This window comes from Hakea prostrata, chromosome 5, assembly GCF_041222555.1.
Source record: "Hakea prostrata isolate BN-2017 chromosome 5, UWA_Hpros_2, whole genome shotgun sequence".
NCBI lineage: Eukaryota > Viridiplantae > Streptophyta > Magnoliopsida > Proteales > Proteaceae > Hakea > Hakea prostrata.
The window spans coordinates 11,680,694-11,823,648 of record NC_142604.1 but is presented as its reverse complement, the minus strand read 5'-3'; the positions used below and the strand labels follow the sequence as shown (position 1 = coordinate 11,823,648).

General features: G+C 38.4%; 7 protein-coding genes, 1 long non-coding RNA gene and 9 other non-coding genes across 23 annotated transcripts; 12 read left to right on the top strand and 5 right to left on the bottom strand.

The window, feature by feature from the left end:
- Window positions 1-16,040: 16,040 nt before the first annotated feature.
- LOC149015149 (protein DETOXIFICATION 48-like) lies at window positions 16,041-18,113 on the top strand. The gene is made up of 2 exons (XM_089156035.1): window positions 16,041-16,303; window positions 16,409-18,113. Exons 1-2 carry the CDS (start codon window positions 16,163-16,165, stop codon window positions 17,975-17,977), a joined length of 1,710 nt encoding a protein of 569 aa, XP_089012161.1. The 5' UTR covers window positions 16,041-16,162; the 3' UTR covers window positions 17,978-18,113.
- Window positions 18,114-23,862: 5,749 nt separating this feature from the next.
- On the bottom strand, window positions 23,863-35,838 carry LOC149015148 (uncharacterized). 6 transcript variants are annotated; one of them, XR_016173677.1, is made up of 4 exons: window positions 35,567-35,838; window positions 33,752-33,859; window positions 26,370-26,431; window positions 23,863-25,400 (listed from the first exon to the last, which is right to left on the bottom strand). XR_016173677.1 is itself a non-coding variant. In XM_089157319.1 (4 exons), the coding sequence occupies exons 1-4, from the start codon at window positions 35,684-35,686 to the stop codon at window positions 24,641-24,643; spliced, it is 384 nt and encodes a 127-aa protein (XP_089013445.1). In that variant the 5' UTR covers window positions 35,687-35,838; the 3' UTR covers window positions 23,863-24,640. The 6 variants fall into 6 exon arrangements, 1 of the variants encoding a protein (XP_089013445.1); XM_089157319.1 differs by lacking the exon at window positions 33,752-33,859 and having other exon boundaries at window positions 23,863-24,717; window positions 25,276-25,400; XR_016173676.1 differs by having other exon boundaries at window positions 33,752-35,838.
- Window positions 35,839-38,113: 2,275 nt separating this feature from the next.
- LOC149015147 (soluble inorganic pyrophosphatase 6, chloroplastic-like) lies at window positions 38,114-46,464 on the top strand. The gene is made up of 6 exons (XM_089154917.1): window positions 38,114-38,568; window positions 39,031-39,191; window positions 40,985-41,085; window positions 43,202-43,383; window positions 44,547-44,645; window positions 45,648-46,464. The coding sequence occupies exons 1-6, from the start codon at window positions 38,329-38,331 to the stop codon at window positions 45,738-45,740; spliced, it is 876 nt and encodes a 291-aa protein (XP_089011043.1). The 5' UTR covers window positions 38,114-38,328; the 3' UTR covers window positions 45,741-46,464.
- Window positions 46,465-47,613: 1,149 nt separating this feature from the next.
- On the bottom strand, window positions 47,614-92,622 carry LOC149015146 (putative sphingolipid transporter spinster homolog 2). Its single transcript, XM_089154915.1, has 16 exons — window positions 92,402-92,622; window positions 86,587-86,679; window positions 85,784-85,885; window positions 85,316-85,420; window positions 85,108-85,183; window positions 81,322-81,396; window positions 76,920-77,022; window positions 76,761-76,820; window positions 74,375-74,456; window positions 73,994-74,091; window positions 62,986-63,062; window positions 61,689-61,802; window positions 54,876-54,995; window positions 51,884-52,012; window positions 50,138-50,216; window positions 47,614-48,270 (listed from the first exon to the last, which is right to left on the bottom strand). The coding sequence occupies exons 1-16, from the start codon at window positions 92,536-92,538 to the stop codon at window positions 48,143-48,145; spliced, it is 1,578 nt and encodes a 525-aa protein (XP_089011041.1). The 5' UTR covers window positions 92,539-92,622; the 3' UTR covers window positions 47,614-48,142.
- Window positions 92,623-96,043: 3,421 nt separating this feature from the next.
- On the top strand, window positions 96,044-98,680 carry LOC149015137 (uncharacterized). The gene is made up of 2 exons (XR_016173538.1): window positions 96,044-96,251; window positions 96,437-98,680. It is a non-coding gene; the product is annotated as an uncharacterized LOC149015137 (long non-coding RNA).
- On the top strand, window positions 96,391-96,513 carry LOC149015145 (small nucleolar RNA SNORD14). Its single transcript, XR_016173851.1, has one exon. It is a non-coding gene; the product is annotated as a small nucleolar RNA SNORD14 (small nucleolar RNA).
- Window positions 96,722-96,845, top strand: LOC149015144 (small nucleolar RNA SNORD14). The gene has a single exon (XR_016173841.1). It is a non-coding gene; the product is annotated as a small nucleolar RNA SNORD14 (small nucleolar RNA).
- On the top strand, window positions 97,055-97,177 carry LOC149015143 (small nucleolar RNA SNORD14). Its single transcript, XR_016173752.1, has one exon. It is a non-coding gene; the product is annotated as a small nucleolar RNA SNORD14 (small nucleolar RNA).
- LOC149015142 (small nucleolar RNA SNORD14) lies at window positions 97,449-97,571 on the top strand. The gene has a single exon (XR_016173741.1). It is a non-coding gene; the product is annotated as a small nucleolar RNA SNORD14 (small nucleolar RNA).
- LOC149015141 (small nucleolar RNA SNORD14) lies at window positions 97,823-97,945 on the top strand. The gene has a single exon (XR_016173830.1). It is a non-coding gene; the product is annotated as a small nucleolar RNA SNORD14 (small nucleolar RNA).
- LOC149015140 (small nucleolar RNA U31b) lies at window positions 98,089-98,174 on the top strand. The gene has a single exon (XR_016173826.1). It is a non-coding gene; the product is annotated as a small nucleolar RNA U31b (small nucleolar RNA).
- LOC149015139 (small nucleolar RNA Z195/SNORD33/SNORD32 family) lies at window positions 98,296-98,371 on the top strand. Its single transcript, XR_016173822.1, has one exon. It is a non-coding gene; the product is annotated as a small nucleolar RNA Z195/SNORD33/SNORD32 family (small nucleolar RNA).
- Window positions 98,440-98,526, top strand: LOC149015138 (small nucleolar RNA Z196/R39/R59 family). The gene has a single exon (XR_016173823.1). It is a non-coding gene; the product is annotated as a small nucleolar RNA Z196/R39/R59 family (small nucleolar RNA).
- LOC149015136 (small nucleolar RNA F1/F2/snoR5a) lies at window positions 98,556-98,700 on the top strand. The gene has a single exon (XR_016173821.1). It is a non-coding gene; the product is annotated as a small nucleolar RNA F1/F2/snoR5a (small nucleolar RNA).
- A 1,523-nt stretch (window positions 98,701-100,223) lies between these two features.
- On the bottom strand, window positions 100,224-108,294 carry LOC149015135 (uncharacterized). 2 transcript variants are annotated; one of them, XM_089156123.1, is made up of 3 exons: window positions 108,109-108,292; window positions 105,251-106,151; window positions 100,224-100,713 (listed from the first exon to the last, which is right to left on the bottom strand). In XM_089156123.1, exons 2-3 carry the CDS (start codon window positions 106,117-106,119, stop codon window positions 100,536-100,538), a joined length of 1,047 nt encoding a protein of 348 aa, XP_089012249.1. In that variant the 5' UTR covers window positions 106,120-106,151; window positions 108,109-108,292; the 3' UTR covers window positions 100,224-100,535. The 2 variants fall into 2 exon arrangements, with proteins under 2 accessions (XP_089012249.1, XP_089012248.1); XM_089156122.1 differs by having other exon boundaries at window positions 100,225-100,713; window positions 108,193-108,294.
- A 1,991-nt stretch (window positions 108,295-110,285) lies between these two features.
- LOC149015134 (endoglucanase 24-like) lies at window positions 110,286-116,231 on the bottom strand. The gene is made up of 6 exons (XM_089155858.1): window positions 115,779-116,231; window positions 115,077-115,360; window positions 114,220-114,657; window positions 113,591-113,738; window positions 111,573-111,739; window positions 110,286-111,143 (listed from the first exon to the last, which is right to left on the bottom strand). Exons 1-6 carry the CDS (start codon window positions 116,134-116,136, stop codon window positions 110,811-110,813), a joined length of 1,728 nt encoding a protein of 575 aa, XP_089011984.1. The 5' UTR covers window positions 116,137-116,231; the 3' UTR covers window positions 110,286-110,810.
- A 7,347-nt stretch (window positions 116,232-123,578) lies between these two features.
- Window positions 123,579-137,269, bottom strand: LOC149015133 (endoglucanase 24-like). Its single transcript, XM_089154778.1, has 7 exons — window positions 137,049-137,269; window positions 136,698-136,920; window positions 135,932-136,215; window positions 135,200-135,637; window positions 127,679-127,826; window positions 124,676-124,842; window positions 123,579-124,311 (listed from the first exon to the last, which is right to left on the bottom strand). Exons 2-7 carry the CDS (start codon window positions 136,912-136,914, stop codon window positions 123,979-123,981), a joined length of 1,587 nt encoding a protein of 528 aa, XP_089010904.1. The 5' UTR covers window positions 136,915-136,920; window positions 137,049-137,269; the 3' UTR covers window positions 123,579-123,978.
- Between the last annotated feature and the right edge of the window lie 5,686 nt (window positions 137,270-142,955).

Below are 142,955 nucleotides of genomic sequence, written 5' to 3'. Positions count from 1 at the left end.
ACATAATTAATAGAAAAAAATTGATTCAACACCATCACAGCAATATGGTGTCTCAACTCTCACATACATTAATTTGAGGCTCATACATTCATGGTAGAAGATCTCGCTCTCGAGCGAAATCTTGCCTCCTTGAAAAACTGAGATCTCGACCATCTTGGCGAGATCTCGGTTGAGATATACAATTTTTTGGCGTCAATTTGGTGGCCCATCTTGGTGGATTTGAGGGTTAATTGGGTTGAAACTTGGTATTTAGCCTACTGAAGGCCTTTTGAACACATTGGTGCCTTGGATTTGCCATAAAACAACCCTATGTATGATTTCTAAGTCTATCCATAGTGTGAAACCAAAATGTTGTAGGATTAGGGAATGCAACGTTATACAACATGTAATATAGAACCTTTAAGGGATACAAATGAAAAGCAAGTGTATCAAATGCATCAAACAACCTTAATGTTATCAAAATTCCTTCCATATGAATATCACAATCTCAATTTTCAAAAATAGAATAATAAAATTATACAACAATTAGAAGTTCTATATAAGTCAATAAATCATAAGTTTATAATACAAGTAGAGAATAATTGATTTTCCTTCGATGTTGTAAATGTGCTAAGAGTAGTTGCAAGTGAAAATTCAGCCAAAATCCACAAAAAAAAGTAAAAAATTGAGAGTTCTAGCGAGATATGGCGAGATCTCGAGCGAGATATACCAACTCTCTGCTTTCGACCTCCATTTTGTCTCACCTACGTGAAAAAACGAGATATCTTGCGAGATCTCCCACCATGCTTGCATCTACTATACATAGACATTTTTAGCAATATACATAATTTACTAATAATTTTTAATAACAGAAAAAAAAAAGTAGGAATAATCAAAAATTAATTTTGACATTACAAATTCATAGATCAACACTCTAAAGTAAAAATACTTAAATTTGGAAGCAATCTAAGAAAATTTAAGGCACAAACAAAACAAAAATAAAAAAATGAGGAAGTTGGTTACTCACCTTGCAAGATTTGAGAAAATGCACAAGTGGAGGAGCAAATCTAGTGTTTGAATGAAATGGAGTTGTAGAAATTAGGTGAAAAGAGGGATGAAATCAAGAGAAATAAAAAAAAAAAAATTGAAAAGAGGGTTGAAATCACCCTGGCGATATTGCTCGAAACAGGCAAAAACAGCGATAGGTTGAAAAAATGGTCGAAAGTGGATATTTTATAGCCTACCAATGTATCGTTTCGGCTCGATACAGTATCGGGCTGAAATATCGTATCGTCAGAAAATTTCAGCCGATACGATACGATACAGGACATTTTTCATGCCTATCATTGTATTTTGTTTCAAATTTATTCCATGTTTTTGAATGGGCCTAAGTTGCGCGATCATCGCATTTCTTATATTCACTCTGATTCACTCTAACAATGCATATCTGACGGAGGCTATTTCATTGTCGCCTTGTTTAAATCTCTGCCACGGTTTTCTACATTTCACAATTCTCATAGCTTTATCAATTCAGCTTTGTTTGAAAAAATTCTACTCTAGATCCCGTTTATTGTCTCTCCCCCACTGGTCCCTACTCTTCGCAATCCTTATCTCTGCAATCTGCAATTACTCTAATGGTCCTCCAACTTTTGCATTCTACAATTACTCTACTGCGGCTGAGAGAGTACCGGGAAAGCCCCCGTTGATGCTCAGGTTGTGGTTGGTGGAATGCAGCCACGATGAATAATGGTTTTAGAAAACACGTTACTTGAAACCTGAAGAGGCTTCTCCTTTTCGTCCCAGCTTATGGGTGAAAACCCTACAAGTTAAAACCTCTCTTTTTCCCTTTAGAACTATGATATGTTCTTCCTGAACTACTCGAAATCAAAACCAAGGTATTAGATTTCTCATATTATTTAAAAAATCACTCAATGATTCAGAGGGAATGGGAATCACAAGGATTTGATTGGGGAAACACCCCCCACCCCCCAAAAAAACTAGTTTGTGCTGCACATCTTCACATTCCTGACTCCATTATAATTGTCATTTTCCCTTTTTAAGAAAACAAACAATTCATATTTGGAGGGCCTGAATTGAATCAGGAGTAGGAGAATTTCTAGCTGATGGGTCAGTCCCATTGTGTTGGGTTTGGGTTGTTAGCCCAAGCCCAAACCCATCACTGATCTCATCATTTAAGTCACTACCAACATATTTACGAGCTGGACAATCATAAAGATGGGTACAAGAATTCAACACCCGAGAGACAACATTATTTATGTTCAAAAATTCGTTGAGTGAATTTTCTTTATAAAACCATGAGTTATCTTGTAAGTTAAATCGAAGAAAGCTTCTCCTCTCCAAGAAGTAAACATTTCTATTTGTACAATATAGCTTTCTTATGGGTCATGAACTTCAACTGTTCAACATAGCTGCAGGATTGCCACAACTTGTGTGTTATCTATTGCAGAGTCTTCTTTAACCTCTGATTGGAAGTTTTATTATACAAAATAGTTCTTTGTCTAATTTATGGAAATTTTAAACATAACGACATTAGTTTTTTATTGGTAGATGCAAATAATTGGTTGAGAATTTTTACCTGTCAATCTTAACTCTTTAAGTATATTTGGCAATTCTTAAGTTTGTTTTGTTGTTGCTTCTAATTCCTAATAAGAGGTAAAAGATTTTATGCACGGCCATTTAACTGCATGCTCATGACTCCCTAAATACTTTGTGATGTTCTCGATTGATTTGAGTATGTTAAATTGTTGCCAATTTTTTTTTTCTGGGGGGATTCTGTATCTTTGGTTATTCTGAAACTGAAAATAAGAAATAAACGATGAAAACATGTTTCATCATTTATGTGCTTTTTGTAAGCTTGTGTTGCCATGCTGAGAAATGATTTGAATCTTCTCGACTGGTAAAACTTGTTTGGCGATTATATTTCAGAAGTTCTTTCTTGTATTATACTGTATTATATTCTCATGCTTAGAAACACTGGCTTTGCATGTACGCTTGTGTATGTTAAGCATATCAAATGCCTTTTGATGTCTCTACATCGTTGAAGACCCCTTTTAAAATAATAATTTCCTGCCAAATGATTGGATCTGACTTTTTCAAGATGGATCAGGTGGATATTGGATATGCAGATGTATTTCTTTTCGCTTATGTTGTTTTATATCTTTGTTTGATTGGTTTTTTTTTTGGTATTCTGAGTGTACCATTGCAGATTACTTAAAGTGATCCATGTGCCATTACTGCCACATGCCTACATGTATACTGTCTTTGGGAATTGGCCAAGGTCTTTATATTTTGCACTCATCTAATTTTAGTTTCTTTGTGAGATTAATTGCAAGACTGATCATACCATAATTGGTAGGTTATATTGCAGGCTTGTCAACTTATTTTCATACACTGAATAATATGGTGTCTTCATGTGGTTCTAGGCATTGTAGTCAGGATTTTTTTAATGGAGAACTCATTGATGCTTCTCTATGTAGTAGCATTGACTAGCAACATGAGACGAACTTATTTTCCTACTTAAAATGATTTTTTTTCTCATATGGTTCCAACTATTCTAGTAGTTTTGCTTTCTCTCTCTCTCTCTCTCTCTTTTCTTTTCTTTTTTTGGGGGGGGGGGGGGTTGAACACATCAATACACAACAACTAGCTGTTACTGAAAGAAAATAAAAGAACACAGCACACAGGCAGGGCAAAAGTTTTAGTTTCAGCAATGATTTGGAATTTTGATTCTCTCTGTAGGAAGCCTTCTGTGACTGGGGGCCTACGATTATGGTCATCTAGTGTTGGGAGATGCATACAGTTTATTAAGGAAAAGATGATGGAGATGAAATTTGAAAAGAGGAGACAGTTGTGTCATCCAGAACAGAGCAGAGCCTCCTAGTTTTCAAACCTGCGCCTGCTACTGTGCAAGTGATAAAAAATGTTTTTAAAGGACGGATGAACATAGATGATGAGTTGGGTTTCAGGCTAAATGAAGCAGAATTGAGAGATAGAGGAGTTGCAGGCTACAGGAAACTAACTCAAAAGCATAGAATTCATGAGTGATACATCCTGTTCTAGACTTCAGCATTCTTTCTTTATATCCTTTATGTAGTTAAAAAACAATCATTTATTTCCTATATGAGTTTTATTTTTAATTTTATTGGGGTATGCCATGAATTATGTTCTGCCTGCTGTATGACACACTTTAGAAAGATGTCCCTGCCATCCAAAGGTGTGTAACTGCAGCAGTTCACTCAAATTACTACTATAAAAAAATAAATCTTACTTACCTCAAGGAAAAAATAAGAATAATAACATTCAACTTATAATATTGCAGATAAGGTTATCATCATCAACCTAGAGAAATGGGTTTAGTTATTAGAAGGTTAATCAAGAGTTCTGAACTAGATGTCTCCTGAGTAGTTGCTACTGGCTACATAGTTCAGGTTGACTAAGATTATGTAACTTGGTTGAGCTCAACCCGAACCTACCTTAGATATTCAGTCATGGCCTTGGGCAACTGACTTCTCCTAGTCCAAACTCCAAAGATGGTATGCTAAAATTATGTAATCTATGGACTACTTGGTTGAGCTCAACCAAACCTTCATTGGATTTTCAGTCCTGGCCTTGGGCAACTGACCTCCCTATCTAAACTCCAAGGATGCATGTATGCCAATTTTTATTTAATCCAAGTGTGCTTAACAGCATGATGACAACAACATAGCCTTGTGCGTGGATTGAGCACATAGATCCTAGCTTTCCTATCAGCTCCATTCTAAATCATAATTGATAAGAAACTTAAGCTAATTATGTCTTCCCTCACTAATTCCTGTTGGTTGTTTACTTAATCCAAGTGTGCTTAACACTTTCCACCAAAATAAGAAGTGTTGAAGATTTACAGAAATGAAGTGTGTGGCCTAACGGATGTAGTTCTGCTTGCAATGCAAAATGACTCTTTTAGATTGACTTTGTATGTGCCATTTTTCATGACATTAACATACATGTACAGCGTGCATCAACCCTAAATGAATATAATTTGTAGTGCATAAAGAACGCAAGGTGAGGTTTCAGAGCCAACAAACCCAAACTCCACTTGACTTGTACTGCTATGTTTGGCTTTTGACTGTGAATATGTTGGACCTCATGTTTCTCCATAAAGAAATGGGGAGGAAAATCTGTTCATTTGTAGCATGCAGCTGTGTAACCATATATTGCTTAATGTCTTAATTTTTTTAAATGACAAGTTCATGTGTCTATGTTGCATATTCTTTTCATACTTCACTATAAGAGTGCAGAGAGCATTCTATCGTAACAAATAAGAATGACCTAAAAGCTACACTCATTATTTTGAGCACATCATATACAATCACAAAGCTGTGGTTTTGGTGATACACTGCGAACTTGTCAAACAAAATAGTTCCAGTGACAAACTCAGGAACGTCATCCGGTTAAAGACAAAATTCCCCAAATTAGTCACATTAAATGATTGTGGGTAGAAGGCTTGGGGTGGTTTGTTCTTGGGAGCATACCCGAAATGTTCCATATGGAGCAACATCTAGTGCATGAGAGCCCATTCTGCTGGTGCTTGGTTTTCTTTATTTTCATTATAGATAAACACCTAAATGTGAATTATGATTAATATCCACCCTTGGGTGATGGGAAGGATGTCTCCTGAATGGTTCTTTGCTCAAACCCATTAGGGAAGTGATCTTGTTGTCAAAAGTATCATATTGCAAATTTATTGCTTCCTCTAAATGGTTGCCTCAATTATTGTATAATTTGCTGGTTCTTTTGGTCCCCCTACAACCTTGCAAGTGCTGCAACCAACATTTCCACCCACCAGTGGTCGACCTTGAGGCCTGTATCCCTGCAAACCTCTGCGTGAACCCCCTCTCTTCCAAGCTGGGCTCCTAGCCCGACACCCCTGCTTCTCCTGTGGTCAATAACCTGCAAATTCCGCCTCCTGCTCCCTCTTCTTTGCCCCTCTGCCTATCTGTGACCCTTCTGTCGAATCTCCCCTGTTTCCCGTACTCGAACAATGACCTCCCATCTCCCTTCCCCGTCTTTCCTCCTTTCAGATCTGCCCTAACTGCTTTGATTCCCTCTCTTGCCCACAACTCTTCTCTACCTCCTTCGATCGTCACCATTCAAACTTGCCTCCACTCATCATCTTTTCTCCCAAACTCTCCCTTTGCCCCTTTCTCCCCTCTGTCTGTGGGCCCAGCTTTGGATCTGGGCCTTCCCTCCCCTTCTTCTTGGATTGGCCCAACCCCCCCCCCCCTTTTTTTTTTCCCTCCTCCTGAGTTTGGGTTAGCTTTCTAGGAGCTGCTTTAATTAAAACTAGCAAATATACAGACTTTTAATGTGCTAAGGTTTCAAGTTTGGGTTGGTTTGGGTATGTTTTTAGAGGATAGGAAGCCTATGGATAACCTATGCGAGGGTTTGGGTATACTATGGGATGACTAAAATTTAGGGGATACCCTTTGTGTTGGCTTGAGTAGAGTGAAAAGGGTATTAGGTTATGTATTTTTGGTTGTGGGAATATCCCCAGGCCTCATGGGATGACCTAGGGTTGATAGGAAAGGGGAGGAAGTATCCTAGGGTTAACAAAATTGGTATGGGTAGGGATTTGAGATGTTAAGAAAATCTAGGAAGGAAAAGTAAAAGGACTTAAGTATTCAAATGGAACCGGAAGTAGCTTGGAAAAGGGACGGAGGGATAAGGAATCTTGCGGCAAAGGGAGGGAAGGGGTAGTGGAAGCTTGTGGCAAAGCGGAGGGGTGTCCTTGTTGGATTCTTGAAAGAATCCCAAGATCCTTTCAAGAATCTTGATTTCCTTCTGTTCTTCTTCTCTTTTCTTCCTCTCCTGTTTCAGTTCTGCCGCAAGTTTCAGAAAATGAAAGAAAACAGAAAAATTAAATGAAAGGGATTCTTTCAAGAATCTTGATTTCCTTCTGTTCTTCTTCTCTTTTCTTCCTCTCCTGTTTCAGTTCTGCCGCAAGTTTCAGAAAATGAAAGAAAACAGAAAAATTAAATGAAAACAAATAAGGGGAGGGCAGGGGGGAAGAGAGGGGCTGCCACAAGAAAGAGAAGAAGTGGGAGGGCTTTCTTGCTGCTGGAAGAGGGAAGGGGCTGTGATGGTAAGGGGAAGGGTTGGGGTTGTGCTGCGATGGAAAGGGGGGGGGGACTGGGGAGGCACTCTTGGCTGCTGTATATTTTAGATGGAACGAAGATGCTGTGATTGCTAGGATGCTGCTGGACTTCAAGAACTCTTTCTGAATTGACAAAGAAAATCTTCCTAAACCCTCCGTGGCCCTCCCAAGAAGACCACAACCTTGTTTGCCTCCAAGCAGAAAATTTTATTCTTCAATTCAACCTATCCAATAGTGGGGGAGGGTTGGGCTTTTATAGCCTTACAACTGAAGCAATTTTACTAAGACTCAACTAGGACTTAGAAACTAACTCTACTAGGGTTTCCTTTGTAAGTTAGGATACCTCTTACAATTAAATAACAGCCACATAAATAAAAGAACAGAACTTAAAATAAAAGACTAATTATCCATAAAGAGTCGTACTTAAAAGAAAGATTCCTTATGACCCTAGAACTCAACAACTAACTCAAACTAAAACTGTAAGATAGAATTGGACTTAGAAAAATAAAACAAAACTTCTGAAGATAAAATAAGCAATTAATGAGGGCTGTAAAATGACCAAATTGCCCCTACAGTGGTTTGGCCAGCCCTAGGTGTGCCATCTTGGTTGGGCCTTGGGGCCCAAACCAGGGTTTTGGCCAGGGGGAGGGCCCTTGTTCACATCACCAACCCACTAACCCTCCTATCTCTTAGGCCCCATTAACTATATATTACTTAATGTTTTCGTTCTTTACATAACAAGTTGTATGTGTCTATGCTGCGTATTCCTGTCATACTTCACTATAAGAGTGCTGAGAACATTCTACCGTAACAAATAAGAATTGCCTAAAAGCTGCACTTATTATTCTGAGTAAATCATATAATTCCTGGACCTCTGGTTTTGGTGACCATGGTTGTCAAAGCATCCGCCTAGGCACCTAGGCCCATTTTTGGATCAAGGCAACCTAGTGTCGCCTTGTCACCTTGTCACCTAGACGATGCCTTATTGCTGTCCTTGGTGTTGCCTTGGTTTTCGTTGCCCTCTATCACCTAGCCTCACCTTGTCACCTTGACAACCATGTTGGTGACACTGTGAACTTGTCAAGAAAGAATAATTTCAGTGACAAACAGAACAATCATCCACTTTAACACAAAACCCCCAAATTAGTCACATTACGTGATTGTGGGTAGAAATCTTGGGGTGTTTTGGGAGCACACCCCGAAATGTTCCATATGGAGCAACATCCAGTGCATGAAAGCCCATTCTGTTTGTGCATGGTTTTCTTTATTTTCATTATAGAACAAAACCTTAATGTGATTATGGTTAATATCCACCCTTGGGTGATGGGAAGGTTGTCTCTTGAATGGTTCTTTGCTCAAACCCATTAGGGAAGTGATCTTGTTGACAGAAGTATCATATTTCAAAATTTATTGCTTCCTCTAAATGGTTGCCTCTATATTTGTGTATAATTTGCTGGTTCGTCTAGTTGCCTGCATCCTTGCAAGTGCTGCAACCGATGCCTGCACCCACTACTGGTCCACCTCGAGACCTGTATCCTGCAAAGCTCCACCTGCAACCCCCGCCCCCCAGTCTTCCATTCTGGGCCTACTCCTTGCTTGGGCGCCGCTGCTTCTCCTGTGGTCAACAACCTGCAAATTCCGCTGCCTGCTCCCTCTTCTTTGCCTTCTGCCTATCTGCAACCCTTCCCTTGAAGCTCCCCTTTGTTTCCCTGACCTCATACGGTGACCCTGTATCTCCCTTCCCCTTCGTTCCTCATTTCAGATCTGCCCTAACCGCTCTGATTCCCTCTCTTGCCCTGACTCTTCTCTACTGCCTCCAGTCATCACTCCAGGGCCCACCAGTGTGGAGCTCACTACTTAGCGTAACCTTCACCCGTCTTATCTCCTGAACTCTCCATTTGCCCCTTTCTCCCCTTTGGCTGCAGGCCCAACTTTGGATCTGGGCTGGCCTTCCTCTTTTTCCTGGCCTGGCCCAACCCTTTTCTTCACCCCCCCTCTTCTGGCCTGGTATCTCCTTAGTCCATCTCCTTCCGGTCCAAGTCCCTCCTTGTTCTTTAATTCCCTCTCTCCTCTAGCCCAACCCACTTACTCTCCTATCTCTAGGCCCCATTCCTCCTCTCCCTCGGCCCACCTCCTTCACTTTGCCCATCTGCCCTTCCCTCCCCTCCCCTCGCTTCTGAGGCCGAAACTTCTTCTCCCCCACCCTTTTGCTTGTGTCTCCGAGACCAAATCTTGAGCCTTTTCTAGTGGTTATACATGGCTTTGGGGACTCTTCTGACACCATTACCCCCTCTCCTCTTTGGGATAACAGGAGAAAGCAATCATTCCACAAAAGGGTCCCACCATCTTGACAAAAACTTCATAGTGGAGCTCAAGTCCTCCAAGAATATGAAGAAGAAAAATAGGAAAAATTATTTGTCTCTTGTGTTTGCCTTGGCTATTTGGTCTTTGCGTTAGTTCATTGTTTTTTGCTTCGTTTTAAGTCTTTGGTAGGGCTCTACCCATGCTTCTTGTTGTTCTCTTCCCCCTCCCTCCCCTCACTTTTAAGGCTGAAACTTCTTCCCCCCCAACCCTTTGCTTGCATCTTCGAGACCAATCCTTTTGTAGTGGTTACACATGGCTGTGGGGACTCTTTTGACACCATTAACCCCCCTCCTCTTTGGGATAACAGGAGAAAGCAATCATTCTACGAAAGGGTCCCACCATCTTGAAAAAAACTTAATAGTGGAGCTCAAGTCCTCTAAGAAGATGAAGAAGAAGAAAAATATGAAAAATTAGTTGTCTCTTGCGTTTGCGTTGGCTATTTGGTCTCGGCGTTAGTTCTTTGTTTTTTGCTTTGGTTTTAAGTCTTTGGTAGGGCTTTACCCTTGCTTGTTCTCTTCCCCCCCCCCCCCCCCCTCTTTCTTTTTCCTATTCTTTTGGTTAATGAATTATTTATTCATTGTGGCTTATGGATGCTTTTCTCACATTCTGGTCATAATGACTTCGTAGAATGTGAGGGAGAAAACTTGTAAAGGACTATCTGCTGGCTTTCTTTTTTGAAATTATGTTGAAAATTTCTTTTTCTGTTATTGTATTGCAAAATATGTTACTTTACATTTTATGTATTGAAGTGGTTTGAATCTGTTGTTGGAAACTTGGAATCAGTTAGTACCCTGTGAAGTGAACCGTGGGATCAGCTATTTGGTAGTGGGAACTCACTATCCTTTTGCTGTGGCAGCTTTGCTCAATCCTAGGCTAATTCATTATCAGGATCAAACCCCCCCCCCCCCCCCCCCCCCCCCCAACAAAAAAAAAGAAGTAACAATAATAATAAATAATTACAAAAATATGGAAAAAAAACACACACACACTTGTCATTCTAACCCAAGGGAAGGAACAAGGAAATTTTGCAATTTTGATGCAGCTAAAATATGAAGAGATCCTGCATAGTTTTTTGTGCTTTTATTTAGTAGTTAAGTGATTAATCATTTAATTGGAAGGTGCTCTATTGCAACTTGAAGTGTCAGGTTGCATCAACATACCCATCCCATAAGAAAAGTGGGTGGTGAGCTTGGGATTCTAGATGCCCACTGTCATTACTTTTTGAAAATGCTTACAGTTAATGGACAGAGGGAGAACAATTGGATTGGTTGAGTGTTATGGTCTGCACTTTACATTAGCAAATGACAATGTTACACCCTTCTTATGAGAATAGAAGACAGGACCTCGAAGCTCCCAGTTATAATAGCGGCACATTCACAGACAGACATTCATGCTGGCAAAATTTCATTGTCACCATCCACTATTCTTCCTGCAGCACCACAAGCCTTCAGCTTTGTATGGTCTCCATGAGCAACAGGCAAGCAGAAGTTGTGATTGATATATGTTCTCACCAATTCCTTACTGTTTGGTTGGCAATCAGTGGTTTCATTGTTTTGATAATAATGTGTGTAATCTTACAAGCAACAAAATGGTTGTATAAACGTGGTGGATGGCTTGGTGGAGAACAGATGGTAACTAAATAATGCTGATTGAAACCCTTTGATATAGACTGGTCTTGGGTTTTAACCAAGCGCATTGATTGGTATGTATGTTGTGCTCATTGAAAACGTGGTAGGGACTTGTCTTCATGCCTGGGTTATCTAAAAGGTTCATTGACTTTATTTTCCTTTAAAGAAAGATTGGTTTTTTTTTTTGAGGGGGGGGGGGTCTCCCTCCCTTTTCTGTTTGTCTTGTATTAGGTCATTGGAATAAATTCTCATGCTTATTATACTAAGATCTTTTTAAAATATCTGATGTGCCTTCAATGCTGCTCATGGAATGGATACTACTAGAGCATGCTGAAGAAATAAATGGTTCTTGTTGGTTGCATTTTCAGTTAGTGTTTCTTTCCCATCACTAAGCCTAGTGAAGTATTTCACTGTTCACCTCATGGATTAGCCCATGTGATATAAAGCTAATCAAGCATCTCATTGGTCTAACCTCAGCTTAACATGAGTCATTTTTGTATTTTATTTGTATTTATCTTCGTGTGATAGAACTCGATTATTTAGTAAACTTTTTTATCAGTTTGAACAGCTTTCCTTGCTTACAGGAAAATTTTCTTTTCATGGTGTATGTGGGGTATTTACTAGTTACTAGGCTTTGAGCTGTCTGGAACGTCTTCATCGTAATTGAATTTGATATGCAGTGATGTGCATCACCCAAGCCAAGGCTTTTCTGATGTTCACCTCCTTTGTGTGGACTATAATGGTTGCAGTATTCTGCATCAGTGAATTATAAAGTCCACATCTCATCCCTGCAAATCCCCCAACTGTGAGACCCCATTCAGATCTCGGAATGGAAGAACGATTAGTCAGACGGCTAAGAGGGGAATGGGTGTGTGGGTTGTTAATCCAATCCATGATTGAAATTGGATGAACAACTAATTCTTGATCATTCTTAATATTAGTATATTTAGGATGCAATAGAAGGGTGGCAGCAGCCTATACAGAAGCGGTAAAATCAATGAGGTTTTGAGTTTGAATCTTCATCCTTCGATTCCTTCTCCCTCTTCCCTTTCCCATCACCTGGGCTTATGGGCCCCCAGTAGATGTAACTGGTTTGATGATGATTACCACACAAAAAAAAAAAAAAAAAAAAAAAAAAAACTGGTTTGATAATGATCCTAGAATCATCATTTATCATGAAGTCCTTAAAGATCAGTACAGTAGTGGTATATCAAAAGGAGATTTCTTCTATATCCTTTTGAATCTTTGCTAATATTCATCTTAGTGACTAGACTAGATTAATGAGCAAACAAGAATGATTAGTTTTCATTTGCATTGTAATTAATGGTCAAACCACTACTAAGATATGCTCATCTGATATCATAAAATGGAAGTAGATGTCATCACCTGTATTTCCTACAAATCTTTTGTTTTAGTTAAAATTACTGCTTAGATCAACCCCTGGTTCAGAGAGAACACAAGGAGGATTATTCTTTAAATTATGTTGTTGCATACAAGTATAGAGCAAGTATAGAACAAGTATCAGTCCTATCAGCCCATTAGCTGGAGGCACATGGAGTCTGACCCTGAAATGGTTTTATGGCTTTCAGGATTTCAGAGTAATAATTTCTGATGCAAGGAAACAAAGAGCAACCGATTCTTACCTTGTTTGAGTTGATCAGACTGAGAAGTGGAAGAGAAGCCAGACAAGGGAAGAAAAGAATCTCTTCTTGACAAGGGATGGTGGGGTTTCTGTTATCTGCTGCTCCACTGTCAGAGCCAAAATCCTAATGTAGTGAGGAAATATATAAAGGTTAAATGGTTACAATTGGAGCACGTAGTTGTTGTATTTGCAGTGTCTCCTATCTTCCATCTGCCGGTTCTTCACATAACTCCATTCAATTCAATATAATCGTCATGGTCCCCACGGATATGATGTAAAGTGACCAACCAGAACCACCGACCTCACTAGTACCCCCACAAAGGTAAAATTTAAGCATGACGAAGGCAACAACAAATAATTCACAGATAGCCCATCAAACAAATGTTGGATTTGACACATCACTACTCCCTAATTTCTTAAGAAAAAATCACTAAAATAACTCTTTTGGTTCTCATCATTTCTAAGCACAGACCCACCAGAAGAAGATGGAGGAGGAGAACTTGACAAGGAGACAAGGTTTTCTAGGTCCAAATCATATATGGTTTTGATGGTTTACTTATGTCAAAGCCAAATCTCCATGAAATATTGTGTTGATTCCAAGAACCCAGCATGATACCATAAGAGGGAACCATGAGAAATTGAAGGGAAAACAATCTATAAATATCCAAAAGGATTTCAATGTTATGATGGATTTGTAGGGCTGATATGACATTATAAAGAAAACCCAGTTGGAAATGAGAGGCTCTTCCCCACCTCCTTTGAAGAACCCACTAATGAAGAAGTGACTGGATTGATTGGGATTATTTTACTGAAATTTAGAATCCTAGCATATCTCTTAATGGAGCACCAAAACTATTTTCACTGGTTTTAAAACAAAATGGAATCCATTGGATTGACTCAATAAGAGATTAATCAAATAGTACTCACTAGCAAGTTGCAGTTAAAAGAATGGAGTAAGAAGAGGAAGCAAACAACAGCACGAGGGAGAGAATAGATGAGGGTTGAAAAAATGGGATTATGTGATCTCATCTCTATTGGATTGGACTGGTCAGGGAGTCAGTGTATGGGGCCACTCACATCACCAGACAATTTAATCCACAAAGAGATTTTCTTGGGGGATGGGTTTTAGTTGGTTACATGACAAAAATCCGAATTGGATGCTGATGGTCATGAGGGATATGCATGGTTGCACCAGCATTTTTATGCAAACCTGTTGTTGCTGCCTCAACTGTCAAGGAAAGGTTAAGGGTTTATTCACAGCATAATGATATTGAACTGGCTCCCTCAAGATTCAAGTGAAAGGAATGGGAAGTGAAGTGAAATCAGTTGTCAAAGAAAGAGAAAGGGCTAGCTGACAGTGTGAAGGTAAGAGTGGGAGAGGATTCTCTATTTGACTAAAGCAAACACAACCAATAGCACACTCCCATGTCAAAGCATATGATTCCCTACAACCCAGGTTATCCACCAAGAAGGCCTGGCTTCAAAAACTGTATATGGAGCTTTGTTAAAACGAACAACTAAGGAGTCACAAATAGAAACAGAAACAAAACAAAAAAAAAATACACAGATTTAATTGGTTCACATACTAATGTGGTGTACTACGTTTACAATCGAATGGTAAGAACTTTCAACATGTAAAAGAAGAAAATAGTGGAAATCTCTTAACCAATCGCTAGAATAGCATTACAAAAACCTCTCATCCAAATCCTTGAGGCAAAAATCCTATTAATAATAAAATATAGGATACATATTTATATATTTTGATTGATGGGATAAATGGGTCGATCCATCAGATTGTATTGTACCTTGTACCGCTAGCTTATAGGTTTCTCATCTATTTTATATCATAACAGTCTAATTACTTTGTCGACAACAATATTATGTCTTCTCTTAACTAAATGAAGTCAACTACATAGATACTTTCAAAACATAGAGAAAACATTAAGATCCATAAGGAATGACGAATCCATAATATCTTTACTAAGAAGCGTGGTCATTACCAACTAATAACCCTTTGATGGTAAAACTAGTTTAACCTCTTACATACCTAACATATCTTGCAATAAAATTTTATAAAATGTGGCCATTTACATGGCTTGTAATGATTACAAAATTTTCATACCTTTTCGGCCTTTGGCTAAGACTGCAAAACTTTCACATTAGTTCTGTTTTTGTTTCACATTCCTTGCTAAAGATATCGATGTATTTAGATTAAAACTGATATAAAGAGTGAAACTACATCACATAATTACAGAGCCAAAGATGGAAAAAAGAATAATATCCTCAATGAGTTTAAAATTAATACCAAACTTGTTAGGAGTTAGGACAAAAAGGTGAAGACAGAATTATCATTCATTCGTTCAAGAAATGCTATTATTTTACGTACTCTGAGAATCCCCAACAGATCTCTCAATGGAGAACAGAACTAGGTCTACCCCAGTTAAAAAAATGGAATCCAAAGGAATGAGTCAATATTATGAATTTCACCCTACCCACTTGCAACTAAAGAATTGATGAACTATGATGAAGCAAACAACACCAAAAGAGAGATGAGGGCATGAAAAGGGTTTATATATATATTTATTGGATTTATCTCATCTCGTGAATTGGACAGACCTGCAAAGAGCCAGTCATCAGTGTATGGGCAGCTTCACTTTTCATAGATGATCCAATCCGTAGTTCGACATATGCATGGTTGCAAATTAACCAACATTCTCTTGCACATGTGTTGGGAGACCAAGTGATGGAGCAGAATAGATATAATTTTTGTAGAACTCTACAGCAAAAAAGTGAGGGTTAAAAGGTTTTTAGATTAAAACCGATGACATTGTCATAAATAGTGAACTTACAGTACAAACAAAGCCCAACAAGGAAAAAGAATAATATCCTTTGAAAGGGAGTTGCTGCTAGTTCTATCAAATACCAAACTTGTTAATTTCAGTGTTGATCGATACGGGTTCCAGTTTTATGCACTAAACCATGATGGGACTATGGGAGAGGATTGAAAGTTACTTCCCACTCTTTTCTAGAACCTCACACGTTTAGAGACTCTAAAACTCTTTAAGAAGAGCTTCCAAGTTCCAACTCCATCACTTGTAATCCTTTTTAATCAACCAACCTCAAAGCACCTCCCTCAGCACAGGAGCTTTCACTTGAAATGAAAAAGGAATTTACCATTTTCTCTTTGGAATACAGGATCTTTCTCAATATAGCAACACCTGGCCCCCCTTCAAAGCTCCAGTGGCTGGACCTCTCATGTATATATACCCCCCTGTCTATGAGAGATGAAAACAAGAATACTGGAACATAAGCTGGAGTTGAATTTTTTTTTGTTTGACAAGTCTTCATTCTCCTCTCAGCAAGAGAATTTAAGAAGATAGATACTGTAGAAAAGCTATGTGTAATCAGAAGCCACAATCACCCCCCTCTTCCGTTGTCTCTCCTCAGAAAACCCATTTCTTAGTTCCCATAAAAACCAGTGATCCCATTACGGAAGAAGAAGAAGATGATCTCCATAGATGGCCAACTGCTTCTGAGGTGATATACCAAACCCATTTTGAACAAGCTAGAACCCTCTTAGATAAAGAATTTCATTCTTAAACAAGCATTGCTATCTTTCTTACTCTGTTGTGTATATTACAGGCAATGGAAGAAATCAAGGCCATAGGGAAGATATCAGGGCCAACTGTTCTCACAGGTTTGGTTTTATACTCCAGGGCTATGATCTCCATGCTCTTCTTGGGTTACCTTGGAGAGCTGGAACTAGCAGGTGGGTCACTCTCCATCGGCTTTGCAAACATCACAGGATACTCTGTCATCTCTGGTCTTGCCATGGGTATGGAACCCATTTGTGGTCAAGCATATGGAGCCAAGCAATGGAAAATCCTTGGTTTAACACTTCAGAGAACAGTGCTTCTTCTCTTGACTACCTCAGTTCCCATATCCTTCATGTGGCTAAACATGAAACGCATCCTCCTATGGTGCGGCCAAGATGAAGCTATCTCATCAATGGCCCACCTGTTCATCATCTTCTCCATACCTGACCTCTTCTTCCTCTCTCTCCTCCACCCTCTTCGAATCTATCTAAGAACACAGAACATTACTCTGCCTATCACTTACTGCTCTGCCATCTCTGTTCTTCTTCACGTCCCCTTAAATTTCTTACTTGTGGTTCATCTCAAGATGGGTGTAGCAGGTGTAGCCATAGCCATGGTTTGGACCAATTTAAACCTTTTCCTCCTCTTATCTGCCTTCGTCTTCTTCTCCGGCGTGCACAGAGACTCATGGGTTGTGCCCAGCATGGACTGTCTACGAGGTTGGTCGACGTTGCTCAGCCTGGCCGTGCCCACATGTGTCTCTGTGTGTTTGGAGTGGTGGTGGTACGAGCTGATGATAATGCTATGTGGGTTGCTCGTAAATCCTAAAGCCACCATTGCTTCAATGGGAATTCTCATCCAGACAACCTCATTGGTGTACGTCTTCCCTTCTGCTCTCAGCTTAGGAGTGTCAACAAGGGTAGGTAACGAGCTGGGCGCGAACCGGCCGGGGAAGGCCCGCATCGCCATGATCGTGTCGCTCGTGTGCGCAGTGGTGGTAGGCCTTGCAGCTATGTTGTTCACCACATTGATGAGATACAGGTGGGGAAGGTTCTTTACCAATGACGCTGAGATTCTTGAGCTCACAGCAATGGCTTTGCCCATAGCAGGGCTTTGTGAGTTGGGGAATTGCCCACAAACAACTGGGTGTGGGGTGTTGAGAGCAAGCGCAAGACCCACCACAGGAGCCAATATCAACTTGGGTTCTTTCTATTTAGTTGGTATGCCTGTGGCTATTTTCATGGGTTTTGGAGCCAAAATGGGATTTCCAGGGCTTTGGATAGGATTGCTTGCAGCTCAGGCTACATGTGCTCTTCTCATGGTGTACGTGTTAGTCACCACAGATTGGGTTGTGCAAGTGGAGAGAGCAAAGCAACTCACACAGACTTCATTGCCATCTCCTTGTTCTATCACTTTGTCCAGTTTAGTTTCATCATCAAACAAGGAAGTAGTACTTAAGAAAGTAGTTAATTTGGAGGAGATTTTGTGCATTAGTGATGGATTAAAGAAGTCAGCTTCATTAGAGAGTATGGAGACAAGGACAGATCAGACAGAAACAGACACAGCCACAGAGACAGACTTTCTCATTTCTCCAACTAAAGTCACTGTGAATTAGTAAATAAGAAAAGTAGTTCTTTTTCTTTTTCCTCTTTCTTTCTTTGTTTTTTTTAGGGACTGATTAGTATTGGTTGGAACCAGCTTAATTGTGTTGTAGATGAAAAAAAGAGAGGTGTTTTTGTTTTTCTTTCTTATTATATGTATCTGTAAAGAAGAGATTGTGGGGTTTGTCCTCCACTACTTTTGATTTCCAAGCTATTCTATCTAATGCTAGTAAATATAACTTCCTGAGAAAGAAGAAATTCTCCCACTGGTTCCCTTGTCTTTGCACAAAGGAGTATTGAGAGATGTAAATATCTGTAAAGGTTAAGCTGTCGGGTTAAATTTGAGGTGTTTCAAGAGAGGGATCTCATACCTGCCTTCCACATTTTTCATTCCATCAAAAGCCATGTAAGTTGTAACTTCCCCAAATGGAAATTAGCTAAAACCCACCATCAATTTCTGGTAAAAGCTCAGTTTTCATACATCTCCTTTGCTAATTTATCAAATGCTCTCATAATATATAAATTTCTTCCAATCTAGAAAACTTCCTTTTCTATATTTATCCTATATTAATTATCAATACCTGCTGCCTTTTCATTACAGAAGTACACATTCTTGCACTTCATCCAAAAAAATAATAATAAATAAACTAAGATATTACCATAATGTGGACCCAGAATAAAATGCTACTGTAAACTTTCTGATCATGCAGAACTTTTCCGAATGAGAACAATTTTTTCCTTGATATGAAGAATAAGAACCATTAAGGCACAAAATTTGAACAGGAAGAGCTTTATTAATTTTGATTGGGTAAGAATTAATTCTTTTTCAGTTGTTCTTGTCCTTCTCCAATGTACTCTATTTAATATATCCGGATTCCTGAAACACTAGTACCCACATTGATAGACAGAGCAGAAAAGTACCCAGAAAGCTTCTAACGAAACACGAAATTCAAAAACTGGAGAGAGCCACAGAGAGACACAGAGAGAGAGAGAGAGAGAGAGAGAGAGAGGGGGTCTGTGTTGAAAGTTGAAACTTTGAAAGCATTAAAAGCATGGTACTATTGAGGAGCAGGAGCGGCAGAGAGAAGTAACAGCAAGTAAAAGAAAGAGGCCTTTGGATGGTCTAGACGTGGGGGACCCTGCTCCTTACTTGAGAAACAAAACCCAGCTATTATTGCCTCTGTCTACTCCTCCGGTCCTCCCATGAGGCCATGACAAAATAGAGGAGCAGTGCACTCCGTAACAGTACTTCCCACTTCCAGTGACCCGATTCCCCAAACCCATTTCAGTGGCCCCACCCGACCCAACTAGGTGCTATCTTTATTTTCCTCTATTTCTATAAAAAAAACAATTGGCATAATTATTCCCGCCCTTTAAGTATGGTTTAATTACTACTTTATCTTTTATATTTTAAAAAACTTTAAAATTTTCTTATATTTATTATTGCCCCTATTGTTAAATTCCATTAGTTAAATAATGACGTGACAATTTTTATTTATTTAAAAATCCTAAAAAAACTCTTAGGTTTTATTCTACTCATTTATACTTTATATTAAATTACATTATATTACCTTAATAATTAAGAAAAAAATTAACCCTAATTTAGTAGTTTCTTATTTTTTTTATATTTACTTTTTAATATGGTGTTATTTTTATTTTTCATTATTTACTTTTTAATTTGATGTTATCAATTTTAAAAAAGATCTTATTTCCATTAGGCTTTCATTTATTTACTGTGTAAATTGGCATTATCAATTTTAATAAATTCATTTTCTTAGCCGAAATAATAATTTAAATAGTCTTTTTTTTTATTGTAATTTAAAATAGTAAAAATATAACTCTAAAGTTGATAGTTGATATTTTTTTCTAAATAAGGATAGTATTGTGTTTTGATTTCTTAATGTTACAAGGACAAATTAGACATTCTAACAGTTTTTTAACACTATTAGAATTGAGGGGGGCAACAGTAATTTTATAAATAACAAGATTCTTTTAGTAATTAAGTTATAGTACAGAAATGCAACAATATTTATTCCAAAATAATTTTATTTTTTCTTTTCCACTAAACTAACTAGATGGTTTATCACACTATCTCAAGGTTCAAAAATCCTATGGGTTTTGACAGATTTTTAGGAATATCTTCTTGATACTTTTTGGCACATAAGGAGTTAGTATGGTAACATTTCTATTATGTTCTTTGTTTTCAGGTAAAAAACAGTTTATTTTATTTTATTTTATTTCTATGCATATACATTATTTCTCACTATTTATGAGTGTTGACGAAACAAGAAAACAAGAAAAAAACTTTGAATTTTTAGGATTTTATAATTAAAAATTATATTTTTATGCCAAAAAGACAAGAATGCCTCTCCACCAAATTGGTGTTTCTTAAAGTCAGTTCAAAAACTCCTTTCTATATTTCTACCCAACAAAAATTGAAAACAAAACACTCCATCTTAAAATTCCCTACAAAAGAATCCAGGAAGATAGAAAAATAATTCATACAGCTTCAAATGTTTAGAGGAACTTAATATGTCATGCAGTCGTGTGTCGATGCAAGAGCCAATAAGAACACATGTAAAGGGAATTTATTTGAGTGAAATGTTTTCTCTAGAAGATTAAAGGGTCTTTTAGGACTTTGAAGACAGGAATCACACAAAATAGAAAAAAATCATAAAATAACATGAAGTTTATGTTCAAACATACAAGGACTAATATAACTATCCTACTCTTAGGAAAAGCAAAATCTTATCCCCATTGAGGTGTCAAGAAACCCTACAATTTAATCACATTGAACACACCATAAGAAACTTTATGTTAAGTAACAAAACGTCTTCCACACAACTTCTCTCAAATTGCATTTTGCAAATTAATTTACATTCATATTTTTCTGAAGGGTAGGAGTTCTTAATGTTGACCTGGTGGAGAGTCCACCAATGAGGACAGCTCTCAGCGGTTCATAGAAGTAGGGAGTGGGGACAAGTAGGAGAGAGAAAAATATTTCATCCTATCGTTTATTTTCTGATCAAGTAAGAGGGAGAAGCAGCCGCATATCTCCATTTTAGCTGATGTTGCTTTCTCCTTCCTCTCATCTCTCTCCTTTATCCAGTTGCCAATAAAAAATCTCTCTACCTTATCTCAGTTCTTATCTAATCTTTAAAATTCTATATCTATTTTTTATCTATCCATTGACTGTTTGAAAACCATTACACAGCTACCAAACTTGCTTGCCTTTTTGTTGTGAGAAGCTAGAGCAATGTGGCCGCCTTGGTGTTCATTTGGACATATGTACTCAAAAAAAAATGTCATGACAAGAAAAGTAGTGGTGGGAGATTAGGAACATCAAACGTCTCGATCCCTTGTTCACAAGCATGTACCATATGTGGGAATTTGGTTATAAAATATTTTGTCTTTGTATGTTGGTGCATGATGTCTTGTATTCCGTCACTTACGAGTTTATGGATTGATTTCAATCACTATCATTATCGTGAAATATTTGTTTAATATAATAGAATTGCGATCTTAGTACTCTCACAATCTTTTGATCGTTATAAGTATTAGATTATGAGATACGATAAGCATGGTGTTAAGTACTTTCTAATCTTCAAAATATTGAGATCCTAAACCTTCCTTATTGGCTATTGGTTCTATCTTTCTAATACCCATGAACAGACACTTTATCTATACCTAAAATAAGTACAAATATAATTTATTAAAGGCATTGTATGTGTAGTCTCCCCCCTCTTCTTTTCAATACTAAATATAATAAACCTTTCCACAAAAAAGAAAAAGCGAATTTTGTTTATTGATGAGTTTCTTAGTTAAAATAGACTAGTGGGAAAGTGGTTATTATTAATATTATTACTATTATAAACTAAACTCCTACTATTTTTATCATGCTACATGACTTGTGTACAAGTTTTGCTGTTTTGATCATTGACACTTGTAAGGATGACGAGGCTATTCCCACTTAGGAATTTCATAGCCGACTAGCTGTTTTGGATCCAGTTTGTATATTTATTATTTTTTAGAGCAAATTGCATCCCCAAAGTGGACCTCTAGTGACAGTTTAAAAAGCGGGACCTTAAAATTGAATTTTATTGGATATATTTGTCAAATTTATCACTGGCTTTTTCGTCTTTTTAAAAAATATCCCTCTAATAAACAGTGTTTGACAGGTTCTTAATAACAAATTGAACAAATTTATCCAACAAAAAATCAATTTTGTAGTCTATGTGCTTTTTCATAAAGTGTAAAACCTTTTTGGGTCAATGCAATTTGCTCTATTCTTTAATATAAATAACCTCTTAGTGGGGGGGGGGGGGGGGGGGAAATCAATTATGATTCTCTGCATGGCTTTTTTCACGTCATTAAAGAATTAACCACAGCTGAACCACAAATATATCATAGTAGCCTTGGTTGTAAATGTAATTTTTGTTTAATCTATGTCTTTCTCTAAGATTACTACTGTGGTATGCAATTTGACTTGAAGTAGTACTTATATGTTTTATCATCTTGATGTATGAATAATATACAGGTGACATTTGAGAGTTAGGTTCCATGTCATGACTCTTCATGTTCATGAGTTTTCCTCTTTTTTTTCTTTTTTTTTTTTTTTTTTTTTTTTGATAAATGTGTTCTTGAGAGATCACCATTCTACTTTCTTTAAATTTTCACTTAAATATAATACAATATGTTTATGTATGAATCACATTAAATCTCATGTTTTTTTTGTCCTTATGATATTTACACTAAAATAAATCAATGCAATACAAAACTCAAATCTCAATTGATGGCAAAGACGCATCGATATCAGTTTCATTAGCTGAGAACGATCTCATCATACCCTAAAGATCAACTTTACTTACATTTCATATAAGGGATGCACACATATGTATAGACAAGTTATCATTTAATCATTTTTTGTATTTTCGCAAAACTATATTTTCCATTTGCAAAGTAGAAGCAAACCCAAGCATACATTGAAAAAAAAAGAAAGATGATGGAACCTTTTCCATAGTTGTTATTCTTTGAGAAGAATCTCTTCAAGGTGGCTTGTGTTCATTGTCATGCATGGAAGATATGTCGAATTACAAATGTTAATATCACATCCATCTTGATATTGGGAATCGAATAGTTCTCTGGCACGTGGTATAATGCAAAATATTATACTTTTATTGCATGCAGGATAACCGATGATAATGTGCCACGTGTATAATGGCTAATTATTTTTAAGTCTATTAATAATATATTTTATGTATCTAAAGAAAGTTATATTGATAATTTCAAACCGGCCAATTGGTGGAAGTGGTGGTGTGGGTGGACTGAATAATTTACCATTAAAGAAAAAGGAAAAAGGGAAAGAAAGAAGAAAGAAACCCTAATAAAATCCTTATCTTAAGTGTTCACCCAATTTGTTTATAATCTAATTTTCTCAAACGTTCAAGGCAAAGGCACATACCAAAACGAGATTGGAATATGTTCCCATGGTCTGAAAATGTCTTTTCGTGCCATCAAAACAAAACATCTTCTTAAGAGAGAACGGTGGAAGTATGAGTGCACCTTATCCATCCCTTATTGCCTTAAAAGTTAAAAAGAAAGAAAGAAAAGCAGAATAGGAAACCTCAAAGACAGTGAATTGAGGCTTGTGGAGACTATTATTACTATAACGAGTGAAGAGCACTTTCTCTTATAGGAAATGACACTTGTATCAAAATATTAATAACAAAACTTATCTTGGATTCAATCCCCTTAATTACCCTTATACCTCCTTTTTGCCTTTCGGCATTGTTTTCTTCAAAACTGGTTCTTCATCTGGATCATCTTTCCTATGATGTCTCCTACAGTCTTCAATGAATTCTGATCTTCTATCCTAGTAGAAGTCTACATTCTTTTTATATTTCTTTAACCATGCATTAGGAGATGGACCCGCCTCTAAATTTTAATAAAAATAAATAGAATAAAATCTGATATGAATCCCTTCTAATATGTGTGACAATAATTTGTGAGAGGAACACAAATTTCTATCTGTCAAATTGAGGGTCCCTACTCTTCTTTGACTCTGATGCCCACGACTGACAATTATATATAGAAGCCTGTTCAAAACAGGGTAAGAAAAGAGGAAAAAGTGAAAAAAACGAAAAGCAAATATACTTGGTCACTTTCGTAGGAGAACAAAATACTGGTAGTAGTAGTCAGGACATGAACAGAGTACCCAAAAGAGCCTTTACTCTAATAATTGAACCCAACCCAATTTGAGAAATTGAATGTCAACAACCATTTGATTATGATCAAGTGGTGAGTAGAGTAGAGGAGATGAGGTCCCACTCCACATGTATTAAATACTAGGTGGGTTCATGACATTAGATAAGAAGGTTAAAGAACCCAAAATTTTTAAGTGAGAAGATTGGTTCAGGGGACCCATGTCCATGTGGGTTTGCATTGTCGCCGGCCAAAACTAACACTGACAGGATAAAAATAAATAACGGGAGCCACTACTCAGTACTACTGCTACTACTGAAGGACACTAAATGGATCAAGGGGAGCAAATGGTGGAATTTTGAGTGTGGGCTCGGTAGCATAAATTCATGTTCAATGGTTGTTCCTATGGAAGCTAAGGTAGCTTTCGGTCCTTCCAAATATGAACCGACCTTTAATTTTAGAATGTCTCAACAATCTCATGCACAGAGCTTGTTGGCCCACTCTGTTTTATCTCTCAACTTCCTCCACCTCCTTATTCTTCCTCTGGTACACACTGCAAGTCAAATCCATAAACCTTATAATAAAGACTCATCATGAAAAAGAAGGATAAGCTATGGCTTTTATGAGTTCATTGCCACCAATGGGTGGAAGTTGAAAGTGATTCGTCTCTGTGTATTTTTGTGTTCTTTTTATTTGTTTCCTTGTCCATGTTACTAAAATTAAATAAGAAACTGATAACACAGCCACTGACCAATGTAAACCGTTTTATGCTAACCACGTGTAGATAAGAGCTTTAAAAGTTGCATAGAGATATTAATTAAGATTGACTGAACATTATCTTTGCTTTGAAGTGGATTAAGAATGAATGGAAAGAGACCACTCCCACTCTCAATTTTCCATTAATTACTCACTTAGTGTTTGACATTTTCCTCTTTTCCCACTTAATTGTTTGACCCACCTCCATATTCTAATGTTTTTGACTTTGTGTTTAGTCGGCTGTGTCATTGATTTGCACTTAATTGGATATAAAACTAAATCAAGACAGATGAAACACTTAAAAGAAGACAAAAGCAAACTGAAAAAGGAGTTTCAGAAGTGTTTGACATCTTACTTGTTCCTCCCATCAGGGATATTTGGCTAAGCATCAAAACCATAACTTCAATGGTCAGTTGCGTCGGTTGAATGATGAAAGCTCTGCCCAAGACAATATAGTTCAAGAAACCAAAGTCAACACCACTGCAAAATAACCACGTAGTTAGAACTCAGAACGCAAGGAAAGCATCTCAACACACTCAGGAATGTGATGTGCTGCACATTTGCCTTTTTAACTAGTTGTTTTACCAACGTGTGATTTAAGTTGGTCAAGTTTCATAATTGCTTACATTGATTAAGCTACATTTGCACACTAGAGAAGTGCGGTAGCAAGGGTTAAGGATTCAGGTTTACCAACTACACCGACCCATATCTGAGTTCGTTAATAATTGCTATTCAAATCTTCAATTGATTGATAACAATGATCTACGTAGCATAGCTTCCTTTAAGAGGACTGCTTTGACCTATCCTTATCCCCAGCCACTCCCCCAGCCACTTTAATAACAAAACAGATAAAAACAAGTCATGTCATCAGCCATAGTAGTAGAGATTCCAGAGAGAACGATTGCTGCCTCTCGTTTCCAATATGAATTCTCTTTCGGTATTCCATTTCAACTGCCAATAGCATTGGGAAAAACTTCTCCTATGAAATGATGACCCAACGAACGTCTCACTTTCTTGCTATCTTCTTTTTTTTTAGCACTTTCTTGCTATCATGAAACAGTATTTGGTCTTCAAATGAGACAATCAAGATCATGGGCTTGGGCATTACAACTATCATGCACAGCCCATTATTCTTGATAGTAAAGCTAAATGTTGAGCCCTTGAAGATCAAGCTTAGCCAAGAACGAGCCTTTGTTCTGATGGAATTATTGATTAAAGAACTCCAAGACATGAGCAGACATATAAGTTGAATTCGAATTTTTTAGATACCAGCTTTCTGGTAATGCTCATGTAATTTGTGCTGCAGCTTCCTCTATCTGATTTCCATCAGCCATTTCACCCAATCAACTTTATAAATCTTCACATTTTCCTTGAAGGAAAAGAAATAAAATAATGGTGTAGGAAAAACAAGAAAAAATCAGCAGATGTTTTGTTGTAAGGGTTCTATACATTTTTTTAGCCGGAAAGTAACGTTCCAGAGAGGCACGCTCGTATGGTGAAAAGTTCCTGCACTGGGTAATTTCACAAATATAAAATAAAAAAAATAGAAATTGAAGAAAAATGGAAAGGCAAAAAAAAAAAAAGCATACACAATTCAATGGAAAGTATAACCTGCGTAAAGGCCAAGTAACCAAATTGATTTAATTGTGTTAGGTGGGACATTCTCTTGAATGTGCCTAAGAGAAGAATGCAGTTTCACCTCATCTCATGTAATCCCGTGAACACAAAATATAATATTGGAGCAGTTGGAAGAATGCCCATTTATCAGAGAACAAAATACTCAAAAACCTAGATATGAGTATGCAACATTTTTACTGTTTTACCAAGAAAATAGCCATGAATCAATGACCCAAAACCCCAGATAAGATCAGCATGCCCGAGCTGAGAACAGAAAGGTTTGGAAAATACATTCAGTGCAAGAGTTGTACTGCCCAGCGGCCACCTTGAAAACCAACTTATTAAGGAGATTCCATCATACTACTTGAAAATTTTCACTAGACACCAACTTGAAATCCAATGATAAATAATAAACCGACCAATGCTGCAAGAAAAATTATAAGAAGCTCAACTTTACCACCATTACTTTGTTTTCAATCTCACCTCATACCACTAGAATGTGGCTGGGTCTCTACCAAGATTACAAACTAACTCCACAAGATAGACATTAGTCTTCCACAAATGGAATCAGACATAGGCACATTATATATGTGGTTTCCATCACAGTTTAGGAAAGGTAACCCGAGAAGAATTATCCCTCAAGGTTTCGTATATGTTCAATACTCATCTTATTACAATATGTCACCTGCAGCATAGATATCACTCACCTTGCCTCAACCTACACCTTAGTGAGGATAGGACTTCAACCTTCAAATACAATAGGCCTCGGCCTTCCCAATAATCAAAAGAAGATTGATGCAAACCCAACCCAATCTACTCTAGGCTCTTCATGATATAATAAAAAAGTCGCAATAGCATATAACACACAAGTTGCAAACGTAATTACTTACTCAAAAATAATTCCTCGAGTTCGATGGAATCCAATCAACCATTCGAACCCATCACCACAAGTGCACCCCACTGCTCATGAGAACGTGTTGGACTAACAGTGATCATTCTTCTCTCCTCTAATATTTTGGAATTCTCAAGAGAAAATCTTGATCACACAAAGAAAATCGTATATAAAAGAAAATTACTCCAGAAATAGATTGAGATTTTCTACCAAAAACGAGAATTTCCAACAAAAAATCTGCCCAAGATACACCTTGCCAAGGATACTCACTACTAACCAGCTGATAGGTGTCCGTGCTTCGATGATAGAATGTTGCCAACAATGACAACATCCAAATACAACCGCTGCACTAACAACCTAAACCTTTGCTGATAGAATCGCCATCACTTACTGATCATAACCATACCACTAAACTCTAACTTTGAACTTCGAGCCCCAACCCTATTCTGACCTACGAGAAGTTGGTTGTTTCTTAAGATCCTGGATTCTTGGCCCCTAGTTGGTCTCCTACCAATCTAGGACTATGTCACTGAAAAAAAAAAGAAAAAAAAGAAAGGTCTATATCCTCTCTCAGAATTCATGATTTACATGGATTTGGAAGAAATGCATTGTCCAGTAAGTCAAGTAGACGTTGGTTTTGAAGGGTATTAGTGTTATAGGTTTTAGTTTTCTGTCCTTGATTATAGTTAAGTCAAGCCTTAAGTGGTGGACGTTTCTGCATTATTTTAATGTAGGAACTTCCACCTAGGGGATGAGTGCTTTGCTGCTTTCTCAAACCATGGGCAGTATTCACACCGTGTCCCATTTTCTCTTCTTCTCCTCAACTTATCTTCTCTCTTTCCTATGCTCAGGTGATGATTCAGGTTTCATTACTCACATAGGACCAAAGCTTTGCTTTCAGTGTCTAGGATAAATTCCTGATTCCTGAAATGGAGTTAAGGTTGTTTCCTACTTTTTGGTGTACAGCCACCTCCATTGCTTCTATCTGTCAGAACCCTTTTGATGAATATGCATCATGAGCAGGACTCTGTCATTACTGTGATGAAGTTCTTGGAAAGCACTGTCTCAATAACTTTCACAGAATGATCATCTACATTTAATGTGAAGGATAATATTTTCCTTGTTCCTACGAAAACCTTAATTTGTCAGGCAGAACCCTTCTCCTGAGAACCTGTCACTGGTTGATTGATTACTGTGATATTCAGGGTGCTTTTCTCCCTATACTATAAAGTACAAAGTGTCCACAGTCAAAGTTTTAGACCAAAGAGACAACCTAACCACCTGCATTTTAAAGTTTAAATTTCTGCAGTTAAGGTTTTCACCTTCTCTGTGATCTTTTGTTTGGGGCCTTTGACTACTCTTTTGGGCATCATACATCCGTCTCATTACAGTTCCTTATATTGTTGTTGGTGATGTTTCTCATGGCCAGCTACATTGGATTCATTCTCTATAAAAGAATTCTTTAACCTACAGCATTACAGCTGGCTCTAAGCCTTCCAGAATTACTCGGAATGTTCAAATTTCATTTAAGAGAGAGAGAGAGAGAGAGAGAGAGAGAGAGAGAGAGAGAGAGAGAGAGAGAGAGAGTGATATAGCCTCGATTGATTGAGGACCAAATGTAGGATCTAGAACCAAAGGAAGATTCAAGTACGGCTGAAATTAGGCATTTTAAGGGTGATTTAAGGCTATGCAAGAACTAGGGTTCTAGGGCATGGATGCGGCTGAGAGCTGGATCAAAGATTATAATTATGGAGATGGTATGGCTAAAAGTAGGGGGACAATCCGATGGTAGATAGCGCGGGTTGAAATTTTTCAGGAAACACTTTATATTTGCAATGAAATTTGGCAGAAATATTGCAAACCTTAACATTACTCAGAAGGTGTATGTAAGTAGGGCTTGGGTGAGGTTTTAGTGATCTCTATTGGTGAGGAAGAGACTTAAATGATGAGGATCAAATGAGGCAGATAAAGGGATTATTGTTAAGTTTTGGGGGGACTAATCTGCCGAACTTAGTGACCTTTCACGGCAGCTGCTTCAAAGTCAACCTTTTATCAGCAGCTTGAGGTGGACGAAGGATATTTAGGGCGCGTTTGATAACGTTCTTAAAAAACGTTTCTGGCGTTCTTCTGTTCTTTGGGAACGGAAGAACGGGTTAGAGGCGTTTGATAAAACGGTTCATTCTTCTGTTCTTTAAGAACGGACCAGTCAGAAAAGTGTTCTAAAGAACGCTTTTTGCAGAACATAAAAAAGATGTTTTTACCAAAGAACAGAAACGGAAGTGATAAAATTGGTTCAAATTGAAGCCTTAGAACAAGTTTATCAAACACCAAATTATTTTTCAACCCCAAAAAAAAAAAAAAAAAACACTTAACATATTCTATTTAGTGTTTTAAAAAATTTTTCAGAACGGATTTATCAAACGCTCATTTTCAACTAAAGAACGGTCTTTTAGCATAGAAACATTAAAAAACGGTTTTGCATAAGAACTAGTTTCTCAGAACGGAAACGTTACCAAACGCATACTTAATGAGCCAACTGATGTGTTCTGGACTTCAAACACCGAATCCCTCACACTACCTAGGAATTTAGCATCAAATATTCCAGACACTTGGACTTTATGTTAGATTGATATAAACCAGGTCCAGGTTAGGGGTATTTTAGTAATTTCCCTAGACTTAGGGTTTTCCCAGGAAATTCCAGCAAATAAGGATGAAGATTCTAGTGTTTCAGAGGGTGCTTTCACACTTTCAAATCCAGTTACAGTCTAAACAGGGTTCTAGGTATTTGCAGGTTTCAGGGTTTTAGAGGGTTCGGCTAGGGTTAAGGAAGGGGAGGGGTCTTGCTGTCCTCTAGTTCAGAACTGGTTGTGAGGCTGTTCTATACTTTCAGAACTTAAGTTTTAGGTATTTGTGGTTGTAGGGGAAAGTCTGAACTATAAGGAGATTGAATCCCAGAAGTTCAAATTCTGTAGAATTTTCTTAATGAAGAAGAAGTGCAGAATTTAGAAACTTAGAAACACAAAGCTTAATTCAAAATTCTGGCGGCAGGTTTAAGTTCTAAAGGGTGGGGCAACCTAAAGGACAAGGAAGGAATGTCTAAAGGGCTGGGATTTGAAAGCAAGAGGGAGGGAATCCTAAGGGAGTCTTTGGGTAGCAGGAGGGGTTAGGGGGCTTGCAGGAGCTAGGCCAGTGGGGGGAAACGGGCTGGGAAGGTCGTGGGTCTTAGGTGAAGTGACCAGGGGAGTCGTAGGGCCTAGGGAGGCTACTAGAGTGGTAAGGCAGCAAGGGCATGGGGTGGGGAAAGGGTGCAGAGCAGGGGAGGGGCAGGGGTTGGGTGCGTGGGGCCTTGGGGCAGTGGGGAAGGGTGGGGGCTTGCACTTGGTGGAAAGGCTGCTGTGGTTGATGTGCAGTGTAACTGCTGAACTTGGTTGAAGGCTGCAGGGAATTGCTTGAAGAATGCTTTTAGGCTGCTGGATCGATGAGAAGGAGCTGAAACTTGAATGAAGATGCTGGAAATTTAAAGAATTTCTCAAAACCTGCCGAGGCCCCCTCAAAACAAAATCCCCAGTCCTTACTCAAAACTTCAATAATCCATACTGAAAATTACAACGCAAGAAGAGGCTATTTATAGCCTAAAAAGAAGAATCTAACTAGGGTTGGGAATCCTTAATAGATGAGGATCCCAACACTAGACTACCACCGCTCAAAAGGAATCAAATTACTACAAGTTCACAACCCTAGGATTAGAATCTTGTAAAAGACACTTAACTTGAGACTCAAGCTAACACTTCCATAAGAACAAACTCTAAAAGATAAGAACCACCTTTGGATAAGGAATCTTATTTTATCCACAACTAACTTTTAAAGGACTTGGACTCTTCATAACTCAAAACTGACTAACCCAAATAGAAAAACAAAAGTAGATCCATGGCATCATGTGCTTTGTCCATCTCAACTTAAGTTGTAACTTTTCTCTTTTCCTAGTTTTGACCTCTTTGACCTCTCTGAGGAGGTGGGATGTACTTTACAATGTGTTTCTTTTTTCTTGATGAATGAAAAATATCATTACAAAAACCTCAAAGTAGAGGAAAGGAGAAGAATGTACAAGGAGAGGGGGGGGGTCTAGAAATAACTATGTGGCAACAAGGAAGAGCCTAGACCCTAGGTAACAACAATCAGCTTAATCCTATGGGTATCCAAAACCGAGGGAGAGGGAAGCAACTCAAGCCTACCAAAGAAAAAGCAAATGACTTTCCAAATAAAGTCCAGATATCTGGAGTAGTAGGTCCATCTCCCAAGATTCTATTCTCACCATAAAGTGAGAAATCGTAACACCAAACACCAACTTGCCAATCAAATCACAAAAAAGATATCCCAAAACATGATCTCCAAGCCATAACCAACCCTTGGAAAACCCGAAGGAGCATCTAAGGCAAGGCCAAATGGAGGAGATGGCTTTCTCCATATAAAGCGAGAGAAGGGGCAAGAGAAGACGAGGTGATGGTTCACATCTTCAAGTCCATTCCAACAAGGACGTAGTTGGGGTTGATGGTGAGGTGTCTATGGATGAGGAATGATTTAGTAGGGAGACAAACGTTGAACGTTCTCTAGCTATTGAAGGCATGGTGGGAAGCGTGGCCTTTGAACTAAACCAAAGAGTGCCAAGCGACTAGTTGACTAGGTTTTCCACCAAGGTTCCAAGTAGAGAAGGAGAAGGTACCTATAGGGGAGGGGTACCAGATTGTACGGATGTACAATCTTGAGGGATAGGGAGCAAGGGGGAAAGATTGGACCAGACCTGAGTGAGACTCAGAGGGGGGAACCCAAGATTTGCTAGAGATGAAGGTAGATAGTAAAATGGACTTTGGGATACAAGTTCCGTAGACTTGGTGGGGGCTCAAAAGGTTGTAAAGGACACCCAGGATGCCACTAGTCAAGCCAAAAGGTGATGAAGGTAGCATCAGCCACTTGAGTGAGATGGCAGAGAGAGTAATAGGTCTTGGGAGGAGGCACTTCCTTTAGGCCTAGGATGGGTTTGAAGGAGTTGGGACAGTCCGAATGGAGACAGATCTGAACAAGTAGGAGGGAATCCAATTGACCCAGATGGAGTCATGCTTAGTGGAAATCTTTATATAAACTTCAACAAGATGGTATAGTCACAAATTTGGCAAAAACCAAGGCCACCTTCAGTTCTAGGGAGGCAAGAAAAGGACCAGAAGACTAATATACATTATCTATCGAGTAATAATGCACACTCTTGCCTAATCGATTCTCCTTCTTCTTAAACTTGCTCTACTCTTCTTCTCTAATTCTTCCTCCTTCCTACTCTCAAACCTACCTTCAATTGTTCTTCATCCATTAATTACTATGTTGGTTTTTAAGTCTTTCAACACCAAGGAACCCTGATCTAGACTTGAAATACTTGATGTGAAACTCTCAGCTGAGGACTGCAATTCCTTAGCACAAGTAGATATTGCATAAAACTATCATGATCTAATCTCCTTAGTAGGGCAGCAATATACAGGCTATTAATTAACCTTATTACAACAACTGGACTAGGAATAGAAATTCTAATTAGTACAAGCACACACTATCAAAGAAAAAAACACTTAGACTTCAATCTCAGTTCATTCTAGCAATTAGTAGATTATAAGCTCCTACCAAGACTATATAACAACTTGAAATTACCTTGCAAGTCAACTCCTAACTCTCTCTTACTTAGAAAACTAAGAAAAAAAATAAAGACTAATTTTTTTTTGAGATTATTTAATATATTAAGTTCAACCCTTGTTGGAATTAAAGCCGATTGGATCAGTTCTTACTGGGTCTTCCCTCCAAAGCAGCCCAACATGTCAGTCTAACCAATCTAGATTTCTATCGGGTATGACATACAGGCTTTCTTCTCCTCAACCTCATTAACATCCGTCAGTTAGACTGTCTAGGAGGTTTTTTTTTTTCCCCTTTTCTTTTGGGCGAATGTTTAGGAGGTGTTGGTTGGCCTAGTTATGTCTGATCAAGCTGAATATCACCAAATAGTTCATTGTTCCCCCCCCCCCCCCAATTTGATGCCAGACTTGCCCCCATCTCTGTGCAAATAAACATATTCAAATATCATTTGGAGTTCAGGCCAATAAGGCAACCCTTGAGCCTTGCACTATTTCCATGATGGGTGCACCTGAATACATTATAAGACTATGCTGAACATATACTATTCACATATCAAATTAAAATAAAGTAACAACCACACAGAAGACCACACTAAACAGGGTATGTTACTGATATACCTCCATATCAAACATTAACATCGTCAACAGGAGCTAACCTAGTGATTGAATTCTATCCGAACCCCGTGGTTTCAAGCATAGATTGACGACTTGCTTTCTTGTTGGCTGCCTCAACCACACCATCGGTCCATGACCAATTAGTAAACCTGTTCAACATGACCCCGCAAATATTGTCAGATTAATATTATCAGCTTTCCCCTGAAGTGGGTACTTTGGATCTGATATCAACTTCTGGTGGTACATACAATAAATAACATTTTCCCTGATGAACTTGGCCACCTTAAATGCCATTAGAACTGAGTATGACTGTACACAAAATTGTGAAGTAAACAACGGCCACAGAGTGAATTCATATTCTCCGAATGCCTTAGACGTAACTTCTCTGATGATATTAATGCCCAAAGTAGAAAATGGCCAAGGAGAACTGAGCAAGTGCAATTCTACCTATGGTATGTATATTATACGTTGGCAAGGATCGGATTTTGTGGCATTTCTTGACAAACTCTTTTCTTTCCTTACAATCCTTTTCTTGACAACCATATAAATCAGGTTTTATTCTCGTATGCAAATCCAACTTAATAGCCAAAAATATGACCCTTGTTGGATGCAAAAGTCCAGAACTATTAACTCAAGCAGTACATCGCGTTCTGTTTAATATGCTAAATGTTGAGCTATTAGCCTATTACAGCTAATGCCCAAGTAAATCAGTGCAATGTTTCTGTACCTCCCTGGCTCTGTTGCAACTGGAGGGTATGAAACCATGGGATTCTCTTAGCTTCCACTATGGATGTTTCAGCAATGGCTACTTTAACTAACACAATAGAAGAGAACCTGACTCTTTTTGAAGTCTATGTCGACTTCTTTTTTCTATGGATTGAAATTGGATATATTTTGGGCCTCTAGAAGTGCTAAGTGTATTCTAGGAGTATCAGAGGAGTACTCTCTCCGTTGATCATATTATAGGTGATTTCTTAGTGACAAATTTTAACTGGAAGCTAGTGCTCATGCCCTATATACTTCTCCCTCCTTGGCTCGCTATGTTCTTTCTATTATTTTTAATTCTGTCTTTCCTTCATTTATGCCTTACTCTATCCGAATCCTAAACCCGTTACCTTGTTTAAACCCTTCAATCCCAAATGCTTCGTATTTAAATCAGTTCCATTTAAGTATGTAATCAGTAGTAACCAATGTTGCTAGGAATTAGAACCGACTCTGACACTTCCAATAGTTCATTGATTCAGACCTGATTCAGATAGCTTTGATGAAGTACTTAGTAACCAGTATCTACTTTTGTTGTCTCCTCTCACAGCACATGTAGTGTCAGGTTTGAAATCCAAACCTATACCTCGCCAATAGATGTAAGATTTTCATGTTTACAGTCATCCAAGCAGGAAATTGGATTCTCCTAATTCCGAAGGTCCTTCCTAAAAAATAAATAAGTAAAACCTCAACATACATTATAAACGTCAAATTGACCAGTTATGGATGAATTGGCTTGCCATGCATAGAGGATAACATTCAGAATTTTAGAGACTTCAAACAAGCTCTACTCGGCACTTGATAACTGTTGGATGTCTACATTCGCCGATCAAGTTCTTCAAGAATAATGTGTCTATTCATCCAAATAATAGTAGTTCAATTGATAGTGAACTAAAATCTAATCTGAGAACTGTAAGCAGTTTCAAAGTTTCAACTAGAATCTAATCTAGGCAAATAATAATAGTTCAATCAGTAGTGAACATAAATCAAATCTACACCAGTAAGATCTAATAAAGGAAAGTCACAAATTGCCGTAACGTTCTTCATCTACCTGTTTCAGGTTAGGCTTGACAGAAGCCAAATGTTCACCTTACCTGTGAAACATCACATCGAAGAAGAAGTTCGATCGTCACATTCAATACTTTCTCCGAATACAATAGAGCGACATAGGCATTGTCGAGATCTCCATGTATACACAATTCGTCTGCGATCATCGTATGCACGGACCTCAAGAACGTAGTATGACAAATGTAGGAAATAAAATCAAGTAGAGGTCAAATGAATAGAATTGGGCAAACTATCCCGCTAAAACTTGAATCAGGGAAAGGAATGAAAATTCCCAATTAATCCCCTTCAGTCAGGCAATGCCAGGATTGATTGAATGGTAAAATCATACTTTTCACTGGAAAGGTTATGGATTTGACCTATGTGAACGGCATTTCATTTTCAATATTAAAAAAAACACCAATAATAAAAATAAAATAAATAAAATAAAATAAAATAATCCCTTACTATCTAAAAATATATTAAAATACCCCTACGGTCAAGGTGATGGAAGTTTGGATTGTGATAGTTTTCTTTTCTTTTTTAATGAAAAATTGCTTCACCGTCCCAAAAGAAATAAAAAAGCATTGGCTCAATTTTGTTTAGAAGAGTTTGTGGTTTTGTCTCTTTCTCTTCCTTTGTTTTTTAAGTTAGTTTTGTAAATTAGTTTAAACTTTAAACCCTAATACTATAATAGGTTAGTAACCCTGACTCCAAAATGTGTTATTATCTCAGAAAATTAAGTATGAATTGGCGGAAACAATTCAACTATAACAAATTTCAGCCACAGCTGATCCCAATTGTTCATAAAAACCCAAGAAAGTGATCTTCTTGGAAGATGAAATCATAAACTGAAGCACTCAACAAAGATTGGCCTATTTTGATTTTCTAATTCTTGATGTCAATCAAAATCAACTCATTTATCAGTCAAGAATTGGGATCGGTCCATTCTGATCCAATTGAGATAATTCATCATAACATGGAACTTCGACACTCATGTAAGTGTGACTGTATGAGGTTCAACAATACATTTGCTTGGGTCCACTGTCATGAACGAACCTTTGTGGATCGGCTCGGGGCTCAAGATCTACTGAGACTTAGGAGGGCGTTTACGTCATTGCTTTCCAAATTGCAAGTTCTTCTTTTTGGACAAAGACCCCAATGCTGATGTTGAACTTACACTTAGAACAATGTAATTAAGTGGGTATTTTAATGTTTGATTTGCAGCAATTGACATGGTTGATGCAAATCTCATATCTAGGAGATGCTTTTGAAGAAAATTCATCTCATGGCAGATTAAGAAAAATTAAAAGATCAGTCAAACGTTGAGTAGTAAATTGGAGTGCCCTTCTAAATTAGGATTCATTAGAAAAGTGATATGATTTTATACCGGATTTATACCTTTGAAAGTTATACTAAAACCGAACTTTAAAACCTATGCTTGATTCATCTTTGTCTACCTCTACTATCTACAACCACTCCTTGTTATCCATTCTATATTAATTCTTGCATCTTCATGACTTTTGTTCTTTCACGATTTCCTCCCCCCATTGATATTCCTCTCTTTTTCTATCATTTTCCTTTATTATATTTTTTTGGCGTCTTTTCCATGCAAGAATCCCAGTAATGTGATTTTCACCAATTGACTTCCAAATTAAGATTGCTGTGTGTTTTGTGGTGAAAGCAACAAATCAAGTTAGCATCTTTTTCACTTGTGAATGAACATGAAGGATCTGAGCGGCAAGACCTCTAGGGTTAATTATGACTTGTTGCCGTTTTCCAACATTCAAGACTTTTGTGTGGATTTACTCTATAACTCACATACTGATAGTCCAATGTTAAGGTGGATAATTTCCATAATGATAATAACCTGCTATAGTATTTGGTGGACTCATAATGCTATTCTTTTCAGGAATGAACAACCCAATCCCATAAAGGTTTTGAACTACATTAATTGTTGGCGTTATGCATTATAGCTTCAACCTCCAGACCACCAGGGTGCCTCACACACTACACATATGACCGAAGAAAATACTGATAATCTTTATTCAATTCTTCAAAAGAGCTTACCACTAGGACTTACAACATTATTTTGTATAGGTGAGGCACACATGATAACTAAGGAGGTTGTGTATTGCTGGGGTATAGTCCATCAAGGTCGATTGATATATTGCTAGTGACAAACTAAATGGTGGCACCGTTATCAAGGGAATCACCAAAAGAATAGCTTATGGATTGAAAATGGCTTTACAGTTAGCACTTCGGCTTAATTCCATCTGGGCCAACTGGGAGCAAATTAAAGATCTCGTACCGGTTTTGAAAAACCATGGCCATTAGAATTAATTTCAGATCTCCTATCCCTACTATTTAATATAAATAATATCTCAATCGAAGTTCACAACAATTCAAGACCTTAAATGTATGTAGTAAACTTGCCTTATAATCAATAGGAAGTAGGCACCCTACTTTTTTCAGTTGTAATTTGGTTCTCTCTGTAAAATAAAATAAAATAAAAAAAGTAAAGAAAGAAAAAAAAAGACTAATTAGTAAATAGGGTCTAACTGATAAATTGAGTTGTTCAAGGGGTAGCTGAGAATTTTCCCAAAAAAGAGCGGGATTCTAATCATAATGACGGAGTAAAATCGGTGATCGTTCTTCTATTTCGTTATAGTTTGTTAGGATTCTGATCAAACTGCAATTCTTGTTATAGCGTTGAACAGCGACTTTGCCCTCGGTTGGAGAACATAGACGAGCTGTGAAGTCCAGCGCCGGAACATTTTCGTGGTGGATTAGCGTTTTTCCAGGTGCAGAAATGGCGGCCATTAGAGTGTTAGCCGCAGCAGGAGGAGCGCTTCATCAAGGTAACAACGCCTCCAGTTTCCTCCTGAAGCAGCCATCTTCGCTAACGCATCGACGTCTCACTCTCAGCAGGTCAACTAAGAGGCTTTTCACATGTAGAGCTCTCCATGCTCCCCAATTTCAGATCAAAGAAGAGGGACATCCTGGGACTCTTGATTACAGAGTCTTTTTCTTTGACAATTCCGGCAGAAAGGTTCTTCTTTCATTTTTCTTATGGCGGATTTTTAGTATGTGTGTGCAGCAAGAATAAGCAATGAACCTCGGTTCAGATTAATCTATGTAGATTATGATGATATTTGGCTAATCTCTATCTTAAAATGACTTAATTTCTCTTTTGTATAGAAGTGGACTAAACCAAGTTATGAATTAGAATTCCAAGGCTTGTAACTTGCGAAACTTTCCAAGATTGTGTTAGTGTTTGAATTCTCTTACATTGAGCTTCAGTTCTCGATACTCTTTCAATTGGGACGGTAATGTGTGTTCCTGTTATTAAGCAACAGGATTGACAAATAGAAGTACACCATGAACATAGAAAACCGCCTGTCTAGTTACGCTTATACGGTATATAGGGACTGCTACCTTGATGTGCAGTTTGAGAGTTGCTGTTTGATCAAGTTGGCTATGTACTAAAAATGAAGTTATAACTACTTGGCAGATTTCTCCTTGGCATGATATACCGTTGCAATTGGGCGATGGTGTTTTTAATTTTATTGTTGAAATACCAAAAGACACAAGTGCAAAGATGGAGGTTGCTACTGATGAGCCATATACTCCAATAAAGCAGGACATGAAGAAAGGCAAACTCCGACACTATCCGTAAGTTTTATCCACCATCTTCTTGCTCTAACTCTATTTTTGTTAGGACACTTAAGGTTTACAATCAAAGATAGTCACTGAATTGTCATGTGAAAAAAAAAATGTATGCCTATTATGTAGTATGCAACAACAGTGTTTAATGTTTCATGGATGACAGTAAAATGTTGTTCATAATGGTCTTCTTTGTCTACTTGCATAATTAGATGAAGTTGAATTATTGATTTAACTTGTAATGTATGTGCTGGACTGGTTCATCAACAGGTGGCATTGCACCTTCAATGTGTACAGCTGTATGATACGATACATTATCTCCATCCCCATTGATTGTCCATTTCTTGTGTTACATTATCTTAACTTGTTGTCCTGTTTCTTAATAGGATTTACATGCTTGCCTTCTAGCTCTTGTGCCTAATGTTTCATGGATGACAGTAAAATGTTGTTCACGATGGTCTTCTTTGTCTACTTAACATAATTGGATGAAGTTGAATTATTGTTTTAACTTTTAATGTATGTGCTAGACTGGTTCATCAACAGTTGGCATTGCACCTTCACTGTGTACACTTGTATGATATGCTACATTATCTCTATCCCTATTGATTGTTCATTTCTTGTTTTTACATTATCATAAGTTGTTGTCCTGTTTCTTAATAGGATTTACATGCTTGCCTTCTAGCCCTTGTGCCTAATCAGTTGCATTTTGAGCTTGCATATTTTTTCACCTCTTCTATGATTTGTCTTCCTTCCATAGAAGCTGGTGTAATTGAGTGAGTATTATCTGATAAATTTTTTAGGCTGTGATACCATTACAGTTTTTTCTTTTTTTCCCCCGAATTTTATCAATTATTTTTAGTTTTTCACTTTATATTGTACATTAATGTTGCATTTGGTTGTTTCACTAGAAGATTGGGAAGGCAAAGTTGTTCCTGAATACTCTGCAATATTCATTTGGTCGTTAGTCTTTTTTTATTTTTATTTTTTGGGAGGCGGTGAGGGGGAGCTGGAGGATAGGAGGCAATACCAAGTACAATTTTGGGAAATTATTCCCCAGAAAATGCTTTCCACAGAAGAAGGGGAAACACAACGGGGCAAGGAAAGTCAAGGAAGGTCTTTTACTATGGAACCAATCAACATTGTGAGGTGAAACCTTCCTTTTCCTTTCCTGTTGAAGTATTATTGAGGTTTCCTAATTGGAGTAGACTCCTCTTTTAGTTATATCTTTTGTTTTCTTATATTCTTTTATATTGGTTTCATATTTTATGTTAGACTAGGTTTCCTAATATTTAGGATTGGTTTTTCTATTCTATTTGCTTTGTATTTCCTTATCCTACTCAAAGTAGGATTTACTCAGATTTTCCCTTATGATGCAAACATAGCACTAAAAATTTTACTTGGTATAGTGTATATGACTTATCCTGTAAATACTAATACTAGTCCCTGAATCACAGGGTTAGGTATAAAACTAGGCTCAGCGATGCTAAAATTGTGTGTTGAACTAGAAGGATCAGGATTTCAAAGGAGTGAAAATTTAATACGAGTTTAAAATTTTCCTTCAACTCCAACACTTTATGTCTTGTTAATTTATGGGGAGGGACTTTTGAACTGGTGAATTTACCCTATGTCTCATCATATTGAAGGATACCCTTCCTTACTTGACTTCTGGGTGTCTAGTTTTGTATTGATCAGTTCATTATTTTCTGACTCCTGCTGGTATTTCTTCAGCAAATTGTTATTCCATTCTAATACAAAATTTTGAAATCTGAGCCACATGTTATTCTTTTCTCTCTCACATGCAGCTACAACATAAATTGGAATTACGGATTGCTTCCACAGACATGGGAGGACCCATCTTTCGCAAACTCAGAAGTTGAAGGGGCACTAGGAGATAATGATCCTGGTATGTCAATGTGCTGCAGCTTCATCCCAATTAAGTAATGGTAGACTTCATTGATGCTTTTTCTCCAGTCAGCGCTTTTCAAATCCATCCTTGTTATCAATCCTAAGATATGCATGTGTTGCCTTTTCATTTCTTACAAGGCCATTTTAGCCTACCCCTGACACTTCCAACTCATTTAATCTACTTCAAACCAGCATTCAAAGATCCCCATCACATGTGGCACCTCAGACAACTTTCTCAGTACTTATTATGTATAGTAGCTACTTCTTAATTACTTCTAATTTGTTTATTCCTTATTTTGATTGTTTCCTGCTCAACATTCAGATTCATACATCATTTGCAATACGAGTGTCCTATAAAAGTTTCCTTGAGATTTAAAGATATACACTATTGTAGAACACTCTTAAGGCATACTTCTTCACTTCATCCACCCTATTTTAAACCTTTGTGCAACACTTTCATCTTGTTCTCTTTGCTTGAACTTAAGTAGCTACAATTTTCACTTTATGCATCTCCTTGTCATCAACTTCTAAGTTCTAACATCCCCACATGCTGTCTTATTGTTACTAAAGTTACACACATGTACTCTATTTTTATATTGTACCTTAATGCCCTCGGATTTGTAGGTTGATCTCCATAATTCCCCCCACCACATTTATCCCAGACTCGAGAATTAGGGTCAGAACCACGTTGGGTGTTGTCAACAGTGCTGGATGTCAAGCAGATTATTTCTATTACTGCCGGGGAATATTTTATTGAAAGAATATGTTGGGAGCTCAATGATATGATGGAATAATTTTCTATCTATTTAAATTTAAGTTTAGTTTCTAAGTCTTATTGGATACTTTGTGGTTAACAATAGCTTCCTAGTAGTTACTATTTTGGTAATTTCCTTTTTATGTAATAGCACTAAGATCTTTCCTTTTAAAGGATTTTCAATTTTAGTACTCCCTGTCACATAGAGAGTTACTTATTTTCTTATCCAGCCTTTATTATCTATTTGCACAAATAGATGTAGCACACTTCATATGAAGTTCATGGCTACAGTAGTGAAGCAGCAGCAGCTCCAGGGTGGTGATCTTAGGACTGCGACTAGTGGAGCTGCTTTTTCTAGAAGCCTCGGTGGCTAAGCCAAGTTGATTATTCCCTCCTTTTTTATTGTTCTTTCAGTTTCCGCAAGTAACTTCATGCTTACGTGGCCTATCATTAGGTCATTTGTAGTCCTCCCTTTATGTTCTATTATTCCTACTGTTACTCTTCACTTATTTTCTGCAGGTTTACTGAATTTGGGAGGCACCTGACGATCAGTGTGAGTAATTGCTTGTCTTATGAGTTACTAAATTCACACTAGTTTCTCATAATCTTGCCATCAGTTCTCCATGATATTTTAGATTCATAATCCCCCTACTAGGAATTCCATTCTGGCCATACTTTTAGCCCCATGGTTGGGTGGATCAAGAGAGATAGTTCTGTCATTTTTAGCACTAGATTTTGAATTTGGATTCACTTTGGTTCTGGTTTTTATTCTTTTGTCCCTTCAGCATAGTAAACCACCTCAGTTTATGATTAGCTCAAAAAATATGGGCATAGAGCTGATCCTTGGTGTAATCTTCTCTTTTTTTTGGGGGGTGTGTTGGAGAAGATGTTATCCAATTTGTAATTACATACATTATCCATCTCCACATATTTACTCAAGACATTATTCTTATCCGACAGTTAAAACACTTTTTAGGGATAATATGACAAGCTTTTCTACACCCATCAAGACCAAATGGTGATCTTGCATTCTGTAATTTTTCTCATTGACCTGAGCAAATAAATTGACTTCAATGGTTGATTTCATGGCTGAAATTGAATTCGGTTATCTGAAATTTTAGAAACTTGTCTTAAGCATGTTTCAACGGTCACACTCTGTCCCCTTTTATCCATTTGTTATTCATCCAATCAAAACTCAAGTGAAATGGTCTTTCATGGTCCAAGGGAATGGTTTCCTAGCCTACAGACGAGGAAAATCAGTTTGTACAATTTTGTCACCCTAATGGTTTTCATGAGAAATGGAAAGTTTTGGATTCACATAATTGAAATTATTGTTAATTTTGTCTAATTTAACTTTCAGTTGATGTTGTCGAGATTGGCAGTCGCCAGGGAAAGATGGGGGAGATTCTGAAAGTCAAGCCCTTGGCTGCATTAGCCATGATTGATGAGGGCGAGCTTGACTGGAAAATAGTTGCAGTCTCGTTAGATGACCCAAGAGCTTCTCTTGTGAATAGTCTTGATGATGTAGAGAAACATTTCCCGGTAAACTGAATTCTCTTTATGCTCAATGATTTTTCTACAAATGCTAGTGTGTTGTTGTAGAACTGTCCCTCCATATACTTTCTAATATGCCTCGTTTTGTTATGTTAGAAACATCTGGTAATATTCATTAAACGGTCTACAAAAACTAATATCCACTTTCAGAGATTCAGTAGAACTAAGTCTATAGCTATCTAGGGTTTGTAGCTAAACAGTAACACTAAAGAAAGTTATCTAGGGTTTGTAGCTAAACAGTAACACTAAATATAGTTAAGTCTACCCAAAATAAATAAAGTTAAAGTCTGTTGCCGACTGATTTTTTAAAAAAAGAAGTCGTGCATATGAATGGTAATCATTTCCCAGTGAACTGAATGCTCTTTATGCTCAATGCATTTTTTTTTGGGATTGGGTGGTGGGGTGTGGTTTTTTTATTTAATTTTTTTTTTTTTTTTTTTGGGGGGGGGGGAGGGAAGTTCAGTGTTGCTGCATACTGATTTTTCTTTCAAATGTTCACAAAAAACTGGAACCTGAAAAAGGGGCCAAAAGAGAAAAATGTGTACTGATGTCCCAGAAGAAGTTTCCCTTTGGATATCATAAACATGTGACATTTTTGTTCCTAATTTGAATTCAGAGACTTATCCTTTACGCTGTCGTAACCTCTCTCTATCCATTGGAAAAAGGAAAGTTTCTGTAAAGATAAAACACAACCTCCAGAAAAATAAAGAAGAAAATATGGCGAACATCCAAAAAAGGGTCTCAGATGGAATGTCACAGAACTTCTCGTTTCTTTTGGTGATACTAACTCCTTGAGTTTGAAGCAAAGGGTGGGAATGACCGCATAGATCAAAATATAAAAAAATAAAAATAAAGCATGCGATTCAATCATATGATTGTCTGAAATGTGTTATTTTTATATAAATAATATATAGGAATAACAGAAAAAAAAGTGAATGTTGCAGAAAGGAGTCTAAGACTTAATTCTTTTTTTTTATTACACCTATTGAGATTGGCTACGGATTCTCATTTTTACTATGGGAACTTGTTTGAGTCAGAAATCAAACATTGGCTCTGAGATAGAACGTGAAATATTTTGTATATATCTCAATATTTTCAGAACTTCTATTAATTTTCAGAGTCGCTTGATCTAATATGGAGTTGATTTCCAGGGCACGCTGACTGCAATTAGGGACTGGTTCAGAGACTACAAACTCCCAGATGGAAAACCTGCTAACAAGTTTGGTCTTGGCAACAAGGCAGCAGATAAGGTAAATTGAGGTTTTTTTTTTTTTTTTTTTTTTTTTTTTTTTGATAAGAAGAAAATTTCATTAAATTAAAAACACTTACACCCATAATTTTTAGTTGAATTACCTGTTCCTATTAGTTCGGATTGATGGCTAACTTTCAAACAAACCTTAGAGCATTGGGAGGGAAGTTAAAATACATATTTGGGCGCAACCTTGATTAACATATCTATATGTTGTAAAGACGATGTTCCAAAATTTGATTTTGGTAACAGATTTGGCAACTCTTCTATATTGCACCAAATTTCCTGTATCCCAATCCCTTGTGTTGCTGCCTGATCCATCCCATATTGTATTCCAAAAAGAGCTGCTTCTAGCTTGTCCGGTATCTGCACGGTTCCAAAATTGATGGACTCTATATGTCCATTCCTGTGCATCCCAATGCTCCATCCTGCCATCCCTAGGTGCTGGTTAAGTACTCCTGCACATATTAATACAATATTATTAGTTTTTTGGGATGATGTTTGCACCAATCCTGCCATTCCAAAATTGAGGTTTTTTTGTATTACCTTATATGTCTCTTCTTGGAAGCATTTCAGTTGTTCACAAAAGTACTTTCAATTTGTTGTGCACTGGGGAAGCACATCTTGGGATTAACTCTGTACAACCTGCTAAAAACAGAATGGGGTTCAACTCACCTAAGCAGTGACTGGTAGCAGTTGTTCATTATTATTATTTTTATGTGTTTGTGTGGGAGTGGGGTGGCTTAGAAGAAGCTTTAGAGGCATGCAACCTGCGGTAGCTTGTCATTAATACCACTATGTGCAATGGCCCTGTATGTTTATAAATTGCATTTGCAAGTCACATTTGAGAGAAACAAGGTACGTGGTCTGATATACAACCATCTTTAATTGATACATTTAAATTGCACTAACAACATGCCATCTTAATTTCAGCATGGGATGGTTCATTGATTCTTTGGTTTGTGATTTTAGTTGACCTTTACTTCGTGTCTATGACAAGCAGGATTATGCTCTTAAGGTCATCGCTGAGACAAATGAATCTTGGGCCAAACTGGTGAAGAGATCGATTCCCTCTGGAGATCTTTCACTAGTGTAAATGTCATTCTTCATTTGATTGCTGTTACAGTACTTAGTGGTACGTCTCATTCTTCTGGTCACATCATGAATTTCATTCTTTGGGTGAGCGAGATCTGGGGACAATTTTTTCTTTCTAGATGACCAAATGCTTAGCATCTTCTTCTTCTTCTTTTTGTTGTAATTGCATTTTGACAGTAATATGCTCTTAGGAAATGAAGTCTGGCAGGGATATAATCAATTATAATGTGAAAACTAGATGCAGGACTATTGTAATTGAAGTTTGACAGTGATCACTATTATATATATATAGATTGGCTGAATTTAGTACCGAAGGCTTCTATACAAGTAAAGTGTTTTGACCTAGGCTATAATGGTGGTCCATTGACCGGTACACTAAGGTCAACTGTTAACTAGACTTTTATCAAACTGGATCAAAAGAAATGATATCATTGAGACATTGAACCAAACATAAAAATCATTCTAAGCCAAAATTCATTTGAAAAGAACATTTTTCACTTCTTACTTTTAAAATATTTATTCAATAAATCAAAATCAAGCCAATCTCAAGTGTACTAGGGAAGAAAATTTTCACCTGCCAAAATATTTCAGATATGTGTTGGGCGTAATTATGTTTGGATACTTGGAAGACAACTTTTACCATCGAAGAGCCTACTGGTAGTGTTCAAAATTTCGAGCTCTTAGAAACGGACATGACATTTAAATCTTTTTCACGTTTAAACATCTTCACATTTTTTGTGATATATACTTGTTCAAGTGTTTGAAAATTGATTGGATAACAAATTTAGCTTTATACTCTTTACTTTTTCATCGCCATAGTAAATTCATTACACCTTTCAATCATAGATATATTTAAACGGTTTAAATCTCATCTTGTGTAGTTTTTTTTTTTCTTTCCTTTTATGTATCTTTATTGTATAATTATGTTATGGGCCACAATCTTTTTTTTACAGAACTGTGGTTCAGATGGGCTAACTTACACATACCTTGACTACTCCCTAGGGATGTAGCTGTTGCATATAATTTAAATGCCTCTGCCCCTTGCCTCGAGGGAATTCAAACTTTATCCTCCTACGTAGAACTGTTGGTTTTTGCCAATTGAGTCATCCATCGGAGTTACATTTTGACCAATATCGTTAGATTCAGATCTTTGTTTGTTGGGCTATCGCTATACATACAATTAGTAATATCCATGGGGAGGTCTTGGGTTCGCAACCATCCGGCGGCACCTATATTAGTAATATCCCCCAATATAAACTTACCAGCTGCAATATATATATATATATATATATATAAAACAAATCGGATATTTTACAATTGGGTTTTTAGGGTAAATTCAGAAAATTTAAAAACTGAAGTGTAGAACTAATTTATATATATTTACATTCGTACCTAAATCTGGTCGTCGGATTACAAGACATATATGCGTCCTCATCAGCGTCGACACAAAGATATCCATACAATTTATCCCACATCGAAAATTAAAAATTGAAAAATCCATCATTTAATTTAAGCCATTATGTGCAATATCACGACTTTGAAAACTGTGAGGGCTTAACCAAAGCGGACAATACCTAGGAGGATCACATGGAAATGGCTTATGCTTAGTCAATATGACAGCGCCAAAACCAAGTTTAAAGTAAAAAATATCCTCCCATCAGGCATTTGACCAAACGGATATTTCAGTGGGTGTCAGTAGCCACTGTTTTCTGTTTCTAATTTTCGATGTGGGACAAACTGTACTGACATCTTTATTTCAGCGCTGATGAAACAAATTCAATAGTGACTGACACAAATTCAACCCCTCAAATTTTATCCTTAAGTTGAAGCATTTCCCAGTTACCCCCAACACAACCCCAAAAAAATAAACAAAGAAAAAAAAAGTTCAAGCATTTCCCTCCCCTCCGTGCCATAACATTACCTATTCTTCCTCTTCAAATTTTTGGGGTTCTAGAGTTTGATCTGCCATATTGCTAACTACAATGAAGGCCAAAACTCGACATGGACACATGATAGAAACAATGCATGGCTTAAAAAACCGAATCTACAATGAATGGGCAAGTTAAACCCCTGATTGATAGTAAAAACAAATGAAAAGCCACTTGAGAGAATGAGCATGGATGTAATTAAGAACGAGATCCAGCTGAATGGGTTTAGTTTTAGAAGGAAAATCACAAGCTCTCAATGGACTGACAGAACCCTTTCTTTGGTTTTTTTTTTTTTTTGACAGATCACACATCATTACACATTGAGACTGTACATATTTTGCAAACAATATGATATCTTCTTCTTGCCAATATAAACACTTGCTAATTACAATATTTGCACGAAAACGTGATGGTTAGTGAAGTCAACATGAAGGCAGCCATGCTTACTTGCTTAGCCGAATCGACAGAAGAATCATCATGCGGACTCTTCTTGGGTCTCTATCATGTTTCCATCAAGTAATGGCCTCAGATTTGACCTTTCAATTGCCAAGGCTTGATTCTCCATGTCTTCATTGAATCTGTCCACACTATGGAAAAATATCCCTGCAAATGTAGACAAAAGGTATATTACAAAGAACTGTAGGCAAGAAATGAAAGGGAATATACCTGGGTCTCCCTTGTCTTTTGACAGGATTTGGACTCGAAAACTAAAACTAACAAAGGAAAACTGCACGACAATTTCGACACTACTACGCCTTTATACTAGCAAAGCTATACATAATAGCTAAACCAGGTCCATTTTTATCATATCAAAATTTTGTGCATAGGACTACAAACAGAGAGTTTACTAAAACAGTAGTAAACCTAACATAGGATAGAAAATGTGAGAAAATAGTGCCTCCTGGAAAAGCAGACCACCATAGCTGATCCCTTTTCTGCCCCTGTTCTTCTCGCATGGATATGCTGCATGATCTTTTTAAATGCCCTTTTAACAATCTCCAACCCTAGGAATTTTCTCCTAATAAACCTGTATCCAAAACCCTAGAAGATGACTAGTCCTAGTAAGAGCGGGACTGTAAAGATCTTTCATATTCCTCCATTTATTTATTTATTTATTTATTTAAGTAATAATTCCCCTAGAGTGGGCTTCTCTTTTCACCTGTATATCTATCTATATTTTCACATTTTATGCATGGAAAGAAACACCTTAATCAATGGTTAATATACAGAAAAGCAAGCATTATTGAAGCCCACCAGTCATCACCCACTCAAGAAGTAGAAAACATATTTGGAAATGCACACTAATATAACATACAACTGTTAGACAAAATAGAACACTGATGTTGAGGCATATTAGGCAGGCTAATGAGTAGTATCAAGGACTAATTACAACCTTAAAAATGTCACAGAACCATTAATACGGATCAGCAAAAGCACAAGTATCAAACTAAATATCAAATGGTGGCTTAAGACTCACACCTTCATAATTAAACTAAAGTAGAAAAACAACGAAGTAAATGAAATAGAAAAATTTATACAATATGGGCAGGTTTTTAAACAGTACAAAGCGGCTATATAGACCAAATTCTACATTTTAAGTACTGTTAAATGCCAGGTTTAAATTTAAGCAAATACATAGTTTATCAACCCCATGTAAATCATCAAAATACAGTACAATGCCAAAGCAACAAATGAAATACAATACTGAAGGATCTGACAATATTACATTTGAAATTACATAATACATTGCTCAATTCAACAAATAAAATGTTAACACTACACCATTACAATAATAAAAGAGTAAAAACATTTGGCACACACAAAGTGAAACCAATAGTGAAGTAGACAATCATCTTTATTATGTAATACAAAATTATATGTCCCTTCTAGTAGGTAGCAGCCTAAGCACAAAATGGGGTCTTGTGTTGAACTATCACCGGGGCTGGGAAAATGTAGGCTGGTGCCTAGCTTTTACTTGTAAGTGGGTTTCATTGGGACCAATAGCCTCACCCATGAGGCCATGACACCTGTTTCACTTGTTAGCACTGAGGAAAAATGAAAAAAGCTCTATTTTCCCCAAAATGAAAAACATGGGTACACCTTTTGATTTCTAATTGCAAAAAACACAGTGCAGGGAAATAACAAATACAGTACAAGGTAAAAGATTCCAAGATCTAATCCGTAAATTTCATTTTTGGGGGTTCCTTTCCTGTGTCAAACATCTCTATTTATGTTTCAGGACTGCCTCAGTTTCACATCCAAAAATTTCTAGGGCAAACAAATCCAAGAAGTCCTGCCACTGCAGGGCTTATGCAGGTTTACACAAAAGCTGCTTCCTGACTAGGTTGCAGTGGTGCAACCATACTTTTTCACTTTTTTTCTATTGATAAAAATTTCCTTTTCATGAATATCCCAAGCACTGAATTTTTCTGCGATGTGTAAGATGGACTGGTAATTGAGTACATCATACCTATAAACCATATTCCAGCAGAAATGAACAAGACAGATGTTAGAATAAGAGCAGTTTCCCTCCAGTTGTTAATAGAATCCTACAAGAGAAATTACAGATAAATACATAAATAAGCAATTGTGTGTATACATAAAAATACCATTAAACAAATGGCTCATAAAAAATAAGTCAATGAAATATTCGCAGAAGCACCATAGCTCCAAGAGAACAACAAACGCAGATTTTAATACTAAAATAAAGTTATTATAAAAAGTGATTGAGAGGCACTAAATCATAGAAGTTGTCAATAGACTAGTTCACTTTGTAAAGCTTGTACATAAAAGGAAGATGAACTAATGTTGTTCTAGACTGGAAGGAATCCATCTTGAAGATATTAGCCAAGATATATTATGAACTGGTAAGTTAGGTTAAATCAACAAGGACTTTAGTTCAAAAATAGAAGACCTAGGTTTGATCGTAGGGTAAGGTTCTCTGATGTTGAAGAGTATCTCAGTGAGGGTCTGGTGTTTTGTTGTTGATATTCCACTGAAATTAAAAGATCAGTAAATAAGGGTTCACCCCCAGCTTTTGAGAAAGAAAACGATGAAGCAATCTAGGGTTTTCAATGCTCAGAATGAGTTCCAACTTGGATCATGTTCTCATAGAGCAGTGAGAGTAATAGGATCCAAATATGGTAACATTTTAATGGTTGAATTGATCTATAAAGATTTTAGGGTTTGTGGAAGATATCCAGAGATGGGAGGAAAAGCTAAGGTTTATGGTTTAGAAGCTTAGAAGAAGAACTGGGCCTAGATATAATTCAACTGATACTTATTGAAGATCTTTTTGAATGGTCGAAGATGTTCTTGGGAGGAAAAAAAGGGAAGTAGCCAGGTTTGGTATATCAATCTTTTATGGATTGCTCCTAACTCTTAGAAAAAGGTTATATTCTTTACTCAAATTCCTAGTTTGACTCAACAGGATTTATGGTCACTCTAAGAAACTACTTGGTGGATAAACTAAAAATGTAACTCTACTATTTAAGTATCCAAACCTAAAAATAAGAGGGTCACTGTAAAAGAAACGCTGTTTTCTCTTCTCCTTCATTCTCATCATCCCACTCTCTTTCCTCATCATCATTATTATTATAATTTTTTTTTTTTTTTGGGGGGGGGGGGGGGGGGGGGTGGTGTTGAAAAATTAAGAAAGAAGTGTTAGCTGGCAAATCATGGCAAGGAAAAATAAAAGATGGAAGAATTTAATAATGAAAAGAGAAGGATAAGAGAAATTAGGAACTGAGGACAGGAATTACAAAGTTGAATAAGACCCACAACACATACTACCAACAAATATCCCAACAATGAGCAGTATTTGAAGTTTGAACACCAATTGGCTGAGCCTGGATACAGTTGACTGAGGTGTCTTTGGAGCACATAATCGAGCCTTTTCACTGAGGTGGACCAACTAATAAAAGATGTGCACTCCAATACTCCAATCAGCAGCATCTTAATCCAAGTACATAGGCCAAATATATGACTCTTAACTACTGGCAGTGCTACATTGGTAAAAGTGATACATATATATAAACTGGTTTTCATAGTATAGAATTTAAATTAACAAAAATGAAAATAGTAAAGAATGTAAATTAACAAAAGAACTGATGAAATCATCAATACTATGCATACATAATATGACCAATAGTTCTCAAGTAAAAAGTCCCAGCTAACTGTTTTCAAAGATGTTGGAGATGGAAATGTAAATATGAACCTGGAGAACCCCAACAAGTGGTGAGGAAGGAACATCTCCAAAGATGTGGATTGAAACAGTAGACATTGCCATAGATAATGGTCTCATACTGGGAGTAACAGAGTGAAGGCACACATAATTCACAGGACCCTGCAGAGGCGAATTAAATTGTTAGCGTATTAACAAAGATAGTCACAAGTACATATTTTAAGACCAAAAAACTATTAAATGTAATAATACAGAGAGAAATAACTATTCCAGCTAGATGATTGGCACTGAACATGGAGATGTATTCAACAACAACAACAACAACAACTACTCAGCCTTAGCCCAACTAAATGGGGTCTGCTACATGCATCCTTGCTTTGTAATAAGTTCTATTTGAGGTCATATTAGATACATGGCCTAAGCCATTCATTTCTTTTTTTCAGTTTCCAGCCCTAATACAGCCTGACAGAACCCTAGTTCATACTTCATACCCCTACACCCTAAAAGACCCTCCACTCATCATCTCCAATAAACCCTAACCCTAAGACTGAAAGTCTGAAACTGAATTTAAAATACTCAAAAAACAGATTATGTTTTCAGTCTAGGACTGGTACAAAAGCCCCTTGGGCTGAACCTAGTAACTCCTCCCAATCATTCCCTACTTAGTCCTAGGCCTTCCAACCCTAGCTCCAAGGTTTGGAATTCAAGGCTCCCTGAGCCGCAGGGCTATTTGAGCATAAATAGCTGCTGTCCACCTGTAATTTGCTTTAAAAACAGGGTCAAAACCCTAAAATTACTGTACCCTAGAAGAGGATCCCTAAGACTGGCCCCTGACTTGGGGTTAGATCACAAAGCAACCGCAAAACAACTCAATATGATCATTTCTTAATTTATCCTTCCTAGCTTTGCCGCTCATCCATCTCAACACCCTGTTATCTAAAAGAAAAAGAATCATCTAGCAGCTTGAAAACAGTGAGATTGAACTTGATGACTCAAATCAAATGATAGCATACAACCCCTTGAAAGACACCATACCTTACTACAAGTTAGTGATATCAAATCATACAGTTTGTAAGGATGGGATGAGCTAGTGCTATCTTTCACAAATATGGACATTAGGAGACTAGAGATATGGCAGCAGATATTTCCCCCAATACCTAACTCAGCACACAGAGCAGAGGCTTGTGCCAAATTTAACAAAGCAAGCATAGCATTTGCCTTCACTCTATTCAACACTAGACAATATGTTTAGATTGTAAAGCCAAAATAACATATTTGAGAGGAGCAGTTGGTTTAACAAAATATGTTCCAATTACAGAAACTTCTTTTTTATTAGGCACACTTTCTCTTGGTTTACTCACTTGAGACTACCCAAAACCCTGCTTACAGAAATCAATTCATTAAGTAACAACACAACAGAAGAATCTCAATTCCGCATTATTTCAGGCCTATTAGGCTCATGGTTAATAGTAGTAGTATTCTCTTAACTTAAAAGGCAGATTTCAAACCATGGTCATGACTTATAAAACACAAGATTGTAAGGATAGGTGATATGAAATAATGCAACCTCCATCTCCAAAACCTAACATTCGTTGCTGCTGTTGGCACATCCAAATGAGGATGCTTCAAATTATTGAAGACAATGGCAACTCTACACTTTTGTATCAAGAAACATGCCCTTATTAAGGTAGCTGGATAAGAAACAAATCAAAGGTAGATCTAAAAGAGGACAATTCACTATAAATTAGAGAAAAACTGAAACAGTACTACACAGAGTTTTATATCACTACCTACTTCAACCTCTTAGTAACAAGGAACCAATGGCAACAAGGGAGTGATTTCAGAGATCAACTCTCATTTATGTGCTCATGGATCAAAATGAGAGTTCAACTCTCAATTACGTGCTTAGAGGAGTTGCAAGTTGTAACTACAAAAAATAAATGGGAGGAAGAACAAGACTCAAATCAGTCCTAGTTCTTCACAGCAAGAAGAATTTCAGCAGGTATGGCACCGGGGTTAAGAGTAACTTATGTCAGAGATACCCCCCCCTCTCTCCCCAGAGTATTAAAATGAAAAAAAAAAAGGCAAGAGAAAGACTAACAATGAGTAGGAACAAATACAAAAATAAATACAAGAGCAACTGGATCTGACAAAACAAGGGGGCGGGGTTTGGTTATCACTAAACAAAGGAGAGAAGTATCGGATAAACATGTAGTACATCCAAATGCGATTCTCCAGAACCGCAATTCTCTGCATTGCCCTGAATTGGCAGAATGGGGTCTAAGTGTCCTCAGAAGTATCAGCATTTCTCCATAATTTTCTTTAAATAAAGATAGCTAAAGCAAGATTGTCAGACAGATCGATCATAAATCCTCCTCTCAGAGTTATGGGAATATACAATAGATGGAATTGTTCAATTTGAAAACATCACCACCAACAAGCATTAGTTTAGTTTAATGATTTAATAAGTGGTATAACTTATTATTAGCCTTTTAGTGGAAAAATAAAAGCAGGAACCAAAAGTTATCCATGTGTACTCCACTGCAAAGCAAGGAAATTATCCATGCACGGAGGTAGCAAAATCAACCTGCTGATTACATAGTGGATTAACACCCTTCTTGGATATTATGATTCAGCCTGAAATTCTGATTACTTCTGATATGATAAAGATCTATTATAGAAAATCGATGTGACTGTTTAAGGGCTTATTGCTTTGATACTGACTGTTGATTGCAGGGTCAGTCCTGCTTTGTTCTAGAGTCTGTACCAAACTTAGGCATGTCTAAAGCTGGTTCCTAGGAAACTACCTATTACTGTATATATTTCTTCTTTATACATGAAATTTACCTGTAGGCGAAAAAAGTAGGTACCGAAACAACTCTCAGAATATGATTTAAGAGTGACTATCAAAAAGGGCAAAAAAGAAAAACAAATGCTCATCAAGTAATTACCATCTGCAAATTGCAATGACCTTACTAAAATCGTTACCTTGACATAATTCTTAATTGCCTTCATTGTAATTTACCTGGGTGGCAAAGACCATCAATTCACCAATTGAAAAAAGAGCTATAAAACCATATAGGTTCCTTGAACAAAAAGAACTGAAGCAAAATATTGCCCCCAGGAAAGTCGCTCCAGAAAGAAGCTGCAATAGAATTCAAGAGATCTTCAATAATATTAGGCATTACAGAGGAAGAAAACGAAAAAAAGGAGCTAGATAATGTTCACATCAACTGAAATAGTAAACCTCCTATAATGATGATCGAAGGGGGAGGGGTGATACAAATGAGAAGTAGGGAAAAGTTTCACACTTGCTGTAGCTCTCTTCATCTTTACATATCAGAATAACGTATTCTGATATGGAAATTCCCCGTGAAAAAACGGGCCAGATATTCTTCTCTCACTCTCACCCTCACCCACCCACCCCCTTAAAAAATTACGACCCTCCCAGAAAGCCAGTACTTAACCAGGAAGGAGGAAGACAACGGGAAAGCCCCCTGTCTGCTCCTGTTCTCCTGTGTTCCAATAATTACGACTCTCCCAGAAAGCCAGTACTTCATCCAGGAAAGGAAGGAAAAGACAACGGGAAATGTGACCCACCATGATAAACAAATTTAGTCCACACAACCAACCTCCATACTAAGTTTATGCATCTCCTGAATACTCACATTCAAAACCTAAGTTTTTCAAATGCACAAACTTGGTCTGCATTTGTCAGTCCTCTTATCACTCTTAGTTTCTTATTTTCTGAATGTCTTCCCTTTTTCTTTTCTTCTTTTTTAACTTTTCAGAGGAATTTTTTTTGGCCGCCAAGGTTTTTTTTTTTTTTTGGGAGGGGGGGGGTAGGCTGGTTGATGCTGAGGAAGCTGCCTACCAAAAACCTCAAAGTTGAGCTTCTGTAGAATTTCTCCTTAGTTGATGGCTGAGGGCCATCATACCTTCTTAAACAGTATGTGAGTGGATAGCTTGTCTGAACTCCTAAGCAGACACCTGTGCAAAAACCAAAGTTCGGTTGGCAGTTTCATCCATATCCAACTACCTGTACTAGCAATTACAAGTGCAATTTGGGAAGGAAAGATCCTTCTCGGGGTTGACGATAGCTGGAGCTAGCACCAGTCCCAAGAGGAATAATTAGGGACATATTAGTCGGTCATCTTCTACTGAACTCCTCCTTTGAGCTGGTCTCTGTCTCTGTCTCTTTCCTTTCTAATTTGGTTCATTTCCTGTTCTGATTGGATTTCCTTCAATTGTAATACTAAAAATACCCCACTGGACCTGTGAATGAAGTATCCAATTTCCTCTTTTGAGAAAATACATAGTATCAGAGCTATCTCCTTTCTGATCCAGAGAATTCTCAAGCCTTGTCCCCCCTCCATCATATCATAGGCTTCTCAACCCTTCACTGAAGTGTTCTGCCTCCATTCTCCTTGGGTTCTTCTAACATTTAAGGGCAGCGCCGTGAGGTGATCTTTTCTGAAGACTAGATGCTGCACTTCATCACCTGATTCATGCATTGAAGATTGAAGAATTATCTCAGGAGCTACCAAGTTTTTTGACCTCCACCGACCAGTACTTGAAGAATCGACCTCAACTCTGGAGAGTCATCCGCGAGCAGATCTGATTTTTGTTTGCACTTTTGCATCAATTCAGGTACGTACTTTTTTTTTTGAAATTTTGTTTGCAATCAGGTTTCTCTTATGGAAAATGCATCTGAAGAGATAGTCTCATCAAACCCCAGTTTTGTGATGATCGACAGATCTAAATAAGAATGACTACCAGACCCTGGCACCTCCTCTTACAATTTTGGATGGAACAAATTATCTGATGTGGTCAAGATCAGCCCATATTGCCATCACTGACATGGCCTTTCAGGACATGTTACAGACCCAACAGCAAACCGAGTACACCTGGCCAAATTCTGGATTGATGGGTTGCACACGACTCTCTAGTCATGGCCTTCTTGATTCGTTCTATCAAACATAAATTACATCAGACCTCTCTATTATTGGGCATTGCTGCTATTTTTTGGACTCCTCCCAAACAGACGTATGGTAAGGCTGGAAACAAGGTTCAGATTTATGAACTTCACAAACAGGTATGTGAAACTAGACATAGGGAGATTAAATTCCCCCATAGTATTAGACACTCAATGCCCTATGGCAGAAAATTGTTCACTACAGGACCTTTGAACAGACTACCACCAGTGATATTGTAGCCTCTGAGAAGCCCCGAGATGAGATTTGGGTATATGATTTCTTGGTTGACCTTAATGTTGAATACAATCCCATTAGGGTTCAAGTTCTCAATTGAGACCCATTTCCAACTCAAGGAATCATATGCCCTAGTCCTTACTGAGGATTGCCACTGTACAACTACACTACCTACTTCTGCACCTGACAGATCAGCCCTAGGTTCAGATTGGTTCTAGTACAGAAACCTCTACCACCACAGCGGCAATTAAGTGTGAAAATCCTCAGCATACAAAAGCTACTTGGATATGCATGGAAAGCCCTAAAAACTTTGAGGCCAAACGAAAGCTGGATGTGGAAAGAGAAGAGGAAAGACTCAAGCCAATCAAATTGAAACTGCTGTACCCTCATCTGATGACACAATGACGCAATCTCAGCATCCTTTTACTGAAGAATTACAAGCTCTCCGATGGTTATTATAGGCTGTCCCCACTAATTTCAACCCATAAGCATCTACTTCTGCTACTTCTGGTCACCATTAGGGCTCGCTCAAGTATGTCTACCATAAGTCTATCAGTCTATGTGCATCTACTATATCCAATTCATGGATTATACACACAATGGCTATAGATCACATGGTTGACTTTTCTAATTAGTTTCATCAATATACCCCCCCCCCCAAAAGGAAAGATATGGTTCGTGTAGCCAATTCCTCCATTTCTGGAAAAGGGCCTATTCGCCTGCTATCTTGCCCTCGCATTATCTTCAATTTTGCATGTGCCCTCTTTCTCTGCTAACGTACCATCCATTACTAGGCTCGCCATAGATTTGAACTGCAAAGTTACCCTTTTTTACTTCCCATTTGGTTACACATGACCTGGTGACAGAGGACGATTTGACGTAATAAGATGCACTGCGATCTCTATATGCATGACAGTAGGCTGCCCCCTACTGCATCAAAATCTTCACCAACTCCTCAAATTAATTCAGCTACCTCAGATATCCAGCCTCTTCATCAGCACCCTGGTCACCCTTCTTTCAAGACATTAGTTACAGTTTTTCCACATTTATTTCAGCATTGTAATGGGTTATTATGTGAACCATGTATCTTGGCAAAACACACTCATTTGATTTATTCCCCTTTCAATAAAATGAGTAATATTTTTTTGCTCATTCTGTATACAGGGTCCTACTTATTGTACCTCAATTTCTGGTTAGAGGTGTATGAAACATTTATAGATTTGTCATACCCATGCCACTTGGCTATATTTAATATGCCAAAAAAATGAAGTGTTCCAGTGCTCCTCATCATTCCGCAAAATTATCCAAACCCAGTTCGATGGCAACGCCAAAGCCTTACAAATTGAGAATGGTAGAGAGTATTTAAGCACGGTTTTCAGGCGAACTTGGCAAACAATAGCATCCTTCATCAAACAAGTTGCATGGAAACCCCTACACAAAATAGAGTGGCTGAGCAAAAGAACTATCATCTGTTGGAAGTTGCCTGTGATCTCATATTTGGTCGTCATGTTCCTTTACGATAGTAGAGTGATGTTGCTACCACTTCCCACTACTGCATATCTGATCCACCAAATACCTCCCTGCATACACGACTTTAAAGTACCAGGAGCTGTCCTTAATGGTTCAAACATTTCCGTGGCCCCCCAAAGGTGTTTGTTTGTGCTTGCTACGTCTGCAAACATCACCCTCACGGCAGCCTTAATCTATAGAGTCTTCATTGTCTATTTCTGGGCTATTCTCCTACACAGAAAGGATACTGCTGCTAGTATCCCCCATCATGGAAGTTCTCTGTTCCAATTGTTGTAGTTTTCTGTGAGTCCTTATCCTACTTTAGATCACCACATCTTTAGAGGGAGAGTACTCTAGAGGTGAAAATCTGCCTCTTTTCTATTCGATGTTCTTCCAGCAATTATCAATGACCCACTGACAGAGGAAACTAATCAACTCCGTTAAAAGCAGCCTCTCTTGTGAAAGATCCCTTGGAGACATATATTAGTACACCTTGGAAACAGCAACAAGAGGTCGCTACCACTATAGCACCCTTAACATTGCAACAGAGTTCTCTCCAAAAACGAAACCCTGTGTCTCCACCTATTTCTCCATCTTGTGACCCCCCCCCCCTTTTTAGTTTCCTATAGCCCATTGGAAGGATGCTAGGTCAAGAACTATTCCCCATTTTGTTTTCTTTGGTTCTTTTTCTCCTTCTTATCATAGTTATGTGTCTTCTCTTTGTTCCATTTCTACCCCATGTAAGTCACTAGAGGCTTATGCAGATCCTAAGTACAATGTAGCTATGTTGGAAGAGATGATAGCATTGGATAAGAATGGAACATGGGAGCTTGTTGTTCTTCCTCAAGGCAAGAGACCTGTTGGGCTCTAAGTGGGCGTTTGTGGTGGGGGAAAAATATCTATACACTGGTACAGAATCCGCTGGCTGCCAAAGGATTTACGTAAACCTTTGGAATTGATTACCAAGAAATGTTTTGCACCTTCTGCAAAATTAAACACAGTTCCGAGTTTCTTATATGTTGTGAATCTAGGATGGGATCTACAGCAATTAGATATGAAAATGCTTTTTTGCACGGTGAATTGAAAGAAGTCTTTATAGAGATCCCCCCAGGTTTTTCTAACAACACAAGGGAAGGCGTACAAACACACATTATATGTGCTGAAGCTGTAACCTCGTACGTGGTACAGAAAGTTCCATAAAGTTATAGACTTATAGTTTCAGTGGGCACAAACAGAGCACAGCTGATCATACACTCTTTATTAAAGGGACAGGTGCCAAGATAACCATCTTATTATCCATGTTGATGATATAGTTGTTACAGGCAACAATGGTGATGACTGATGAGATAATCATAATATAGTAAAAAAGTACCTGAGTCATGAATTTGAAATGAAGCTATAGTAATTTTAGGGATAGCAGTTGCTCGTTTTGCTGAGGTACATTTTTGTCTCAGAGGAAGTATGTCCTACACTTACCATTTGAAACTTGATTAGTTGGTTGTCATCCCTGTGAGACAACTTTGGTCAAAGAAAAAGGTGGAGAACTTGTTGATAAAAGCCATTATCAGAGGCTTGTGGGGAAATTAATTAATTTGTCTCACACTTGACCGGATATTTGTTGCTTCAATTAGTATGATCAGTCAATTTATGCATGATCCATATTCTACGCAAATGCCTGCTGTCCTTTGAATTGTTCAATACTTGAAGCTAGATCCGGGTAATGGAGTACTTTTATCCCCACATAATCATTTCTGTGTTGAGGCATACACTGATGCTAACTGGGGAGGATCACATGATCAAAAGTCCACTTCAGGGTATTGTACTTCTATCGAAGGAAATCTAGTCAATGGGCACAGCAAGAAATAGAATGTCCTTGCAAGATCCAATGCTGAAGTCAAGGTTCAGACTATAGCTCCCCTTTTTTGGTGATCAGACTATAGATCAAGTGATTTGTGACTTTTTATGGTGACGTGGTCTACTTAAAGACCTTGGAATTCCAGTTCCTCTTCCAATGATAATCTATTGTATCAATAAAGCAGGACAAGCATTTCCACAACCCATTACAACATGTAGAAAACATGTAGTGATTGCCAGGCACTTCATCAAAGAAAAGTCAGAAAGCGGAGTAATATATAAACCCTTAAGTCCAGAGACCAACCAGCTAATGTCTTCACTAAGGGATTGCCTAGACCTGTCTTTCAACCTATTCTGACCAAGTAGGGCATGTGTGATGTCTATGCACCAACTTGACGGGGATTGTTGACAAGGACAATTTGGGAATGGAAAATCCCTTCCGACTGGCGCCAAAACTCTAGTGTCAGCCCTGAGAGGGGACAATCAGGGACATACTAGTCCCTCTTCTCTTCTTCCATTAGAATCCTGCTTCAAGTCTGTCTCTATGTCCCTTCCTATTATAATACGGAACCCCTTCCAGTTCTGATTTGGTTTCCTTCAATCGTGAAACTATAAATACCCAACTGGGGCTGTGAATAAAGAATTCAGCTTCCTTTTTTGAGATTTACAAGGACATATCTGAATTTTAAAGATTCTCACTTTCCCCTATTTGGAAAGGCAACTTCATAAACTGGGTACACAATTTCATATTCGTCCAACACATGGCACAGCTCTACTGAAGGTGCTCCAGAGCAACACAAGGAAATAAGACCTGAGTCCCGATCATCCAGAGACCAAAAAACCTAATAGAAACTGAAACACTTGTATGAACACATCTACAGGGGTTAATAGAAGTATAGAACTTCGACTCTACTGTTAAATACGTTCATTTCAATCACTCCACATCTCCAGCAACACCATGACATACATAATATCCAGTTACTTTACCAAACAAGATCAACTTCTTCAGTTTCTTTTAGGATGATCCCTCGGTTCTTTCTCCCCATAAGACATTTCACTAATTTAGACAACAGAAATATCCAATTTCAACTAATGCTTAGGTTGCATGATGTCTCAACTTACATGCATCTGAAATAGATAGAATAACTTTAGTCTCCATGCATTGAAATAGATTGCAGAAGAAAGTGTAAATATCAAAAATAAATAAATAAAATTCAAGAGCCAAGACAAGCAGTCAATGAACATCTAATTCAAACTCAATTTACCTTAAAAGCATTGGAGATCGTGGAATTCATGTAATCAAGAACAAAACCTCCAGCTACTGTTCCAATAATGCCACATACGACCGTAATGCCCCCAAACACCATATCTGCATTAGTCTGCAAGAAAGTCCTGATCAACTGAAAACGCAAAAAGGAAAACCGAAGAGGGGAAAGAATGGTTGGTACAACAAACAAAAATGCGAACATTCAAATTCTTTTTTTTTCTTTAGGAGGGGGGGGGGTCAAATGGAAAACGATACTAATCATACTATATCAGAGCCTCCAATGTAACACTAGAGGAAAGCTAAGTGTTGTTTACAAAACCGGCTGGCAGAGACTGCCACCAGACATGGTTTAGATGAAACTTCTTTGCACCACGGGCTAAGAAATCAGCATGGCTATTACAAGTCCTGATGATATAATGAAACTAAACATACTAGAGAGAACTAGAAAGTCCATACTGATTTTTTCGCTTTTTCCTTCTTTCTTTTTTTCTTTTTTTTTTTTTTTTTTTGGGTGGGGTGGTGGGCCGGCAGGGTGTTGTCGAGAAGGAAATACACAATGATTTGTATTTTAAGCAAGTGAGATAATGTCATGATTATCCTGATTTTACTAGACCACAAAAAGAATATTTCCTTAAGACTGGAAGACTGAAGCTCTAAAAGGGGGAAAATAGTAAAACAATTTATGATGATGCCGACCAGTGTCTATATTTTCTTTCATACAGATTACAGACAATAAAAGCCTCATGGCACTGATCAGTAGCAATGCTTACAACATCCAGTGCAATGGGCTGTACAGCAACCCGAAAGAGAGAATCATTGAGTATGGTAGTCAGTGACTAGGGAAGCAAACCCAGTATATCAACCCATCACCATAACAAACATAACCACCAAAAGATAGGAACCAAACACCCCTAACACTTAAGATGTGAGCTCAAAAATCTAGTTACTTGGTTTATGATCCATTAGAAAACGTTGGCTTCTGAATCCTATTGGCACAGCATACTCGTGATTTCGTTATCACTATGGTTGACGGTGATTATCCAGTTGTGTATTGGTGGACGCTATCTTAAGTGGGTGGTGGGTGGACTGTAGAGGAATTATAATCTCTGTCACCTTGCAAGGAAAGCCAAGCCTTGTGTGGTCAACCTGTTCTTGCAACTGTTTAGTTCTAAGGGTAGACTGCTGAGGTATCTCTTTAAATTGCTGGTCAAGCACAAATAAAGTTCAAAGACTGAATTACAAGGACTGACACTGATGTGTACTGTGTAATAAAGAACAAAAGAATGCAATGTTACCATATGATAAATAGCATAACCAGCCTTCGGCCCCCAATATGAATAAGCTCCTATGACAAAGTTGTATGCTATGTAACCTGACAACCATTTCATCAAGAGAAAATGATTATACTAAAAAAAAAGTGATCAAAACAACATAATATTGAGAACACAAGATCATTGGATTAAGTAGAATTCTTACTGAAAAATCACTTCATATATACAAGATGAGTAAAGGAAGCACAAAAATATTAGAAGTAGAAAAATTTTTCCAACCAACTGCAACTCACTCACCAGACTCTGAAATACTCTCCAACATAAAAGTCAGACACACACAAAAGAAGATGCTGATTCTGCAGCTTGATATCCAGAACAGGGAACAGAGTTCAGGTCAGTTCTATGGGAAGACAAGAGTTTTAGGTTCTTGGATGCTTATACAAGAGAAGGAAAGAGAAGAGCCTTAGGGTTCTTGGATGTTGATGGAAGCTTAAGACTAAAAGAGAAGCTTAAAAAACAATACATGGGGAAAAAGATCAGATCTGGAGAAAAGGGAGGATAAAATGCAGCATCTGAAACCAATGAAACAGTAGTATCATCAGCACTAATAAAAAAGAAAAGGATGCTAAGCAAAGAGAGCAATTTGGGAACTCAAGCAGCAATTTATAAACTATATTCCTCCCTTGTGAGTGTTTACACCAATATACTTCCACATTTAGCAGAATCTGGGGAGGATCAAATGTCTCAGTCTTACCACTATTACCAAGACTTGAACCAATAATCAGTTCAGCAAGCGAGCACTTGACCAACGTACCAAGTATGACCATCAATGGAAATTGATCAAATACTCTCAAGTATCCAAAGCCCACAGTTCTATTCACCTCACCCCACTCCAGAGTTGTCACTTCTATCTTTTATCTTCACTCCTCCTTTATTGTTAGGCTTGTTTTATATCCTGCTTGGTAATGTTTAGTTGGGGTTGTTGAAGTATAATATTAATCAAGGTTCGAAACCTCAGTTTCAAGGTTGGCCAAAACTGAGACATGACAGAAATTTCACCAGATGGGCCTACACCAGGGAATTTTCCTTGAAAATTTAGGTCCCTGGTATCGGCCCTAATTTGGCTGTTTTTGACCTAGGTTTTTGCATACACCCTATTTAAAGCCTAATAAACACAACGGATGAGGTATTTTGCATAAAAATAATCAATGAAAAATACTCATTCATGTCCTACTAATTGAGAAGCATATAATCTGTTCTGACATATACAAGAAGTTATAGATTGTAATCAATATACTTTAATGTGTCATACAATCAGTATTCCATAACAAACAACATGATAACCACAAACTAAATAAACAACAAGAAACTTGTGCCCAAATCTTGAATCCATGAGAGTTGTTCAATGGATCCATCCCACAAGCCGCATACCACTACATCTGTCTCAGCCTCTCCTTTGAATGGGCAACATACACATCCCATGACATGGTGCAGGACCAATATTTTGGTAGTCCATTACTGCCCATCTATAGGTCTTGTCATCAACATGTGAGAGACATCCCAACCTAGGGAATGGGTCAACAAAACTAGAAGAGGATGATGGATGAACTAGGTGTGAAGGCCCTAATGGGTATCCAAAGATGGAGTCCACAAATGATAATCCTAATCATGTTTCATCCCCAAGTCTATATGCGGACATACTAGTAGGAAATGGAAACTAATATCCATTATATGGAAATTTATTTTTGAAAATATAAAATTAAAAAATTACTAGGACTACCCAGGAAAAAAAATTAGCAATGTGGATTCATAGGTCATGCTCCAAAACTAAACATATATTGATTTGAACAACTAACATGTATAGATAGGTCAACTATCAAAAGATCAAAATTTAGGGAAGAACAAGCATACCTAACTTAAAATGATTTTTAATCCAGCAAAATAGAGGTTTGAGAGAGGAAAGATTTGAGTGAAAAATTGAAGTTCCAAGTCAAAAAATAAAGTTGGAAGCTCAGCACCGTCAAATTGGAGGAGACGATCAAAACTAACATTTGCGAAATGAGGAATAATAAGTGAAGGACTGCCGAAATGGTCCCTTGGTCTCAACTCATTTCAGTCAAAAATTCAACCAACTGATCGAAACATGTTACCCTTTTCCCTTACAAATATCATCTCAGTCTATTTCAAAACCACTTTCACCAAAATTTCGCTGAAATCTCAGCAAAACTTGAACATTGATCTCAAGTCAATAAAGATCCCAGCCAAGATGTTGTATCTGTTTGGTATTGCATGAGATCTCATCTCAAGGTCTCAATAAAACAAGCCAAGATCTTGCAAGACCTCAGACTATGACTAGACAGGTTGCCTTGTTGTCGAGTAAAGGGAAAAGCATGAAGAAGACAGACCAGGCCCATACCTAAAAGAAGATAAAAACAGGCAGAGAATCCGCCTCAACCACCACTTGGAATCAACCAAGCACCATTGGGGAATCCACTAAGAAACACAGAACTGAATCCACAGGACTAGCATAAAGTTTGATGATACTACATACAAATTTGTCAAAAGGCAAAAGACCCCTACATCTATGTATAAACTTTTACTTTAACAGTATGAAAGTGATCTGGAATTTAAAGTTCAAACTACTGCTTGGAATAGTAAAAGCAGAGTTATTTGCATAGAAGGACATTTCAGCGAATTTCGGATCGCCCGGTTTGCTGAATACTGAAACTTTATCGCACCAAAAATGAAAAATTCAAAAGATCAGCCAATATTTCGCCAAAATATCATGATAAATCACCAAACAGTCGATTTATCGATCCTTCGACAATTTTTTCACGAAATATCACCAAATTATTGACAAATTTGCTGATAAAATCAAATTTTCGGAGAATTATCAAATCTATTTTTATTCATTTTCTCTCTCTTCTCTAGAGCTTCTCTCCCCTACTTCTTGCACTCTTGCCATATTTTCCTTTGATCTTCGACATATGCCTGTAGATCTTGCTTCATTCTTATTAAGATTAGAGCTATACAAAAAAGGAAGAAAAGAGACAGATTTTACCCTGGTTCACCTTAATATGAGGCTACGTTTAGCATTAGGTTTTTCACTATATTCTTCTCAAACAACTCATTACAAATGTTATGTTACAAGATCTTGCTATTCACAGGCCCAAGCGGGACCCTCACGTCCGTCGGCAACAAAATATGAAGCATGAGCCATACTCAACAATTCTTGGTGGGTATAGCATTGTTTGTGACGATCAAGCAGGATTTCACACAGATCTGGGAGTTCTAGTTTTGCTTGTAAGCAATCGAGTATGTGCCGATCAAGAACACCAATTTAGGTGATGTTTTAGTCCAAACTAACAATACTAGTATGTTTATTGGCATCAAATTAAGCTAGATCCCAAATTTGGGCCCAAAATGACCTAAAATACACCCCGAAATGGGGGGCTAAAACTGGAATTTCGGTGAATTTCCCTGTTTCTCCAGTTTCTCCAAAGGGCGAAACGGCAAAATTTGCTGAACTTTCACACCTTGGTTATTTGACACTCGAATCAAAACCCTAAGAAAAGAACATAGACTTGGAATGGAATCTGAACTCAAATTCCTAATGATTCTACGATTTAACTTGAGCTAATTCTAACATAAAAAGACTTACAAATCTGGACTTGACTTATCCTAATTGACTAATCTTGCATGATAAGCTCTTATGCTACGTTTAAGCCCACTGATATATTTCATTGTAACACAGTGTTAGGACCCTGGGAAGACGCCATGTGGAGGGGAGAGAGAGTTACCACAACAACTGCTGGTTGGTGGGTTATAAAATGGGGGGAAGGTGTGACTGTGTGAGGAAAGATAGGGAATGTTTTATGTGAGGGTTAGAGCAGCCTTTGGCTGTACGGCAGCAATATGATGTGGGGGTGACTGGCACCATTGTAACCAACCAGGTTTATCTTTCATTGCGTTTGTTATTCAATAGTCTAGTAATTAAATCTAGTTAGCTTTCATATCGGATTAGCTGGTTCCTAACACACAACCCTTTGGACAAAGGCCATAACATGAGTAAATCTAAACAAGGCCACCATTGTGAAGGATCCGCTCTTTTCTCTCTCTCTCTCTCTTTTTTTTTTAATTTTTTTTTTTCCGGGGGGGGGGTTGAATAGATAATTAAAATAAAACCACAAGAACAAAGTACAAAGAAGGAAGGGGGGGTGGAACTAGCCTTCAAGAGGGAGGCCAGAGAGAGAAAATAAAGACCCTAAGAGACAACAATGAGTTTGTTCCTTGGGTGTCAACAATCGGGGGATGGGGGCCAGATTGGAGCCTAATAGTAACATCAAAACAGATGGCATTCCAAATCGTGTCCCAGGATCGAGTTTTGGAAGTCAATCTCCTAAGGTTGTGCTCCCACCATAGGAGGTGGGTAGTGGCACTGAAGACCAACTTGCCAACCCGATTACAAATAGAAGAACCCGAAAATTTTCTCAAAATCCAAGGCCAATCTCGAGTAAAACCAAAGGAGCGTCTCGAACGGGGCCAAATGGAAGCAAGTAAAAAAGAGGTGTTCAAGGTCCTCTAAACCATTCTAGCAAAGGATGCAGTTAGGGTTCACTGAGATGCGACAGCTAATAAGAAAAGCCTGGGTCCGGAGGCCAACGTTGAGGGCTCTCCAGAGGGTAAGGGAATGTCGTGGGATGTGTCCGATAAACCAAACCAGAGGGTCCAAGGCTCAAGAGGAAGGGAAGCGAAGTAAGTTCCATGCAGAGGATATGGATAATGTTTTGGAGGGGGAGGGGTTCCAAACGGTAAGGTCATGGCCTCACGGGGAATATCCAAGAGAGGAGGGAGGACCAAACCTATGTGAGATAGGGGTGGGGGATGGGGGACCAAGAACCAACTACGATGAACAAAGACAAGAGGCTAACTTAGGGAGCAAGACTCATAAACAGTGCGAGGACCCAGAAGGGAGAGGAGGATACCCATTAGATGCCGCTGGTCAAGCTAGAAGGAGGTGGAGGCTTTGGAGGAGACTTGGGAGGAGATGGCAAAGAGGACGAGAGGTCTCAAGAGGAGTTTCCTCCAGATTCAAGAGGGATTGGGGGGATCGGGACAATCCATATGGAGTCCGAGTTGAGAAGGTAGGAATAAACCCAATTAACTCAAATAGAGTCATGTTTGGTTGTAAACTTCCAAATGAGTTTAAGGAAAGAGGCCATATTTACATCTTGGATGTGGCGGATACCCAAACCACCCTCAAGCTTGGCCTGACAGATAATCAACCAACTAATGGGGTGAAAGAAGCGAGTAGATTCTTGGCCCTTCCAAAGAAAGGCACAGAAGAGGGACTTCATAGCTCGGATAGTAGCTTTAGGAATGGAGAATATGAAACACCAATAGAGGTAGGAAGAATAGAGGGCCGAACGGATAAGCACTCTACTGGCAAATGAAAGAAATCCTCCTTTCCAAAGTTAAAGTTTTTTTTCGGATTTGGTCAAGCATTTGAGGAAATGGGGGAGATGAGCGGGGAAAAGCCGTAGCCCATGGAAGGGCCAAGACTAAGCCGGGAGAGTGGAGGGGAGCAAACCGCCAACCCCCGAGGGGGATGGGTGCGTGTGCCGGCGGGGGGGGGGCCGGGGGGGGCGGCGCGTTTGGGGTGGGTCCCGACATGGGGTGAGGGGGCGGTGGGGGTGGGGCAGCCTTGGATTGGAGAATACAAGAAAGGACTTCAAGAGCCAAGGAGAACAAGAAGGGGGAGATGGGACAGCCTTGGCGTAAGCCGACACAGGACGGGAAGTATCCAATTGGAGAGCCATTGGTGATGATAGAGAAATGAGGGGTAGAGATACAAACCTCAACCCAATATTCCAATAAATAAAGGGAGGGAACCCATAAACAAGAGGACCTCACTAATAAAATCCCAACTAATAGAATCAAAAGCTTTGTGAAAGTCCACCTTTAGGAGGGCAGCAGGAAATGAGCAGCCCTATCAAAGCCCCTAACAATCTCCGCGCAAAGAAGGATGTTGTCCTCAATCTGCGGCCCAGAGATGAAAGCGGACTAATTAGCACTCACCAGGGAGGGCATAACGGATTTGAGGCAGTTCACTAGGACCTTAGCGATAATTTTGTAGAGGAGTTGCAAAGAGAGATGGGGCGGAAGTTAAAGAGGGAGGTGGCTCCAAGTTTTTTGAGGATGAGACAAAGGAAGGTTTGGTTAATAAAGGAAAATTGAGAGCGATTAAAGAAGAAATTACAAGTGGCTCGAACAAGATCCTCTTCAATAAAGTCCCAAGCATTAAGAAAGAAGCCCATACTAAAACCATTTGGGCACGGGGCCTAATTGACTTTATGGGACCGAATAGCAATGAGGACCTCATAATAAAAAGGGATAGACCACAGGGAACTCAAGGAGGGGTCAACGAATTTGTTGATCAAGAGAGGGGGAAGGGGGGAGTGAGGAAGGAGAGTGGAAGGGGAAAGAAGGCCAGAGAAGAAAGAGACCACCTCAGCCTTGATCCTAGGGGGATCCAAGATCCCCAAGCCATTACTGGCAAGGAGGACAGGAATAGAATTGAAGATGAGGCGAGCTTTAAGAGAACGATGAAAGTAAGCCATGTTGGAATCCCTAAGCTCAAGCCATTTGACCCTATTTCTAACAGAGAAAACTCTCCTCGTGGAAGGAGAGGGAGGAAAGTTCAAGAGAATGGGACTTTTCTCCCTCCACAAGGGAAGGGTTGAGGGGGTCCAATTGGAGGAAGGATTGGACCTGAGAGAAGTTGGAAGGAAAAGTAGAGACCTTTAAATAGATATTTTCAAAAGTAGAGGAGTTCTAAGAGCGGAGGGCATCTTTTATTCCGAAGCTTTCAAGCATAGGCGATAAGTGGGAGAGAATGGCAATGAACAGGCTTATCCCAAGCCTCCTTGACTGTGGGGAGAAAGGAGGGGTTAGACGGCCACATGTTAAAGAGTTTGAAAGGTTTGGGACCAAAGGAAGGGGAGTTTTGCAAGTGAAGTTGGCAAGGGGAATGGTCAAAGAGGCCTGGGGGGAGGCATAGAAGGATGGAAAGAAGGAGAGCCAAGGGTCGTTTACAAGAAAACAATCAAGCTTGGAGGCGATACGGTCAGAAGCAATCCTACGGTTTTGCCACCTAAGGAAGTGGCCAGACCATCGAAGATCAGTAAGATCGAGATCATCAAGGCATGAGTTGAAGTCTTCTACAGTTATAGGGTTGGGGGGAGGCCACCAACATGCTCATGAAAGTAGCAAAGAAAGTTAAAATCTTCACCAATACCCAAGGGGGCTTGCATTTAAGGGGGAGATAGAGCGCAGGTCATCCCAAAGAGGGGCCCGATCCAAAGAACGGTTGAAGCCATAGATGATGAAGTGGAAGAGAGTGGAACACAAGGAGAGGAGGGTGATTCAGAAGTGCATGAGTTGGCAAAAGAAGACACAAGAGAGACCTGGAGTTTGACCAAGTCCCAAAGAACCCAGATGTGGCCATTAGGAGCAAGATCATTGTTAGAGAGAAAAGACCAGGAGGGGGCTATGGAGAAGGCAATCCAACGCGCAATGTCACTGTGGACATATGTCTCAAGCAAAGCACAAAAAGAAGCCTTCGTCTCACAAAGAGAAGTTTCAACATCGGCTTGTTTAGTGAGGGAGTTAAGCCCCCTAAGTCCCTAACTTCCAAATAAGGACATGGGAGGAACTATTGTCTGGGGGGCCAACAAAATTAGAGGTTGGAGTGTCCAACTGATGATCGCTTAGAGGGGGGAGGGGCGTCTCACACATAGGGGATCCCAAGGGAGAAGGGTTCTCATAGATATTCAGGTCAATTGAGGAGCCCAAACAAGGGGTAGAGGGTTCAAGTGGAAGGGCTAGGTCCAATTGGGCCAAAGGTGGCCAAGCCGAATGGTTCAGAGGGACACATGAGCTACTGGCCGGGGGGTTACTGGTTCGGGAACATGGATGGGCCGATAGATGACGAGGCCCAAATAAAGGGGAATTAGGCAAAGTATGTGGGCCATAACTAGAAAGTGGGTGAGAGGAGTTCAAAGGGGAGGTGGGAGTGAGCCCTGCCATGATGCGAGTAGGAGGGGCTAAAAGGGGAATAACTGGCATTTTATCTGACAATAAAGGGGGTGGGGACAAAAGGGGAATTTAAAGGTTCATATTGGGAATCAAAATAGCGTCAGGGAGGGGAGTGGTTGGTTAAGAGGGGTGCATCACAGAGACTCTAGGTCAAGGTCACCAAGGGAAGGTGACACTACAGAGGAAACTCAAGAGCCCAAGATCAATGGGCGTACTTGATGTGATTGGCTGGCAACGGCGGCAAGACCATCCGATGCTAGGGAAGGAGCGACAACTTGGAGGGACCATGCAGAAGTGACAACAAAGGAAGCATCTAAGGCAACGGCAGAGGCAACAGAGGTTTTGCAACGATGACAGAGGAGCAACAACCTTTTTCCTTCTTCTTTTTCTCTGGTAAGCTTTACCAACAAAGACGACAACAGAACTAGAAGCATTGGCATCAACAGCGGCGGCAGAGGATCTGGAAGCAACAACATCAGCAATGATGGAACCTACAGGGCCAACAGCGATAAATTATGGGCCAACAAAAGTAGTGATGGCGAGACTGGAAGCTTCAACATCAGCGAGGCAACGGAGGTTCTAGAAGCATTAGCATCAGCGGCAATGGAAACAACAAGGCCAGTAGCGACATCAACTATGATCTGCTCCAGGACATCAAGAACACAAGACGGGGAGGAGACTTCAAGCAAAAGGCATGCGGTCTTATAGAGCTGGAGGGATCAAAAGCTTGATGTGCAGCAGTAGGGGGAGACTTCAAAGCAAAGGCCAAGAGAATTCATGGCCAAAATGTAAGCAGCTTTCACATCTTATAGGGATCCAATCATAGACAATGATTTGGTCATAACAAAGACCATTATCGTCTTCAATGGTGATGGAAGGAGGAAGCGGACAAGAATCAGTGACGTTGACATAGATGCGAGCATAGGAGAGGCGTTGCAAGTTAAGGGTCTTTGATCAGAACAAAGAGGGCATCCAATAGCAAAGCCAATACGACTTAGGCATTCAAGGTTTCAAAATTCAAAGGGGAGGCTAGGAAGATTGATCCACAGGGGAATGGAGCTGAAGTTGACCCTGTGGAGAGGCATAGAAGGCTCCCATGGTCTGAGGAAGATGGGGGATTTTCCTACAAACCAAGGAGAACCCTCAAGAGCCCTGGCTTTGCAAGCAGCGGAATGGAACTTGAACAGGAATAAGCTAGATTCCAGAACGAAGGTATCCATAAAACCGGCAGATTTCCATTGTTTCGAGAGAGAGACTTTGACTAATACCAACAATGGCAGACTGCCAAAGGTGAATGCTAGCTTTAGTTGCAAAGGCGGGACAACAAGCATGAGGGGTAGACACAGAGGATGATGGAGGGAAGAAAGTGAGGTTGCAGTTGGAGGAAGAGAGGGAAGGAGAATAGGGAATCCCATGGTTTGGGAGGATGGGAGAGGGGAGGGGGATCAGAGGAAATGTAGGAGTTCTTGATTCTAACTGAGTAGAAATTGTTCAACCAGAATTTGCTATCCTGTGGCTTGGCTGCAACGATCCTCCTCCGATAGATGATGATGGAGATTGGCAAAAAACTCCTGTATTCCAAGACTGCCGTGAACCAAAACTTTCATAGGAGCAATCAGATATTCAAAAGTATAATCATTCAAGCATCCATTATTTTGTTCTTGGCACTCAATTTTTTGAATATTCATTTACAGCTATATATCTACAAGGAGGGGGGGAACAAAATACTTGCCAAACTACTTCTCTGGAGCCCAGAACTGAATTCTTATTGTCTTTTATCTAGATTGACAGAAAGGGCCAAGTTTTGGATCAAGTCCTCCAATTGGGTAGGGATGTACTGAATCCATGTTTGAGGTATGTATACACTATCCACAGGATGGAGATGTTGTAAAACTCACTGTTGCAGAGGAAATTGAAAATAAAAAGGGGAAAAATTAGGATTTGGGGCTGTAGAGGATCAGAAAAGGCAAGGGGATAGGGATGTTGCAAACTCACTGTTGTTGCAGTAGAACCTTGGCGGCAGCTTGTTCAATGGTGGAACTTGAATAAACCAGGACTTGAACAATAATTACGAAGAGGTCTTCATACAGTTAAAGGGGAGCTTTAATTTGAACCACCAGGACTTCATCCCATCAAGGAGTCAATTGGATCAAACACCATACCAACGAACCATCCAGTACGGCAAGCGTCAAATGGATCAAACACAAAAGATCTTCACTTGAGACTACAAGAGGAGCAGCAATGCTTTTCATTAATTAAAAAAATCCATGTTCAATACTTGCCCCCTTATAGCCTTGTAAGAAATTCAAAAATAGACTCCCACACTAAAAAGGAAAGGCCTAACTCAATCCTTAATCGATTAGGTAATTTAAAATGACCATGAATTGACATATACTAAAAGAAGTCGTATAGCCCCAATAAATATGTAACAGTTAACAGAAAACTGCTTACAAAAAGAATATTCCCTGAGCCAAAAGAGTAATATCATTAAAGCTTAAACTGAACCATTCACTGGCTTAAACAGCAAAACCAGTTCAGTTTAAAACACCAAACAATAATTAAGTAAAGGAAATAAAACTATTAATCCCACTTACGACCCTAATACCTTAGTTTAGGCCACAAAAGTGGCTTATTACACAGAAGACCCATGGGATCAAGAACCCAACACGCATCGCCCAATCCTAGGCTTACCTCTAAGAAAACAAGCCTATTTGGGTGATGAATGCGTACCCTAGGTACCACAACACCTAGCTATGACTGAACGTAATTCTTTTATCTATGAGAAAAAAATTAACTGAGAAAGGATAGCAGGACTCTCATAAATGATCGGCATGCAGACTTGCAATTTGCTATGTTGCTTAAAAAAATCAGCATTAAAGTATTGGGGGAGAAATTGCAAGAGTGATTCAAGGATTAAAAATAGTTAAGAGAATACCTAGAACATTTACAACATAGGCCTTATTCATCAGAAGAACTTTCATATCTTTTGAGAACCTTGAAATTTGATTCAGAATCTTCAGTGATCCCTTGGACCTGCCATAATACCCCACCCCCCAAAAAAAAAAACTTTAATAAATAAACCATTTAATAATTTAGATAGTGAATGATTGAGTTGAGGCAGCAGGAGTTGTTACAATAACATATTAGAAATAACATTTCCAGCAACATCAAAGATGTGACAACCAAAGAGCAAGGTAAAGGAAAATAGTGGCCTTAAGAAAGTCATGGGAAATTAATATGAATGAAAAATAAGATCAGCAAATCAAATATGCCTTCATTTTAAGAAATAGGAGGAGCTTGGATAGAATGGACTTACAAAAAGGATTTCTTAGAGTTGCAACTCTTGAATTCCTCACTTTCTGCAAAGACAGCAGCTTTACCATCTGAAACCTGTGCATCTGCAATGAAGATCTAGGTATTAACACTGTACTGTTTAAGCCAGAAAGACGCAGGATGCAAGAAGGTGATTAGATCCATACAAGACAAATATATTCATTTTTAAAGAAATTATAATGACAGACAAGTGCCGGTTAGATATTCAACTACATCTAACAAAACTCATAAAACGTTAGACAGAAAGGAGATGAATGCATAACCAAAACCACAGAAAATAGTATGCAATTATGCATTACAGTATATACACATAAAGACTAATGCCCCCCCCCCCCCAATTGAACTAATTTTCAGTTGACTGAAACACTGTCATGGACTGCTAACTAACTTAACAGTCCATAAAACAAAAATCACATAATAAACCATCAACCCACCAAAGCCATAATAACTCAATCAAATTGAAGAAATTACAAAACACCATATATTTATATATAAAGGACTGGGGGAAAATATCAAATCAAAAACTCAAAAGTTGGGCAAGTCCTAATCCTAATCATTCCAAAAAAGCCATGATGACAAGTGATACTTATCCCAGGCTAAGTAAAGATTTATAAAGACAATCATAACTCAAACTGGAAGAAGAAAATATATTAGGGGATAAAACTTTCAATTTGGAGCTTTTTATCTGGTATTCCATATTCGAGAACCAGTGCTAATTGTAATAGTATTATTGCATGATATTAACTCCCTACATTGTATTATTCTTTTATAGACAATACGGTTGGATTCCGGAAACATTTAGCATATAACCTATTCTTGCACTGTGACAAGGAGGACCACTGATGAAAACCAGGTCTAGGGCTAAGTGGTAATCTGGTATTTTCCTAGACTTACGGTTTGCCCAGGAGTTTCAAGCGAAGGGGGAAGGTTCTAGGGTGGTTTAGGGCCTGCTGAGACTGAAATCCAGATCTGAATTCTATTGCAAACAGAATTCCAGATTTTGAAATTCGAATTCAACAGTCAAACTAGGGTTTGGATGAATTTGGCTGGGGTGCAAGAAGGCTATTCCTTGCTGGTTCTGCTGTCCAGAACTGACTCCTATTGCTGTCCTTCCAAACTAGGATGTGACCCGATTGAATAGATCTTAACAAAATCAGATTTCTGGAATTCTAGAATTTCTGCAGAATTTCAAGGTAGAAGATGAAGTGTAGGCTTTTCTAAAGATAGGGTTCTAGCGCTGATTGGGAGAAAAAAATCAGTGGAGGTTGTTCCTACTTCCTAGGGTTCATGTGATCTTAATGGGAATGAAAGGGCTTGAAAAGGGGCTGGGATTCAGGTTTTCCTAGGGGAAGGTTGCTGCTGCCGTAAGGAAGAAGGGGAAGGGGAGGGGCCTCGAATGCTCAAGGGGGAGGACAGGGTTCACTGTAATGGAAGGGTGAAGGGGCAGGGGTATATGCAATGGGGTTGGGGAGGGTTGCTAGGCCTCAACAAGACAGGAAGTGGCAGGGAGGCTATGGTGGAGGGGGGGGAGGGGATTCTAGGGTTGTGCAGGCAAGGAGAGGGGTGTGGAGGGGCCGCGGACAAGAGAAAGGGGGCTGGCAATGGGGTGGGGGCTTCTCTTACTTGGTTGCTTGATGAAAGCTTGAAGGCTTTGTTCATTACTTGAAGCCCTGCTGGACTGTAGAAGAAGAAGAACTTGAACAAACACTCGACCAAGGCCTACCCAACAAGGAGACCCTGATCCTCAACTCAGTCATTTACTAATCATCAAACTGAATTTTACATAGCTAGAATAGGCTATTTATAGCCTGAATATAGAAGACCGATTGGGGTTGGGTATCCTAATAAATAAGGTTCCCAACTCCAGACCTACACACTCATAACGGAATCAAATTACTACAAGATCACAAGTCTAGGATTGGAATCTTATAAAGACACTTGACTTGGGACTCTAGCTAACACTTCCGGGGGAAAAAAACGGACTCTATATGATAAGAACCCCTTTGGATAAGGAATCTTATATTATCCAAACTAACTTCTAAAGGACTTGGACTCTTCATAATTCAAAATTGACTTACCCAAATAGAAAAACAAAAGTAGATCCATGACCCTTGGATCAAGGGGAATTTACCCAGATCCATATTGAGCCCTAAAAAGGGGCAGAAAATGACCAAAATACCATTGGGGGGAATTTCGGCCAGCTATGGAGTGGCTTTTGAATCTAGGTCTGGGGCCTAATTATTTGAAAAGGGGGGGGGTTCAACCACAGTCGCAAAGGGGCCCTTGCCAGAGAAGAGAAATGTATATTAAGTACACTGTATCAAATTACTAAGCATTTCATGAATACAAAATAAAGGAACACAAAGCACCTTCAGCTGCAACTGTCACTGGAGGCTCCAACCCTATTGTTTGTTCAGCAAGACCAAAACCTGCATTTGAAGATAGTGAGGAACATGCAAGAACAATAGAAAGATCACATAAAAAATTAGAACTGGAAGTCACTTATAAAAATATGAAAAAGCAGCTACCTTTCAACTGCAAGGGTTTTATAAGAAATCCAGAAACAGCAAAAGGAAGCATTAAAATTGCCTCTCCCCAGAAAGCCCATCGCCAATTAAAATTGCCTCCAACCTGAAAAAATATATTGAGTATTATAGGTAAAAAAGGAAAGGATAAAAGAGAACTGAAGATGTTATCAAGCATAGCCTTTCTAGTTTCTAGGTAGTGAATTTAATGGTAATAATGACAACCACATATTTAAAGTAATGACACCATATCAGACACTGTGCAGCAGATAATTCATGAGAAACAATTGTGCAAGCCACAAGAGTTGCATTCAAGAGACAGAAAAACTTTTTGAGGTTTTAAAAATCCTAGATTCAATTGGAAAAGGATTACCATGTTTGGTTGGTATGAACCCTAGGTTAAGGATAAAAAACCCCTCTCACAATACCCCGAGCAAACCCAAATCAAAATGTCAAAAAACGTCAAGCCTCTAAGATAAAGGTCAAACTCTATCGATCTCTCACAAATATATCAGATAGATGATCCTCAGACTACAGCAGTGATCCAACTGACAGACCAGAGAATGACCAAATCTATATAAAACTCAGAAAATGAGAGAAATTCAATTATTCTTAATTAAAGACTCATACCACATTCAAAGTCTGGTCAAGTTTCACACTTGGCTGATAGCTCAAATAAAAGATAAGATTCAGAAGAATGGTTGATTTAAGGCAGAATAAGAAGATTTTGAATAAATCAGATCTGAATGTCATATCGGCACACCTGGTTTAAGGTCCTTCCAAGTTGACTCGAAAGCTACAAAATAGCCTTCATCTGATGGACTTACAGATCTAAGATGAGGTATAAGCTTAGACTGGAATACTATCTAAAACAGGAAACCCTGTTTATTAGGCCTCTCAAGGTAAGAATCAATAAGAGAAGATTATTATGAAAAAGAAAATATGAATGATGGATGCTTCAACTCAAATTAGAGAAGAAGTCTGCCCACAAGAAGACCGGTACTTAGTGATTCAAATGACACCTGAATAGGATGGAAACAGAGCATAAAGAATAAGAATGATAATCAGAACCTCGATGTCCAAGGATCTCTCAACCCCTAGAGAATCCAATAGCATTCGACTGAAGAAGAATTCAAATGTTTATTCATCATAAGAATAGCCAAAAGCCATTAGTAACTTTTACAGAGTTGAATAATGATCCTAATCTGGCTAGGAAAGCAAAATCCTTTTGCTAAAAAGAAACATAACTTAAAAAGCATCAAAATAATAAAAGAGACGATTCCGCTTGCAGGTGAGAGTGGTCTAAGCCAACTGGACTACGGTCTACGGAAACAAACAAGTTGAACAACGACAACAACAACAACAATAAGCCTTGTCCCAACTAAATGGGGTTGGCTACATGGATTCTTGCCTTCCAATCAATTCTATTTGAGGCCATGCTAGATGCTAGGCCTAAGCTATGCATATCCTTTCTCACCACTTCTCTTAAGGTTATCTTAGGTCTACCCCTAGCTCTTCTAATTCCTTCAATTTGGATTATATCACTTCTCCGTACAAGGGCATTTATAGGTCTTCATTGAACGTAGTTGTGCCACCTCAAACGACTTTCTCGAAGCTTATCACTTATGGGAGCTACTCCCAAACTAACTCTAATATGATCATTCCTTATCTTATCCATCCTAGTTTTGCCACTCATCCATCTTAGCATCCTCATTTCTGCCACACTGAGTTTATCTATATGATTCTTTTTAACAGCCCAACACTCTGCACCGTACATCATAGCTGGTCGAACAACGATCCTATAAAATTTTCCTTTAAGCTTTAATGGAATACGCCGATCACACAAGACCCCGGACGCACCTCTACACTTCATCCACTCTATTTTTAATTCTTTGGGAAACATCATCCTCTAAATCACCTCTTTTACTAATGATTGAACCTAGGTACCTAAAACATTCACTCTAAGGAATCTCCTTATTATCAAGTATCGCCAACTCATCATCTACCTGATCATGACTAAAGTTACAAACTAGATATTATATCTTCGTTCTACTTAGTTTAAAGCCTTTTGATTCCAAAGCTGCTCTCCATGATTCTAATTTGGTAATAATCCCCACTCAAGTCTCATCAATCAACACAATATCATCAGCAAAAAGCATACACCAAGGGACCTCATCTTGAATGTCTTTGGTTAATTCATCTATTACAAGTGCAAATAGTGGGCTTAAAGTTGATCCTTGATGTAGTCCAACTGTAATTGGGAATTCATTACTTTGTCCCCCCACTGTTCTTACACTTGTCACCGAACCATCATACAAATCCTTAACTATATCGACATATTTACTTGCAACACTTCTTTTCTGTAGTACTTGCCAAATTAACGCTCTAGGGACTCTATCATAAGCTTTTTCTAGGTCAATAAATACCATATGAAGGTCTTTCCTACATTTTCTATACCTTTCCATAAGTCTCCTAATTAGGTAAATAGCCTTTGTTGTAGATCTTCCTGGCATAAACCCAAAATGGTTCTCCGTAATTGTAATTAAGTGTCTCAAACGGGTTTCAATTATTCTCTCCCATAATTTCATAGTATGGCTCATCAATTTACTGCCCCTATAGTTATTACAGCTTTGAATATCTCATTTATTTTTGTAAATTGGAACCACGATGCTTCTCCTCCATTCATCTGGTATTTTTCATGTGTTCATAATCTTATTAAACAACTTAGTCAACCAAACTAGTCCATGGGTTCCTAAGCTCTTCCATACTTCTATTGGGATTTCATCAGGACCTTGTGTCTTGCCGAGTTTCATCCTCCTTAGTGCTTCTTTTACTTCGGACATCGAAATTCTACGTATATAAGTTTGAAAATCGGTGCCTTGGTGAAACAAACAAGTTGAAATGAAAAAATAATTAAAGTAATGAAGCAAATCCAGTAAACCTACCTTCTACCCAGGTTTTTTCCACCTGGGAATCATTCCCAGGCAGTACTGCCAGTCACTTGCAGCATAACAGTTGAAAAACTAGTAATAAGCTCATGGGTTAGGTCATAAGTCATTAACACCTGTATATCGAATTCATAAACCATGTCTTTTCTACTGAATTAGAACTCAAGCTACTCCTTGTTCAGACAAAACAAGCAAAAAAGGAACCCTACAACCCACATCAGGGCTCTCAAATATGCCGAGTAACTCATTTTTTTTAGTCAAAATTACCAATGAAACAAAAAGTTGTAAACCTTGCAAAAGAAATATGGTGTAGTTAAGCAAGGAGGGGACCATTATAAAGGAAGGCAGCGAAGACGCCGGAGTTCAAGGTTTGAGATCATATCAACTCAGACTATTAGATGGATTCCCCATACAACTTGGACCAATCAATCCCAACAAACTATCAAAAATGCATTTATGAACTATCGCTTGCAATGGTTAGCATAAGTGCCACCAATCCAATAAAGAGAGAGATCAGGCATTTCTCAAGACCAATCAAGAAAACACCACCTCACCACCCAAGCTTGACCTTGACTGAAACTGCATTTTTCCCCTGGGTGAATGAATAAATTAATTGAACTAAAATTCCCAAAAAGGAGGCCAAATAGGCATTACATCAGGGGGCAAAAGAGGAGGGAGGGGAGATGCCCTAGGCATTTATGACATGCATATTTCTAGGGGAATCATTACATGAGACAGCCACAGAGGAGCATTTTTCCTTTTACAGCAAAGGAGATGAAATCCCAAATCTGATGGAACTTCCTGAGGTTTTTGTCCATCCAAATTTGATTTATGGTGGCAGCAAATGCAAGTTTTCCAATGAGGTCACAAATTGAGAATCTTGAAAATTGACAGACTTCATCCTTGTATTCAATCTCCTTCCCTAGGCACAAGACGGAGAATCTTGAGCAGAAGGATTTGTTTTATCATATGTTGGCCACCATACAAAGAGGAATGCTCACGTCTCTAACAGCAAATGTCCTTCATTAAACCGATGGGAGAAAGTAAAGAATTTTGAAACATAATTGTTCGATGGATGTTAAGGTTTAGGCGTTCCTTCCAATCCAAATACAAAATGGAATTAGATCAGTAAAGGCTTTACATGATGAGATCATACATGTGAGCAACTAAAAGCCCTTCTTTTCATCATCCTTTTTCTTTTAACAAGTCAATGGAATTCAGGTAACCCATACAAGTAGAGAGATTAGGTGTATATCCCTATGTCTGCAATACCAAAGAATCAAAAGAACCACTTGATATGCCAATTAGCAGAGAAACTGCAATTTCTTCATTTAAAAGATTATCTATCAAAGAAAAAAGGGGACAAAAAATACTTCCCACCATAGTACTACAAGGAATGCACATTGGAAAATTACAGAAGACAATATAACCTTGGAGAGTCGAGAAATTAAGCTTACCAAACCTCCATATATATAGCCGATGGCAATTCCAGTCGGTATACACATATAAAAGATCCCAAGCCATGCCGTTTTCTGATACCATGACCAGAAAGAACATAAGAATTTTATATAAAGAAGCACAGTTATAAGAATCAGCCACACTGTGAATGCAAGATAAAGTCATAAAAACATATCAAATTACTTATCAAATGACTCAAAGTAACCAGATGTCAGTTGGGTGCCTTTTCTTGCTTACTGGCTTCCAATTGGCTTATGGAGGATGATAAGCCCTAATGGCTCAATTGTATAGGGTTAGGCACAAGAAGAAAGGGAGCAACACAGGATCATCAGCTGCTGCAGGGGACCATCCCCAGCTAAGCACTTAAAAGACACTCAGTTGGGAGGGAAAAGTGGCAAGAAGGGATTGGACAGCAACTTTAACTTTAGCTTATGACATGGGACAGAGAATGCGGTCCAGATGGCAAGAAAGTATTGGGTAGGGTACAGCAGTTAGTTAGTAGAGTTCTGGGTTATGTAAGGGAAGAGAGGTAGATGTGGGGTTTATGCGTGAAATCTGTAATTAAGCAAAGAGGCCTTGCTGTGGAGAACCCAGTTCTCAGGTGCGCGTTAATGGTTGCAATTACTCTGATTGTAGCCCAGTTTTGAATTAATACTAGTAGTTCAGCAACTCTATTAGTCGCTTGTTCTTTCCCAATTTTCTGCAACTAGACAGTAGCATATTGAATGAAGTAAATGCAAGTTCGGCTATCAATTCCTTGTTGTACTGTTGGTGTTAGTTGTGAATCAAGAAAGTGAGTTATTGCAGAGGGCCTTAACAGAGGACATATTTTCTTTCACGTATATGCACTGAGAAGATAATCAACATACTACTTATCCAGAAAGGGTTTTGTGTGCACATACAGGAAAGCTCCCTTGCTCTTCCCTGCTCATAGCTCTGGTTGTACAGTGGTTCAAAAGTTTTATTTCTGAATGGGGCAGCATAGCCATCAGAGAACCATGCCAGATGTTACAGTCATGACACGTGTTATTGATAATACCTGTTATTAGAAGCTGTTAGTCCTCTGTTAACCTCTGTTAGGAATTTGTTAAGTTTTATTTCTGAATGGGGCAGCATAGCTGTCCGAGAAACATGCCAGATGTTACAGTCATGACATGTGTTATTGATAATACCTGTTATTAGAAGCTGTTAGTCCTCTGTTAACCTTTGTTAGGAATTTGTTAGTGTTGAAAATTACTATAAAAAGGAGTCCTGAGAAAGATGAATAAAGAATTCTACAGTGTATTTTTGAAGAAATACTGTCAAATGCTCCGATGAGACAAGATAGCTCCAAGAGGAAAAATTCAGGAAGAGGATCTTCAGATCCTAACATTTTGGTATCACAGCCGTGTCTGACAATCAGGTCCAACAGCTTGAGCAGCAAATGGAAGCCATGAGAGTGAATCCAGACGATGTGTTGACGCAAATGGTAGAGTTTATGGAACAGTTTAAGGCGAAAGAAGAAATGTCTAATAATGTTTGACGTTCTGATCCATCTAAAAACTCCGCCAGTGTTTTGCTGCCGGTCCCAAGCCCGGGTAAAGGAGGGTTGGTGCGTCAGGTCGGCAGCCGACACCGGAAAAAATCTAGCCAAACATTTTTCATGGATTTGACCTTATATGATAAAAGTTATGCTAGGGCGTTCCCCGACAAAAGAAGCGACACGCTACACTATGGCCCGGGTGTAGTGATAAGTGGGCAAGGGCTAGCTAAGGCGTCCCTTGTAAGTGACGCGTCACATCGGCGCCCGAATGCGGTGATAAGTAGGCAAGGGTTCCCGCGTCTGGACGAGTGTGGGATGCAAAGAAGCTAGTCCATAAACGTAGGATTAGATCACATCTTGGAACATAGGATCTTTAACTAGTAAGAGCTTAGAATTGATAGATGCTATGAGGAGAATAAGGATTAATGTAGCTTGCATTCAAGAGACTAGATGGAAGGGTTAAAAAGCCAAAGAGTTGGATGACTTTAAACTTTGGTATACTGGGGATAAAACAAATAAAAATGGAGTGGGTATAATAGTGGATAAAGATTTAAAAAATGATGTGGTGGATGTTAAAAGAGTGGGTGATAGGATTATTGCTATCAAGCTTGTAATGGAGAAAGAGTTCGTAAATATAATTTGTGCATATGCACCTCAAGTAGGATTAGATGAAAGTCTAAAGCTAGAATTTTGGGAAAATATGGATGGTATAATGCAAGGAATCCGTCAAGGAGAAAAGATTATCATAGGAGGTGATTTTAATGGACATAATGGAGAAGATCAAAGAGGATATGAGAGTGTACATGGAGGACATGGTTTTGGAGAAAGGAATGAGGAGGGGATTTCAATTTTTTGCTACTAATTTTGATCCATCTATTATAATCTATCTATCTACTTTTGATTTTTGCTCAGGTTTTCAGTAAACAATAGAGGAATGTCATCCGGTCTTAGTCAGTCAGTCCAATGGGCTGACAGTTCAAAGGAAGAAGTTTTGTGGGAGGACGTTCAAGCCTTACTTGCCACTTGTCCACAGTTTCATCCTTGAGGACAAGGATTCTTTCTTTTTTTTTCCTTTTTTTTTTTTTTTTGGGGGGGGGGTGTTAATTGTTACAGTCATGACACATGTTATTGATAATACCTGTTATTAGATGCTGTTAATCTCTGTTATTCCTCTGTTGGAATTTGCTAGTGTTGAAAATTACTATATAAAGGAGTCTTGTAACACTGAGAGATATGAATAAAGAATTCTGAAGTGTTTTCTTGAAGAAATCCTGTCAAATACTCCCCTGAAGAAACCCTGTCAAATGCTCCTACAAGAGGGAAGAATCAAGGAAGGGGATCTTCAGATCCTAACACCAGATTTCTCTTATTTCCTCCCCCCCCCCCGGGGTTTAGAGCCTTCGACTAGACTTTTGGCTTAACCTGGTTCCCTGATTTTCTCTCACTAAAATTCATTGAAACATTGGTTCAATTCCTTCAGGGTCTTCCATTTGTGATCAGATTGGAAAGCTAGTCTTCTGTGCCACTATCCATCATCTGTGGTAGGAGCACAATCTTCGAAGATGGACTTCCAAATCCCGCACTACAAACATGATTTGGAATGCCATCTATTTTGATGTTTCAGCTAGGCTTTTTGCCATCCCACATTCCCCGGTTGATGATACTCCAAGGAACAGGCTTATTGTTGTCTCCTAGGGCCTCAATTCTTCTTTCCGATCTTCCTCTTAAAGGTCGTGTTCTCTTGTTCCTTTCTCATTTAATTAAATCATTTACTCATCCAAAAAATAAATAAATAAATAAAGATACTCCAACGCCAAACAGCTAACCCCTCAAAATATCCCAATCACTTAAACCTAGCAAGCAATCATGGCCCATTGAGTCTTGAGTCTTGAACCGAAAAAGGTTGCAAAAAGGAACCTTAAACTTGGGTCCAAGGTGCATTAAAAAGTGTCTTCAACCGAAACAAAAAATCCTACAGTGTATCACATCAGAGAATGCACAAAGAGCACTCAAAATGTAAAAGAAACTGACAGCACGGGTTAAAAATAACCAGCTAAATTTAAGACAATAAAAAAGCATTTCATTATTATACAAAGTTGAAGCATCAACACCTTACATAACAAGAAAAGCATAACTCAAACTTCTATATATAACATATATAAAATCTTTTTACATAAACTACAATGATGAATCAAGAAATAAACTACTAAATAACTTGGTTTGGCTACTAGGATTATGATAACCCTACAGAAATGAAACAAACCTGAGCAGCAGGGGCATTATCATCTATAAATGGCGCTGCAAGGCTTATGAATGATGCCTCACCAACACCTACCAGCCTAAATAGAAACCGGCAGCATTATTTAGGTGAAGTAAGAAAATTAAAAGTTACAAACAATGAAATCATCCATTTCTCTCCCCAGTCCCCCTCCCTTCTTTTCTGTAATTTAGATGGAATTTATAAAACTTACATGCGGAATATTGTAATAGACCAAAAATTAAGCGAAAAACCACAGCCAGCTGTAGCAAAAGTCCAAACTGACAATCCAACTCCAATAAGCCTAAAAGGATTGTGGCTGCAAAAGACTACTCATTAGAGCTAGTAGGCGAAAAAAGGCACAAGGACAAAACAAAAGGCAATTACAACAATTACCACCAAAAAAAAATAAAAGAAGCACAAAATAAAAAATGGCAACCTTCCTCGGTTACAGAACAACAAATTACAGTAAATTGCCAAACAAAAATAACATACAGAAACCAGTGACATTAAAAATATACGAAATCCAATGCATCCTTTGGAATTCTACACACTAGGCTTATACATTTTCCCATTTTCCATCAATTATTTTGAAAAAGAAAGTGTTAATAGCAGTAATTGTTACCTATTAAAAACTTACAGCCATGAAAGCATTGCTATAGTTCACAAGAGAAGACATTACCTCTTTGCTAGAGATGCAAATATTGGGGAAGCTATCAGAAGTCCAACCATGAAAGCAGAAGATAGAACTCCATCCTCAAAATTACTCAAGTTAAAATCTCCCCTGTAAGCAGCAGTAAATAGATAAGTTGACTTAAGGGTCAGATCTCTTAATAGAAACTAAAACTTGTACATTAAATCCACATAAAAGATAGAGTAAGCAGTTAATCTTGCACTTCATAGGAGAGATCATCCATATTTCTTGATCTTCCTCTTCAAAAAAGGGCAGTCAAAGGGCAACTCTGGGGTCCAAACTCTGAATATTAATCTGACTAATGATTCATAATTCATCCAACAAACAAGCAGAAAAACCAGGAGGGGGGACACCAGTGATTTTACATGAGAAGTCTAATTAAGACTGTTTTACGATGAAAATAGTATTCATAATTGTCAAATCACACTCGTTGCTGGAGCCTATCATCAGAAATTTAATCACATGGTTAAGCAAGTAGAAATGAATAGCAGATTCTGTTTTAATATAGTCAGTGCCTACTGACTCGGAAACAATTTATATCTCAGTTGTGTATCAAAAGGCCATGAACTTTTATTCTCTTACACTAACAGATAATATTAGAATGGAAAAAAAGAAAGCTACTATAGTACTTCGCATGGCATAAAAAAATCATCAGAGTTCACCGTCTATCACCCACAAGGAAGAGAAAAAAGATTCATACGGGGGCCAAAGCAAAAAAGTTTGGCCTCTTCAATAGCAATTAAAGAATGAGTGAAATAATAAGAATTATAAAAAGTCCTAATATATCTTACTGAATTCCGCTACTCCCATTCACACCATTGCTTGCAATTGCTCCTCGATCAACATAATTTAACATGTTAATTATACAAAATATCGCCAGTAACCTGCAACGATAACAAAACCAAATTTATTCCACAAACTGAACATGTAAGGGAAAACAAATGACATAAGAAGAAATTACGATAGTCTTTGAAAAAATAGTGTCTCAAGTAGCCATTTCTCTTTCAATACAAAACATTTTCCTAAGCAATCTATTATCAATAATACATTCAATTCAAAAACCTCAGTTACAGGGAGCTATTTGGTTTACATTGTCAGAAATGGCGTTCTTGGGTAAAATAAACTAGAGAATAAAATAGCATCCACTTCAAGCAGAGCACAAAAATATATAGCCCCTCAGCTACTCCCCTTCATTAGTATTGTGAAAGCAAATGGCAAAAGGGATCCTACTGAACTTTACTCTGCTGGTTGTCACATAAGAACTCTCTAACTCTATTACTTAAGTAATACTGACTTTTTCAGAAGTAGCAAAGTGATTTTTGCCTTGGGGATTTCCCCCTTTTTGTGAGACACGCCTGGGCAACAAAATCCAGAGGTTAAGGGTGGGGTAAGTATACACAGGGAGAAAAAAGGGGGTTGAGAAAATAGAGAAACCACAAGGTCCCATAACCAGACCTAGAAGGCAACAAAAAGGAAGGATTTCTGAGAAACATAAAGAGAGAGAGAAAGAAAGAGAAAGGGAGCGCTATGTCACTTTACCTTACTCGCAGAAATACACAAAACTCAAAATTCAATTCATCGATTCATCAAGTCATCAAGTCATGGCTCAACAAAGCAATTACATGTATATTTATAACCACATTTCCCGACAGAATTTCAAACTCAAATTAGAGATCAATTCTAGGATAGACTCCTGTGCAAAAAAAGGAAAGGCCTAACCCAATCCTTAACTTATTATGTAATGTAAACTCACTAGGTAATAGAAATAGGAAAATCAATGAAATAAAACTATTTTCCTACTTTCTACCAGGGTGCAGTGTGTCGGCGATATATCGTTGTGTCGCTGGGGGGCAACACGACACCCCCTAGTGATACGACTTCTACCTCTTATCGGCAATATATCGCCAAGAAATCAACTTTTTCAAATGTCAGTGGGATAGTTCGCACATTTTCCAAAGTTCTCCGGTTTCATGCAGCTGATGATGGAAAAGTCCGGCGATGGAAGTCTCAGAATAAGCTCAAGGATGATGAGATGAACACGAACATCAATGGGCGTGTGCATCAGGGCAAAGTGGATTCTGTTGGTGTTAGCATGGACCTAGCAAAGTCTTTCAGTGAGGAAGATGAGAAGCTCAAGAACAGGGCAGCTTTGGAAGCTTTCTTAGCGAAGCTCTTTGCAAGCATTTCGTTTGTGAAGGCTGATTATGCTCAGCTTCAGATGGCTAAGTCGCCTTAAGACCCAGATGGCGTTCAAGCTGCGGATGAGCTTGTAGTTTCAGAACTGAAGCGTCTTTCAGAGTTGAAACAGTGTTATCTGAAGCAGCAGGTGGATCCATCTCCACAGGTAACGCAGTTGTTGGCTGAAATACAAGAACAGCAGAGCCTATTGAAGACTTATGGAATCATGGGTAAGAAGTTTGAGTCACAGTTGAAGGTCAAAGAGTCTGAGATTATCTTGATTAGGGAGAAACTCAAGGAATCCGATGCCCAGAACAGGGTAATAGAGAGAAAACTAAACCCAAATCACTTCATAACGGTGCTCTGCTATGCCAAAATTCGCCCGACATGTCGACGTGTGTCGCCGTGTCGGGCATGTCGCCAGGCACCGACACGGCGACACAGGTCGACATGTCGGACCTTGCTTTCTACCCATATTTAAGGCCCATCAGATCAGCTAATTACAAAGTAAACCCAAGAAATCAAAGACCAAAACATATATGACCCAACCCTAGGTATTCTTAAGGAAAGGAAGCCCAATTTGGTGATGATTCTGCATCGCTTCCCTTGTCATGGTTACCTTATTGCATTTGGTCTTTAGTAGTTATTGTCCTAGTCTAAGCAAATTTCCTTTCAGGCTTAGATAGGTAAGAGATATACTCCCTTTGTAGTTCTTTTTGACTTAATATAGGTTTTGGATGGTACAATAAAACAAACATTGTTTTGCCCAAGCCCCTTCTTATTAGATACAGATTACAGGCTTAGAGGTTCTCTGATTGTTTACATGGCAGACCTTTATCCTAAATCAGTACCTGATTCTCCCTTTAGTTTGCAGTATTACAAGTCACCTAAATTTTTGATTCGAAGAAGAAATCCCAGGTTCATAAAAGAACAACAAATAGGGTTTCATTTCAGTTTGATGTAAATATGGATTTATTACTTTGCTGATATTAAACCAGTGTGATATTACAGCTACTATGATAATTTCCTGAGTTACTCTCATGGGAAGAATTTTGCTGCTCTGCTCATATTCTTTTGAGTCTGAAGAATTTATTACACCCACAGTTGCTTTGGTTGTATGAATCAGAGAAATTTTCCGATTTCGATTGTTGTCACCATTTTCTGTTTCAGATCTGCTTCTTGACACTGCCAGAACTGTTATTGTTGACAGGTTTTCCACCTTGTTGTAGAATTGGAAGTTTCTAGTGGCAGAAATTTTCCATGAGTTAATGCTTACTGTTATAATCTGATACTGATTGAAATCATTAGACTTTTGTAATACAATCCTTAACCTTGCCATATGGTGCATACAACAAACTTGTGTTTGCTGAATTACTAGTGCCCATTGTTGCTGCTGGTCTATGCTTCTATTTCTATTGAATATTTACTTACAGAACCTGGTTTGCCATCAAGTCATATTGCTTTGCTAGGATATGCTTCATGGCCCCACTGTAATTTTGTTTCAGATGGGTACTGTTAAGTTGTTTGCTTTGGATGAAAGTCATTGTTCCTATTATCTTGAATCAGTATCCTTGCCATTCCCTTTTACTGGTTCTGCTACAGGCAACCCCAAGTCTGGGGTCTGGGGTCTGGATCCCCTCAAACTTACCTTTTTTTTCTTTTTTTTTTTTTTTTTTTTTTTTTTTTTTTTGGGGGGGGGGCGCATAACTTTTTCTGCTGATATCATGACTGTGAAGAAGGCAGTAAGCATTTCCAGGTTGAAGACAATGATGGGCTCCTCCTTCTTCACAGTTCCTCTTCTTCGTCTCAGTTTTAACTTATTTGTATTTGATGCTAGGGAACCCTACCTTCAATTCTTACTTGCCCCTCTCATGTTATTCAGGTCTTGTCGTAAGAGTTTGTTCCTTCCAAGCATGTTCCTGTCTATAAATCTCAGTTCCTTCATGACCCATAACTTTCATATTTACCATTGGCCCCTTAAAAATTATGGTTATTTGTGAAACTGCCTATTACCTATTAATACCATTGTTTTGTCAATTGAGCAGATCCACGAATGATCCAAACCAGGTTTTTGAACCCTAAGTTACATTATTTAATTTGCTTGCATTCAACCAGAGATTACATGGATTAATTCCAAAATCACTATTAGACCTATACTGCTAAGTAGAGTGATGACCATGCTTGTCTAGAATTTTACAATGAGGAGGTTGGAAAAATCATTGGGACTTTGTTTGTTATCATGTGGGAGTGAATCATGATTGGAGATCATTTTATTGGAATTTTTTCTGATGCTCTTGCTTATAAGACTAGTTGAGATGCCCATCCTTTATTGGCCATTGTTTATTCACGTGCCATGCTCCACGTGAAGGGCAAGATGAGGATGACTTTCTTACAATTTATATCTAATAACATCTTAAGGACTCAGTAGTCAACCTGATTAGTATGCAGTGCCTTCCTCCAGATAGGTTTTTGCATTGTCATTGGAGCTTTTTTTTTTTTTTTTTTTTTTTTGGGGGGGTTGACCGTTTGAGGAGTCAGGGAGGGGTTGACCGTTTGAGGAGTCATTAAAGCTGCACTTCTTATGGGATTTCGTGCAGAAACTAGAGGTGCATACTCGCACTTTTATCCGTCTATTCTTGGTTAGGTTACAACTTTCTACTTGCATTTTATTGCCTTCTTTAAGGACATTTGATGCAGCCATTGGTGCTGCCTTTTGTTCTCTTCTTTAGAAATAGCTTACGGGGGTGTCCTGCCATTTCTATTTGTATTTGGCCGAGCAGCTATTGTTGATGGACTTATGACAATTGGTGGAGTGCTCCTTTGAACTTGCTAGCATCCATGAGTACCATATCTGTTCCAGACTGGTGCTGCCTATTGTATCTGTTATTGTTTGTCCAAGCTAGAGATTTCTTATGATATGTGTAACTCCAGGTTAAAGGGAACTATTAAGAGATATGATGTGACAGTGTAATACAATAGGAGGGAATCCCCACTTTCATGGTTCTCATACGGCTTTAGGTCTTTAGTTGTTAGTGGCCTAGTCTAAGTAAACTCCATTTCTGGCTTTAGGCTTGGTTAGGAAAGAGGTATACTCCTTTTGTAAAACGTGTTGACTGGTATGGTATCACATGTATACAATTATATAGCCCTTTCGTCTCATTGTTCTCTACTTCAGATTCCATTCTTCCTAAATCTAGCTCTTTTGTCTCACTGTTCTCTACTTCAATCTCTCTTTCTCTTTTCTTTACTACCTCTGATTACAGGTTCTGGGATTGTTTAGACGACCTAAGTTCTACAAATTCAGTCACATTGCTTGGGAGATCTCTTTAATTCCTTTATCGCTTTCCATAATTCAGTTTATTTTGTATGCTATAATAGTATAATCCATAATATCGCCCAATTATGCTTGGGAATCAGTTGTGCAGATCCGAAATCCTTCAAATCCAGAGTTTGAGGGTTTAGGGGAAGTAAACTGCATAATTTCTCTCATGCTTCGCCTGCTCTCCCCCCAACAATCCCTATTCCCTTCTTTTGGAATGACACTCAAGCTTCAGACCTGTTTTGCAATGTAAGGAATAATCTGCGCTGAATACATGTCAATTCTCTCTTCTTCTTTCTAGATACCCTTTGCCATTAATTTCAGGAATCATCCCCCTTATGAGTTATTGAGGTCAAATTTTCAGTCAATTAATATAATTGAAAAAGACAAGCAAATGGTACCACAGAGTCAAGTGGTCAAGGTCAAGGTATCAAAATGGACCATTCCAAGCTTGCAAAAGAATCCAACAAAACTAATGTAATATTACCCCTATGCTTGTCATTGTAGCTCTGAATCTAACTTAACAACTATGAACAGCCGAAAGACATTAGTTTATAGAACGATCCCCTGTCTCTCTTCAACCACTGGGGGATGTTGGTTGGGGAACATTGAAATGTGTAAACCCTATGAGTTGGAAGTGTACTACATATCAGTAAAATTTTCCTCCGCTGTTTACATGAGAAAACGAACTCTGTGAATGCTAGAAATCTGCAAGTAGCTTCTGTCTGCAATCCTTCCAGATTATGAAATAAAATTTGACTACTTCCACCCCCACTTTAGCCCAAAATTCTTGATAATCGTAATCTAAGATTTCACTGAACCAATTCGAGCCCATTGTATGGTAACCTTCATCACTTATACTCAGTCCATACAGTCCAGCAAGCTCAAAGAATCTAACCATCCCGTTCCATCAATCCATCCAGATAAAAAGATTTTCTAACCTAGATCATATCATTCTGCAGAGGCATAATTTAGCAAATTCTTGAAATCTCAGTGATTAAAAACGCAGATGAAAAACCCACTGTACTACATCCAAATTAATCAACAATAAAGGCCTAAATTTAGTATCTAGGGTCAATCAGCAAAAAGAAAATGGAAAGAAAAGGTACCTCTTTGGCGAATACCAAGAAGGGTTCGCAGCAGAATCATTTAAAGGCACGACCGCCATTACTGCTGTTTCGACGGGAATTACAGACGGGGCGTTACCTTCTTCCGCTTCTGACGACTTTGAGGGTTCTTCCCCCATTAAAGGAAGAAAGATATGCGTTGTTTATTTTGCTGACACCCGAACTTGAAGAGAATGGTTGTTAACGTAACGAAACCGCCGTTCTCACGTTTTCTCTTTCTTGCTTCTTTGGAGTTTTGATTGACTTCGTTTTCTTTTTACTGCGGAATTATTCAAAGACTGGGTAAATTTGTAGAGGTGAATCTGGCTGCCAGTGAGAGCGAAGCTGTCTGAGTGTGTGGCGTGGTACCCCTGCAGCCAGCGATAAATGAAATCAAAATTAGCACTAAATCCGTTCAATGAGGATTCGGCAGTTATTTTGTTTCCATTTTATCACCCAAAAAAATAAAATGGAATTTGTTTCCTTGTGGCTATCAAATTGTATCGAGGGTCAGATCAACAAATACGTTCGTCTAATGATTTTGGACCATGTAGTAAGAGATAAGACCACATGAGGTTCGCTGAGATTTTTACTCCTTCTTCTTTTATTTTTTATATGTGGATCCAATTTCCTACTTTGTGGTTTAAAACCGTCAAAAAATCGAATTGTTCTCCCTTGACAAGGAGGTGATTCAGACTCATGTATCCATGAGATTAGATAATGTTTTCTTCTTTGGCTAGTAACTTGTATATATAGGGAAAGGAAAATGCATGGTTTTCGAATAGTGATCAGGGTTTTAAATAAAACTCAAAAAAAAAAAAATTGTGGTTGAGGGGTTGGGGGGGCAAATATTATCCATCCACCCATACATCCAAATATAACTGGAAGATTGTTTGCAAGTTTTCCAAATATTAATACTTATGGGTTCATGAAATTATGCTTTTCAGTTTATAATTTTAACTTTGTGGGACCCACAAGCAATGTAGGATATTCACCAAAATATTAATTGTAATTCATATATATTTAAACTATCATTTAATTACACTCGAACCATTTGATTAACCCATATTGACACATGGTCAAACCATCGTGATTCTTTAATAATATTAAGAATTCAAACATTCAAACACAATGATAAAATAACAATATAAAAAGATGTGGGCATCACAATGGTGGTGGATGTCGATTGTTGTGACCATGATGGAGAACCAAAAACTATCACTCAAACTGTTTTAGTGTCTGATCACAAGGGGCATGTAGTTTGCAAGCCCCCGTGTCATGGAAGGTAGATGGAGTAACATGTTCGGCGGCATTAATTTGAGGATGTAATCGTGGTGCGCGCAAGCTGGCCTGGATGAACCTCATAAAAAAATGTATAAAAAAAAAAAAAAGTTAAATTTGGCAAAAAAAAAAAAAAAAAAATTTTTGGCTGAATGGATTCAAACGATTTATCCTAGGGACTCAGAGGGGTTGATCCCTTTTACAAAATCGTAGCCGATAGTGTTCTATACTTCTATTTGGCATTGCAGAGAGAGGCGTTGGTGTTTCTCTCTGGTTTACTTGAAGGCTTGAAGCAGTTGTTGGGTGTTACGAATTTATGGAGACACAATCAGATTGTTAACAATTAATTAATATCCTTGTTAGTGGGGAGAGTGGGCCTTCACATATTCAGCCCATTATCCATAGTATTAAATTTGTGTCCTCAACATTGTTAGGCTTTACCACCATATTTGTTCCTAAGAGTGCGAATCATGTTGCAGAACTCCTAACTGGGAAGGCCCTCACTATATGGTGTATCACTGAATATTCCCTTCTTTTTTCCATTGAAATGAAAAGAGAAAATGTGGATTTTTATTTTCAGTCACCAAATCAATCCAAAATCCAGGTCAAATTGGAACCACTAACTTTTGAGAAAAATGTGGCATTGTTGAGATACTATATAGTACAATCAATCAAAAGAACTCAACCGAATTCAATCAAAAACAAAAAAAGGAAAGTTCAGTAATCAACCCAAAAGAGTGTTCTGATAAGTGATTATTAGAGCTTTGTTCGGCCACGTCATTTACATGTTATGAATAAACTAATTTAATATATATATTTTTTGGTAATGCACTTATAATAATCTTTGCATTCTATGACTTTGTAGCAGGGGTGTCAACGGTGCGGTTTGGAGCAGTTTGGGGCTTAACGGTTTCGACTGAAAACCCCAGGTCAAACACATCCCATTTAAAAGATAACGGTTTCGGTGCGATTTCGTTTGGTGCGGTTTGGGCTAACAGTTTGAATTCGATTTGGGTTAACAGTTTGGACTAAATTAAAAATCAATATTGAAACTTATTTTTTATTTTTCCTAAACTCTTCACACAAAAATACTTTGAAAGAGAGAAGAAGAAGACTCAAAGTAAATCTAGTAATGGCACTAGCTTGATGCCTTGATCCAAACACTCCCCAACCCAAAAAAAATAAAAAAATTAGATTATTCTATCATGTGTAGATCAACCTTATAATCTTCACCCAATGAAATTATATTTATATGAAATCTCAACTTGAAATTACTTGTGATAAAGAATATATTTGCTATAGCCTAGCAACAACACATGGTTTGAAAAAAGTGAAAACCCTTTTTGAAACATTGAAGAAATTTGAAACTGAAAGTGAAATCGTAAGGATTAAGGAACTAAGGCGTTAGGTTAAACGGCATAAAATGATAAAAGTTAAAATTAAAATTGAATTAATAAAACATTAAATGAAATAGGGTTTGCCACTATATTGGTAAAATTTAAAAATTAAATGAAATAGGGTTTGCCACCGTTTTGATAAAACTTAAAATTTAAATAATGAAAACTTTGAAATTTGAAATTTAAATTTTAAAGGATATGAAACGTCGGTTGAACAGTGAGTTAATGAGCCTTAACAGTAAGGAATAAGGGTTATTTTATTTTTACTTTTACTTCTATTTATCCAAACGGGTTAACGGGCTGGGGCTCGGGCTGGCCCAGCTTAGCCCGAATGTTCAGGCTGAGGGTCTTCAGCCCAAACACAGCCCATTAAGGTTCGGTTTAGGCTATAACGGACCGGTTCGATCCGGTTTAAACGGTTTGAATTGAAAATTGACACCCCTACTTTGTAGTCAATACAATGGAAAGTCATAGCAATAATCAAGTAGTCGAAGATCATATTAGAACACCACACATTTTGAGGATGTATGATCTAAAAATTCAAATAGTCAATGGAGAATGGCTACCATTTAAAATTCAAAATTTAACAACTTTGAAAGGTGACCCAATTGATAAAAGACCAACATCTCATAATATGAATATATTTTATCAGGTCCATATCATTGTCAAAAATGGATTATCCAGTTTTCTATAGATTAGTGACACGTGTCAATAAGTTACATCAAATGGTTAAGATTATATTAAAACACAAATTTGTATATTTTTTAAATATAATATCAAACTTTTTATATGACTAATGAATATGTGTCATTCATCAAAAAATAAATGAATTATAAATTTTATTATCAGAAATAGACCTGATAAATTTTCGTGACGGGAAATTTGTAAAAAACTTGGGCTTTATAGGACTGACTAACTTGACATATGGGCCGGAACCTATTCACAGCCCAAAATTGCCAACCTCAACCTAAAGCAGTTGCAAACAGCGGCTCGTCTAAGCGTTCAAACCCTGATTGCATCAAAACCCTAAACCTAAATTCATTCCTTTTACCTATAAATACATGACTTGCAGGATATCGTTTAATATCGCAGCAGCTTCTACGGAATATGAACATACAAGCAAGCACCAGTTATAGTGTTCAACCCTTTTAGGGTTTTCCAATCTTTATGTATAGGTTTGTTTTGGTTTGATGTGCTTTTGTTTTTTTCTTCTTCTTTCCTCTGTAGGGTTCTCTGTCATTTTTCGTGAGTACCAATCCACACCATGCTTGGATTGCTCAAGAACACTGGTTTTTAATTTGGTCAATCACTGTTTGTCGATGATGATAATTTCTAAGGCTTGTTTCTCAAACATTCGCAGTGGCCGCCTGAGAGCTTTCGCCTTCGCCGGGCTTGAGAGCTTGTGCTGGTTCTATCCTTCCTTGGATGTCTGAGACTCAAAGTGTTTGTATTTCCCCCTGTATCTGCGCATTGTCTACATCAATCTTTCTATCTCAATGTTTGTTCTCGAATGGTTAAGAACCAAACAAGGAAAATGCCGAGTTTAATTTTAGACGGTTTTAAGTCGTTGAATTTCACTTGTTACCTCTAGGGTTTTGGTTTTGATTTGTCCGGATCTGTTCAGGCACAGTCGTTGATTATGGTTAGTCGATGATGACAACTCTTTAAGGCTTGTTTCTCAAACATTCGCAGTGGCCGCCTGAGAGCTTTCGCCTTCGCCGGGCTTGAGAGCTTGTGCTGCTTCTATCCTTCCTTGGATGTCTGAGACTCAAAAGTGTTTGTATTTCCTCCTGTATCTGCTCATTGTCTACATCAATCTTTCTATCTCAATGTTTGTTCTCGAATGGTTAAGAACCAAACGAGGAAAATGCTGAGTTTAATTTTTGATGGTTTTAATTCGTTGAATTTCACTTTTTACTTCTAGGGTTTTGGTTTTGATTTGTCCGGATCTGTTCAGGCGCAGTCGTTGATTATGGTTCGTCGATGATGACAACTCTTAAGGCTTGTTTCTCAAACATTCGCAGTGGCCGCCTGAGAGCTTTCGCCTTCGCCGGGCTTGAGAGCTTGTGCTGCTTCTATCCTTCCTTGGATGTCTGAGGCTCGAAACGTACCATTCTTTTTCCCTGTGTCTCATCAGTCTCTAATACAATCTCTATTTTCGGCTTGAATTTTGATTCTAGTCGATTAGTCTTTTGTAGATCAAAGATCGTTTTCTTTTGGATTTGATTTTGATTTTGATTTTTCTTTTATTTATTGTATTTTGCTAACATAATCTTTGGCATGCCACTTTGATTTATCGGCAATTTGTGTTTACAGATATACACTATAATTAGATCTGTCGAGCACACCTTTCTATTGAAGTAACGATAATCTGTCGATGATGACAACTTCTAAGGCTTGTTTCTCAAACATTCGCAGTGGCCGCCTGAGAGCTTTCGCCTTCGCCGGGCTTGAGAGCTTGTGCTGCTTCTATCCTTCCTTGGATGTCTGAGATTTGAAAGATAGCATCCTTACTCATTCTCTAATCCAATATCTGTTTCTGTTTGATTTTTGATCCACGTCGATTAGACGGATGTAGAACCAGTATCCTTCACATCCTATTCGATTTATTTTGGATTTCGTTCTTTGTATTTTGTTGAAGTTATTGTTAGGGTTTACATGTTAATTTATTTGCAGAGCGTGTTTGCAGATCTAGTCCATGATTTTATCGCTTGAGCTAACTTTTCTATTAATATTAATGATAACCTGTCGATGATGATAATCTTTAAGGCTTGTTTCTCAAACATTCGCAGTGGCCGCCTAAGTGCTTTCGCCTTCGCCAGGCTTGAGAGCTTGTGCTGTTTTTATCCTTCCTTGGATGTCTGAGACTGGAAATTTTTAATTTCTGCCAATATTTTACATTCTCTATATCTATTTCGCCATTTACTCTTATCCTATTTAGATGATCTGCCTCTTTCTTCCTTTCTTTTTTCGTTGTTTGGGTGATTTAATTTTCATTGTCAAGGGTAATCTAAATATGATGATAGGTTTTTGTCGCCCCAGTCTTACAAGCTTTTACAAGTAATTGCTTGGTGGTGATTGACAATAACATCTGATTTATCTAAAACCTGAGCCTATAAATTTTTTTATTGCTATTCTATAATCTACCTACTATTTACATTATTTTCTTTCTTTGATTGAATTTGCTATTTTAGTCTTTTGTTTCCATAGACTGAATGTGCGAGAAATGATGATCACAATCCATATAATCTGCAATTGACTGATGAATCAAACATGCACTACCATCTGATCTCTTTGCACAGCCTTGTTTTAGTTTTGTTTTTCTTGTGTCTTTTGTTTATTTTTGTATTTTGTAACCATACCTGCAATCCATGATGAAGATTCTATCTAATTTTTCATGAGTTAGCTGTGATTATATAAAATTATCACCATCTTTCGGCTGAGATTGCAGTTTTGTGATTTTATGTTTAATCTTTCATTAATGCCCATGGTATCTGATGCCTTGACTGGTTTATCCTGTGTCTGGGCATCTCGTTTTTTTGGGCAGATACTATAGAACAGGTCTTGCGACACAGGTTGCCTCACGTTCATGAGCTTTCTGTTACTTTAACCCTGTTTACATTTCTATCTTTCCTTTTCACTATAATATCAATTGCATATTTCGATCGTTTATATTTTTCTGAATTATTTGTGTAACGTTTTCTCTATATTTTCGTTCGTAATCCTCAGAACAATTCTCGTTTACTTTTTGTTTGTTCATTCTATATGGAGCTCTCTGGTTGAATCACAGGAATCTGGGAGCGGCAGATGATGTTAACTGTTTTGTTCATTATTTTTGGAATCTTTTAAACATGATCTTGAGAGAAGATTCTTTGATATAGGCAGTTCCTCTCCATGTTTTCTCGGTCGTTAATCTTCATGTATACCGTTGTAATATGCATTGGGTGAATCATGTATTTTCCTTTTCAGTCTGTAAACAAAGATTTTTGGTTATAAAATAAAGGATGATATCTATATATTTTTTCCATCTTGTGTTCTATGAATGTTGCAAAGCCGAGTTCTGCTAATTACAAGGGGAGTGTTCCGTCAGTAATGTTCTGCGTGCACAGTTTAGGCGTCACCTCTCCAGCATCGCGTTCTTTGCTCCAAGTCCTCTCCTGCCAATGTCTCGTCATATCTGGTTTTTCGTTTTTGGTGATCGTGGTTCTTTGTGTCCCTCCCTTGTAATCTTAGAAACCCATGATAACATCAAAGTAGTTTGGTTAGTTGTTGAACGATGATGAAATGTACTTAGCTTAAATGAATCAAAAGGCAACAATGTTTTTTCTTATCCTAACAAGAATTATAAGTGATTTGGAAGACCACCTCGTTAAATTTAGTTAACTGGGTAGTCTACTGATCTAAGCTGATTCATACATATTCTTGTAGTGCTAACCTGTTAAATGACCATCCCCACTGCGAGTTTGTGCCTTTTCGAGTCCATCTTTCCGTTTCGATCATTTGTTCATGTTGAGCAATGGTTTATTGCATGCGGCATAGTTTTTCAGCTTATGCGATCAGATGGAGCAGCCGGGTTTAAATCCCAGTCTTAAAACTATTTTTTTTTACGAGAAGCTTCCATGAATCTGCTATTCCAGCCTTCTATGTTCTGTAATCTGATCATTCACCCTCAACTTAAATGTCTCCATATCAATATTAATCTAGCCATTCAAATTCCCAAGAGCGCATGAAATGACATGGATGTCATGACTGGTCCTAGACTTCCAATGCAACACTTCAGGCAACATTGATGCCCCAACATGTCTTTAGTATTCTCATTGGCCATCTTTTGCACAACAGTTTTCCTTGTGCTATTAAACAGATAATGTCTTTTCTCGCACGCGGACACCGTCAGACTTGACATCCACATCTCGTGCATTGTGTCCTTGGGTTCTTCCCTCTTGCCACCGGCCGCTCCCCCCCTGCCCTTACCCCGTGTGTCTTTTGGTCTCTCCCTTTCTTTTTTTTCTCTGCTTTTCTTCTTCTCTAGATTGCTTAATTTTAGACCATTCACTCTTCTAGAAGACCGTCCACAGTTCCAATTGTTCAACAGAAATTTTCTTCAATTTTTATTTACATCTCTCTCTTTTTTTTTCGGTTTGGGGTAGGGGATGAGACAAGTTAAGTAAATAAAAATCCCAAGGTAAGAGGGTAGAATCGGTGTTGTGGTGTGGAAAGGAGGCAAGGAATCGAGGCATATCACACATTGGGTATGAGAAATCCTCCACCATATCACAAAAATCCAAGTTGGCCTTCTGATTTATGAATCCCTACATCCATGCATGGAGAAAAAACATAAATATCAAAAGGGATGTCCCCCAATATACATTTTGACAACCACTTGCATAGGCACGGAATCCAGGGAACACGAGCGATGGTGAGTGAAAGCTATCATATGTGCCATCCAGACGCGAACATCACTATAATTTAAATGATGCATTCAGAGCCAGCACCTTGCATTGCTCATTCATGGCCAGAAGCTGAGCCTCTTTCTTGTCAAGTTGAGCACTCAGCTTGACATTCTCTTCCATAAGTTTATGCACCTCAGCCTCTTTTCTCATCTTCTCACTCTCCAAGTGAGTGGTCTTCTCGACTAGCCTGTGTGCGAATAAACATCTCCCAAATGGGAGAATGGGGCACGTGAGCTCATAATAGTACAACACCATCTACAATGTTACTTTTAGACATGATCAATTTACAGTAATATGCTTTATAGTATGCCAAAACTAGACATGAAACTATCATTAGCCACAACACAATTTACTCCAAATACACAACAAAACTTGACTGGAATGAGATAGAATGAGCCAAAGTTGGGTCTCGGAAGAGGGTGTACCCAGTGCATGAGCCCCTTGTCAAGTGAAGTTTAAAAGATTATTTACTAGTTGGAAACTTGTGATAATCAGAGAGCATAAAAGGGTTTGACAGGGAAGTCGTAGTACCACTTCAATTATTCTTTTGCAAGCTCAAAGTTCAGGTTCTTGGATAGAACTTGGAGAATGTTAGCAGATTACAAGAAATCAACAAAATGTATACAACTTCAGATTAAACTAAGCACTTAAGCAGCAATGTATAAGATTATCAACTAGGGTTTGGGACTAGAAAGTTGGGAGAGAGCTACGGAAATAGAAGACCAATAATGGTTATGTTTCAATTTGCACGTCTGTTTCTGCCCTGGTGCCTGCAACTAAAATCAGGAGTGCCACTTGATCCTATATCCAGCCAAGTCTATTGGCTAGTTAATCTGTAGGCTCTAACCTTGTATTTGCTGCAACCTCTTCACCAAACAATACCTCTATCAGAACTGAGCCTAAGTTGCTGCAAAACTTCAGGACCCAAACTTGATTCTACTTAGGTCCAAGTGCACTGCTGGTTCACAAGCTAACACAAAACCTTCTATTATGATGTCGCCTTCATATCTCACCTTACAGCCATCAGAATTGGCTAAACTTCCAAGTGCTGCTGCTTTTCAACATCATCTCCATTGGACCCAACTTTGGAGACATTCCACAGACCTGGTTTGGTTTGAAACCTAACTTTCAAATTTCTGCCCTACTTGCTAATTTGGATTTGTGGGTTAATGGGGCTAGACTAAGACTAATCTGGTCCTACATTATGGTCCAGCTAGGCTAAAGCAACTGCTATCGCTCTGCATGGGGCAATGTATATATGCTGCAGCTGAAATGGGCCAAGTGGCAGTGTAGAATGGTTTACTACTAATTTAGTTCTACTGCAAGTGTGTTTTGGGTATATTCTTGATTTAATAGCTCTTTATTTGATATCCAGTCTCTAGGGATATTAAAATAAGTAGTTAATGTAAACCTAAAGCTAGGATCAGCTTAACCCCATTTAACCCGCAAATCAGAGCATTAGAAACAGGGACCAAAATAACTAAGTTAATGATTTACGGAGGAATTCAAGTGATGGAGGAGATAGCAGAATTGATGTTTCAACCAATTAAATCCAACCACCAACCTGGTTCAATTGGAGGAGGAGCAGCAAGCTGACACAGTATTCAAGCCCTCCCAGTCCAGGAAGAAGTGGATGGCCAAGAGAAACCCCTACGATTGCCGCCTAGCAGCTTATTTAGAGTTTATTTTGGTTCTTTAGTGTATTTGATAGAACCGAATTGTAATTCTATCCATTTGAGGAGCATATTAAGCATGTGGGTCTCTCTCTCTCTCTTCTTCTCTTAACCTAGTCCAACTATAAATACCTCATAATACTAGAAGTCAGTTAGAATTCAGTTTGGAATTCATATCAGATTAGGAATTCCAGCCCATAATTTGTATAAATAGACCCCTTCACTCTGCATGGAGAGATCAAGCTGAAGATAGGAATACTCCTCTCGTGCTTGTTAGTCAGTAATGGATCTGTCAAGCCTAGACATCTGTGAATGGTTGAAGATTAGTTTTCAACCTTCATTCTCCATCTGAGCCCAAAAGGGGGGGGGGGGAAGAGGGGGGGGGGGGGGGGGGGGGGGGGGGGGGGGGTAAAAAAAAAAAAAAAAAAAAAAAAAAAAAAATGGGAAAAGGAAAAAAAAAAAAAGGGTTCCCCCCCCCAAAAAAAAAAAAAAAAACCACCAAAAAAAAAACCAAACCCAAGACCCCAGACCCAAGAAAGACAGAACAAACCCAAGAGGATCCATATGGTTTGTCTATCGGTTCCAATTTTGATAGAAGACGATCTCAAGCTATTAAATGGTTGCTTTGATTGAGATCAACGTATAATAACATCTTGAATCTCCCAAGAATAAAAATCTTCATGTAATTTCATCTTGGGCCCCATAAATCCTCCATCCAATATTCCCAATATGCCAAATAATGGGCTATGAATAAAGTTTTGGCCTACCTTCTTCATGTTTGTCCTACTGTGCCAGTCCAGGTTGATTGGTTAAAATTGTGGAGCAAGGGGACCTTCTATTTTGACCAGCTGGCTAGCTTGAACTTGCATCCAATGATGGTTTGAATTGGTCCTAGCTGGTTCATTCCTTGGCTGGGTCTAACATGTCTTCCTTGTACATCACAAACTTGTGGGATCATATCCCTATACCATTACCTAGATTCCCTCCAAGGTTCATCCCTCCAATAACTTTCCATCCCAATTAACCCAACCAGGGAATATAGAGGCCACTAGGTTGAACCCAATAGGGGAACCCATTTAGAAACCATCCCACACAACATACTTGAAATAAAAAATTGGACCTGAAAATTAGTCTAGCCTTAGAGATCTTGGAAGACTAAGCCTCATTCAAGTAAGGCTGCATCAGAAGCCTATATTAAGAATTTGGTAGCAAAATACCTCAGCTTCACAGTCTGAGCAGCAGCAGCAACTTGGGAACTGTAATTGTACACTTTGAGACAAAAAGAGAAGGATGGATAGATTTAGCCCTCTCAGTAAGGTTCCTTCAGCCCTAGGATTTAGCAGTTGACAGCAAGGTTCCCCAGATCCTAAGTGTTTAACTCTCAAAGCAATCGCTCACGCAAGGGAAAGAGAATAAACTCAAAGCAAAGTTTCATTGATCAATAACTCACTGTTTCCTTCTTCTTCTTTTTTTTTTTTTTCTTCCTTTGGGGGGGGGGGGGGGTTGATGAGTACAGATTGTGGACTGTGGTACTTGCTCTCCGAGTTGCATAGAATATAGAAAGTAATAATCCTAAAAAATAAGAACTAACTTCTAGAAACTATTAGGCTTTATAACCTAAACATCTCTAAGAATTCTAAATAGAAACTAATGAAATCAGAAAGTAAATAAAACCCAGTAAGTCTTCAGCCTCCCAAAGTTGCAGATTCAAGTGGACCCCACCAAATCATCTAACAACATTCTCATTAAGACCCAAAGAAGGGGATGTTTTTACCCCCCCCCCCCCCCCCCAAAAAAAAAAAGGAGGGGGCTGTGACGTTGTTCATGTAAACAGTGTTTTGGCTCTTCTAGAAGACCTGCTGGTCTGGTTTGACTTGCTCCAGTTGGTTCAAGTAAGGCTGGTCCAATTATGTCCATGACTACAGATTCTACATCAATCTTTGAGTATTATGTTAACAGTGCTTGGCCTCCTCTTGGGCCTTCTAGAAGACCTCCTGGTTTCTTCTGACTCGACTCTGTAGGTCCAAGTGAAGCTCATTCAATTATGCTAGATTCTCCATCAATCTTTTAACACTATGTTATACTTGTTGCTCACAGTTTGTTATTGACTCATTAATCATTTTCTTCTCTAAGACTAGCAACACACTCATTCTCCTTCTCTAAGGGTACTAGGTTATATACTAATTAATCACTACACTACATGTATCATTGTAAAAGTTTGACGATTCTGATACACAGTCTACCATGCTCCAATTTAGAATTGAGCCAAGACCAAGAGGCTATCTTCTATAAGATTTGCAGCACACTCTTCTCCCTCTTCTTTAGGAATGATATTACCTACAATGGTGGACCATGATTGGCATCCAAATACCCATATCTGAAACTAACAAGCTCCCCAAGACATGCACTTTTACAGTGGTTGAAAAATTCACATGTGTTAGTATTCCAGAAGAAGATGGACAGTGCATCGTGTGGACATTAAATCTATACTGAATGTTAAAATGCTTAATCTTATTGGCTCCCAAAGTGTGTGTGTGTGGTTTTTTTAATTTTTTAATTTTTTAAAATTATATATATTTTTGATTATTTTTCACAATATAAACTGCAACTACCATGAAACAGGGGCTAAAGAAGCCTGCATTTGCCCCTCATGGAACCTGGAGTAGGGTTGCTCTTATTTTCAGCATTGTTTGCAAGGGTTCCCTAGCATTTTTAGATTTCATCACATAAATAAGTCATCGCTACTAATAGAAATTGTTCAAAAAGTTTTTTTTTTTTGGGGGGGGGGGGGGGGGGATGCAATCTTGCCTACATAAATCAGCATCACAACAAGATAAAACTGTTAGTAAAAACAGAGCCTCAAACATGCAAGTCATTTCTAGAATGAACTGTTGCAAGTATGCATGTATAAGAGCAGATGAAAAACCAATTACATACATAAGAACAGTTGAGCAAGCAATAATTTCATCAAATATCCTAAGTTTGTTCAGCCCAAAATGAAGGGAGGTGCCATATAAAACAGGCATTAACAGGAATCTGAAAGTGATATACCTCTCAAAAAGCCTCTCAATTGTTTGAAATTGTTTCTCTGAGGAAAGAAGTGTCTCCCGCACAGTGATAAGATTATTGACATAGGATTTCAGTGACTCAAAATCCTGCTTCACACGAAAAAGCTCCTGTTCATTTTCTGCAGCTTGTTGCCTTTGCCTAGATGTTTCTTGAACCATATCTTCCACCTTCTGCCGCATATCATTCAAAATACAATTTGTACCTAGTGCAAACCTTTCCATTTCCTCTACCTTTGTTGACATGCTTTCAATTCGAAGAGACTTCTTTTTTATCTCTTCCTGACCTAAAATAACCTTTTCTTTCTGAATAGCTGTTTCAGTTTCTGCCATGATAACCCGCTGCACAAGAGCTTCCAGTACGTCGCTTACCACTCGAACGGATTCAAGTATGTCATCAATATAAGCTCCATCATGCTCGTTAACAAATCTGTACCTGCTACTGATTCCTGCCCAACTTTCCTCATCTGTGCAATCAAAAGATGAAGGATCAACATCCTTCAACCAGTCAGACAATTGCGTACCATTTTTGTCAACAATCCCTACACCTTCTTGATGTCTGATCCCACATGAAGTATGAGTCAAATGTGGAATAGCCAGGATTCTTGCTTTTGATTTTAAGTATGTAAGCAGAGTTGATGTAGTTTTAACCCTTTGCCAAAGAACTGCTAGTTCCTTTTTTGCACCTTCCTCAGAGTCCTGGACTGAAGCCTTTACCTCCATAAACTTTGCCTGTAATGCATCCACTTGAGACTGTCTTCGGTCCATTTCCTCCTCCTTCCATGTAATATTTTTTTGATTTAGTGGAGAGTTCAATGACTGAAGGTCTAAATCTTCCTCCACTTTCTCTGCCATTATCTACTCCTGGCTATGAGAAGGAATTGTGCCTGAAATGAAACAGACACTTTGAACAAATTATACTGGATAATATTACACACACTGACAGACAGAAATAAATGATAAAGAAACATTCTAATTGAAAAGAAAATGGAAAAGAAGACATCTCTGAGCTGGGCAGTCTTTCTATGCTAATCTTAGAAGAATGCATGGGAACAGAATTCCACTAAACAGGCTAAACCATTGAACAATGTCATAGTGTTGGGCTTAGCAAAGCTTTGAGCTTAATATAGATCATACGCCTACAGCAATCCAGTGAGGATCTTCATCAATTATGATTGGGCCTTGGATGATGTCTTGCTAACAGTATTTGATGTTGCATATATTTCCCCAAATAATAAAGGTATCTCAAGTTATAGCATTTATGGTTGACAGATTAATTTCAGAGAATAAATGGAATCAGGCTACTGCTGAAATGCAGAAGGGAGACTTCAGTTTGCTTTCTCCTCCAAAATTAGGATAATGAGTTAAGAAACCATCCTACAGACTCTTGTTGAGTAAACCTTTGATATGGAGCACAGAGCTCATAAAGAAGTAGGCTCACAGAAAGGCAATTCTCATGGTGTAATCCTCCAGTATACCAAATGTTCTAGGAACCACGCCATTGAGAAAAGATCAAGTGAGAAAATGGTTCAGCATGCAGCTCATGTGGTTGTTCTCACTTACAGACTTGAATAAATGACTAGCCCAACTCAGTAACCACAAAAATAGAGGGTTTGTTCCAGCACGCAAGATGTAGCTCTTCATAAATAATAAATAAAATTTTCTTTTGGGGGGGGGGGGGGGGGGGGGGGGGGACTAGAGATGTCAGGAACACGCCTAAAGTATCTAGAGAAAGGATTTAAGCCCACAGAATTATAATTCTGAAACCTATATAACAGTGAACTAATGTGCTGAAATGACACCAAGACTTGATATTTAACAAGGCAACTTTGGCAGAGATGCAATTGCTATTGTCAACATCTGTCTTCACACAAATACACCAGTCTCTGACATGGAAATCTTCTAGAAATGAAATATACTCCCAAGTTATATCCGAGTACATAACAAAATAATCATCATTTAGGTGCCTTAGCACACAATTTGTACGGAATAGGATTTTCTCCGATCATAATACTCAATAACCCTCATGACAGAGGAAAGATACTTAGATACACTTCAGAGTTTAGACAAATAAGATTTCCAGGACATCAACGATTAAATCCTCCAAACGTGTGCAACCAGCAGATCATGGGAACAAGCAAAGTAACTCCACTGTTTTCATATGAAGGTGACTGACTTCAGATCGCTAAAACACAATGTAGAAACTGGTTTCGATTTAAACCCGCCCCCCCCCCCCCCAACCCACCCACCCACCCACCCAAAAGATAAAAATTTTTTTTGTTCTAGTGTTCAGAAGGAAAATGAGCACTCCAGTCAAATATTTCATTTTCTGAAGCCAGTAAGCCTCTTATCAAACCCATTTGATATTTCATTAAATCCTAAAAGATTCTCCCCCTTGATGGATATTCTAAACATACTCTCATAAGCCCAGTTACGAAAAATGAAATGATGAGGCCAACCAATTAAATGACTAACTCTAATTTAACCAGCAATCTGGAGAATTTTAGCAACAATTAAGGAATCATGAATAGATCGTAATAAAACTGATAATCAACTTAATGAGAAAGGGAAACAGAATGCCCTCTAGTTTAGTAGAAACGGGATGAATGGCGTTTGGCACGAGTCAAGACTATATTTGACCTGATAAGCTGAAACAAGCAATAAATAAACCCTAAACTAAATTATCAGAAAACAACCCAAAAAATGCAGATATGCGCAATATCGTTCTTCTCACCATCAAAAACTACCAGACAATAAACCCTACTACACAAAAATCATCTACAAACAGACTTTATAAATTGAAAGAGAAACACAGAAAGGAACAATCGTAAAATAAGATCAAACCAGAGAAAGAAAGATTTTTCTCCGTTCGGAAAATTAAGAATGTTTGATTTTGATCGCGGGATTAAAGCTTTGAATCGAGGAAACCTTCAGCTAGTTTTGACAGCAGAGCCTCTGATGTTCGCGCTCGCGTTCCGATTATTGTCGGGGAAAAACATGCTAAATGTCGGATTTTTATCATTAATACATTTCCACTTCTATCCATTTTTTTTTTTTTTCACCAAAAAAAACCAAAAAAAAAAAAATTCCATCCATTTTTTTTACTGACTCATGACACGTGTTTAAATAAAATTTAATCGACATGATTCATCTCTATCCTCATTTATTCTCTCACCTCTGTCTCTTCTCTCTCCTCTCGAATTACCATTTTTTTTAATACAAAAGCGCTTTTATATATACATATAACGGTATAAGATATTTCGAAAAATTAGGGATGGAGATATTACATATGCCTAGTAAGTGTCCAACCCATGCCTCTCACTTAGAAATTAGGTTCTTAACCATTCTTTCTCATTACTATTTCTCCTCTTTTCTGTAAGCTCTGTACAACCCACGACGTCTCTGTATTGAGAAGTCAGGTTCTTAACCATTCTCTCTCATTATTATTTTCCTCTTTCTTTGTAAGCTTTGAAATTTAAGCCAAGACATCTTAGCATTTACATCCTTTATCCCCATCTAACCATGCTTACATGAGTGTGGGGTCTTTACAGTGCAATCTAATACCAGTAGACCTGACGTAATATAGTCCCCATATTCATGTGAGTGTGGAGGATGAGGATACTGTCAGAACCATTAAGCAATAGACCATGAGCTGTCGGATAGAAATCAACGATTAAAATCTCCACAGAGATCTAAATCTGACGGCCAAAAATTTTACTTCATGGTTCAACATATTTATGGCACTGAACCCAGGCAAAATGGTGCACTGACAAAATGGAGGCAGAAAATGAAAATCCCAAACCTAAGATCTTTCACCATCGTAGCCAATTCAAGTTAGATGGGCACAAAACAAGGTTTTTTGCATGCACCACCTCTCTTAGCATCTTTTAAGAACCCCATATTACATTATTACCAAAAAAAAAGAAAGAAGGAACCCCATATTACATTTAACTCAAAAGTTAAATCAACGTGAATTTGCCACAAGATTCTTACTAATTATTTAAAATAATTGAACCATTGTGTCTGAACTGAGAAATTTATTTAAAATCCTCTGACAATCAATACCTCAAATCTCCTACTAGTGATGGTTAAACAACATATATGAACAATTGAGAGTAAAACAGGAAAAACATCATGCACAAAATCACGGATCACAATGGTTTATTAACATCGTTACATTGTTTTTCAAGTATTAATAGATGACATTTTATTAATCAACATTTTTTTGGTAGACTTTTGTTGATGAAACTTAGAGCTGCATCTCATGAAAGGATAAATGGAAGGATAATTACAGAGGCAAATATTTTTGAGAACCTTATAACCTTTTAGTTGATAATTTTATAGACACACACGGGTGACATTCTATTATACATAGATAGTAAAGGAAAAAAAGAAAACTATAGATCACTAAACAAATTGTATCATCTGGAATTTTCAGGTACAAAATTTGTCACACCTCTATAAACCATCTCTTTCCACTTTGCAATCCTTAAATGAAGTTCCCAAGAATCATCCCTTGTCTGCAAACCAAACCCTCACTCATGTGATCTGATGGTGGAAACCACCATAGGATACATCTACCTATGCTTCTTTAGAGACCCCACAACTCAACAGATGACGACTCATGCGAACTCAGGGAACTGTGGCTGTTGTGTGTATTGTTCTCTGTCATTCATCAGCACTGCTCAGTTGCTTCTGGTTTGCATCATATGTTCAAGCCAGGAGAAATCCAAGAATCAAGATGTAGATGCAAGAGCTACCTGATATAGGGTGTTGGTGGAGCAATGCCATTGGGAACAAAAGCATGTTAAGTAATGGTCAAATGCTCAGTTGGTATTATATATGCTTCACAGGGCAAACCGGATTTGTTTTGGAAAGAGTAACAAGAATGGTTTGGTATTACTACATGCTCTAACTAATAGAGCTAGTGCTCAAACACAAGCTAACTGTTTTCTGGATTAATAAAAAAGATATTACCCAAGAGGATAGCGAAAGAAAAGAAGGGGGGGGGGGCTACAACAGCTCTAGGTGGACAAGTCCAAACCTCAAGCAACAACAATATGTCTGTTCCTAGTGGCTTGTGTGGGATCAAAAAGAGCTAAGAGCAGACATCCTTATAAACGGTGGATGTAAATTGGTTAGGGGATCTAGATTTGGAAGTCTATCTATGAAGGTCCTGCTAAGCCAAATTGAGAGATACAAGCACTAAAAATTAGCTTCCCAACTATATCACCAACGAAGGAGCCCAAAAAATAGGAGGAGCTAGCAGATCTGAAGAACAACAGGCCTTTGGTGCTAGATGGAAGCCATGGCTGTTCGCCATGTGGGCACGGGAAAGGGACAGGTGAAGAAGAGATGAGGTGGAGGGTTCTTCAAAAACTGAGCTGCATAGAACACACTAAGGGGAGACAAGGATGTGGTGGTGAAGGAGAAGGGACTGGGTGACACAAGCTAACTATTACTCTTCCATGTGGTCTTATTGCTCTTTTATCTTAATCTAACTTTGTTTATCATCAAAATATGGGGCCATGGCTTAGTGGCCAGGTTTATGTGAAAGATGAGACGACATAGGTGGTGGTGACCAAACCAGAGAAGAGGCCAACGGCAACAGCACTGTTGTAAGTAGTTGGTTCCCCTTGCATAGAGTTGTTCCGAGAATCAACATAAGTATCATTAAAAGCGGGTCCACCCACAAGTCCTCCAACAGCAATATTTGGATTGGGATCAGGTGAGGAAAGCCACTTAAATCCATCACTGCAGCCAGTATTTGCATCCATTGGAATGGAAGCTCCCCGGTGATGCACATACTGAGGATACTTACTTCCATACCCCACAAGATAGCTCATTTTCATTGGATTGTCTCCTAATATATAGTTAGCCTGGGAGAATAAGAGAAAAGAATACAAATCGTTAGTAGAGAAGAGAGGCTCCAGAAGAGGCTGGACAAAACCAAGTTTCTTACCGCGCTCAACAATGAGGCTTAACCCTTGACCAAAAGAGTTCTTGAATCATGGTCTTACAAGTCAAAACTCACCATGATAGGATGACCAAAGGATCCATGCTATATTATTTTCCTCAAAATGGTTAGAAATAACTTTGGGGTACGAAGAACAAGGAAGTAAATGGGAACTATGATTGATGGCATTACCCCACTGGGACATGTCACCAGGTAGGTCCATAGTTCCTAAGTGTTTTACCACATGAATTAAATTGATTGTCAATTTGTGTACCTGGGACATGTCATTAGGTAGGTACATAGTCCATAAGTGTTTTACCACATGAATTAAATTGATTGTCAATTTGTGTACCTGGGACATGGCAAATTTGCGAAGATCTTCTGGGTAGAAGTAGTATCCATCGCAATTGAGAGTTGTGATCCCGGATGTAAGCATGTAATCACTGTAAAGAACAGCTAGGAATGCAGAAGCAACAGTTTGTTGCAAAGAATTCCATTCGCTAACCCATATGAGACCACCTGCAATTATATAGATGCATTAAAATTGTAAGTTCACTTTATTTGTCCAAACTAGCATATACTTTTCTGGTAGTTTTGAAAATTGAATCAATAGGGAAAAAAACGACATAATCATGGTACCTGACTCTAAAGAGGAATGCCCCTAGTGATGCATTCAACAATGTAACTTGTAAAACTTTTTGCTTTGAATGCTACAGGGAAAATCTGGTTTCAGGATATATTAAGGAAATTAAGGATGATGTTGCTCTACATCCCATCTTCATGTCTAAAGAAGTTTTTCATGAATAGCAGAAAAATGAAATACAAGTTGGATTCCAAAATTTTCAGCTTTTGCTCCATCCTTCTCATTCTCTGACATGCAGTCCTCCAGTAGGCAAGGAAAATTCAATGGAAATTATCAGTGCCACAACCCCAAGTAACCCCCAAAATTTAGTGACACCTAGATTTGCCTATATATCAGCAATTCCCAAATTTCTAATAGTGTTAGATTTTGGAAGCCGTTCTACCATGTTGCCCCTTGTGAAATTTAAAAGGAACATTTTACTGTTGAATCATTACGCCCATCATATTCAATCATGCAAATTGGGAGAACCTACAAAAACCCTTATATTATCTATCATTAACTATTTGATGCATCGCAGTTGGTTTATATATTATATCTTAACAAGCTATGCTTTCTTCCACTAACTTTGAATTTGCATTGTATTGGAATTTGCTCAAATTGAAAAAAAATTCCAGAAAATTGAGGGGGTGCATGGAACATCATCAAATTGATGAATCCAATTTTAAAATTTTCAAGAGCACAGGAACAGGATTGAAGCTTAAACAAAGAAGTCATTTTCTGTCAGGTGATAAGGCTCACTGTAAAGCTTCTAATAAAGCTCCATCCACTGCTCATCCCACTCTTTTAAACTCTTCATTGAACTAACCAGATATGATTGCTAAGTGAAACTAGTTCACCAATAAAAAAAGATCATCAAAAGGCAAAAAGGAGGGGGGGGGGGGGTGGAGGTTGGGGGATGAAACCAAACAGAGGAAAAAATTACAGAGACAGATTCAAAGGAAATCAAGGGAAGTGTAACAATCTCTTCAATCCCTCGCATATAATGATGAAAACATGCTCATGCTCTAATGTCTCTTGGAACATTATCAACTTCCGCCCATTTTTCAAGTCTTGCACACTAGGACCTAGAGGAAGAGACTGCTTCAGTTTATCAGCTTTGTCTGAGTCAAAAAACAAAAAAAAAGGTAGAAAGGTAGAGGTGCTTGGAGCAGTGAAGAAGACGGAAGAACATGAAGGAAAAAACTGTGAGAACAGATGATGGAAGAAGATGAAGAAGAAAACGGAAACATCATTGGGGTTTATGGTCAAAGGCCACGGATATGAATTACTTACTTCATCACATAACTGAGACTTACTAACTGGTGGGGTTCTAAGTACTTTTTTACTCAACTGGGGATATGAATGGCCATATGAGTAAACTCTAGGGTGGCATTAAAATTAGGGGATTAACTCAGGGGGTGACACTGGTAGTTTTCAAAAAGTTAAATACTTAGGGACCTCCAAGTTTTCTGAACATGGTTTTCGCATTTTTATGAAGTATTCTCACCATATCTAGATTTCAAACTGGTCAGGATGGGTCCCTCTAATCAGTGGTAGGTAGCTCCAGAACAACCTAGTGGTCATGGGTTAAAGTGGGGAGATCAACTCTCCACGAAGTAATGGCTGAGTTTGTGCACATTATACCCTATAGTGGCAGGAGACTTGTGGCTCACATATTGGGCACATCCAATTTTTAGTGGTTTCTTCTAAAGGAAAAAGGCAGTGGTGAGCATATAATTGAAAATTACCATTTGTTCTACTGAATGTACTTGTTGGGGAATTTGGCAGGAGACCACACATAACAGCCACAGCTGTTTCTTGGTACCTCTGGAGGTCACTGTTTACTGCCTTTGAGGCCTCAGTTGCGCCTAAAAATCTTATCCTTGACAAAAGAACCTGCAAAAAAAATGTTTGAAGAGGAAGCAAAAGTCATTTGACACTCTTTTATAGAAGAAAAGGTAACAGGAAGAGCAATAAGCATGGTAAACATAACAACTCTAAAAGCAGTGTGACTAGGTGAGGTAGTATTTTATTCAAAAAAAAAAACGTTTGGCAGTACATGGTGATGCCTAAGCAATGCCTTGAAAACTACAGTAATTAACTTAAAACTTTTAAAATATTGAAGCTGATTTCACATTGATTCTCTACCAAATTATAGATGTTGGAATAGGTAAATAAAGTATCCAGTAGAAAATCTAAATTTCATTTTTTTGCAGTGAGTTTTAAACTTTCAAATTAGTTACATAACAAAAACTACAAAAATATCCTTCTTCTTTTCTCTCTCTTTCTCTCCATTTCCCTCTATTTGCAACCAGAATGAGCATAAAGTGATCAGCACCAAAACAAGAAACTCTCCCTATACTATGGATATGCATACCTGAGTTCCTGCATGCTTGTTATCCCAGCTAAACCATGTTGGGTTTCCCCAACTCGCAAATGCTTCTCCATTCTGTACAGTAACATATTCAAGATATGCCCTGTCCCCAGTGGCATGATAAAGCCAGCTAGCTGCCCACAAGAGCTCATCCTCCAATCCTGTAGAGTTGTAGAATTTCTGAACTTGAGGAATACTGACACTATAAGAACCTCTGTAATTATTTGCGAAAGTGAATAGTTCTTTGGCATGCATGAGAAGTAACTCTGAGTATGTGCGGTCAGTAGTCTTGAACACCAGGGAAGCTGCTGCCATAGCAGCTGCAGTTTCTGCAGCAACTTCTGTCCCTGGACAAGATGTATTCACCTGCGTTAGAGGCCTCTTCTCAGACATGATTTCAGGTCGCTCCCAACACTGATGGTCTATTTCAGGATCACCAACCTACCAAATAACAAACCCAATTTAGCGTAGCTATTTATTTTCATTGACCATCTTTTGACCTTTTATTAAAAACCCTTCCAAATTAATTTCAGTGGGGACTTTGAGATATGGATAGGTATACCATCTGAGGCAATTACACCAGCTTCAATGCAGATATATTTTTGCAGAAAGAAGACAACAAGATTAAACTAGATGTGATTGATTCAATGGTTCAATGCTTCTTCAACTTCACTGCTATAATAGGCAACCATTTGGTCCGATATCTTAGTACTCACCTGTTTGTTAGTTCAGATGGTATGAAATCATGGTTCATTTCTTAAGGCATAATGCAAGCCACAGAACCATTTAACTGATCCAATAACACGACAAAAACAATGTGGTTGGAAATAAGAGTTAGTGTTAAAGAGTATCTGATTGACCTGAATAATAAGCACATTTTCAGAAGGATGCGCATTGATCAGGTAGTCAGTTATCCACTTAAGAGAATGTTGAGCTGGTACCAGCTGCTTCACTCTGCTCATCCGATTTCCATATTCAAGGATGGACCATGACAACATAGTTGCAGAGAAAGCCAAAGGAAAACCAAATTTAATGTGATCACCCGCATCGTACATTCCTTTTGATAGATCAAGCCCTACTTCTGCCCCATCACCTAGAGCCGAATCCCCTCTCCAAGGTATTCTGTTATCAACTAACTTACCAGCTGCAAGAATGAATTGACATATTCAAAATTTGAGGCAAAGCCAGAAGCATTAATAATGAAGGAAAATGGTAACAGGCAAGACAATACAATTATTTCCGCATGACATACAGAAAAAAAGTATAACAATAAGAAATTGCAGGAAGAAACTGTACTCTTATTAAAATCTAGTGCAACGAATCTACTTTAAATGAACCCATTTCCGTGAGGTGAGTTACAATGCAAAAACAGGATAGATACTGAACACTTAAATCGTAAAAAGCTTGGGACTCAGCATCCAATCTGGTATAATACAAAGAAAGAATATATTTCAATGTCCCTCTTCAAAATCTGGCACGAGAGCACACTTAAGTAACTATAAAACCCAGTATGATTGTCAAAACTGCGAAAAGATCAGGATAAGTAGAAGATATGAACATACACTTTTGAACATCAAAAAAATGCATAGAGAGGTTAAGGGCGTCTGCGTATTTCCGAGAAATGGTGTCGGAAACTTCCGAAGGGGCAATGGCACCTGGAGAGTCCTCAGGAGAAGGGGCAATGGCATCGGGAGACACAGGAACAGAGACATTGCTGCTGCTGGAAGGCTCAGGAGGAGAAGGATGAGAAGGATGATCAACGTGAGGAACAATGTCGCCTCCTTCCGGATTAGGAATATGAAATTTATGGGCTATAGTGACTCCCACAGCCCCAAGACAAGCAGCCACAAAACACACAACTAGTAACGCAATCAACCAGTCGACGCAACCATCACTAGCTTTCTCTGAATTACCTCCCATTCAATCTCTGCAACAAACACAAAAAACTCCAAGCTACAGCAGAAGCTTTTGTGAATTGCTTCCAAGTTCCAACAGAAGGCGGCAAGCCGGCCGTGAAAACCCATATAAAACGCAGCGCGAAACGAACTACCCGCGGGATTTATCGTTTCTTTCAGTTGCTCACTCTTTTTATCATGACAAAAATACCCTTGTCTTTTCAAGAAAATCCCTTACTCGTTCGCACGTTAAAATAGAACGGCGTGTAATTAAAATATCCTCCGTGAATCGAGGAGAGAACCTGAAATCTGTTGGATCAACGCGGTAGCACCAAATCAGCCGTTGTTTAACGTGGCCCACACGATCAAGTCCGGATCAGGTCTTTTCGTGACACCTTGACACCTGTTGTTTCGCTCTTTCTTGTTCAGAGTTACATGATTACATCCGTCCGTTGCTACCAAAAAAAAAAAAAAGAGTTATATCCGTTATGGGGTTTTCATATTATTATTATTTTTTTATTTAAAAAAAATTACTTGAAGACCATACGTGTCCAGTGTCCTAGGCCTCTCCAAACCAAATAGTCTCTACGATTAATGTTATTTTTTGTTTTTCTTTTTTTGGTAAAATATTAATTTTGTTTAAACTAAATTATGTTTGTTTGGTTTGCCGTTATCCTCCACTCATTGAGAAGAAAATTACGAAAATCTTTTTATTAAAGAAAATGTTCAAAAAATGTAAAAATCCATATCTTCCCTCTCCTTTCCTTCAAAACAGGAATTTTATTTTCACATCAGACATATGTCAAGGATCCAACCATGGAGATTCAAATTTTTTCTCTCCATATAGGTGGAGGATCTGTACTTAAAAACTTAAATTCCAACTCCAAATATTTTAAATTGAATATGGATCCTCTACTCACATGGAGAATTTTTTTTTACTATCCAGTGGTTGAATTCTTCACACAGGCCAATCATATGGGTTGGAAATTTTCCTCTACATGTGGGAAGAGGATCTTAGGAAGGTAAGAGTCCTACGACGCCAAGACACTACTCTTATATAAGAATCGGGATCATCTCTCCTTCGGGGGAGCACAGAATGCTCATCGACAGCTTCCCAACCACAAAAACCAGTGGGTCCCATAGGTGTAAATATAAGTTTTTTTTTTTTTTCATGTTTTCTCACCTGTGGGACCCACTAGCTTTTGTGGTTGGGAAGCTATCGCGGAGACTTTGTACTCCTCGTCGGGGGAGCTGATCCCGACTCCTTATATAATGGGTGCTTTAGGCCCTTGGGAAGAGGAAGAGTTCGGATTCTCTTCTGTCATGATAGAAGTTTGTGGTGCTCCCCTCATATATCTCCAACACACATTAAAGATGGGTTACTAAAGCGGTTAAAGACCCAACTTCTCTGGGGGAGGTCTTGGGTTCACACCCATTCGGCGGCATTAATTTTATATATATAATCTCCCTTGAGGATGTAATCGTGGTGCGTGTAAGCTGGCCCGGATGAACCTCATCCAAAAAAAAAAGAGAAAAAGACAAGACCTAAATTCTAACAAAATAAATAAAAGATAAGATTTACAGTAACTCCTTCTCTTAATGTATGATGAAAAGATGTGAAGGAAGCAAGACTCCAAAAGAGTACCAAAGTTCAGACCGCAATATTATTCTTTTCGACATCAATGTACTATGTTAGTTTCTTTTGCTTTTGGATAGAAGCATCACTTCAAGTCCAAGCATCAATTCAAAGATAACTTATGGATTAAATGATTCACTATGTTTTCATAGCTGCAACAACAATTAGAGCCTTTTTCACTAGGCTGTTTACATATTTTTATTTGCCGCAGCTACTGCTACTACCAGTAGTCGATGATGTCGGGTTATGAAGAACCCACCGAATAGAACAATCCAAATAAGAAAAAGAAAACACAATAATAACAACTAAAAAAAACACATATATTGCAAAAAACTCCCTATAAATAATAATATCCAGAATTTTGGTGTTAGAGGAGGTTCTTTTGCCTCTTCCTCTCCCTTTCCCTCGTCGTTGGTTTTCCTCTCCTTGGTTGTTATATCTCCCGTTCTTCTTCTCTTCTTCTCTTCCTCGGTCCCTGCTTTCGTTGTTGCTTTTTTCTCTCTGTTCTCTTTGTGTGTTTTCTTCCCCCTTCCGTCTTCCTTGCTTTTGTCTTCTTGTGTTTTGTCGGTGTGGTTCCTTGTGTCGCCTCCTTACAAGAGAATCTTCTCATGTTTGTGCCCAGTTCTTCCATGAATCTTCTTATCCGATTGCTTCTTTACAGCTTGTGTGGCCATATACTCGCTTCTATTGTAGACTCTCGCCTGTAGTTTGATCCCCTCGGCTCTCTCCATTGTAAACACTGCGTGTGGATTTCCTTTTATCAAGATCCCCGCAAAATCGAATCAACATATCCTCCGACGGATTCGATCCTCCATCATGAGCGCATCCAGTTCCTTTAATGTATCTTGGATCCTCTTCACTATAATCCAATGCTCTTGTCCTGGATTCGCCTATGCCGACTAATCACTCCCCCGCATGTGCAATGTCCGGTCTTGTACATATCTAGCGACATCGACTTCCCCCTTCTCGGTATCTCCATCCTCTCGCTTCATTGCTAGGACACATACTTGAGGATAACTTGATTAACGAGAGGTAAATTCTTGGTCTTGCATATTGCGGCGCGACTTTCCTTGTAACTCTTCCGAGATAGCCAAATCTTCCTGTTATTTCGTCTCGTGATTTGCATCCCTAATCTTGTTTGCGGGTCCCGATCCTTCATTTCAATTCCCTAGCCATCGAGCCTTTAATTCTCGATCGATCTTTGTTGGGGCCACACCAACATATCATCGACATACGAATGATGAATCATCATCACCAACCTCTTGTAATACGCACAGGGTCCAGCGTCCTTGTATCCGGCTCATATGAGATCAATCTCTTATACCAACATCTTGGCGCCTTTTTGCCTGGTTTGTTCCCCGCCAGTTCCCCTTTCTCGGTTCTTCAAAACCTTCGTGGGAGCATATAGATTTCTTCTTCAAGATCTCCATGAGAATGCTTTTACATCTACGCTCGATGTGATCCGTCCGTCCCTTCCCGGCCCGGGAGATTTCGTGAAATCAACACCTTCTTTCGAGCATATCCTTTGATCACCATTCTTGCCGATCCGCTCTACTTGATCATCCTGTTCGTTTGATCTTGTAAACCCTTTGTTCCTGGGCTTCCTTCCTCGGGTCAGCTCCCCGTCTTATTCTTTGAAGAGCTTCTAGTTCTTCCCCTAGTGTGCGCTTCGGCTATCAATCGCTTCTCATGTTGATGGCTCCCTCTTCCTTGGCTCATGTTGCTCTCCATAATATAATCGTATCGGTCTTGGTGTATGTCTTTCACGGTGCCTCGACTTCTCTGTGCTCGCGTGCTTGTTCCTCATTTTCCGTTCCTCCCAGTTTTGATTGGACTTCTCTTCCTCCGAACTATTGTACTCTCCGTTTCTTTGATGCTCTTCATCTTCCTTTTGCCTTATCTTCTCTCATCTCTGCCTTTGTGGGCTGGTCCCCCTCCCCTTGACTCCATCTTTCCCTCCTTTTCGTTTTGGATCCAACTCGATTTCTTGGGGATGATACTCCGTCGACTCCCTGTGTCCGTGATATCCGCTTGCCACCCTATTCTCTTCTTCGTCTCGATCTTGTTGGTGATCGTTTCCTCCACTTCCTGCTTGCGTTCTTAACATGGCTCTTGTTCTTTCGTGAGTTCTATTCTCCCTCCGCTACTCCTTCTTGGGGTGTACCCCGTGTTTCTCTTGATGCCTTCTTGATTCCTCGAGTCTCCCCTTTCCCGCCTTGTCGTCCGGGCCTTGTTTTCTTCTCTCTCTTCCTTCCTTTGTGTTTTGGCGAACACTCCTTCTTCTTGTGGCCCCCTCTTCTATCTCTTCTGTCCTTGCTCCTCCCGGGATGTCCTCTCCTCTCAGTGAACTTTCTCTTTTACTCCTCGTCTTGACTTCATCTTCTTGCTTGTCTGCTCCGGTATGCCTTTTCCTTTCTCCTTCCCCTTGCTCCTGTGGCCATTTCGTCCCCTTTTGTCTCTCTTCCTTCGGTTGTGCCCTCTTCCCTCCCTTTTCTCCCTTTTTTTCCCCCTTTCTTTCTTCCTCCTCCTTTCGTCCTCTCTTCCTTTTGGTCGTTCTTCCCCTTTCTCTTTGTCCCGCTTTCTTCTTCCCTTCCTCCCCTTTTGTGTCGCCTCCTCTCTCTTCCTTGTGGTCCCTCCCTCTCCCTTCTTTCCCTGCCCCCGTGGTGTTCTGTTTCCCTCTGCGGTCTTCCTGTTCTCCTCCGTCCGCTCCTTTTCCTCTTCCTTCCCTTCTGATTCATGCCCCTTGGCTCTTTCTCTCACCCTTTTTGAATCACACTCTTTTTGAGTGTCCCCTTTTGCCCATTGTGCCTTGTTCTTCTTCCCCGGTTTTGCCTCCTTGTTGTGACTCCCTCGGAATCCTTCCGTTCCTTCCTCGTCTGCGCTTCGCTTGTTGTGCTTGCCCTCTTCTTCCCCGCCTTTTCGCTCTTTCTTCTTCAGAATTGTCACTCATCAAATACCAAATAATCGAGAGGATATTCTGGTTAAATTGATAATGATTGGGTCTTGTCGCTTTGGTATTTCCTTATTCCCCTTGGTTGAGACATCATCGGTTTTCTCTCTGTTTCCTCCTGGTTCCTTTCTCTTCGGTTTTGTTGTGGTGTTTCTTCTCTTTTGGTTCCCCCTCCTTTGCGTTTCTTCTTCTCCCCCTTTCTCCGTTCTGTGCTCCTCCTCTTTCTTTCCCTTTTCTTTCCTCTCCCCCTGGCTTCCCTTTCTTTTCTTCCTTCTCTTCTTTTCCTTGTTTCTGCCTCCTTCCTTCTTTTCCCTTGCTTCTTCCGTCTCTCCCACTATTTCCGTGAACTTGTCTTCTGAGTTTCTCCCTTTTGCCTCCGTTTCGCGGGCCCTCCCTTCCCTCTTCTTTTCCTCTCCTTTCCCCTCCCTTTCGGTCCGCCCGTGTTCCTCCCCTCTCTTCTTCTTTTTTCGTGGAGGTCCCCTTCTCCCTCTTGTGTCTCCCCCTCCCCCCCCGGTTTCCTTTCGGCTCTCTCGACCTCCTCGTCCCCTCGTTTGGCCCCCTCTCCTCCTTCCCCTTTGCCCCCTTTTTCCTTTGGTTTCCTGCCCTTCCTCCCCCGGGCTTTTACAAAGGGGGGGAGGAGATGTGACCACCACATCAAAAATTAATCGAAAAGTGTAAAATCAAATGGTAAGGGCTTTTGTTGTAAATATGTTATTTTTCTTTCGTTTTACATTCAAGGGATTTATATTTAAAAAATTTACAAAATAAAACCCTGATTCTGCGTCGTTTCTATTCTTTGATTGTATCTTTCTTCAGGTCAGCGGGAGGCAAAGAAGAAATCCCTGATAAACCCTCGACATTGAAATCGAACTCTTCAATGCTCCAGTTTCTTCCATCCTAGTGTGGAAGTGGGTGTCAGAGGTCTTACCGCACATTCCTCTAGCTTCTCCATTTCTTCCCATCTATTATTCTATACCTTCCAAGTTTTGGGTCCATTGCATTTCTCCCCAATACCAAGATTGAATCACTGCTACACAAAATAACAAATCAACTTTGAAACCATTGCCAAACAAAAAAAAAAGGGAACTTCATTTGAGAAAACCCAAATCAAATCAGAGTTGTACCCACCCAAATTTCTCAAATTTCTTTTGTCTGTAAAGGATGGAGGACTGATTTCAAAGGATATTTTGTGCTTATTGCTATAGCTCTGGAAGATTTGGATTTTTATTTGCGGCAGCTGCTGACGCTCCTGATTTTGCCACTTGTATAAATTAAATCGGACGGTATAAATTAAAAGTGAAGGGGTTTAATTGTAAATATAAATTATATTTTTTACACTAAAAGTTTTTTAATTTTGTAAATTTACAAAAAGAATCCCTCTTACTCTTTCAACCGATCGAACCCAAAATTGTAACAAAGCGAGAGGAAAGAGAGAGAAATACTTAGTCGGGTTTCAACTAGCTATTCACCGGCGATATTGGATGGTCGAGATTTTTTGGGAAAAGCTTTGGTTGAGGAATGAAAATGGCTGCCGGAACTGGAAGCAATAACATGGTTATGGCAACAAATTGTAAATTGGAATCCATTTCCTTTGAAGGGTTTCACCAAAACCCAGAACATCTTCAGTCTCAAGACGATTGAAGAACAAATCAAATAACCCACTCCCATTTAAAGCTTCTCCTATGGGTCAAATCTCTCTCTCTCTCTCTCTCCCTCCTTTTGAGACACTGTTGGGGAGGAAAATCATGACAACTACTGAAGATTTTTTCTCTATTGACCCTGAAACCACTTCTTCAAGCTTTGAGATCTGAAGAAATGGAGCGAGTCTACGAGATCTAAAGATTTTAATCGGATAGAGATGATGTTTCTGATGTTTAGCTACTAAGCTCTCCTTGAATGGATTTTCAGACTAGTTGGGTACTCTTTTGTTGGATTTCTTCTTCTTCTTTCATCGTTTTATGCATTAGAATATGTTCTTGCGGTTTGTTGGTCTCAACATTTGCTTGATAGAAATCACTCCGTCACTCTGTCCGATTTGATGTAGGGTTTGCGAAATGGGCGATTAAAGTTGGGTATAATCAGGGTTTTTTTTGTGAATTTGCAAAACCTTTTAGTGTAAAAGAAGAAAGTCTTATTTACAATAAAACCCTTGCACTTTCAATTCACACCGTCCGATTGTAATTTTACACGTGGCAAAATCAGGAGCGTCAACTGCTGGCAACAAGACCTGCCGCAAATATAAATCCGGAAGATTTTTACTGATTTGATTCTAGATTTCTTGTTTAGATGGAATCCCCAAAATTCAGCTTGGGTCTTTCCGTTGGAAGCGCATGATCCAAATTTTCTAGAACTAGGGCTTGCAAAATTTGGGTTTAAGATCGGGTTGAGCCAAGGGAGAAAAAATGAAAGACATTTTGTTAGAAGAAGAAGACGACTTTCGATAGACATTTCTAAAACTAGGGCTTGCAAAAGATGATTTTTGATAGAAGAAAAAAACGACAGAGGTGAAGTTTTGAAACAATGGGATTTAAATTCGGGTACATACCAGGAGGTATAGTTTGTAAATTTACAAACTCTAGAACCCTTAATATGTAAAAAAGAAGAAGTTATTATTTATTATTTTTTGGTTTAATACTGAAATTGAAATGTCATCCCCAAAGTTAGAACCCAAAACCTCTATATTGAGAAACATGAATCTTTACCACTCAACCAACCCTACATTGACATATAATATTATTGAATTTTTAATCACCATCTAATTACTTTTGAATTACATGGTTGAGTCTCAACCGTCAACAGCAACTGTGGCAAATAAAAATCCAGCTTTTTACATCACGATGCAAGGGATGTTGCCATAGCTAGTAAAACCAAGGGAGATATCCGCAATAAATACCAATTCAGATACATTTATATTAAAATTGAAATTTTCAAAATTCCAAAGTATTCAATACAGCTTTATGCATCAGAAAGTGAGACACTAATCCAACTTGTAGAACGTGTTTGTTACCTCAACAAGACTATATGATCTTCACAGGAAAAATGAATTTAACGGGCTGCTGTGGGATCTTTCTGCTTGCCTTGTGTCATCTCTATCTGTCCAAGAAACAACTACACGAACGATTTCTGCTCTTTCAGTGAAAGTAAAGATGTACACATACAATCAAATTCTATCATTACACTAGACCTAGTGCACCCAAAAACCACTGAACTGGGCAGCCAAAAAAATATAACAAAGAACAAAATATACAACAACTAAGGACCACAACTACTTGTGCTCTAATTTAAGTGAAAGACGTGACCACCGAGGAGGTGGTGACCAAACCAGATAGGAGGCCAACAATAACTGCACTGTTGTAAGTACTTGGTTCTGCTTGCATGGAGTTGTTACGCGAATCATTATAGGTTTCATTAAAGAATGGTCCACCCACAAGACCTCCAACAGCAACATTTGGATTGGGTTTAGTTGAGTTTAGATACATGAAGCCATCGTCGCAGCCAGTAGTTGCATCTACTGGAATTGAAGCTCCCCTGTGATGCACATATTGTGGATACTTATCTCCATAGCCAACAAGAAAGCTCATTTTCATCGGATTGTCTCCCAATACATAATCGGCCTGGAAGAGTCAGAAAACAATGCATATTTTTCAGTAGAGATCTCCTTTTATCACAGTAAGCATCAGAAGAGGCTGGACAAAGCCAATCCTCCTACTGCACTCAGAAATGAGGCTGAACTCACAACTTAAGGGTCCACAAATCATGATCTTACAAGGCAAATTTCACCTTGATAGGATGACCCAGGATCCATCCTATAGTTTTAAATTGGCATGGTTAAAAAAATTAATTTGGTGCATAAAGAACAACCAAGCAAATGAAAATTATAATTGAGAAGGCATTATCATGGTGGGCATTCCACCAGGCAGGTCCATTTCCCCTGAATATTGTTCTACTAGTGCTCAATTGATTGATGAAACTGTGTACCTGTGAAGTGGCAAATTTGCGGAGATCTTCTGGAGTGAAGGAGTTCCCATTACAACTGAAAGTTGCAGTCTGGGATGTCAGCATATAATCACTGTAAAGAACAGCTAGGAAAGCAGAAGCAACGGGATGCTGCAGAGCATTCCATTGACTGACCCATATGAGACCACCTGCATAAAAATACTACATTAACTGCCGCTTTGAGGAGAGGGTTGGTGATATCACATATTTGGAAAAATCATGTCAAGAATGACATAACAGATGTTCGAATTTCAAAAATGAGAAGAGGTCACCTAAGAAGTACTGGAAATATGTATAGATGCATTAAGTTTATTAGAAGTAGTTTTCTGTCCAGGAGTGTGGCATGCTAGCACTCTTGTGTGCCTATCTCTCCTCCACAAAACAAGGAGGCAGAGAGAGACTCATGGGAGTGCTGGCATAGGCCACATTCCTGGAAAACTTTAGCTTTACTAACCTACTTTACATTTTCCAGTGGTTATGACAATCAAATCAAGTAGATGGTGTGGGACCAAACAAAGCTAAACAGGAAAAAAGAATGAGAAGTGGGTGATGCAGCACACCACAAGTTATTGTTCACGCTACCGTAACATGAACAATAGCCTAGATGATCATTTTCATATTTGGTGGACCCCAAGTCCAGCTTGGGTGGAGATAGATTCAAATTTGGTGGGCCCAAAGTCCAGCTTGCAATGAGATAAAATAGGAACAGTTTTCGTGGGAGTTTTGGAGACGATTTAGGATTTTGTTATTTATTTATTGGGAAAATCATGTAATCAAAATTTTTTTTTTTTATTCGGGTAGGATATCTAGGATAAGTTTTAGTTAGTTTTAAATTCCTAACAGTGCTAGTAGAATCAGTTTTTTGTTAATTCTAAATTGCCAAGAGTCCTATTATAGTTGTTTTCATATTGAAGTATATATGTTTTGTTATTTAAAGACTTGTAATCAGCTTATTGAGCATGCAATAGAAAAGAAGATTAATTGAAGCTTTAGCAGTGTGGGTTTACAGCCCCCCATTCCCCTCTCCCCTCTTTGCTTCTTCTTGTGAGTGTTCTCCTTCTTCCCCTTCTTTTAGCCTAGTTCTCAGCTTATTGAGCATGGAATAGAAAAGAAGATTAATTGAAGCTTTACTAGTGGGTTTGCAGCCACCCATTCCCTTCTCTCTCTCTCCTCTCTCTCCCCTCTTTTCTTCTTCTTTTTATGAGTGTTCTTCTCCTTCTTTAAGTCTAATTCTTGATTTCCCCTATCTTCTTAAACCCTCTCTCTCTCTCTCTCTCTCTCTCGTGTCCCCCATTCATTGGTATCAAAGCCCAAACCTAGGTAAATCTCTTCTTTATCTCGTGGTCTATTCAATCTTCTTGTCTCTCTTCCTTGCTTTTCTTTTCCTCCTTGAGATCTTTGTACTCTTCCTCCTTTTTTCCTTTCCCTTAATTTCTTTTCTCAGTAATTGCAAACAATGCTACAGCAACCCATCAAAGCCTGTTTTTGTGAATGCAGATCAAGTAACGCAGATTTTCTTTTAATGAAACTCGAGGATGAGTTTTTTTTTAAGAGAAGGAGAAATTGATGCAGCACAACCAGAAGTTACTGTTCATGCTACAGTAGCATGAACAGTTACCTAGATTATAATTTTCATATTTGGTGGGGCCCAAGTCTAGCTTGCATGGAAATATATTCAAATTCGGTGGGCCCAAACTCTAGCTTGCAAGGATATAAAATAGGAACTATTTTCGTGGGAGTTACTGTTCACGCTACAGTAGCATGAACAGTTACCTAGATTATAATTTTCACATTTGGTGGGCCCCAAGTCTAGCTTGCATGGAAATATATTCAAATTTGGTGGGCCCAAACTCTAGCTTGCAAGGATATAAAATAGGAACTATTTTCGTGGGAGTTCTAGAGATAATTTAGAATTTTGTTATTTATTATTGGGATAATCATGTAATCAAAGTTTTTATTTGGATATGATATCTAGGATAAGTTTTAGTTAGTTTTAAATTCCTAAGAGTCCTAGTAGGATCAGTCTTTTGTTAGTTTTAAATTACCAAGAGTCCTATTATAGTTGTTTTCGTATCAAGTATGTTTGTTTTGTTATTTAAACACTTGTAATCAGCTTATTGAGCATGGAATAGAAAAGAAGATGAATCGAAGCTTTATCAGTGCACCCCCCCCCCCAAAAAAAAACAAATCCCTTCTTTCTCTCTCCTCTTCTCTTCTTCTTATGAATGTTCTTCTCCTTCTTCCCCTTCTTCAAGTCTAATTCTTCAAAGATTTCCCCTTCTTTAACCGTCTTTCTCTATATCCTGTCCCCCACTACTTGGTCATATGGTTCCAAATCCTATTGAGGAATGCCTCCTCAAATTTATTCAATGATGACACTAGCATGACTCATTTACTTCCCTACTACAAGAGTGAATTTAAGGACATATTCTACAAGGAAATAGAGAATGTTTTCCAACACCAAACGCCATAGGTATTCTCCATCTTACAAACCATCGAGTTGGCAAGCCTCCTATATCCTGAAATTTTACTAATCGGGGAATATCTCCATCCATCTTTGAGAAGAAAGCTGCATGGCTCCAAAGTGTGTTTAATAAATAGGAGCAAAATGGAACATAAATTGACAACTAACAGTTTTAAGTTTTTGCTCCATTCTTCTTGATATATCGCCATTCAATGGCCAAGAAGTTAGTCAATTGGTCTCTTTCCCTTCATGCATCATGCGAAGGTGTAAACTTAATTAGTCTGGACAGCTAAAAATTCAGAATAAGGTTATTTGCAAAGGTGTAAATTTAATTAGCCTGGACAGCTAAAAATTCAGAACAAGGATATTTGCATTTCAATGACATTCTTATCATATATAGACTTGAGACCATTAACTATGAGTAACATCTAACAATTTGGAAAGCTTGCATTGGGATTCAAACAAAGTTTGGTGGGTCACTCTAAGAATGAAGCAAATGGTAAAATAGAACAGAGAATTACTGTCTGTTCTGCTTTTCGTAGCTGTTGGGGAACTTGGCAGGAGGCCACACATAACAGCCTCAGCTGTCTTTCGGTACATCTGGAGGCCATTGTTCTCTGCACCTGAGGCTCCTTTTGCACCAAATAAGTTTACCCTGGACAAAAGAACCTGAACCAAAACCAAGATTTGAATATTTGAAAAATGTCAAAAGTGGAGCCCAATTCTATCTGAAGTACTTTTCCAGAAGAAAAATTGCACGAACATTTAAGCATGGGTAAAATAGTATTAGTATCATAAGAGCAGTGCTGTAGATTAACTTACTTGGTAAAATATGATTAAGTTCACAAAATTTCAAGATTATATTATTGAACAATTTCCAAAAATTTTCCAGCGTGAAATCCAGCTCAACTTCAATTTAGTATAATTCACAAGCTCTACCATTTTTAGTGTTTAGACTTCAGTACACTAAGGTTTTCAAATTTATACTAAAATCTAAGACCAGACCACCTTAAAAAATAAAAATGACTGCAACGGGAAATGTCAAATGGCTGAAGAAAATTTAAGTCAATATAGCACTTGAATGACTGTAATCCAACACTATGGGCGCGTTTGATAACTGTTGAAGTATATACACTTGGGATATTTACTGTTCATGACACTATTCACGTGAACAATAGAAATATGTTTCTACTGTTCACATGAACAGTAACTTTGTTTGTATTGTTTACGTGAACAGTATTATGCTATTGATGTTATTCTACTTTCTATTTCTAATGTTGGAGTCTTGCTACATAAGTTTTGGGAGTTTTTAGAAAGCATAGTTTCTATTTTGGTGGTAGTTTCTATTTTCAGAATTTTCTATTTTTAGAGCTAGGAAGTTACTAAAGTTGTAATTTTTTGTTTCCTTTTTCTAGAGGACAATTACTTGTCTCTCAAGTTGTATTAGATTCATTAGAAGCTATAAATAAAAGGTCTCGGTGATTCTAGACTCTTAAGCAAGAATCACAAGCCTCTTCTACTAGTTCTTCATCTCTCTTCTTCTTCTTCTTCTTCTCTCTTTTCTTTGTTCAAGTTCAGCTGCTGTTTTGATTATTTAATGCTTGTTTTCTAACATGGCATCAGAGCAAGTTTAATCAACTTAGGGACCGTTTTCTCTCTCTTGGCTGCCCAGTTTTTTTCTTCTTTTTTTTTCCTTTTTCTTATCTAGGGCAGCCCCATCCTTCGCTGCAGTAATTGTGCATGGCTGTCCTTTGACTTTTGAAGCACCAAGTATCTATGCATTAATACTACAAAAAGGCCCCAAGCTTTCTGGGGATATGTCTACGTATTTGATTCAATTGAGGCTGCTACTACCCTTTTTTTTTGTGCAAATTTGAAGTTCGATCTGCACTATACTGATGTCCTAGGATTCCTCTTGATTCTTGCGAAGATATGCCCATAATTCGGATTGCAAGACCTAAGTATTGTCTTCCATTGTTTGTGCTATAAGTTCTGCTGCAAGTTGTATACTAGTACCCTGTTTTAATGAATTTCTCTATTCTGAAAAATTCTGCTGCTATCGTCTTGCTTTACTACTGCTTCCGTTGTTTATTTCAAAATCAAGTTTAGCCTTCTTTTCATCTAAAACTTCTACAAAGACCTAGAGGACTACTTTTCCTTCATATCAAGATCTGTTAGAGTTTCAAATCTAGCAGAATTTTGTTGCTATGGTTCGAGATCTGATATTATTTGCTACTGCAACTACTGTTATTGCACTTCTTCTGAGTGGATTGCTGCAGCGACCATGGTACCTTGTGTCCACGATTTATCGCCGACACAGGGAGAAATATCGAAGTGTCGCTGGGGGGCGACACGACATCCCCCAACGACTCGACTTTAACATTTTATCGGCGATATATCGCCGACGGTCGACATTTTCGAAGCATGGGCGAAGTCTCGAAGATGCAGCGATCGGTTCTGGGCCTTCCGGCGCCATTCTGTTGATTCACTCCAGTCAACTTAAGGGCATATGAAACGCTCAGGAGAATTCCGCGATCGGTTTTGCTAATAGGAATTCTCTTCACTCTAAATTTCCTCAAAAGTGTTACTGCACTTTATCTTGTTGCTTGTTCCCATGAGTGAAAGCTTGATAAACACAGGTCAGTTGGGAGATGTTGAGCTCACATATGAAACGCTCAGGAGAATTCCGCATCTAAGGTTGATCCATGCAGCTTAGGTGGGAGATCTACATCTCTTTTATGAATTACTCAGGCAAGATTCTTACATTCTTGAGGTCTATGACCGTAACCCTTTTGCTGATAGCCTGATACCCCCTTTGCACCTTGCCGTATCATGCATCTGGGAAATCCAGAACCAGCGGCGGCACCTACGCCACCAACACCACCTCCTGCACCAACTCCACCACCCAATCCACCTTCCCCACCACCACGGCACCACCAAACCTCCACCTCCTCTAGCTCCTGCTCCTCCACCAGCACGCAGACACCGTAGATTCCGGCGGAAGAACTGAAGAAGAAATGAATTGGATCAATCGGCTCGAACGAAGCACCATATCGAAAGACTGAAAACCCATTTCAAGATTTTTGGTCGTCAGAGTTCAGACCACTCTCAAAATCACCCGATGGTCGTCGGCCGACATTCATTAGAAAAGTCGCTCGATATTTCGACGATTGTCGCCGTGTCGGTGGTGTCGCCAGCCACTGACACGGCGACTTCAGTGGACGCATCGGACCTTGGCGACTACTGCAATTTTGAGATTCCAAGCTTGTTCAATATATTTTTTTTCCTGATCTAATTTGCTCCTGCCTAAGGGTTAGCGGTGGTCCATAATTTTTTTTCCCCTTGTTGCACAAGACTTTGTCCTGTGAGATGATTTTCTGCTGCTTGATCAACTTTATTGGTGAATAATACACTGCTCATCATTAATTGTCCACGTGTAATGCTACACGTGAGGGGGAGAATGGTACCTTATTCTATATCTACTCAAGATGTGTTGATGAATATTATTTGTGAAGATCTTTGTCCTCAACTTATGGCATTCTACAACAATATCATTACATGTCTTTACCTATATTGTCCTTTACCTAACTACTTGGTCTGTAGTAACCCATACTACCTTACCTACTTGGTCCACAATAACCTATACTGTCTTTTACCTTACCTACTTGGTCCGCAGTAACCCATATTGTCTTTTACCTTACCTACTTGGTCCGCAGTAACCCATACTGTCCCATACTACCTGACCTACTTGGTCCACAATAACCTATACTGTCTTTTACCTACCTACTTGGTCCACAATAATTAATATTGCCTTTTACCTACCTATACTTTGCCTATTACTTGCCTTCTTGTGAAGCATTTATATGGACATTGGAGTTGTAATTTTGAAGAATTAGTATGGATATTTCTCCCTACTACCGGCATTATGTGGATGGTGTCTTTGATCCTGCTATACTTATGGACATTGGAGTTGCAATTTTGAAGATTTAGTGTGGATATTTCTCCTACTACCGGCATTATATGAATAGTATCCTTGATCCTGTTATACTTATGGACTTTGTTCGTCTTCAACATCGTCGATTGTTCTTATTATTGGATGGTTCTATTGACATGAAGAATTAAAGTTTTTTTTTTAAGTTGGTGTTGATTATCTCCTGAGTGAAGTTTCCAGTGTTTATTGACGTCTGCCATTGCTACACGATTCAAGATTGGTGCTACTTTTCAAGTTTATTCTTATTGTGCAAGCTGAAGTTTTCTTTGTGTACACTCCAGCTTGAGGGGGAGTGTTGAAGTATATACACTTGGGTTATTTACTGTTCACGACGCTATTCACGTGAACAGTAACTTTGTTTGTACTGTTTACGTGAACAGTATTATGCTATTGATGTTATTCTACTTTCTATTTCTAATGTTGGAGTCTTGCTACATAAGTTTTGGGAGTTTTTAGAAAGCATAGTTTCTATTTTGGTGGTAGTTTCTATTTTCAGAATTTTCTATTTTTAGAGCTAGGAAGTTACTAAAGTTGTAATTTTTTGTTTCCTTTTTCTAGAGGACAATTACTTGTCTCTCAAGTTGTATTAGATTCATTAGAAGCTATAAATAAAATGGCTCTGTGATTCTAGACTCTTAAGCAAGAATCACAAGCCTCTTCTACTAGTTCTTCATCTCTCTTCTCTTCTTCTTCTTCTCTCTTTTCTTTGTTCAAGTTCAGCTGCTGTTTTGATTATTTAATGCTTGTTTTCTAACAATAACGTTCTTAAAAAACGTTTTTGGCGTTCTTCTGTTCTTTGGGAACGGAAGAACCGAGTTAGAGGCGTTTGATAAAATGGTTTGTTCTTCTGTTCTTTAAGAACGAACCGGTCAGAAAAGTGCTCTAAAGAACGCTTTTTGCAGAACATCAAAAAGATGTTTTTACCAAAGAACAGAAATGAAAGTGATAAAATTGCTTCAAATTTAAGCTTTAAAACGAGTTTATGAAACACCAACTTTATTTTTCAACCAAAAAAGAAAAGAAAAAAAGAACAACTTATTCTATTATTAGTGTTCTGAAAATATTTTCAGAACGGATTTATCAAACGCCATTTTCAAGCAAAGAACGGTCTTTTAGCACAGAAACATTAAAAAATGGTTTTGCATAAGAATTGGTTACTCAGAACAGAAACGTTACCAATCGCATACCATAAACTAATAAATGGCTTGTGGATGTCTTAAATGTAGCTTCTTCTTCTTCTTTTTTCAAGAGTTGCAAATTTTTTAAAAGCTTATTTTTTTAAAATTTTTCTGTGGGGAGAAGGGTTGAAGAAGAAAAGGGGGGGGGGGAGGTGGTTTGGAAGAAAGAGTAATGTATACTAGGACAGTATAGAATTACAAGAATTAACAAACATTGAATAAAAGATGCCCTTTTCGATATTCAATTCAACAAGCATATGAAATATGCCAGTATTTGCTGGTGAAAGTTCTAACTATGAGAAAAGTTTGACTGGATAAAAGAATTAACAAGAGCACTAAAAACTGTGGCAATGTAATATTCAACAAAAGATTGTTTTTACACCCTTATTATCATTATGCTTACAAGAACCCATAGAAAAAATAAAGAGGTAAATAATAAGGTATGCTCTAGAAGCCAACTCAATATAAACATAACATACATATAAATGGCGAGGCTTTTTCTGATTGGGTCTAAAGCAAGAGGAAATGAAACTAAAACCAGAAATAAATGGAAACTTTTCTAACCATAGTAGTCAAGCAGAAAAGGAAAACTCCAGGTGGGGGAAAAGAGGCTAGGCATTTTGGCACTAGGTGGGTACCTTTGTGACTAATGTGCGCAAACCTAAAGAGGTTTGAGATCTTCATGTAAAATATTAAGTTGTTAAGGAGGTTTAAATACCCCCGGGCCAGCACCAAAAGCTTCTATGGTTCACATAAGATCCAGCACTGACCAGTGTAGTGACATATGCTCTTGCATGGGTCCAGGGGAATAGTTGGGCCAAATGTACAGTTACCGTCATCAGGAAAAAAGGAAGAAGAAAAAGGTGGTATACATTAAATACTAAGTCATACGGAGCTTTATCTGTAAACCTAAAAGGTTATCTCCTTAACTGATAAACTATGAAATGTACTAGTTTAACCTTATAAAACTACTCACTCTAAAACGTGGAATTAAATATGGGTCAAAGCTGACCAAAACGAAACCCAGGGTCCAAACCAGTGTCAAACCTCAAAATGAATCCAGCACATCTAGCCCTACATAATGTACGAAACAGTGATCTCAATCCTGGGTCTCAGATATTTAGAAACTCAGAGATCAATCCTGTTTTCCTTCCCCTTGATTCCAGATGACAACAAGAGATCAATATGGACAGCAAGGCCAGCTGGAAGTAATGGTAGGTATCCTTCTCCTCCTTTTTCCTCTTCCTTCTTCTTTTCTTCCAGGAGCTGCCTGGCTGATGGCAGTAAATGCAGCAGAGACTGCAGCTGATGCAGAACAAAAGAAGAACAGGAAAGAAGTCCAGATGGATTGGATATGTCTGCTTCAACCTTGAACAAGTTATGGGTGTGAACAAACCTCTGGTTCAGTTCCTGATTTGTGATATGATTAGTGGATCCAAAATTGGCAAGTTTACTGACCACTACAGGAAATTGGAGATCAGCCAACTCGTGTAATATTAGGAAGCTTATTTTATTATTCTATTGTAAGCAATTGGCTGGAGTAAAGACGTTCTAAGTCCAGCTTTAGTTGGTTACTTGTTTCAGTTTTGGTTCTTCATGACTTCCATTCATAGCCTGAAGCTGAAAGAAGTTTCCTCTTTTGTTATTCTTCATTATTACTGAATTGTTTGGGACAGTTAGGGATTGTTCAACAGTAGCCAATAATTTTGGAAGTCTAGGACAGTTTAGATTTCTGTTTTATACCATTCATATGATCTGGTTAATCATAGAACTTTTGGTCTAATTTGGGTTATGGATTTCAGACTACTCTTGTGCAATTCAAGAGTATTTTGTGTGATTCAGAGGTACATCTGCTGGAAGTCCTCTTCTGTGATTCAGAAGCACATCTTATGGATTCTAGATTGTTAATCAGGTGGTTTCCCGAGTGCACCTCTCATTCATCGTTCTTCTTTCCTCCAAAATTATATTACGGGTCGGAATATTTTACCCTCTATCCTGTATTTTGATTTTCTGATGATAAACTCCAGTTTCCTAGTACTATCTGAACTCTTCAAATTTGATTTTTCCTTTACTGTACAATCTAATACAAATCTGGCATGTTCATGCTTGATCACTTCTATCAGTTCATGATTAGTCGTAGCTATAAACCCATGAAGTTCTTGCATAATTTTTCTGTTTAACTTCATTTTGAAAATTGTACTCAATAGAATTATTCCATTACTGAGGATCTGATCTTCAGATTTCTATCTGAGGTTCACCTTAAGACCAGACCCTTCAACCAAATTTTGTAGATTAGGTTTTCCATAATTCTATTATCAGTTTTCTCTTATTTCTAATCATTCCTTATTCCATACAATTCTGGTTTCAATAGGTTTTCCACCCTGTTCTGTAGATGGCTAGAACTCGATAAGCAGATACCACATATGCTTCTTTGTCCTATTTCTTTTTTTTTTCCTGCCTAATTTTAACATTTTTCTCCAGGGTTTCCTCTTCAGGAAAAAGGCCAGTAGCCTCGATTCTCACTAACTGCATGGACGCTTAGCTGACACCATATAAGTCATGCCTAATCAAGGCTTTGAAAACTTTGGTAACCAACTCAAAACCTTGTACATGGTAACTAAAGTTTCCTTCACTTGTCAACCAAATCGCAAGAATAAGAGTAGGTGAATAAAGAAATCACTTGAAAGGTTAAATTCCATGTTTTGAAAAGTTTTATGTTAGTCAAAAAAAAAATGATTACCTAAGTTTCCGATTTTTTATGTTACATATAAGTTCACTTTCCTTCATTTTGCTTAGTTGCAACCAGATTGAGCCTAAAGTGATTGGTACCAAAGCATTATTCTGATGGTGTGCTTGTAATAGCATGTGCATACCTGAGTTCCTGCAAGCTTGTTATCCCAGCTAAACCACGTTGGATTTCCCCAATTTGCAAAGGAGTTTCCATTTTTAACAGTGACATATTCAAGGTACGACTTGTCTCCAGTGGCATGATAGAGCCAACTTGCAGCCCAGAGGAGCTCATCTTCATATCCTGTAGAATTGTAATATGTCTGAACCTGAGGAATGCTGACACTATAAGAACCTCTGTAAGTATCTGCAAAAGTGAATAGTTGTTTGGCATGCTTGAGAAGCACTCCTGAATATGTGGAGTCTGTAGTCTTGAACACCAGAGAAGCAGCTGCCATAGCAGCTGCAGTTTCTGCTGCAACATCTGTCCCTGGTGAAGATGTATTCACCTGTGTTAGAGGCCTCTTCTCAGACATGGTTTCAGGTCTCTCCCAACACTTATGGTCTAAATTAGGATCACCAACCTGCCAAAATATAGAAACAACAGATAAGCATATATATTTTGCTTTTTTCTTCCCTCTATTTTAGCTTTTTACTGGATTATCTTTCCAAACTACAGCCATTTCAAAATCTTCATTGCTGCCTCTTCAAATTCACTGCCATGAGTTCAATTGCTCCCTCCTATTCTAAAATACTCCGTAGTTTAAATGGTATCAAATCAATCATCATTTCTTAAAATGCAAATGACATAACAATTTAGGTAACAAATGCCAGGGTACCAAAGATTCAAGTGATTGGAACAGGAAGTGCACAGTTACCTGAATATAAAGGACTTTCTCAGAAGGGTGAGCATTGATCAGGTAATCAGTTATCCATTTAAGTGACTGTCGAGTAGGTTCCAGCTGCTTGACTGCGCTCATCTGATCTCCATATTCAAGGATGGCCCATGACAACACAGATGCAGTGAAAGCCAAAGGAAAACCAAATTTCATATGATCACCAGCATCATACATTCCTTTTGACAGATCAATACCCTCTTCCTTCCCGTCATCTAGAGCCGAATCACCTCTCCACGATATTGGGTTATTAACCAACTTACCAGCTGCAAGAATAAAGTGACATCTTAAACAAGAAATATTTTACTACCTCCAAATAACGTCCCAAAAAAGTTTATCACAGTAAGTAATTAGAATAAAAAGTTCTAAGTTTATTAGCTTGAAAACAGGTGCAACAACATTCTTAATAAATAGCTTCTCTAATGCAAATTCAAGGTAATAACTTGTTACTTACGCCATAAAAAGCTTGAAACTAAAACGAATGTCATATTTGGGTGAGACCAGTAGAAATACAATTAAACCATTATCGCATAGATAACAATCAAAAGCAATTCTCTGAGCAGTCAGATCTCCTTCCCAAACAAAAGAACATCGGTCCCTTACATGTGACGCTGATGCACATTGTAACAATTTCTTCTCATCAACATAAAAATTAAAAAACAAAAAATTCCGCAACAGACCAGAAGAAGAGATCTGAGTGAATGGAATGCCCCGGGTTAATATTAAATACGAAGAGGATAAAGCTTACATTTTTGTACATCCAAGAATTGTACGGCGAGCTTAAGAGCGCTAGAATATTTCTGGGTAATGGCGCCAGGAGGCCCAGGAACGGGAGCAGCGTGTTGCTTTGAATGATGAAATTTCTTTACTAAAGTAAGAGACACAGCTGCGGCAATGACAAGCACAACCACTAACACTACGAACCACCCACACCATCCTCCCTTCGACTTCGAATCAGCTCCCATTTGACTCTGCAACAAAACAAAACAGTGATTCCTCGCTCTAAAGAGATTTCGCGTTTCAACAACTGAAAAATAAGTGGATCTGTGAGAATATTATCACTCTAAAACGAAATGCATTGTTCAAGATCTTCACTTACAAAATGGAGTTAGCTGCAGTGAAGTGAAACGACGATAGCTTCTACCTAGGTTTTACACACACACATCAAAGTTCCTTTGAAATCCGAATGTTGCTAGTTGAAATCGACAGATATAAATGTAGTTGTTCAAAGATCTCTTTCAGTTCCTGAATCGATCGAGGAAGGCTAACCACCGTAAGGCAAGATCTCAGGAGAACTTGACGTCTTGTTAATGACTAAAAGTGTGAACAGAAAAGTTATATATAGTGCTGTAGAAATCTAGTAGATAACGGCACCGACACCATACAAGACGCGGTTTTCCGTTTTCATTTTCAATACCGTGGAAGCGCAGTTCATAGTAGCGACTTTCGGGAAGTACGACACGTTACCACATTTATATTACTTGATAAAGACGACCGTAGTTATTTAAAATTAATTTTGCTAACTTTTTGTTAAACAAATGATTGTTTTACACAAATATTAGAAATAGTAGTGTCTTATTTAATGAGACATATTAAATTATATACTAGTAGGTGATTTTGCCAAGGTAGGAGTCAATATGAAAAGATTCGATACTAAACCAATCAAGAGTGTACGAATTTCATTAATTAAGCCACTTGTTTGTTGAGGCGTGATTCTGTTAATCTGGGTTTTGCTAGGCTTGATGGTTCCGCACATTTTGTCCAGTGTTAGATAGATATCACAGGGTCTTGCTTGGGTCTTGCGCATTAAATGTGCAAGACCATCAAACCACACACTATGGGCTGTCGGATCAAATTTCAATCTCTACCATTGAAATTCAATTTCGAATGAAATTTCGGATCTGACGATCCGAATTCTCGGGCTTGACAATCACTCGCATTAAAGCAATTTTGGATATCACGTGGATTCTACCAAATCTTAATTGTGCAAAAGAGCATTGGGCAGATTTTACCAACTTAAGTGAAATAAACGAGATTATTCCTTAATCTGAGTCAAACCGTTCTACTGTGTGGCTAACATTTAATGGAGTTTACGTGGCGTTCATTCAACAGTAAGCACCACAAGTAGGCACCACCACGTCGGACTAACTAGTCTAGCAAGATCATGTTAACTTAAAGATGTTAGATATATTCTCTTTCTTTCTACTTCATCAAAAAATCTTTTTTTTTTTTCTAATTTAGCTAATCCCTTGAACACGGGCGAAATAGAGTAGGGTTGGGTCAGATTTTTCTAAATTCAAATCCAGCATTGTGATCCTTGAACCCATTCCAAGAATGTTAAAAAAGTCACCATTTGTGCATTACTTGACGGTCAAGCGCCACCCAAGCCCGTCATTATTTTTTGGAGCTGGTGAGTTGATATAATGCGGGGTGGGAGAATATTACTAATATATATGTCGCCGGATGGGTGCGAACCCAATACCTCCCCATGCGATTTTGAGTTATTAACCGCTCAACTATCCTACCATTAGCAAGCCTGCCCTTATTGGCCTTGATTGACTAAATTAGAGGCTATGATTACCCTTAATGGCTCAACTGATCTTGGTTAACTTTCCTTTAAAAGACTAATGAAAATACTCCCTTTCAGAATTCCCTTTTTTTTCGGTAACATCCAAATATTTGGCAAAAAAAAAAACAATTAAAATCAATGCACTAATACATGTTCATTATACATATCCATAAGAGAAACTACACGTACTAATAATATTCAAAATAAATTTAAACCATCTATATCAAATATAAATTTCATGATCTTAACAATGTGCATTAACTGCTTCATTCATCATAAATCATTAATTAGATCAAGAGTAAAATCAAAATCGTGTTAGATTAAGCGAAGGTCTCAACCCTAACCCATTGCATATCTGACTTTGAGGTATGCATTCGGGGCTCAACCTTCAGTGTTGGTTGGGATTCAAAGTGGTGGTCGAGATTCGATTAACCCTGTTTTGCCTCTCCTTTTTTCCTTCTGAATTTAAGTAGCTATAGTTCAAAAAATATAATAAATAATAAAAAAATAAAATAAAATAAAAAAAACAAAACGAATGGTGGAGATTGATCATCACCATTCGCAGTGGTATTGCACAGTACTTAATGCATTTGTCAAAACTAATAAATTGTCAAACCAAACAAAAAAAACTAACATGGTTGAGTTGATAACGGAGCCGTTCGATTGTTCGATTGTTAGGGTCAAAATGAATCTGGATCTGCACCCTGTCGGGGAAGCACTTTGTGCTCCCCGATGGGTTTCCACCACAAAAACAGGTGGGACCTACAGGGTAAAAATGATGTTTTTGTTTTTATTTTTCTGTTTTATGATTTTTATCCAATGGGCCTCACCTATTTTTGTGGTGGAAAACCCGTCGGGGATCACAGAGAACGCTCCCCCGACAGGGTGCAGATCCGGACTCGGTCAAAATTGTTGCCCTACCCTTGAGGTTTACCACTTGAGGTCCTAATTACGTTCATTCCACAAAACACTCCATTATCCACCGTTATTTTACATATAGTCAGGTAATGTGTACCATCCACGGACGTCAAGGTTGTTGATTGGTAAAAGTGGTCCTCAACACATTGTATTTAATAGGTAACAATTAATAAAAATAATTGGTGGTATGTCATTCTCGCACTACCTACCAGTCCAAGCTCAGAACACCAAAACTTCCCAAAAAAAATTAAAAAAATTCGACAATTGGATACATATTCCTGTATCGCGCAGTCTCACATCCAGGATCATGGGTATCAACTGTCAACGGCACAGGTTGGGCCGGGCTAGTCTTGAACTTTTCTCAAGAGATTGAAATTAAAATTCAAGCCCAACCTAATTCTGTCGGCATTTAAAAAATTCCCTACCTGGTCCGCCCTCATTAACGTTGATAGGGTCTGCTTGGCCCTAATTAACTCTGACCTTGACCCTGATTTTTAATGGAAAACAAAATTCATAATAATATTGTCCCTACAATAACCTCTTTGTTCAAAGTCGTTGGTTTTATCAATTGAACATCGCAGCATTGGTATACAATTCAAGTATTAAATAACTTTTAAGTATTACTTTAATTAAATTAAACTAACATAGGGCCGGGTTGGGTTGTGTTGGGCCATGTTGGCTCGAGGCTAAACCCAACCTTGTCAGCGCTCCCGTCCTTTGAGTTGAAAAAATGGGGTGGAGCCGGATTGGGCTTAGGGCTGGTTTGGTTCAGGCTAGGTCAACAGGGTTTTATTGACACCCCTATCTAGGATGCTTCATTGTATTAATTAACATGCACCTCCAGGCTTTTTAGGTTGAGTCAAGATCCTTCATCTAGAAGGGTAAAGGAATGTGGTATTCTCACGCTTTTCCACTACATTAGAAGGGTAGAGGAATGTGGTCTTCTCCTACACTAGAAGGTTAGAGGAATGTGATATTCTCACGTTTTTCCACTACACTAGAAAGGTAAAGGAATGTGGTCCAAATCCTTTATCTATAAGGGTAGATGAATGTGGTCTTCTCACGTTTTCCCACTACACTAGAAAGTTAGAGGAATGTGGTATGGTCAACTTATGTGCACCTTAACTACATCTTCAGGGAATAATTAATATTAATATAGACGAGGCTTCGCTGCTACCCCGAGGGGATTCGAACTCTAACCTCATACATAAAAGCGTTGATCTTTTGCCAACTGAGTCATCCCTTGCGGTTAACAATATTTGAACATTTACAGTCCACTTCATCAATGCTTGAAGTTAGACCTCACTTCAAAATTCAGGGTAAATAGATGTGAAAATACTTGGGTCCAACAATTATGTTTCCAATATGGAAATCAAAAGCAAAACTAAGATTGAACCATAGCGACAATTTGATACGTAGTGTTTCTTTATTCAATCTTTTTCAAACTTTGACACCTCACTTGCTTTACCTACCAAGGTAGAATTGATTGATCAAATGCAGCTAATTAATTATGAATGATACATATATAGCAACAACCTAATGAGTGCAAAATACATTTGGATCTTCTTTGGATTCAAACATTGTGTGGTTATCAAGACAAAAAGGGGAAAAATAAAATCATTTTGTGTCTTTGGATTTTCTATTAGACAAACATTTCATATCATTTGATGGGAATAGGACTCATAGGAGATTCACCAGATAATTCTTGAGCCATCTTTTATAAATGGATAATACTTTTGTGATAATGATTTTTTCTTTTCTTGGAAAACTTGTATCCATAATTATTTACAGATTGCACCTGATCATGACTCTTACATGCTTATTTAGTTGCAAATCAGATATTAAAAATCACATTTTTGTATGAAGAATTCATTTTTTTTTTCTTTCTTTATTTTATAGAGCAAGTTATGTGTATACCCTTAGGTTTATAAATATTATTCACATGCCATCTGTGAATTTTTCTATTACATTTATATTTTTTTTAATTTTAAATTATACAACAACTATACCTCTTGTGTTAGAATAATAGAGTTAAAGTGATGACTTAACATCTACTACCTTTTCAATCTCATAATTTCCTTATTTTCAAGTCTCAAAATAAATAAATAAGAGAAAAATACAAGAGTAGAGGGTGAAGAACAACAATGAGATAATAATTGATTTTTAAGTGTTTTTCATTTTGTTCTCTCACTTATAAGAAAATTCATCATGGACAAATTATCACATTCACCTAGTCAATATCAGGTCCACCCCAAATACCCGAATGAGTGATCCACGGTCACAAGATCAGGTTCATTGTACAATCACAAACAAATTCATATAATAACATAATTATGAACAAAGAGTAATAATTCTAATAAAATAAAATCTCAAAGGAATCTCGAAAAATAATCTCAAAATGAAAAGGAAGAGTGATCAAAACTAAAAGGTTACATTTGTCAAGGTTCTTTCTAAAAGTTTTGATACTGTCTAATTAAGCACACAAATATATAATTATCCCTATTATGGCCACTACACTCTCAAACGTGGTCTCTCGATGCTTAGAAATGTTGGACTCCATAGGAGCAGTCCATATATGGGCACAAGTCTCCATGTGCCTCGGAGTCCTCTCTTGTTGGTTAGAGATGTTGTTCCGCCAAAGTCAAATTCTCTAGGAAAATGGTCACACTCCACCTAGCCGGATCCGATCACACTTGAATACCCGTGGGGGTGATACACTACAATGCCAAGGTTCAGTGACAAACTCATCCTATCACACCCCATCCGCTGGTATCGATCATGCCCGATAACTTGTGGATGCAATCCACAACCACAAGATCTACAGTTTAACCGTCAATGATAATAAATACATGTAATAATAATTCAATAATTAAATATAAAAAATAAATACATATATATTGGTAATCAAAGTACATATATGATATATCCAACATAAAAAATGGAAATAATCAAAGAAACGAATAAAGTAAATGAGTCAAAAAATAAATCTCAGCGAAAGCAAAAGAAAATCAAAGTTTAAGTGTTATTTTATTATTTTTCAATGCCGGCACATTTTTCCTCAAATTTTTCAATGAACGGAGTCATCCATCCTTCCTTCATCGACTTATCAAAGTGGCGAGTCACTCGAATTATTTTGCCATCAATATGAGCTGTAAGCGCAGTTTATGCATCCGCAGGTGGCTCGTGTTGTGCAACACTATCTCCTATTGACGCCTCTAGAGTTTCTTCGTGGGGTGTCCTCCCAGTCATACGAAATTTCTCCCGATTCAATGTTGACAGTCTGAATAATTTAACAATAATCCACAAAATGATGAGTTTTGATGAATTCAATAAAGCAACAAATCTTATATACATGTCAACATTATATCAATGGTCTTTAGCTGGATGGCCCACGACTGTTTTATACTGGCCATTATGGGTTCTCGGACTTACAATATGAGTTGTCGGGTTAGGATCGCGGGGATTTCACACAAATACGTCATTGTATCTAATTGCATTGAATAGAGCTCATTGGTAACT

What these genes read in the sequence shown, in the direction of transcription:
- LOC149015146 (XM_089154915.1), bottom strand. Translation starts at nt 92,538, where the DNA reads ATGGGGGAAGAACCCTCAAAGTCGTCAGAAGCGGAAGAAGGTAACGCC. An exon ending in TCTATTACAATATTCCGCAT is followed by an intron (nt 85,184 to 85,315) that starts GTAAGTTTTATA and finishes GTTTCTATTTAG; the next exon opens with GCTGGTAGGTGTTGGTGAGG. An exon ending in GCTATATATATGGAGGTTTG is followed by an intron (nt 77,023 to 81,321) that starts GTAAGCTTAATT and finishes ATATTTTTTCAG; the next exon opens with GTTGGAGGCAATTTTAATTG.
- LOC149015133 (XM_089154778.1), bottom strand. Translation starts at nt 136,914, where the DNA reads ATGGGAGCTGATTCGAAGTCGAAGGGAGGATGGTGTGGGTGGTTCGTA. An exon ending in AGAAAGTCCTTTATATTCAG is followed by an intron (nt 135,638 to 135,931) that starts GTAACTGTGCAC and finishes ATATTTTGGCAG; the next exon opens with GTTGGTGATCCTAATTTAGA. An exon ending in TACGAAAAGCAGAACAGACA is followed by an intron (nt 124,843 to 127,678) that starts GTAATTCTCTGT and finishes ATTTTTATGCAG; the next exon opens with GTGGTCTCATATGGGTCAGT.
- LOC149015134 (XM_089155858.1), bottom strand. Translation starts at nt 116,136, where the DNA reads ATGGGAGGTAATTCAGAGAAAGCTAGTGATGGTTGCGTCGACTGGTTG. An exon ending in TTTTTTTGATGTTCAAAAGT is followed by an intron (nt 115,361 to 115,778) that starts GTATGTTCATAT and finishes TCATTCTTGCAG; the next exon opens with CTGGTAAGTTAGTTGATAAC. An exon ending in AAAATGTGCTTATTATTCAG is followed by an intron (nt 114,658 to 115,076) that starts GTCAATCAGATA and finishes GTTATTTGGTAG; the next exon opens with GTTGGTGATCCTGAAATAGA.
- LOC149015148 (XM_089157319.1), bottom strand. Translation starts at nt 35,686, where the DNA reads ATGATCGCAGACGAATTGTGTATACATGGAGATCTCGACAATGCCTAT. An exon ending in TTCGATGTGATGTTTCACAG is followed by an intron (nt 26,432 to 35,566) that starts GTAAGGTGAACA and finishes GAAATTACCCAG; the next exon opens with TGCAGGAACTTTTCACCATA. An exon ending in ATCCCTGATGGGAGGAACAA is followed by an intron (nt 24,718 to 25,275) that starts GTAAGATGTCAA and finishes TTTGACTTGCAG; the next exon opens with TGTGTACCAGAGGAAGAATA.
- LOC149015149 (XM_089156035.1), top strand. Translation starts at nt 16,163, where the DNA reads ATGTGTAATCAGAAGCCACAATCACCCCCCTCTTCCGTTGTCTCTCCT. An exon ending in GATGGCCAACTGCTTCTGAG is followed by an intron (nt 16,304 to 16,408) that starts GTGATATACCAA and finishes TGTATATTACAG; the next exon opens with GCAATGGAAGAAATCAAGGC.
- LOC149015147 (XM_089154917.1), top strand. Translation starts at nt 38,329, where the DNA reads ATGGCGGCCATTAGAGTGTTAGCCGCAGCAGGAGGAGCGCTTCATCAA. An exon ending in TTGACAATTCCGGCAGAAAG is followed by an intron (nt 38,569 to 39,030) that starts GTTCTTCTTTCA and finishes ACTACTTGGCAG; the next exon opens with ATTTCTCCTTGGCATGATAT. An exon ending in GCAACAAGGCAGCAGATAAG is followed by an intron (nt 44,646 to 45,647) that starts GTAAATTGAGGT and finishes TATGACAAGCAG; the next exon opens with GATTATGCTCTTAAGGTCAT.
- LOC149015135 (XM_089156122.1), bottom strand. Translation starts at nt 106,119, where the DNA reads ATGGCAGAGAAAGTGGAGGAAGATTTAGACCTTCAGTCATTGAACTCT. An exon ending in ATTGAGAGGCTTTTTGAGAG is followed by an intron (nt 100,714 to 105,250) that starts GTATATCACTTT and finishes ATTCGCACACAG; the next exon opens with GCTAGTCGAGAAGACCACTC.